Source organism: Ursus americanus, chromosome 4, assembly GCF_024610735.1.
Source record: "Ursus americanus isolate L20-20 chromosome 4, mUrsAme1.1.p, whole genome shotgun sequence".
In the NCBI taxonomy this organism is placed as follows: Eukaryota; Metazoa; Chordata; class Mammalia; order Carnivora; family Ursidae; genus Ursus; species Ursus americanus.
This window is the reverse complement of record NC_142130.1, coordinates 61,299,852-61,421,747: the sequence shown is the minus strand read 5'-3', so window position 1 is coordinate 61,421,747 and position 121,896 is coordinate 61,299,852. Positions and strand designations below refer to the sequence as shown.

The 121,896-nt window shown below is 35.6% G+C and overlaps 3 protein-coding genes and 1 long non-coding RNA gene across 7 annotated transcripts; 2 read left to right on the top strand and 2 right to left on the bottom strand.

Annotated features, from left to right (window-relative positions):
- Positions 1-4,992: 4,992 nt before the first annotated feature.
- Positions 4,993-11,820, bottom strand: CGGBP1 (CGG triplet repeat binding protein 1). Of its 2 annotated transcripts, none has more exons than XM_045785409.2 (3): positions 11,659-11,820; positions 10,851-11,054; positions 4,993-8,656 (listed from the first exon to the last, which is right to left on the bottom strand). In XM_045785409.2, the coding sequence occupies exon 3, from the start codon at positions 8,635-8,637 to the stop codon at positions 8,134-8,136; it is 504 nt and encodes a 167-aa protein (XP_045641365.1). In that variant the 5' UTR covers positions 8,638-8,656; positions 10,851-11,054; positions 11,659-11,820; the 3' UTR covers positions 4,993-8,133. The 2 variants fall into 2 exon arrangements, with proteins under 2 accessions (XP_045641365.1, XP_045641366.1); XM_045785410.2 differs by lacking the exon at positions 11,659-11,820 and adding an exon at positions 11,218-11,461.
- Positions 11,821-11,901: 81 nt separating this feature from the next.
- Positions 11,902-96,274, top strand: ZNF654 (zinc finger protein 654). Of its 3 annotated transcripts, XM_045785407.2 has the most exons (9): positions 11,902-12,354; positions 37,266-37,411; positions 59,312-59,393; positions 73,478-73,613; positions 76,204-76,406; positions 77,058-77,197; positions 86,566-86,707; positions 90,216-92,562; positions 93,154-96,274. In XM_045785407.2, the coding sequence occupies exons 1-9, from the start codon at positions 12,166-12,168 to the stop codon at positions 93,159-93,161; spliced, it is 3,393 nt and encodes a 1,130-aa protein (XP_045641363.1). In that variant the 5' UTR covers positions 11,902-12,165; the 3' UTR covers positions 93,162-96,274. The 3 variants fall into 3 exon arrangements, with proteins under 3 accessions (XP_045641363.1, XP_045641361.2, XP_045641364.2); XM_045785405.2 differs by lacking the exon at positions 93,154-96,274 and having other exon boundaries at positions 90,216-93,147; XM_045785408.2 differs by lacking the exons at positions 11,902-12,354; positions 37,266-37,411; positions 73,478-73,613; positions 93,154-96,274 and having other exon boundaries at positions 90,216-93,147.
- Positions 37,410-100,422, bottom strand: LOC148110262 (uncharacterized). Its single transcript, XR_015724234.1, has 4 exons — positions 100,054-100,422; positions 92,511-92,592; positions 51,063-51,187; positions 37,410-37,541 (listed from the first exon to the last, which is right to left on the bottom strand). It is a non-coding gene; the product is annotated as an uncharacterized LOC148110262 (long non-coding RNA).
- On the top strand, positions 100,270-105,616 carry C4H3orf38 (chromosome 4 C3orf38 homolog). The gene is given in 4 exon segments (XM_045785620.2): positions 100,270-100,547; positions 103,103-103,341; positions 105,040-105,591; positions 105,593-105,616. Coding segments are annotated over 4 exon segments (942 nt in total). The 5' UTR covers positions 100,270-100,420.
- The last annotated feature ends 16,280 nt before the right edge of the window (positions 105,617-121,896 follow it).

Genomic DNA, 121,896 nt, shown 5'->3' with positions numbered 1-121,896 from the left:
GCAGGAGGAGAAAAGGCTAAGAAAGGTCTCTGGGAAAATAAATAGGATTAATAGATTATTTGACATATTTTTACATTACAAAAGTATCTGCTATAAATAGGTATATAGGTATTTGCCCTATCTCAGTGCATTTGGGAAAAAAGGGAACATAAGCAAAAGAAAAAATGATATAAAATGATAACGTTTTTTAAAAAATCAAAAAATTGTTTGAGAAAGAAAATAATCACAGTACACTATTCGGTTCAGTGGTGAACAGTCATTTACATGGCCATAAAAATGGAAACATTTTTTGTTAATTTTAACTACATAAAAATCCGATGGTGAGAGAAAGTGTGGAATGATGGTAGTGGAAAACAACAAAATGTTCATTTTTAAGCATCATGGCTAAAATGAATAAATTAAAGTTGTAGCATAAGCATATTATACTGAAAGTAGAAGAAACAGGTAAAAGAGTTCAAGGTAGGTGATGGGAGAATTGAAGAATAGGGAAGAGTGAGAGGGTGAGGCAGGGATTATTGATTATAAATCATTTACATTATCGGATTTTTAAAACGATACGCATGCGTTATTTTGACGAATGTAACAAATTTTTAAAAAAGAATATAGAAGCAAATAAAATAGCAAAATATGCTGATTATAATTTGAAAACATATTAATAAATGTTATGTCTTTCCCAAATGTGGTATGATGATTGGTAATCTACATACAGCCCTAAGAAAACAATTAAGTTGATCGGGTATTTATATTATTGCTTCATTGTTGATTCAAGTTAACAAACACAAAAGTCAACATGATCGGTACATTTACATACACCTAATGAGTTTAAGGTTAATTGCAAAGGCAGAGAATTTTATTGTAAAACTTATAGAAATGTAGAATCTCGTCATGTTTATGTATAACTCCGTGAGGATACTGGTTGCAGCATTCTGACAGTATTTGCAATTTTTTTAAATTTAGCCTTTTAACCATTTTTTATTTTTATTTTTTTTTATTTTTATTTTTTTAAAGATTTTATTTATTTATTTGACAGAGATAGAGACAGCCAGCGAGAGAGAGAACACAAGCAGGGGGAGCGGGAGAGGAAGAAGCAGGCTCACAGTGGAGGAGCCTGATGTGGGGCTCAATCCTGTAACGCCGGGATCACGCCGTGAGCCGAAGGCAGGCGCTTAACCGCTGTGCCACCCAGGCGCCCCTTACCATTTTTTAAAATTTATTTATTCATAATCTCCACCCAACGTGGAGCTTGTACTCACAACCCTACCCTGAGATCAAGAGTCATGTGTTCTACTGAGTGAGCCAGCCAGGCGCCCCAGTATTTGCAATTTGAATTACAGAAATCTACTCCACCCTATGGGTATATGTAAAAATGTGGATTAATAACTACATGGATTGTAGACATGAATTTCCTACTTATGACTCTTGTGATGTCAGTGAGTTGATAATATTTTGTTTTAGCCAAAGTTGCAGCATTAAGAATCTACAAGAGGAAGAGATGAAGAAGCATTAGAGAAGAAAGAAGGAAATCTGATAACACAGAAAGATTAAGAACAGATGGCCATTGGTATAGGGAAAGATTGCACCTTGAATATTCTGTGTCACTGAGATACTGAATAGTAAAGAATTACTGTTGTGCCAATAAGCAAGGGGATGCGAGGCAATCCTCTACTAGAAAGAGTTTTCAAAAGACTGTAAATTTCAGAATAGCTACCTTCATGGAGAGGAATGGAGTTAAATGACAAACAATTACCAGACATGGAGTTTCAATCCTGATATAATGTTGGTTTTCTGAAATAGAAAATTTAAGTGTTTCACAGACATTGTAAGTTATAAAGAACTACCTGATGATATATTATGACATTTCTCTTATTCCCATTAACTGGGAATTTGAAACACGTTGTTGGGGGTTTAGCAGTGATTAAATTTACGTTTGTTATAGGCATTATTGAAACACGGTGGAGTAATGTATACAACTACTATGAACAACTAGAAAGTTTAATCTATTTATAGAAGAAAAATACAGGGATATTAAAGTCGTAGCTTTGAAATTAACTCCCCAGTATGTACTTAGTAATGAATAACTTGGAAAAAAGAGAGGTGACTTAACTTTGTAAATGTGCAACTAAATTTTATGAAAGTAAATTTTAAAGAATTCAACCAAAAAAGATGTTTTAAAATATTTGTTCCGCAAATACTTTAATATTCTCATTAATGATATAAATGAATCATGTGATATTGCTATTCTTCATGGTTGGCTGTAACTATTGTTTGCAGGTTTCAGTAAAAGTCTACTTCATATCTCTACACACACGTGTGCGACAAAGATAACTTTGCTTGTTGTAAATAAGTCAATACACAGGGATGTAAAAATGCAAGTATTCTCTCACCACATTCAGTATCACCATGTCAGCAATCTTGGCATATGGTGCGTGCTGAACAACTCATACAAAATGCACTTCTAGAACAGTGTTTTTTTTTTCTCAAAAGTGAGAAAATACACTTTATAATTTTTTTCTTAGTTAATATTGTAGATATCTCTTCAGATCTATACTCTTAGATCACTTGAATAGCTCTATAATATGGATGTGTCATAATTTTTGGACCATTCCCCTATTGCTGGACATTCATAGTATTTGCAGTTGTTCATTATTATTATAATATTAAAATGAACTTCCTTTTCATATATCTTTACATATTGACTATTTTGTTCCATAGGATATATTCATAAAAGTGGAACTTGCTAAATTAAAAAGAATACCTAAAATTATTATTGAATAGGTACTACATGAGCAACGTAAGAAAAAAATCAGAGAGGAAAAACAAATGTAAGTACAATGTCTCCCATTACACATTGATTCATTTGATGCTAAAAAAGAAAAGTTTGGAGAATCTGTCATCTAATATACATACCAGCCCAGGGCATTGGATTATGATAATCATTAGTTAATGTGTGATTAGGTACACCACTGAGTATTGATATCCAATATTCAATGGAGCTCTTGATTTACCATGCACATTGCATTAAAATGTGTGGCAGGTTTATATTTTACAGATATTTAAACTGGTCAATTCCATTGCTTAATAGATTTTAATCTGAAAATATATACTTTGTGGATTACAAAAACTACCAGGTTTTCAAAGGATATGCAGACCATTTAACCCACAAACTTTCAATTTTTACTGCTCTTCTTGTACAAAATCAGACTTTGAGAATCAAAACAAAACCAGTGATAATGGTTTGGCTAACTAGTCTTATGACAAATGCTTGAAGGAGCTGCTTAGAAAAGACAACAATATGTCCCCCTCCACCCCCATCACAGTGTTATGATAATGAATTATGATACTGTATTATCACTAGAATGTATGCTCCTTGAAGGCATAAATTTATTTTCTCTGATGTGTCTCCAGTAGCTAGGGTAGTATTAGGTATAGGATAGGGACTCAATAAATACTAGTTGATTATTATTCAAATCTAACCAAGAACTTAAGGACTTTTAAATGATCTGATTCCAACATTTAAACAACAGGGAGGTAAGAGACATTCACTGTATATGGTATGCATATAAAACAATTGAAATCAAGTAACATATTGAGAGGGTAGTCAGATGGAAATCATGCCCTACATTATCAAGTGCATCAGATCACAAGGAGTCCTATTCTACCACCTAGTTTTAGCTTTCAGAGGACTAGGTTAGTTACTCTGATCCCAGGAGCATCTTTGCATCATGACATACTGTATTACAGGTACATAATACAATTCAACTTACACATAGACAGAAAAAAAAAAAAACAGGAACTGTTATGAGACCCAGAGGCACATATATTCACTTGGTTTACATTTAATAAAAGTTTTGATGAGATTCTTTAGGAAAAGTAAAGATAGTGTTGATTCACTAAACTGGATGCATTAGTATTGACTGATTTTTTAAAGGTCCTTTCTACCATTTTGATTCCAGGAAATATAGTTAAATACTTCATAAATTCATTAATTTTTTGTCAGAAGTGAATAGGAGAAATATATGCCCTCAAAACTATGTAACACTACTAATAGGCAAGACAATTTTCAACTTCTTTGCATTTTTTCACCCCCAGGGGTGAATAAGAATATAGCAGATCTTTGAAAAACCTAATAAAACATATGAAGTGCAAATTAGGCCCTTGTCTTTCATAAATTTCTAGAAGTAGAAAATTAAAATGTTTCCAATTAAAAGCACTTACTAGGTTAATTCAACTATTACCTATGTAACTTTCAAGGAAAAGAGCTATTTGTAGCCATGGTATGTATCTGATTTGACAAAATATATGCTTTTACATTGGCCATAAGGGCTAATAATCCTTTTGAGATATAAGTAGTAGAAAAATAAAACTCAATTAGTAAAATTGTTATTTTGGAACTATATGTTACTTAAAAAAATAAAATATAGGGCGCTTGGCTGGCTCAGCTGGTAGAACATGTGACTCTTGATCTTGGGGTCACTGAGTTTGAGCCCCATGTTGGGTGCAGAGATTACTTAAATAATTAAAAAATATAGATGGTACTCACAAAATGTGTTTTCAAAAACTTCTGAAAACAATTTTTGAAATTTATTTCTAAAAGTCACAGAGACAAAACTTTAAAAGTGACACATTTATACTAAGGATACATGTGTGAGAAAAAAAAAGTAAGCATGGGAATACAAAAATAAACACAGTAAATTTTTAATGAATACAGTATTCTGGATACAAGTAGAACATCACTAGGTAAGAACTGTGTTTGTCTTAGAAGTCTAGGATGGTATGGATTGAGATAAATGGTTTAGGGCAGCCACTTCACTATTCACAAGTTAATCAGCGCTGACCAGAAACTAAAGCAATTTATTTTAGGTTAAGATTTTCAATGAAATTATAGGATGAATCTTCTATTTAACGAGTATGTTTTAAGGTGATCTGTACTCATTTAAAGGCAGTTGGGGCAAGTCAAACCACAGACAGCCCTCACAAAGACTAAGCACCAAATGACGAAATGTTTGTGGCTTTCGTTTTGGGCCACTTTAAATTTTATTTTGTTTAAATGTGTTTTCCATTAACATTCACATACAAATTCTTTCAGGCAAAAGTTTTAACATGGAACTTTCTGCTTGGAGATCTTGCCAACTGTTACTTACAATAGGTTTTAAGCAATGAATACTTCAGAACAATCCCAAGCCGATACTTAATTGGTTACAATTGTAAGATGCAGAGCTTTTTCTTTAAAGTTTTCTGGTCCCCCAAAATTCAGTAGGGCCAAATGCACTAACTGGAAGTAGCATTTGTTTAAAAAAAAAAAAAAGGCTTAAAGATGATAGTGAATAAAATAACTATTTAGGCTCTCATACACAATCTTTCTAAATTTTCACCCTGTAAGAAATGATTACAATGTCCTTCAGGCTTGCTATATGCCCCACAGAATTAAACAAAACAAAACAAAACAACAAGGAATTTAACATTTCAACAAGCTAGTAACTATTTACTGTTAAGCATATAGTGAAATTCTGGAAGACATACTACCATACTTCAAGAAAACACTATTAACAGGTAAGCATGTGTTGAAGAAGGCAGTTTATAAATGAAACATTACAAATCTTATGTTTATGCATACAACTTATAAAATAGAAAAAGTTGCTATTTTTCCAATAGTACAGCATCACACTAACACTATATAGTTAAGATCGAAAGTTTCTGTACACACATCCACTACACCGCCACAGCAGCATACGCCTTAGACATCTTCATTTGTTATCCAACATACGCCAACCATGGTTTCAAGGATTTGTACCAGTTTGAGCAGGCTAAAACAATCATTCTGCCTTATCTATTGAACTATGAGACAAAGTTAACCGGTTTCAGGGAACAAAAAGTTTCATAATCAGTAAACAAACATATTAAACTTCCACAACAGGATGGAAAATGCTTCTAAGGACATGATATAATCCTAACAGGAGGATGCATTATGCCCCTAGATGGGAGTATGTGGGAATAGTTAGGAGCCTGGAGAAATACATTAAGACATATGGGACCTAAATATCAAATCAATTAATAACTACTAGAAACTCAAATGTGAATTATTGGCTTTTCTTGTGCAACATCATCCAGCTTACTGCTTAGGACTACTCTAAACTGTTCTGCCACTATGTGTTTGCTGTTAGTGCAAATTAATATTGAAATAGGGAGCAGTCTGAATCACATGGAATTTTGAAAAATTAGAATGATTGTATATCTAACCTTATTTTTGTATTCTCAAAATGCTATAAAACTCAATTATTTTCCTAGCTTCTTAGATCTTCTATCATCTTAGATAATTCCAATTAAACATGGTTGCCTGCAAATTCTTTCTAGGGGAAGTAAAAGCAGAGTACATTTTGGTTGTTTTGCCGCCGGTCTCATGTATGTGCTTTAGCAATGACAGCACTGCTCCAGGCATCTAGTGTGCTACTCCACGTAACTAAATATGAGAAAAACTCGGAGTTCAAATTTTGACAAGCAATTTTTTTTTTTGGTGGCAGGCTTATTTTAAAATGAAAACAAAACAAAAACCCACATAAAATCTAAAAATCAGATGGGCATTTTGACAACCTGAACTAGGAACTTAGGTCTGTAAAAAATTTAGACATGGGAAGCTGTTTCTGAAAAATATAACCTTTTCTTATTCACTTTGGTTTTTTTGTTTTGTTTTGTTTTAATGAAGATTTGTGGTAACATGACCTCAAAGAAAATTCCAAGTCACATAGGGTATTCATGTCAGTGCTTTGTAATAGAAATATATTTTATAAGTATTTTAAACTTGAATGTTTTCAAGGAATTTAAGATTCTTTTTTAAAGCTCTAGTCCAAGTCTTCAGCTGTTTAGTTTTTAAAAAATATAATTTGGGTCTCCAATGGAGAGGACATAACTGGGCTAAGCTACTTTGATGACCTTACAGGATAGTGAGGTTCACATAGAGATCATTTCCTGAACATGGTTGACCTTTAACAGAACTGATTATTTCCTCACCCAAACAGTTATGCAGGATACTGCCAGATCTCCACTACCAAAATCTTGCCAGTTTTTCTAGACAATTGTTTACCATCCATGTTTAAAAACCTTGTACCACTAGAGGCAAAGCACATAAAAGTGAAAATAAGTAAACTTGTTTCTAGTCTATTTACCTAAAGTCTTACAAATCATATGGAAAAATTAATGTATAGAAAGTAATTTCCTTATTATCTGATCTGTCAGCCAAAAAGTAATTACTAGTTTTCTGTAAAAACAGGAAACTCAATCATAAAATGCCTGTTTAAATTAAAATGCCAATCTTGAAATCTTTTAACATCAAGAAATTAAAAAAGAAGCTTGCAAATTCAAGAGGATGCTTGAAATGAAAGTTATGGTTCAAAAATTTGTTTATAGTAAGAGACTAAAATCATGTCACTGCAAAATTCCCCATGGCTTTTGGCACTGACATTGAAAGAAAGATTTTAGTCTTTTGGTCACTTGAAGCTGCTACTAAATACAATAAGTCTTTAAAAAGGGTCAAAAAAGACAGTGAGGAACTGAAGGATAAGATAACTACATCATATACACGCATAGTTTGAAATAAAGACAGTCATTTCTTCGAGGGATCTGAAGATAAAAGAACAGTTTCCCACCATCCCTTCCTTTCTGAAGGGGATCCTCTAATCAGAAATAATTCCTTTAAGTTACTGTGAGTGGTGTTGCCTGGCAGCAGCTTCAATTTCCTAGGCTAGTGTTCAATCCAAGTAATTAAGTAATCTCACAAGGAATAATCATATATGGCAACGGGGTAAAAAAGCAGGGCAGTTCTTCCATGCACAAACATTTCAGGAGAAAAACCATCAATTTTAAAGATAACCATCAGGTTTCAGGTATCCTAGCACACTCTAAACCCTAAGTTTTGCTTTACACCATTGGTGACTAAAATTAACAAGTTTTGCAGTGAGGTTTTTTTTTTTTTTTTTGGTTTTTTTTTGTTTTTTTTTTTGCCTGCAACTATATACACATTGCAAAACTACTCTGCATCACATGATTTTAAATGAAATAAATATAAAAATGAACCACACAATCAACACATAACTTTAATACTCCACATTTATCTTGATCACAATGATGGTAACCTCCTTGTCAACAATCTTGTGAGTTGAGGAGTTGATTCTCATTCTCATATCCATCAGGCAGATATGCTCTCCTCAGCTGGTCTGACTTAGGTATGGAGCCTCCATTCTTCACATGGCGAGACAGGAAAGCACGGACCGCTGGGTGATCAGCCTTCTCAAGTGGGATGTTGGCTTCCAGGCACATTTTCACAAAGTCCTGGATAACACTGACTTTCTCTGTTTGCGCAGTACTGTTGCACTGAAGGGATGCAGTTAGGGGCCTCTGCTTCTTTCTCACATTCTGCTCTTCAAATTCTGCCTTCCTCTTGGTATGAGTCTTTGACTTAAGGTGGTCACTAATGGCAGACTTGCGAACATGATTCAGAACCACATTGCAAGAAGTGCAGAAGAGTTTTCCTCCATCTTCATGCAGCTCACCTCCAAACTCAGTGACTCGATCCAGGGGAGTCACATACAAAGCAGTCTTAGAACGGTTTCGAGCAGGTGGTGCTGTCACTACAAATCTTTCCATTCTGACTCTGAATAAGGTTCTTTCAAGACAAGAGAAACAAAAATCAGTGTTATAACAACAGTTCATTCAGGAAGTAATTAACAATAAAAAAAAGGTATAAACATTTTAAGACTTAAAGACTTTAGAAAACTTAATTCAAATTAATAGACTGTGTGTCCATTAAGTCTTAACTTACCTGAAATATGTAAGGGAAGGCAAAACCAGAACAAGTTATTAGCAACAACTAGGTCCATTCCTTGAATTGATGAAATTCAAATAAATTAGAACTATGAAAAAAGAACTCCAACTAACCCAGATGTTACTACCTTTTAGGAAAACCTAATCCGATGTCAATATTTAGGGTATTAATTCTATTAACTCTCATTCAATGTAGATGTGTACTGAAGTTTAAAAGAGCTTCTTTTACCTTCACAGCTCTGGGTCAACTGATTTTAGGAACACAATTGTAGGCAACTGTGTACAAAGTATATTCAAACAAGTAGGCCACTAAACTGGCCTAATTCTATATGAAGATTTGTTCTGAGAAGAAAAAAAAAAAGCAGAAACAAAAAAGAACACAGACCAACTGCAATTAACAGTAGTAACAAAGACATTAAATGTTAAAGCCAAGAACTAGAGCTCAAAGTAAGTCATTTTTTAATGCATATATACCTCTACTGAGTTTTCTAAAACGTGATAATCAAGATAAGCTAAGTGCTTTTTCTAACACTTTCTCCTCTTTTTTTCCATTAAAGACTAATACATTTGTTAATTATTTATTTCACTTATTAACTAGTAAGTTAGAACAAATCTAAGAAGTTAACACAGTGCCTAGTATATATGATAGGCGCTCAATCACAATTTGTTGATGGAATACTTTAAGTAAATGATTATCTTTACTATTTTCCCAAGTATTTAACTCAGAAGCAGCTTAATAATTTCTCAATTTACCCTAATAACAGATTTTTAGGATCTTTGCCAAAATCATGGCATTACATTATGGACACTGAAAACTTGAGATACCGAACAAATGTAGTCAGTGACACCCACTTGTTCTCTGGAGCCATACCTTTGGGCTAAGCTCTGCCTATATATAAGAAATTAAAATGAAATTGATAGAATTCAAGGTGGAATTCTGTTCTCTATAAGTAACATCAGAGAAAAATTCCTAAGTGCATTCTCAACAACTACGCTTTAAAAATGTAATCAGGGGCGCCTCGGTGGCACAGTCGTTAAGCATCTGCCTTTGGCTCAGGGAGTGATCCCGGCGTTAAGGGATGGAGCCCCACATCAGGCTCCTCCGCTATGAGCCTGCTTCTTCTCTCCCACTCCCCCTGCTTATGTCCCTCTCTCGCTGGCTGTCTCTATCTCTGTCAAATAAATAAATAGAATCTTAAAAAAAAAATAAAAGGGTAATCAGTAATAATGGTGTATTCTCTTAACCCATACTAGAGAACTCATAATTGGGTTACAGGAAATGTCTTTCAAAAGAACGCTAAATTGCCAATGTGTTAGACACCTGTGGACATAAACTCAGAGACAGGCTTAACGTTTCACAGAAATTCTGCAAAGTATGATAAAGTTTAGGTTTTAATACATTTAATTCAATTTTTTTCCATTAACAAATTATTCAATGCTTGACTCTCATGTGCCAAATATTGTATTAGGCTATAGGTTTTCAATGGCAGATAAGACAGATATGATTTCTGCCCCAAAAATAATTAATATGAATTACCACTACACGTTTGTACTTTAAGTCAATGGTACATATTTTTTACTCCCATAGCAAATCAGTCGAAATTATGATTAATTTTGTTCTAAGCTAGTAATGAAAAACATTAAATATCCATGCCCAGGAATACCTAAATCTTTCGATGTGAAAGTCTTCTGTATTCAAATATTTGGATTTCAAACTTTAAAACAATAAACATGTTCATTATTCTCTGAATCGTAAAATGCTCAATCATTTGTGCTAATGTGAAAGGCCTATACATTCCAATGTCTACTAACTTTCAAAAATCTGTTTCTCTTACTGCAGAGGCAAATATCCACCCAGTAGAGGATGCTCGACTTTACAGAGACCCGAATAACAAAAGTGTTTTTCAACAGAAGGTAAAGATACCTTAAACGAGGAAGTTAAAAAGTTAAAAGCAGGAATTAGCCAACAAAAACGTAGCAGCAAATTATTTACTAGGTCGAAATAAACTCAGAAGTTTTCAAGTTTAAGTGTTTACCCGATCAGTTTCCAGTTTTTTTCGTCTTGATACTTAGTTGTGAAGGGTCTCCAGCGCAAAACCAAAGACGCTTGAAATCCTGGCACTTTCGTTTGTTCAAACCCGCAGATGCTTTCAAATCAGTTTTTCAACAAGTGGTGATGGGGAAATAGTTTCTGGGCTTGCACCCTATTTTCCCTGCGGTGCCGGGAAGTCATGCCTTTACTGTAAAACATGAAAAACAAATGGAAAGAAAAAATGGGGGAGGGGGAGGGAACGAAGGGTAGATAAAAAGACGAACAAGAACGACACAGCCACCACGGAGGTGTCTTTAAAATCGCTCCCTTTAGGTTAACTCCACACAACAAATCCGGATCCCAACGTTTACCTCAACACTCCTCAACCCAGTCCTTTCTCAGTTGTTAGCCCCGCTTTGCACCTCCTCGCGCGCCCCAGGCCCCAGGGTTCGGGAGGGGGAGGGAAAGGCGGGGCGCGGGACGTTCCCGGCGTCTAGACTCCCTCCTCCCGCGCCAAGCTCAGCACGCTGGCGCCCCACAACCCCTGCCCCGCTAGCTGGGCAGGGCCGAGACCCAGCTGCCGGCCGTGGGCCCGGGAACTCGACAGCCGAGTTGGCGGCAGTCTCAAGGGAGGAGGCGGCAGGCGCCTGGCGGAGGCGTCTGCTGTCAGGCTTCCCGTCTCCTCCCTCTTCCTCCCGCCGACAACGGCGCCCCGGCCCCGCCCCCGGCTCCCGCTTCAGGACGGAAGGCCCCGGGCCCAAAGCCCGCACCAACGGCCGGGCCCACCCTCGGCCTCCCTAGCTCCTCGGTACCGTAGGATCGGGGCCGCCGTTAGGGGAAGTGGACGAGAGCCGGCCGGAAAGGAAAGGAGGAGGAGGAAAAAAAGGAGCAAGGGGGTGAGGGAGGAGGAAGACCCGTCGCCGCCGCCGCCGCCGTCGTCGCCGTTGCCCGATCGAGCCCCGCGGCGGCCGCCGTGTCCCCCGCCGCGCCCCGTCCTCTTGCACCGCCTACGGCAAAGCTCGTAGGCGGTCCCCAGCAACCGCCGAGCAGCATTGACCAACGGACCGCGAGTCTATCAAACAGACGGCTGATTTGGCCAATGGGATTGGAAGGGTGGGCATGTGTATGATTGGCGGCTAGGCTTCTCCAATGAAAACTGGGGGCGTGGGTGGGCGGAGCCGGAAGTAGAGCCAGCCGAGAGGCCCCTGTCCGGCTGGGGCGGAGGGAAGGGGGAGGGAACTAGAGGAGGAGGAGGTTAACCGAGGCAGCTACAGCGGCGGCGGCGTAGGGGCTGGTACGCGCTGGGCGGCGAGAGCCTCATGGCGGAGGAAGAGAGCGATCAAGAGGCCGAACGCCTCGGAGAAGAGCTCGTGGCCATTGTGGAGTCCCCGCCAGGCCCTGTTGGGTTTAGAGCTGCGGGCGACGGCAGAGGTGGCGCTGGCGGCGGCAGCTGCGGTGTCGGCGGCTTTGGGATCAGCAGTCGGGATTACTGCCGACGCTTCTGTCAGGTGAGGCGCCCGTCGGCCGCCCGGACTTGTCACCCGGGTCCTGGGCCTCCCTGCGTCTCCTGGCCTTCTCGTTCTCGAATCAGGGCTGTGTCCGGTGTTCGCTTCCCCAGCCCAACAAGGAGAAAGAGTGAAGCTCCCTTCTCCACCTATCCGGCTTGGGGTGGGGGGCAGGGAGAGGGACTGGGATGACCCGCGGGTTTAGGGTTGCTGAGAAAGTGAGAGTTTGTCAGGGGTGGAGGGGCTGGAGGGAAGGAGGGTCAGCTGGCAGGAAGGCTGTGTACTGACATGCCTCCTCTCCTCCAAACAAACCCCTTTCTGCCCGAGGGTCCCGCCTTCTTGGGTTTCCTACCCTCTTCCTTCTCATCTCATTTGGAATCTCTGGCAACATTTCCTGCCTTCCCTTCTCCGGCCCTTGCCCCCCGTATTCTCCCCTTTTTCGGAGATGGGTGGCATGCCATCTCTCTACCGCCCCCTCTCCTGTCATCGCCACCCCTCCCCCTTTGCTAGGGTCTCCTGTCATCCCCTCACGAGATCCCACTGGGCCAGTTCTCCAGTTGGTTTAGGCGCTGACCCACTGTTAGTTACTTTTTTGGGAGGTGGGGTTAAGGCAGTGTGATTGTCATCTTTCCTTCTCTTACCCTGGTTCCCGACAAGCGTACTCTCTTTTCTAATGAACTGCTGATAGAAAAAGTAGTTTTCCTTAAACTATTGCTCCGGTTACCTCACCACCCCCTTCCGTTTTTAAATTACAATGTATTTTATGCAGCCTGTAAAATACAGTGTCCGAACGGTGACGATAAATTATTTACTTGGTAGTCTGCCACTACGATATGATGTAGTTTAAGCTGTTTGACCATAATAAAATATTAGAGCGACAAAGTACTTGTCCAGGGGTAAAATTTGTGCAATTTACATTCACATCTACGTGTATTTATAGTTTAAACATTTCGTTCTCATTCACAACACTCTCGTTTTGCGAACTGTTTTGGATTTTTTTTTTAACACTCCATTCCATTTTTTATTTGTTTATTATCTTGGATTATATAGGGTTCAAATTATTGCTCCACCACTTCCTAGTTGTGTTACCTTGCAACCTAAGTAACCTACAAGTTACTTAACCTCTTTGTGCCTTAGTTTCCTCTTCTGCCAAATAGGGAGAGTAATTAAATGAGTGAATATGTAAAGGATTTGAATCTTTTACATATTAATTGAACTTAGCTATTAATTTCATTGTGGTAACAAGTAGGAATAAAGTTAACAAAAAGTGGGCATTGTGTTTGCTGAAATTTGATTTTATGCCTTTGCAAGCATTGAAAGAAAAAAGATGGAGTTGACATTTTCAGGTAAGTTTTTAACACTTTAGTTTAAATCAATTGTTTTTTGACTCCTCCTCCCACCTCAGTAGATAAGTTGGTTTGAAGGTGGAAATGGTCCTGGTATAAAGTGTGTCAGTTTTCTTTGGCACTGCTCTCTATTTAGTGACTTTCTTGAAAAAAATTTTTTTTGGTATTGGCATTCACCACTGGATTTAGAGATTCAGTGTCTTTACAGTACTTATCTTTTAACTGTATATTTTTCATGTAGAAAGCATGTTATAGGTAGACTTTGTATCTATAGTAATTTTAAGTTTCTGAAAATTAAGTTACAGTTGATTTTTTAAATATATTCAGTGGCAGAAAGTCTCTTCATTTTTATCTATGTTTGCTTTTTATGTAATTAATCAGCAACTTGGTTTTCTTTACATTTAGCTTTGTTGATTTATTTGATCAGATAACTGTTAATTGCTGTAGAATTTGAAATTTTGAGGGCCAGAACATTTTTGTTGAACTTTTAACTACTCTTCTGTATCCTGAAATCAGTTTTAAGAACAATGAGTAAATTTAGCATGTAAAATACAGCATCTGAACAGTGACAGTAAATTATTTTAAGAACAAATGAAGTTGAAGGTTCTATAAAACTTCACTACCTCTTAAATATCCAAGAAAATAAACTAAACAGGAAATACTTAACGAACTTTTATATTGCTAAGTTATGAGTTAAGTTATACTGACATACTTTCATGTTACCATCTTCTACCTGAAACCTCATTACATATTTTATAGTACTCTGGATTACCAGTAGATCTGTTCTTAGAGTTCCTGTCCTAGTTCCACCTTGCAAGTGAGCTTTGAAGTTCTTTTTTTGTATTAAAACTTTAAGATGGAATAAAGGATTATCTGTATTAAGTTGAAGTTTATCCATTGATTAATATAATTCTAGTATAGTAGTTCTGTTTTATTTGCCAGTAAGGGAAGCAGTGGATCATATAACTAATTACCAAAGATTGTTTTTTTTAAGCATTTGGTTTCCTAATATTTATTAAGAAGAATATTAAGTAACGTATATTCATTAGTAAATTACTTAATCATGGGTAATCTATAAAATGGATAATATACACTTGGGTGGGTGACAGTTAACTAAATATATGAATTATACACAAAACCTTGTGATGTTGAGAAGAAAGACTCCAATTTATCTTCCCTTTAGAGAGAAATATGAATCAAAATTTCTTGGCAGTTAGTTGTGTGGGTGAGGGGAGAGAGGAAGGAACACTTGAAGAGAAGTTCTTGTGTCTTTTTTACAACAAGGAAAAGTAAAACAGAAGACAGTAGGTAATACATGTGATAAATTATGCCTATACCCAATACTTTGATGTACTTTTCTATTTGAGAAGCAATGCCGGTAATTATAAAATCTTAAACCAAGGGAATAGCCCTTGAGGTTTCAGCTAATTTTTGAGATGATACATTTGAGAGATTGAAAGTGTTGGTTTCCAAATAGTTACATGGTCTAATGTTGGACTAACTGCTGTGTCACATTCTCCCTTGGCTCTTATTTGTAGACTCTGAACAAATGCTTAAATAAAATTGGCCCTTAACTGATATTTCATTTGCTTTAAAGAGGAAAGGAGAGGGAAAAATAATTTTCATTGAGGGCCTACTAACTCTTAAGGCCTTCACATTGGTCTTATTATGCAAGTTACATAATTGAAATGGAGGCCTGAACAAGTTAACTTGCCTTCAGTTCCAATAGGTGTGCAAGCTGGGATTGGAGCCCAGCCTTCAATTTCTACTGAAAGGTAGATTGAAATTACAATTAAATCCTCAAATGATTAGGGGTGCCTGGGTGGCTCAGTTGGTTAAGTGCCTGCCTTTGGCTTAGGTCATGATCCCAGGGTCCTGGGGTCGAGCCCCACGTCGGGCTCCCTGCTCAGCTTCTCCCTCTCCCACTGCTGCTCCCTCTGCTTGTGCGCATGCTCTCTCTGTCAAGTAAATAAATAAAATCTTTAAAAAAATTCTCAAATAATTATAAAATGAACTTTTTTTGGCAAGTTGCATAAAGGGGAAAAGTAGTTACTGGAAGTACTCAGGGAATCATGGATGAAAAAAATTTTAAAGTATTCTTTCATTATGCCACAGTATAAAAAATATTTGAAGAAATAGTCAGATAATTATTATTTCTCTAACTTCTTTGGTACTGTGAACTATTTCTCCAATACTTGAAGGTTATAATAATTCGGCTTACCTTGTTGCTAGGTATATTGAAATGTTTTCATCATAAGTTGTATACTAACAAGTTAAGGTACTTTGTTCTTAGTTTAGTGCCAGAAAGAATGTAGTGAGTGATAAATAAGTATTTCTGGAAATATTTTGATATGTTGATTAAAGTAGATTTTAAATTGTTTTTTTACTATACTAGGGTTAATAGCCATCCCACGAGGATTTCATGAGTAGAAAAGGAGAGAATGAACCTGAAGTGCTCAGTACTATAGCGAGCACATAGGTAAGATTAAATAGATAGAAGCTATTAATATTTCTGTCGTGCGAAATCCTCTGAAGGTTTAAGAGGGACGTTAGAGGTAATCTAATCTGTAAGTCACTTATAGTTTGTATCCCACAATAAAATTTAGAGAAAATTTAGGAATGTTACATTTCTAAAATTCTGTTATTTAACTAGAAGACCCTGATGAAATACTAAATGATATGCAAAACAACTGCATGTTCTCAGAGATTTTGTTTTCTTCAGGGGACCTTCATTAAGTCTGGAGATATTTTTGATTGTCTTCATTGGGGGATTGCTACTGGCATATTGTGGGTAGAGGCCAGGGAGGCTGTTGAACATGCACAGGGCAGCCCCAACAACAAAGAATTATCTGGCCCAAAATATCAGTAGTGTCAAAGTTGAGAAACCCTACTATACCCTTACTTTGGAACTCAGTGGATACTTTATGTCTGTAATACTGATACAAATGGCAAAAATGTATATTTTAAAATACATGCTAATGTCTCTTACTTTAGAGAAATTAAAATTTAAGCTTTTCTTTTAATGAGTTTTATTTATTTAAGTAATCTTTATACCCAACGTGGGGCTTGAACTCAGGACCCTGAGCTCAAGGGTTACATGCTCTTCCAACTGAGCTAGCCAGGCACCCCAGAGAAATTAAAATTTAATTGTTTTTGGAAAATATAGTCTTTATTTTTTAGTCTTTTTTTTTTTAAAGGTTTTATTTATTTATTCTACAGAGATAGAGACAGCCAGCGAGAGAGAGAACACAAGCAGGGGGAGAGGGAGAGGAAGAAGCAGGCTCATAGCGGAGGAGCCTGATGTGGGGCTCGATCCCCTAACGCCGGGATCACGCCCTGAGCTGAAGGCAGATGCTTAACCGCTGTGCCACCCAGGCGCCCCTATTTTTTAGTCTTAATATAGAATTTACATAGTATTTATAGTTCTTTGAGTAGTTTCTTAGGGTAAAGAATACATTATTAATAATTCTTGCTATTAATTGGAATTATTTTAAATTTATTTTGAATTTTTATAAATGTTTCTTATGTATTTATTTTAAAAGGTCTTATAGGACTTAAATATCAGGAATTGCGTTTTGCTTCTAATAGAGACCTGATTTAAACAGCTTAAACCGTTGTATACATTTATTTTTTTTATGTGAAAAGTCTTGAATGGATAGTATAGGAATGATCATAGTACCATCATTTGCTTTTTCTTATCGGTCATCCTTGTCTTATCTCAAGTTTACCTCAAGACTCAAGATAGTTGCTGGAGTTCCAGCCATCACATCTGAGTTCTCAGTAGCAGGAATAGGGTGTGTGTGGGGTAAGCCAAACATATATTGCCCAAATCCTTCTCAGTGACTTCCATTTCCATCTTGTTAGCTATCCCCATTTGAAAAAAAAAAAAATGTTAGGACTTTTTTGTATTGTTTTTTTGTATTATATTTCCTGATAAACACGTGTCTGTGATTCTACTAGTAAGGGAGAAGTAAACAAGACTGCGTATTAGAGAGGCAACCAGTCCCACCCCCCCACAGCTTATCATAAAAAGCAGCCATCATACTCTGTCCTATTCTTAACCCACATATTCCCTGGAGGCAATCACTTGCAACTCTTTTAGCTCTTACAGTTTTTACCTCCATGTTTATAATTTTTTTCCTCGTTATAGATATGATCAGTTAGCTTAGTTGATGGAGGAGGTAGGGAGTACCTTACCGAATCACTGTTCAGTTTGTACACTTTGATTTTACACCCTTCTCCCCTTTCCTCTATATCGCTTCCCTTTCTTCTAACCCCTTCCTCCCTTGCCCTGTCATTTCTGAGTCTCTTACAGTTCAGCCTCTTCAGAGAATGCAGAGTTCCCATTGATCTAGTAGGGGAAGAGATCTAGGGGAGACTTTGAACAGATCTGTTTTTCACTCTCACCTCCACTTTTGGAGATAATGTGGTATTTCAGATTCCTGAGATTTTCTGGTGTTTTCAGTACAAATTAACTTGTTCCTGAATTCCCTCCCTCCTTTCTAAATAAGAGCTATCTGAATGTTGTCATCTCTTTTCATTGTTTTCCTCCTTGTGGTTTTAGGTCTTTTGAAACAAAAGTATTTTTACTGTTATTTCAGTGGAGTTTTCAAGTGGGAGCAGAAATAAATGTATGTTCAATCTGCCACATTTAACTAGAAGTCTCAAGTTAGTTTTTCAGCTCAATAAGGAATAGACATGAAAGATGATGAAAAGGAAAAGAACTGAAACTAATTCAGAGTGATTTATTTACTTTTGAAAAAGAGTATCCTACTTCCTGATGTACTCTGTAGTGAATATTCAGAGCTAGAAATAATTTCATCACACAGATTTACTTTGTTCCTTATGGCAAAATAATTTTTATTACTAAATTGCAAATTAAAATTTTAGCTTTTTAAAAATGGTTTTAAAAATTTGACACATTTGGGCCATTTCCAGTGTTCATAAAAGGTGAATTCCATGGAAACACATTAGTTTATTATAATTAGGAAAAACAAAATAAAATGAACCCTTGATCTTGATGGCTATATTTGGGGAGCTAAATGCTTTGTTGTTGTTTAATGCATTTTAGGTTGACTTTCGGAACTGAATGGTACTAATTTTTCCTTATGACATTATTTATGATAGCAAATCCTTGAAAATAACCTTAATGACCAAAGTTAGGGGACTTGTTACATGTAGTAGAATCCTATGTTCTCCTAACAGTCATATTTTTAAATATTTATTCATATGGGAAACAGTTCATGGTATAATATCTACTGAAAAGACACAGGAAGCAGGTAATTTCACTTTTGTAAATAAAAAAGACTGAAAAGAAATATACAAATTGTTAATAGTGAATAACTTCTTAGTGATAAGTTTATAGCTGAATTTGATTATTTTCTTTCCACTTACTAATTTTTTATACTTTCTTGATTAAACCAACTACCTTTATAATCAGAGGAAAAATAAATTATAAAAACATTTTATTTTTTACTCTTCCTACCTTCCTACCTTATTTTTTGTGAAGAAATGAAGTAAATGCCAGATTACTTGAGTATGATAAAATGTTAACTCCTTGTTTCTTAAGAATATGTAAATTTTTAAAAAATGAATTGGTTAAGTGAACTTACAAAGGTCATTTTAGGTTAACCAATGAAACCCTAAATTTAAATAACTTCTTTATACACAATCTTGCATTAAAAAATATGTCCATATTGCTTTCTAATAACGACCCATCATACTGGCTTAAAAAAATCAATCTCAGTTTTAATTTTGTAGATTAAATGGTAGGAGAAAATATTTTTAAATGAAGTTCATTGCTTTTAAGTATTTTAATGATACCATCATTTTGCAGTTCTGCCAAACAGAAGTGAGGCACCAGTTATACTATTATTGTTGGCACCGAATCTTGATTTTTCTGCCAAAAATTGCTAAACTATACCTTAGCAATTACAAACAAAAGCAGAAAAGAGAACTTTAAATTAAATTTAAGAAAGCTATGGTAAAATCACTGTCTGGTAAGTTATTTGAAAACATAAATAAGATCAGTAAAATATAGTTAGTTGGTATACCATTTTAAATGTATATTAATATGTAATGGTAAGGATAGTGGAACATTTAAAATCTAAGGTAATAAACTAAATATTAATTCTGGTTAAATTGTAAATCATTTATAGTAGTACCTAGTCTAAATTAGATAGTATTTTTAAGTTTTGTAATTTCCAATAAATCTAACACTAGATCGGTAACCTTTAGCTTTCATATAATATATATCACATTGATTTCTTAGCTCCCTATTTCTCTGACTGGTCAGCTCATTATTTCAGCAGTATACTCTATCCACTATGGGTCTGTTCCTAGTATGAGGCCCAATCAATGTCACCTGGTTAGAGCCATGGTGGAATACTGGTGGCAAAATCAACATGAGAGGAGTTCTGTCTGTATAATTTGTTACATAAGATCCTAAAGTCTAGTACACTGACACTCTGTACCAAGCACTGGGTACACTCAACTCTTCAAAGCAGAACTGAATATGAAAATAGCTGAAAGGCTTTCCATCTAGGCAGTAGGAAAAAAAGTCATTGATATTATAGATGAAGCTTGTCAGTTATATAAGACACTGGGTATATAGTAGTAAGCAAATAGGCATTGTCCTTGTTTTTGTGTACAGTTATAACTTTGATAAGTTCTATGAAGAATAGGTATACAATACTATAAAATAGGGCCTAATAAGAGCTTGCCTATTTTTGTATTCTTGGGCAAGCTGAAGTCTGCTGAGCTTTTTTGGTTTAGTTTGAACATGTTGAGTTTAAGATACCTTTCCTCAGCCAAGGAGAGATCTTAAAGATAGTTGGATTTACAGAATTCAGAATGCAGAGATGAGGTCTGGTTATCTTAGCTGTGTGGATGGATAGTATTTGAAGTCATCTGTATGAATAAGCTAACATAGGGAGATAATGTGGAATGGGAAAAGAAGGAGGACTTAGAAATGAACCTTCAGCAACTCCGTAGTTAAATTTCCTGGTAGAAAAGATTGAGTCTTCAGATGAAATCTGAGAAGGATTAGTTAAAGAGGTTGGAGAATACCAAGTAACTATGGTGTCACAGAAGTCAGTGGAAGAGAATGTTTCAGGATGGAGTGAATGGTACTTGACATTGAAAGCTATTGAGATCCAACCATTGAATTAACATGGAGAGGTCTTTGGTGACTTTAAGCAGAGCTGTTTTAATGTAGTGATGGGAGCAAGAATCAGAGTGGAGTAGTTTGAGGAGTGAGAGGCAAAGAAAGAGAGACAGTAAGTATGGATAGCTTATAAAGGAGAGGAAATGATATCAGTAGAAGCTGGAGAGCTTGTGGATTAAAGGTGAGTATTTAAAAAAATATAGAGGTGAGAATTTGGCGTGTTTAAAATCTGATGAAAATGATTCATTTGAATGGATGACGTAAATCTACAAAAGAAAGAAGGGATAATCTATAAAATAAGATTTCAAAAAGGGAAGGAAGGTTAAGATTCAAAACACAAAATGGAGGGGTTGCTTTATGTAGGAGCTTTGAGGTATCAGGAAAGTTCATGTGTTGAGAGTACGTGATACTAGTTGGAGCTTTAAGGTAAATGGAGGTCTAAAATCGTAGCTTCTTAGAGAGAGGTAGGTTGAATTGACCTACAGAACCATTTGGATTTACTGATTATGAATGTAGAGTGACCACTAGTCTGTACTTTTGTTCAGCAGTGCTCATCTGCATAGGTGAAGGCATGATTAGTTATATGATTAGTTATATTCATTTTGGGTTGAATATTATGTTGTAATTGATCAGTTAATTAGCTTTGAGAAAGAAGGGCACAAGCTACAAGCTCATTTTCTGGCTCCATTTGTGGTAAAACATGGTACGGAGAAGTGAAAGGAGGAAAGAGAGAAGGTAGAGAAGCAGTTATGTCAGTATGGGAGCCCCTTTATCTATGGTTTCATTTTCTGCGATTTCAGTTACCTGAGGTCAGCTGTGGTCTGGAAGCAGATGATCTTCCTTTTGATATATTGTCAGAAGGTCAGTGGTAGCCTAACACTATGTCACATTACCTATGTCATTCATCTCACTTCATTTCATGACGTAGGCATTTTATCATCTCACATCATCATTAGAAGAAGGGTGAGCAGAGTACAATAAGATATTTTTGAGAGAGAGAGATACCACATTCTCATAACTTCTGTTAAAGGAAATTGTTAAAATTGTTCTGTGTTATAATTAGTTATTATTGCTAATCTCTTTTTGTGCCTAATTTATAAACTAAACTTCATTATAGATATATATGTATAAGAAGAAACATAGTATATATAGGGTTTGATACTATCTGTGGTTTTGGGTATCCACTGGGGATCTTGGAATGTATCCCCTGAAGATAAGGGGGGACTACTATAGGTATTAATAGGTGCACAGCATTGCTTTTTATGCAATGGAAATATGTGTATGTATATAAGTGGGTATATATAATGTCCCCATAAAATGTATATACAGTTTATTAATATATATTTCTATAACTGGAGTTTACTAAAATTAACCATTGTATATTTTGAAGTTGAAGTGTTCTAAATACTCCCTAATCACTATTGTCACTGATTAGATGTGTGTGTCTTATATTTTTAATATCTGAAAGTTTTACTTATTTTATTGGAATGTTCTATATATGTATATATAAGTCATATTTTGAGTGTTTTCCAAGTGTCAGGTGCTGTGATAAGTCCTTTCATGTGTTTTATCACTTAATCCATTACCCTATAGGTTAGTGCCATTTTTCCCATTTTACAGATCAGGAAACTAAGACCAAGAGAGTAAATGGCTTAACTAAGGTACTGTAGCTAGTTGGTGATCGTCGGATTGGAATCTGGCCAGCCTGTCAAGAGCCTGTGTGTGTACTTAGCCATTTCAATACACGCATACATTATACTGTACCTAGGAATATGCATTTGGTACCTATTGTAGCATCTGTGTATGTGTATTTGATAAAGCAGTTGTGGACTGAGTAGAAATAGTTATTAAAAAAGACTGAAGGCAGCAGAAACTAAAGATGTTCATGAATGTAAAAGAGAAAAAGATCAAACTTAAGCTATTGGAAATTCCCTTTAAGAAGTGATTCTCAAACCTTTTATTTTTTTTTCCTCCCAACCCACCTAAATGGGATATACTTCTCTCAGAAGCAGTGGCTCACTATAGTGTTTATTTTTAAAATGCAAGAGTTGTGATGATTACAAACCAGTAGAAGTTATTTTATGTTACTGTGTTTTGAAGGCAGCAGAGTATGGAATATGTTTTAGATATTTATCTTCAAAGATTACATTTTAAAGTATCTTTCCATATTACTTAGATACAACCTTGCACAGATGTGGAATTCTTACTAATCCAGGGTACAGTGAATATGCATTTTTCGGCTTAATTATCTATCCTTTTACCGTGCCTTGAAAACTCTTGCCTAAAGATCTCTCAAGTAAAAGTAAAGTCTAAAATTTATAGTCCATGCTCATGAGGGTGTAGTGAAATGGATAGCTAGCTCATTTTCAGCTGGTGGGAGTAAAAATCACCACAACCTTTCTGGACTACTATCCATTAGACTATATTACAAACATTAAAAATAATTTTTACCTTTTGGCTTAGTAATTTTCCTTAAAGCATTAACTTTTGAGGAAATATAAATTTGGATATAAAGGTATGCATTATAACATTAATTGTAATTAATGAGAGGAATAAATTGAAAATGGAAAAGCAGCCAGAACATCTAAAATAGTTGAAAACTTTTCAACCCTCAAGAACTATTAGTTAGCCTTAAAAAACGATGTGTTCAATAACTAATGACCTAGGAAAATATAATAATACAAAAAAATTTAGGTGGAAAATTTGTAACAGGATTATATAGTTCGGACGTAGTCTCACTGTGCTTATATGTGGATTTTAGAGAGGGAAAGTGTGGTGAAGATAAATGAGCCACTTCATTAGAAATAAGATTTTTTGATGATAGAATATAGGAGCCATTCATATACTTCAGAAAGTCTGTGAACTCTCTGAAATTATTTGCAAAAAGTTGTATTTGCCATTTCTTTGTTGAGTAGGTCTGTTTTTTGTTTTTGTTTGTTTGTTTTGGTCTGTTTTCTGTTTTGTCACATTCTCTTTAAGAATTTCAAAACTTGCTAAAAAAACAAACACAACCCAACAACAGTCCAAACACACCAAAAAGTTATGAACCTTTGCTGTAAGCCATTGTGACATAAGCAGTATTGCCTGTTTTTTATAAATAAAACTTTATTGGAGTATGCACATTCATTTTTACATTTTCTGTGGCTCCTTTCATGATACAATGGCAGGGTTGAGTAGTTGGGATAGAGGATGTATGGTCCGTAAGCTGCTTTTTGGCTCTTTAAGAAAAAGTATGTCAGCCCCTGTCCTAGATTCTCATTTATTCTTTGCAACAACCCTGTGAGATAGGTGCTATTTTTATCTTCATTTTATGAATAGTGCAGCTGAGACTCAGAGAGGTTAAGCAACTAACCCCAAGTCACACAGCTTGAAAAAGGAAATATACCAAGATGTTAACAGTGGTTATATGTGAGTAGTACAATGATTGATGATTTTGTTTTCATATATAATCCCAATTTACTAGCGAGCATATATAACTTATGATCTAGAGAGGAGAAAGTTGTAAAAAAAAATAGGTAGAACTAAGTTATGAGGATCTTAAAATTCATTTATCCTTTTATTATTTTGATTTCCTATGTGTCATCCTGTGTTTATATACTTCTAGTGGATATGGAATTTTTGCTTCTCTTCTTGGCACTTAACTCTTACTATGCGGCTCCTTAACTCTTCTTGATTTTATGAAAAAAAATTGTATTTATAGTTTCTTAATTTTCTATATTAACTGAAATCATTTTTCTTAAACTCTTGAGATTCTTTGTTCTCTCTTTTATACTTTGAAGTTACCTTCAAGTATTAAGTGCTGATAACTTAATAGGTGCTCTTAAAATGTTACATATGTATCTAACAGTATATAACTTACTTTTTCTTAATATCAGTTGAATTATCCTTAATTATTTTAGGCATAGCTCTAGATACATGAAGTACCATAAAAGTGTCATAGAAATTTTTCTTTCCTAAAAGAAAAAAGTTGGCTGTAAATTATGTGAAAAGCTTCATTTTAATGATTATAGGAGATTTAAGGAGGAAAAAGTCACAACCTCTACCTTCAAGGAAGTGAATCATCTGGAAAGGGAAAAAAGACATATCTGACTACTGTATGCACTGTTAGAACCTTGATCCAAACCACAGTTATCTTTTCCCTGGATTATTTTATCTCTCTGCTTCCAATTTTTCTGTTTATTCTCCATACAGCCAAAGCGATCCTTTTAAAGACATGTGAGATCTCTTCTAAACCTTCCATGTCTCAGAAACAAAACAAAAATTCTTACAGTGGACTATAGTGCTTCATGATCAGGCTCTTTTCTGTCTCTTTGATTAGTCTCATAATACTCTTTGCCTCCACTAATTACCTTCAGCTGCACTAGCACTTTTGCCCTTTGCCCTTTGGCTTTGCACTTGGCTTTTGTTTTGTCTGCCAGAAACACTTATCATTTGGATTTCTATATGATTTGCTCTAGGACCCAGCTCAAACATCCTTTTAATAAGAGAGATGGAAGCCTTCCCTGAACACCCCACATAAAGTATAAAGTAGCATCACATCTTTAGCATTCCCTTTTCCATTTACCTTGTTTTTTTTTTTCCAAGGTACTTAATACTATCTAACATATATTTGTGTACCAATTTTCCTTTCACTAAAAATGAAAGCATTAGAGTACTTGGTACACAGTAAGCACTCAATAAGCTTAGAATAAATGAATGAATAAATATAAATAAACCTAAAACAGCGAAATGATGGCTAGTCCCACTAACACAATGTATATTAAGTCCTCTCGAAGTTCAACTGGAGAGACTACCTCTGATAGTCATAATTTGGGAAAGTGTTAGTGGATGAGATAACATTTGAATTGAGTCTTAAAAAATTGTTAATATTAAAGTGTAGACATGAAAAAGAAAGTGGTATGAGTAGGAGGAAATTATAAGTAGAGCAGATAATTTGTGAAAAGGTAGATGATATGATGTATTTATGAATGGGGGTAGTTAATTGTGTGGGGCTGTCTTTCTTAAAAAAGTGTGATTCCCCAGACCTGCAATAGGAATGTGTACACTATTAGCAATGCAAATTCTCGGCCCCACCCCAGACCTTCTAAATCTTGAAACTTGGGTTGGGGCCCAGCAGTTTGTGTTTTTAACAAGCCTCCAGATGATTCTGATGCATACTAAAGTTTGAGAACCACTGGAGTAGAACATATATTCAGAAAAGTATTGGTACATATTAAGATTGGAAAAAATGGATTGGTCTAGATCTTGGCTTAGGAATTTGAATTTTAGGTTCAAGGGCACAACAGTACCATTATTGAAATCCTGTTTTAAAACAGACTTGATTGATGAAGTAATGAATGAAAGCCTAGACAAAAGGAAGCTATTGGAATATTTCAGAAAAAGAGCAATTGAGGGCCCAACTGGATAGTGGCAATGAAAATGGGAAAGACAAGAATAATATCAAGAAATACGGAAATAAAGTATTTAACATCTGGTTAAATGTGGAGACAGGAACAAAGAATTTTATGAATTTGCATTGGGTTTCTAGTTGAAATGTCTAAGAATATGGTGGTAATATTAGTAGTAAATGGTAGAAGGAACAATTAAGGGATTTAAATGAAGAGTACAGTTTGACTACTGGGTTTGAAGAGCTAGTACATTCTAAAAAAAAAAAAAAAGAGGAACAGAAATTGTTAATCACTAGCCAGAATGGACATTTTTTTAATGTTGAGGATATGCATTCCCATTTAAGAACAAGGCATTTTCAGGTAACCGATGATAAAGTTTATTAAAATACAGAACTCATAATTTCTTTTCTCTTTTTAGTAATACTTTAGTACTTGGAGTAAAGGCTTTTTAATAGAGGAGGCTTCTGTGTTTGAGTGTTAACTTACCTATGATCTTTTTTAAGTTTAAAATATCTTTTCAGGTTTTAATTTAGGGACAGGGGACCAAATGTCAACACAACTAATAATGTATCAAATTTGATCAAATGAATTGTCTTCCATTATCAGGTTCACAAAGAATCCAAAGAGAGTAAGATCCCAAATTCTTCCCTTCCAGAATATTGCTTAGTCAGAGCCAGTGGGTCTTCTGTGCCCCTGTGGTTAGAGGTGGGGATTTTTCTAGAGCTGTAGCTTGGGTAGTCTTCCTCTGGTTGGGAGTAGCTTTTCTCACTTCTCTAAAAGAGAATTATTTAACTCCCAATTTCTTTTGTGTCTTACTAGCTTTTTAAAGAATCTAGAAGGTCAGTAGGGCAAAAATTTTACTCTACCCAGTCTGATACCCATTAAATTTAGAACAGTAATTCCTTCAACTTAGTACATAGTCCAGTTGACTCGCACTACTTTTGCCAGTAGATTTTAGTGATATCACAGGGAAGGTGGGTGCACAGGAAACAGGATATCAAGTCAGTTTTGGTTTCAACCTCACTAGGATGCCAGTCAGTTCTGCCAAATGCCAGAGTCTAGAAATTGTACCTAAGTTTTACTGGGAAAATTCATGAGGTGGTTGATTGTGCCACTGTATGTTAACCATATTTTGGGGGGCAATGGGAGCTAACTTAATCTGAACATTACTACTTCCTTGAAAGTGTACCTGAATTTTCTGCCTTGCAAAGTTTGCAAATTTCTGTGGAAGGCAGCCTGGGGCACTAGAATGTGTTTGATGTTTCCTCCTTTAGATTTTTTTCATATTAAAAACTTTTAATTTCCATTTCTTCTGTATAGTCCTGGCGTTCCTGTGCTGTAATAAGTGTGCATTCTGTTTAGTGGCACAGCTTCTATACTATCTCTTGTAAATAGTGTATCACTTACTTGTAGTGTGGCAAGTTCAAGGCACAATCTCCAGAAGACTTCAGCCCTGCAATTTCCAAAGCCCCAGTGTTCTATCCTTATCTCTGGATTTTTTTTGTCCCCAGCCTTGTGCCAAGACATTTTTAGTCCTGTGCTACCTTGGATATTGCCATCTTCCCTGAGATTCTTAGGCCTATTGAGCTAAAACCATAGAAGCACTCCTGTTGTGCCCCATATTTGTATTATTTGGGTAAGAACCATAAACAGGTACCAGAAAAGAAGCTGCTTTTGATGTTTCTGATGTCTGTGCTTAAAGGAACCCAGTGAAAACAATATCTCTTTTGCCACTTGCTCCTCTAGACCTTTTCTTTATTCTGCTTTTAACTGTTCTGGGCCTTGCATCATTTGTTCTACTTCATTGGCAGTGTAAACATTCCTTTTTGTCACATTCCTTTCAGCAATAGTAGGTTACACTATTTCAGATAACCATGGCTGGTTTTTGTTTTTGTTTACATTTTAGCCTGTTTTTAAGTTGGCTTCTTTTGTCTTCCTTTTCCTTTCTCTTTGCCTTTGGGCCCAGGTTTGAATGTTCTACAGTTACCTCTTGTAAGATCTCCCATGTCATAGATGAAAGTCAAGGAATTTTGAGTTCATTGAAAAGCATTCATTATTAAACAGATTTTGCCCACTCTCATCTCTCTGACTTAAAATTTTATCAGCTCAACCTCAGACCTAGGACTGATCTCTTATTTTGTTTTTCTTCAGTGTTGCTTTCCTTATTCACTCTCTGATGCCTGACTTTGAGTTTCTTGGGCACTTTCCATTGTGGCACCGTGCCATACCATACATTACCCTCCATAATAACTAGTAATTTGAAATGTCCATGAAATGCTTCTGATATTTTAAGGTACTCTCCCAGCTTCTTCTTCTTTTTTTTTTTTACCTTCAAATCTGTACAGATTTTATGTTACCTTATATAATGATCTTCAAGGTGTGGTTTTTCACTTGCTCTTATTATGGACTTTCTATTTCTTTAAAAGAACATATTGCCATAGTTGGATTTCTAGTCTGGTTCACTCTGAGATTTTCATCCAAAGTTACCTTCCATTCCTGTTACATACCTTTGGAACTAGTCACCCTTTCTTTCTAATGAGGAACAACTAAAATATCCTTTTCCCCTTAATTCCGCTTTTAAGAGCACATAATTCTGGTATATATGTATTTCCTTTTTCTTTTTTCCTGTCTATCTAGTCTTGATTCTTTTTTTTTTTTTTTTCAGATTTATTTATTTGAGAAAGAGAGGGAGCAGGGGGAGGGGCAAAGGGACAGGAGAGGGAGAGAATGTCAAGCAGACTCTCCACTGAGCACGGAGCCTGACGCAGGGCTCCATCTCATGACTCTGAGATCATGACCTGAGCGGAAATCAAGAGTCAGACTGCTTAACAGACTGAGCCACCCAGGTGCCCCTATCTAGCCTTAATTTTAAGAGTGAACTTATTTTTAAGGTAGTACCCCTCTTCCATCTTTATCAACATGACCTCCTTTTATTTTTTAATTCTCCCACTGTTATTTTAATTGTAAGTGCATCATTTTTAAGCAAGTTTAGTTCTTGAGATGGAGCAAATCTGGTACCTAAAGTTAGTGTTTGATGCATGGACCTTTTAAGTGTCTCTTTTGGCCTTTGAATTTGTAATAATTCCATTGAATTTTTCTTCTGTCCCAGCATAAGAAAGTGATTTATGTCCTATGTAATAAGGAATCTGACTCTTCTTCATCTGTTCACTTGGTAAAATCTACTGGCCATCTTTGTTGAACTCAGATAAAATCTTCACATCTGCAGCCTTGATTAGATTTATGTACTTATCAATTCCAGAAGCTACTTGAGATCATATTGTGACACTGAATTTAGAAGCCTTTGGACAAGTCACATGAATCTAAGAGCTGCTCTTTGAGAACAAAATTAAGAGGGGGAGGAACAGAGTTAGTTCACCTGATCTAGGACTAACAATTTATTTTTCAGTTTTTGTCAAAATAAGAAATTTTATTTTTTTTAACATACAGTGTTATATTAGTTTCAGATGTACAATATGTGATTTGACAGTTCCATACCTCACCTGGTGCTTATCACAGCAAGTGTATGCTTTAATCCCTGTTACCTATTTAACCCATCCTTCCAACCCTCTCCCCTTTGGTAACCATCAGTTTGTTCTTTATAATTAAGAGTCTGTTTCTTGATTTTTTTTCCCTCTCTCTCTCTTTTTTCCCTCTCTCTCTCTCTCTCTTTTTTCCCTTTGTGCATTTTTTTTTTGTTTCTTAAATTCCACATATGAGTGAAATTGTATTTGCCTTTCTCTGACTGACTTATTTTGCTTGGCATTATACTTTCCAGCTCCATCCATGTCATTGCAAATAGCAAGATTTCATTCTTTTTTATGGCCCAATAATATTCCACAGGACTAACAACTTACAGGCTAGACATTCACACACTAGTGTTATAAGACGCATATGGAATTTAACCAACTTCTCAGTTTAATCCCCTGACTTGTAGTTGTTTGAGAAACCAGACAGAAAGAACAAAAAATTTTCCACCTATTAATGTCTAAACCCCTATATGACTAAAGGACATTTTTTTAAAAATGTAATAATAAAATCAGTGCCTCAGCCATACCTGGTAGGCCATGCTGAATTGAAGTCAGACGCAGAGCTCTGTTTAGTGCAAGCTCGTTAAGTCATTATTATGTGCACACGCATCTGTGTATACCACTGGCATCCTGCATTCTGATTTGATGTTCATATGCATTTGCTTGTGCATATATTTTGGGGTTCACTTGTTTATTTGCCAGTTTTAATGTTTATGAGGGAAGCATTTATATATTATTCTTCCTAGTGAGTTTGGAATCAAATGAAAAATTGACAGGGATCAAAATTTGTCTAAAATATTTAAAATGAGGGACACCTGGGAAGCTCAGTCAGTTAAGCATCTACCTTCAGCTTGGGTCATGATCCCAAGGTCCTGGGATCAAGTCCCACATGAGGCTCCTTGGTCAGCGGGGAGCCTGCTTCTCCCTCTGCCTGCCGTTCTCCCTGCTTGTTTGCTCACTCACTCTCTCTATAATAAATAAATAAAATCTTTAAAAAAATAAAGTATTTGAAATGAGCCTATTTCTTCTTTGGGTCAACTTAAGAGAAAAACTGGGATGTTTTTTTTTGTTTTTTTGGGGGGGGGGTTGGGTTCTTTTTGGCAAGTTGGGTCTTTAAGCAGGCTCAGGCAACCACACGGAAGACTCTGGCTTGTCTCATACCATATGGATGCAGAAAACGCAAGGAGGAGATGAGAGCCTTCTGGCAATGATACTGTAATGGATATACTTGCTTTGGTTTATAGCTTTGACTAGATAATCATGAAGATTCCTTTTAATAGTAAGATTGTATGGAATATTAAGGGGTGCCTGGGTGGCTCAGTTGGTTGAGCATCTGACTCTTGATTTTGGCTCAGGTCATGATCTCAGGTTCTGAGATTGGGCCCCCCATTGGGCTCAGTGCTCAGTGTGGAGTCTGCTTGAGATTGTCTCTCTCCCTTTCCCTCTGCCCCTACCCCCATGTACACGTGCTCTCCCTCTCTCTTTCAAATAAATAAATAAATAACATCTGGAAAAAAAAAGATTGTATGGGATATTAAGATTTAGAGGTGCTTACTCCATTTTCCATTTTGTAAACAGTTGAGTCTTACTACATTCACAGAACCTATTTAAGACCTTAATGTTGCAGAAATACCTATTTAAGGAGTAGTGAGCTGAATAAACATTATGCTTAATTAAGCCCCCAAAGCACTGGGTTTTAGGTTGTCTGTTACTAAAGATTATGTCCTTTGCAGATTCCAAACAACTTTTAACTTATTAGGATCTATTTCTAAACCATTTTGGTGGGTTTTTAAAATATGACTTTAATTTTAGATTTTCTTTACATGGCTATTGTGATAGAAAAAGTCAAATGACAGTGACTCTTGTTTTGAATAGAACTCTTCTTTATCTTTTTTATTCTCAATGGAAAACAGTTAAAAAAAAAAAAAAGGAATCCTCAGGTATCTGTTCAGGCATGAAGCATTTTATTTGTATTGCCGTATCTAGGATATGCATCATTTGACAATGAGTATTGAACTAAATAGTTGAAACTCCAGTAGCTTTTGAACAGATTTTATTTGGAAGTGGCCTGTCTCCTGCTAAAAGTGCATAATATTTGTTGTAATTCATCGTACTTAGAAACAAATAATTAACTAGTTAAAACTGATGCAATGAAATAGTCGAAAAGTAAGCTTACCTTGGCTATTTTCTTAAAGTGTACTGATGTGTGCCTATCCTAGATTTTAATATATTCTCTTACTTCTATATTCTCTTACTTCTCTCATCGCTCTTAAGGTTTTACTAAATTTATTTTATAGGAAACTGAGACAGAAGTATAATAATTTTGCTAAGTTTACACAACTAATAAATGACAAAAGCAGGTCTGATTCTAAAACCTGTACTCTTTCTACAGTGCTGCCAATCTACCTGATTTATTTTTCCATCTGACCCTAAAAAAATACCCATAGGCAAGGGTAAATCTTGATGTGTAGTTAGGTAACAAAGTAAGGAAAGTAAATGTAGAATTATGCTTATGTTATAAAATGGCATCTAGAAAATAAATTAGAACATTGAAATTTGAGCGAAAAGGTGAAAATAAAAAAAAACATTTTAAAGTTTTAAAAACTGAACTTATTTTATACTTATTAAATATAGTACAATTATCAGAAACAGAAAAGCAACGTTGGTATAATAATCACTAAATTACAGACCTTATTAGAAATTTAACAGTTTTTCCACTGATGATTTTTTTGTTCCAGAATGTTATTTCTGGATCTCACATTGTATTTGGTTGTTATTTACCCTTAGTCTCTGCCAGTGTGTAACAGTTTATTCAGTTTTTTTCTTATCTTTCATGACCTTGGCACATTTGAAGAATACTGATTAGTTTTTTTGTAAAACATCCCTCAGTTTTGGGGCTCCTGGGTGGCTCAGTCATTAAGCGTCTGCCTTCGGCTCAGGGCGTAATCCCAGAGTCCTGGGATCGAGCCCCACATTGGGCTCCATGCTCCACTGGGAGCCTGCTTCTTCCTCTCCCACTCCCCCTGCTTGTGTTCCCTCTCTCGCTGGCTGTCTCTCTCTCTGTGTCAAATAAATAAATAAAATCTTAAAAAAAAAGAAATCCCTCAGTTTGGGTTTATCTGATGTTTTTCATGATTGGAATGAGGTTAGGCATTTTTGGCAAAAGTAGCACTAAAATGCCATTGCTTCTTTCTTGGTATGCCATATGAAGAGATTTGTGATGATGATATGTTGTATTACTTACTGGTGATATTTACTTTGATGATTTGGTTAAGTTTGTGTCTGTGGGGTTTCTACACTCTCTTAAGTTACTACCTTTATTTTTAGTTGATAAATGTCTTGGGGGAGATAATTTGAGACTGCAAATCCAGCATTGCCTCAAACTTTTTTTTTTTAAGATTTTATTTATTTATTTATTTATTTGAGAGAGAGAGTGAGTGAGAGAGAGAGCGAGAGAGAGAGAGAGAGAGAGCACATGAGCCTGGAGGAGGAGCAGAGGGACAGGGAGAAGCAGACTCCCTGCTAAGTGGGAGCCCAATGTGGTCCTCCATCCCAGGACTCTGGGATCATGAACTGAGCCAAAGGCAGCTGCTTAACCAACTGAGCCACCCAGGCACCCCTGCCTCAAAGTTTTACCCACAAATATTAGCATTGATATATGGATCTTGTCTTCAGCATTCATTACTGTGTATTTGCCTAATGCTAATTCTCTATATCTCTTTTCTTCTGTGTTTATTTTTTTTAAAGATTTTATTTATTTATTTGACAGAGATAGAGACAGTCAGCGAGAGGGGGAACACAAGCAGGGAGAGTGGGAGAGGAAGAAGCAGGCTCATAGCAGAGGAGCCTGATGTGGGGCTCGATCCCATAACGCCGGGATCACGCCCTGAGCCGAAGGCAGATGCTTAACCTCTGTGCCACCCAGGCGCCCCCTCTTCTGTGTTTATTAATTGGGATTTTTACTGTGAGGAAGTGCTGTCTCATCTCTAACATTTATTTATCTGATTATTTGTATCCTGGATATTTATCTTGTTCTATGGATTAAAGTACAATACTATAATTTATTTTGTCGCTTAAATTGTTCCAACTTTAGCACTTAGGAGATCCTTCAGGTTGGCTCCTGTGTTTTTATACCCCATGATTTTTTTCAGCATTTCAGTACTTTCTGGAACCAGAAAATGTTCTATTCTCATCTGTGTTTTCCCTGCTTCAGGCCTGCTGGAGGAGGCCTTGAGGAGTCCAAGTTTCTTTTTTGGAGAATAGTGTTTAGAAACCAAGATTTGGTCCTTAAGTGTATATATTGCTACTGGGGTGTTACTGCTCCTATGTCCTCTCAGTAGACAGAGCTAGGGGATTATTTATATATATAGTAGCTATATTACAAATGAATAACATAGTCATACAGAAGGGGGTGGGGAAAAGACTGAATGTCTATTACAATGCTTTAGGTATTTAGAAAGTTAGCAAATTAATTCAAGGCATAGATTGCATATGAATTTTAGGGACACTTTTCATTCCATAGTGATTTGGATGATGTATCTTAATGTTCTTAAATAATGAATGTAATTTTAACTGAATGGGTTTACAGTAAGTCTGTCTTTTGACAGTTTTGCCAGAGAATAAATCTGTGCTCATTCTCACAATAATTTGCCTTGGTAAATGAATATATGGCAGTATATAATATGTACTACATCCCTTTTAGATCAGGATATATGCTCCTGTAAATGGGAGTGCTGAGAAAATGCTGTAGGATCATTGCATGATTCCAGCATCTTCTTTGGCAGTAGCTCTGCCCTTCTCTTCACCTCCTCTTATATTATGGCATGCTTTTGACCTTAGCCTGTAACTTCAGCAGTATTCATGTAGTTTCTATAAATTATAGTAAATTGCATTGCAGTATGTTCATTATACCCTTCAGAATGAAAAAAAAAAGGTTTTTACCAATCTCTAATGGACTATTGATCTTGATCCTGTTTCTTAGACCATTTTCTTGAAGAATTTAGAACTGTAGCAATGGTTGATTTTAAAGATCCAGGTAAATACTTTTCCTTTCTTTGCAGCAACTTCAACATTATTCTGGCCGTTATGTAAAGACTGTTACTTATTAGAATGCAAAAGAAAAAGAAAAATAGAAGATGTGTTGCTTGCTGTACTTCAGCCTGGTAGAGCATGTTCAGATTATGATGTCATAGTGTCCACTTTCATTAACTGAGTGCTTATGATAGCACAGGAGAAAAATTTCAAATAAAATGGCAATATAATGTACAATTTCACATGTTTTAAGGAAAATATTTAAAAGAGAAATATAGTGTTATAGTGAGTCTTAAAGTGTTAGATTAATGTTACAGGGTATTAGCAGTGTCTGGCATGATATTGAACAGTGTAAGAAGATATGTAAGTTTCAGTAATTTTGTTTCTATCCCTTCGTAGGTATTCTAACAAACCTATTGGAGGTGTTGCCCACAAGGACTTTTATTGTGTTAGGTTTGGGCTCAGCTAGATCAGGCCGTATATTAGTAGTAGAATCTTGTTGAATGAGGGTATAGTAAGAATAGAAGCTGAGAAAATAGAAAGTTTCTCTTCTAAGGAGATAAACTCATCCCATAAATAGGAAGTGAATAAGGTTATAAGTAGATATGGATTAGGGCAAACTGTTTGGGAAGGAGGACAGGAAGATATGAGACTGTCAGGTTACCTATATTTTATGTGTCATCGGAATGGTGTTGTGGCCAAAAAGAGGCTAATAAAGTTGGTCAAACACTCTAGTGAAGAGAGAATTTAAAGGCAGGTAACCACAGTGTAACTTTTTTTTTTTTTTTTTTTTTTTTTTTTTTGCCTTTGGTAGTTTAGAAAAGTTTGTCCTATTTGGAGTCATCACAGTAGTAATTTTTACTTCCCGGTTAACTTTCTGGTAGTGCAATTTGGAATTGTCAGAGAACCGTGAATGGTATAAGATTGTATCTAAATTAGCCTGCCACAGTTTCATGGATATTGGCAGAAAACATGAAACTCCTGGGTCAGAGATAATGGACTTTATTACTCATGGCACAGCAAGCAGCATGAGCTTCATGCTCGTGGTGGTTCCCCTTTCCCCTCCACTCTTACAAAGGTGATGTAAGTGGCATAGGTGGATCCTGCACTCACAGTGAGTTTTTATCATAGCTGAGGAAGCCCAAGCTTAGGGAACCCTAATCTTTTATAATGGTCTACAAGTGTGTCTGCCTGGCTTTTGCTTCAGAGGGAGATGACCTTGTGATTATGCTAAATAGATAACAGGCTCACTGCTGTGGAGGGAGACATCATCCTTTTCAAGGCTGTTGCCTATGAATATCTTTGAAAAGATGAAGGCAGTCAGGCCTTTTTTTGAAAAACTGTAGAAATACAAGAGACCCATGGAAAATTCTCTCCTAAGAGGAAATAATGAGTGTGAAAAGTCCTTGAGCTCTGAGTGTTCTTGGCTTTTGTACTCTGTTCTGTTTTTTCCAGCTTTTAAAACAGAGTTGGCAAACTTTCTCTGTAGTGGGGCAGATATTAGATATTTTAGGCTTTGTGAGCCGTATGATTTCTGTCATAACTATATAACTGGTTGTTATAGCAGGAAAGCAGCCATAGATAGGATGTAAAAGGACAAATCTGGTTATGTTCCAGTAAAGCACTATGGACATTGAAATTTGAATTTCATATGATTTTTAGACATCATAAAATATTTTTTTTCAACCATTTAAAAATGTAACATCCATTCTTAGCTTGTGGGTCATATAAAAACAGTTTAGCAGTCTTATATATGAGAAATCATAATTAACATTTTATAGCAATTGATAGTTCTAAAATGCTTTCTCATAAATTATCCTAATTTGGCTTCACAGTAAACCTGCAAGAGAAGCATTATTATCTCTATTTCATAGTGAGGAAACTAATGCATAGACAAGGAAGATGACCTATCCAAATTCATAAAGCTAGTAAAGTGACAGAGCCAAGACTAATTATATTCTGGACTCTTTTCTCCATCATATTGTATAGCTTAAACTTTTATAATCAGAGCATCATGCCACTATATCTTTTTAATACCCATTGGTGCCAGAATGCTTAGAATTTAGTCTTTAATAAATAGTAATAATAATCACGTTCATTTCTAATTTTCTTTATTACTATATTCTACTCTCTAGCTATCTTAATCTTTGATAATTGATGTTTTGACAAAGGCTGGATATAGGAGGTGAAGGACTTTGTTACAGTTTATTAAAGATTTGGCAGTTGGACAGTATGATTATTCATATAGTGTTTCTTTCCCACATTTTCAAAGATAATAGTTAATTTTATTTTCAGATGTACAGTATGAAAATAAACAATAACGTTTTTCCCCTTAATCATTTGTATTCATGCTGAACTAATGCTTTAATTTATCTAGTAGTTTCATCATAATTTTTAAACTCAAGATGTTGAGAACATTTTCTATAATAATGTACTGTTTGGATTATTTTCCTATCAGGTGGTTGAAGATTATGCTGGAAGATGGCAGGTCCCTTTGCCACAGCTTCAGGTTCTTCAGACTGCACTCTGCTGTTTTACATCAGCCAGTGCATCATTCCCGGATGAATGTGAGCACGTACAGTATGTTTTGAGTAGCCTTGCCTTGTAAGTACTCTTTACTTCTTATGAAGTATTATTTTTCTTGACATAGCTGAGAATTGGCTTTTGATTATTTTTTCTGTGGAAGGAGCCTTTCCTAAAGTCTTCCCTCAAAAGAAATTTCCAAAACTCTGGACTAAAAAAAAAAAAAAAAAAGAAAGAAAGAAAGAAAGAACAAAAATGAAAAGAAATTTCCATTTCTTCATTTAAGTATTTAGGTTTAACTTTAAACATATAGCCGTAATTTTACTTTTAGCTTTAGAGTTAATTGGAATTTTTACATAGATTCTTATGGTCGCTGTCATCACTTTCCTTTTATAATTCCCTAGCTCTAATAGTAAGCTCCAAAATACAGCAATTGCGGCCATGATATATAGCAGAGGGACCTTAAATCAGGCCAGAGAGAGCTTAGGAAACTCCTGGTTTTTTAAAAAACACTTGTAGAGGAATTCAAGTTAAAGATCACAAAGTGAGCACTTGGGTTTATTCTTTTTGCTCTGGTAGATCGTACTAAAGTTATAGTAAAGATGTAAAAGAGAGAAATACAGTGAAAAGAAAGTAGAGAAGAGCCATCAGTGAATGAAAGATTTGAGAAATTTTCTATGGGAGAGAACACAAAAGAGTGAGTGGTTACTGAAACATGACAGAACAAGTCACAACTTCACTTTTTGTTTTGCGCGTGTGCATGCGCCTCAGATCACACATCACGGTAACATGTTGTGAAATCATTTATCAACATTAGAGAATACAACAGAAAATATCAGAATGTCTTGTAGGATAAGTATTACTTAGTGAAATTCTTGTCTTATATATTTATTTTCATTTATGTGTGTATACTTGATTATTTGTAAAACATGTTTAAAAACCGTAGCAGTTAAAACAATTATACTCTGCCTTATAAGATAGGTCTAGTTTGTCCTGCCCCCCTCCCCCCAGAATCCTAGAGAGGTGTAGAATTTGAATATGCAAGGTGTGAAATAGAGAGTGAGGAATGAGATACTTTGGGAGAATGCAGATAAAGGAGTTAATTGCAGTTTTTCCATTCAGGCCAATCACCAAACCTTAGGGCCAGGTTGGGGTAGGGAAACAGAGTTGCTGCTTTTTTTTTTCCCCCTCTAGAGAATTAAATGACTTTGGAGCAATGACCTTTGCTTTCTGGCAGTTAAAGTTTCCTCTTTCAGACAGCTAGCTAATCACTTAATTACCCTAAAGAAAAACTTGTCAGTCACCAAAGTCTAGACATGTTCATAAGAACTCCCAATTAATCTTTATAGCCTTATTCTTCAATATTAATGGGGATTCAAGAATCCTCAAGACAGTTGAGGAATGCTTTCAACATGAAAAAAATATAGTGAAAAACAAAAAATTTGGAAGAAAATTTAAAACATTAAGAAAAATAGAACATATGTAATACACATTTACAGAGAGAGTTAAGATGATATGTGTAACATTAAAACATCAACATATCATACTGTGTGAATGGAATAATGAGATATCAAAAATGAGTTTGTGTAAATTAAGGAAATCTGATGATGGGTTAAAATTTAAAGTTCTGTAGGAGGAAATTTGGAGAGTAAAGTTGGAGAAATAATCCAGGATGTAAAACAGAACCAAAGAGAAGGAATATGTCAGAGAAAAAAAAATGATATGGTGCCTTTATGTAGGAGGTTCATTATCTAACTAGTTGGAGTTCCAGAAAAAGAACTTAAAGAAAAGATATTGGAGGAAAATTTTAAAGAAAAAATAAAAGAATTTTCCAGAGCTTAAAGTCATGAACTTCCAGACTAAAAGAACTCAAGAAGTGCTTAGGATAGTAAATATAAAAGATACTCAGCTAAATACATCATTTTGTGATTTCAAAATACCAAGAATTGGGGCGCCTGGGTGGCTCAGTCGTTAAGCTTATGCCTTCGGCTCAGGTCATGATCCCAGGGTCCTGGCACTGAGCCCCACATCAGGCTCCCTGCTCAGTGGGAAGCCCGCTTCTCCCTCTCCCACTCCCCCTGCTTGTGTTCCCTCTCTCACTGTATCTCTGTCTGTCAAATAAATAAAATCTTTTAAAAAACAAAACAAAACACAAAATACCAAGAATGAAAAAACAGATTTGAACACCTTGTAGAGAGGAAAAACTAGGTTGCCTACAAAGGAACAAACATCAAATTGGTATCAGTCTTCATACAACACATAACTAACAGTGGGTGATAGAATATAATGAATCAGTGTCTTGAAAGATTTGAGGAGAAATTATTTTCAATGTAGGATTTTATACTCATCCAAACTGTCAGTGAATATGAGAGAAAGATTTCCAGGATGTAAGGATGTAGAAGATTGACTTGTCGACATACCCTTTCTTTTAGGAAGTTATTGGAGAATGTGCTCCAGAAAATGACAGTGGATCTAGAAAATAGTGGCTTTTTTACTTGAGCGAGAGGGAAGAGAAGTCCTAGGATCACTGTTGAGTAGTAGGCCTTACAGATATGTCACCTTGAAGAGGGAAATATTGAGTAAAAATGGAGATTGGAGAGTAACCTTGACAATTTAGAATCATTTAAGGTAGTGATAAAAGGCAAAGAAAAGGAAAATGTAATTAGACACTCCAGGAAAATTAAAAATAATCTAAACAGGAAAAAACACAGAATTATAGCAAGCTACTTCAATATGTACTGAGTGTTATTTACGTAGTTTTCTTAATGTAAATGATGTTTACTACTTTAAACTTTTAGTATAGTACAAAAATAATTACAGTTATAGAACAGAAGGAAATTATTCACCATTCAACATAAGATTATTTGATGGAAGTTACAAGTTGAAAGTGAAGAATAAGGGGCGCCTGGGTGGCTCAGTTGTTAAGCGTCTGCCTTTGGCTCAGGTCATGATCCCAGCGCTCTGGGATCGAGCCTCCGCATTGGGCTCCCTGCTCAGTGGGAAGCCTGCTTCTCCCTTTCCCACTTCCCCTGCTTGTGTTCCCTCTCTCGCAGCCTCTCTCTGTCAAATAAATATATAAAATCTTTAAGATGAATAAGGGCACTAAAATATATCCTTTGATCTTATTTTACAAGATGGGAGTATCAGTAGTACATGAAACCATAAATAAATGTGTAAATAAAGTTACAAAGATCAGTAATAGATGAAATAATAGTAACTAATGGGAATGTAAATTGGTTGTGTGAGGAGTTAAATTCTCTTTTCCCACAGCAGGAAGTCAAGAGGTAATATTTAAAAATGGTAAATCAAGAAATATTGACAAAGCTTATTATCAACAGCTTTTAAAAATTTTGGGAGTTGTTAATTCTGGGGCATTGGACTAGTGAGAGAGAAGACTGTTTTTGTACAGTTAGCATTTTTAAATCTTGAAGATGTATTAATTTCTTATATATGAGCTATGTGGTTTTTTGCTTTGTTTATGTAAAATTTAAAAGAGTGCATGTACATTGTGTTTCTTTAAAAGTTTATTTGTAGATATTTAAATTATAGGTGAGAACTGTGAGGTGATGGATATGTTAACTAGCTTGATTATGGTGATAATTTCACTGTGTGTATGTATATCAAAACATCTAGTTGTATACCTTAAATGTATACAATTTCTGTTTGTCAATTATACCCCAATGAAGCTGGAAAAAAAATTATAGGAGGAAGGAGAGTTTAATATAACCTTATAGGGCGCCTGGGTGGCTCAGTTGGTTAAGCGATTGACTGCCTTTGGCTCAGGTCGGGATCCTGTCTGCATTGGGCTCCCTGTTCAGTGGGGAGTCTGCTTCTCCCTCTGACCTTCCCCCCCCTCATGCTCTCTCTCTCATTCGCTCTCTCTCAAATAAATAAATAAAATCTTAAAAAAAAATGTATAAAAAAAGAATATAACCTTATAGATTTGTAAGAGCAGTGCAGTATAAAGAAAACTATATTGTTTAAAAATATGTGTTTCTTTTATTTATTTTTTTATGATTCCCAAATGAATATGGGAGATGTATTAGGACTTTTTTGATTATAATTGACAAACTTACTCAAACTAGCTTAGGCAAAAAAAGAAGGGTGTGGGGGGGATTCATTGGGTGACTATACCATGGAAAAGCAAGGACCAGAACTAGTTTCAGGATGTTCTGAATCCAGAGAATAAAATATCATCTAGAACTGTTCTCCCACTTTCTGTCTTCCCTTTTTTGTCTTCACTGAGGGCTCCTGACAGTTCTGCGATTAAGCTTAGTTTATTAACCAAGAGGGAAGAAACTCCCTCCCCCCATTTGCAATCCTCAAAATATTTTTGGGAACTTGAGCCCAGCCAACTTATGTACCCCCTGGTTTGACTAATAGCTGTGTTTAGGAGAGTATACTAAGATTTTTGGCTCAGTTTGATGATCAGCTCACCCCATGGCTGGGGGGAATGAGGATACTACATTGACAGCCCAATCAGAACCATAGAAATGTTGGAGGGGTAAGTAGTTCCCTCAAGAAGTAAATAAGGTAGTGTGAAAGAGAGCAGCTAGGTAAACAAACATAACAGATGTCTGCTACAAAGAATAATTTTATGTGTCACTTTGAAAACTACCAAAATGATTTTAGTTATTTTCTGCTGATTTCTGAGGAAAAGAAAATTGTAAGTATTAAAATAAATACATTATTTGTAAGCAAGAAGTGTTATTCTTGTTTCAGTGCCTGTTTACAGACTTTTCCCCCACCTTTCACCTATATAATCTTTGTTAACATTCATGTTATAATGGGAAATGCTTTTAAGGTTTTCAGAAGTACTTTATTTTATTTAAAATTTAACTCATTTGTTAGTTTTTCTTTGCTTGCTATCTTTTTTACTACTGCTAATGAAAAAAATTATTAAGCAGAAGCAAATCTTATCTGAGATGGACAGTGTTAGGCACAAGAAAGTAGAATATCTTAGTGGTTTGTCAAAGAGTAATGTTCCTTGTAAGGAAAACTTCCTGCATTATTTGAATTTACTTTAACAGAAAAGTTAATTGTATTTTTAATACCAGAAGAAAAATGAGGAAATAGCAACATGGTGATACTATTAAAGCATAGAGAGTCTGTAACAGTGTTCAGTTTATTTAAATAAATATATAAGCCTGAAAATTTTTCTAATTCCATATTCATTCATTCATTCATTCTGTAAATCTCCTGTGCTTGGTTCTAAGCTAAAATAGGAAATAAGAGAGGTAAGTCCTTGTTCTCAACGACCTTACAAAGCTAAAAAATAGTAAATAAGCAGTCACACTATTATGTAATTATAATTATGAAAAAATTACAGGATACCATCAGAGAGTATAACAGGGGACTTGACTTGGTCTGGGAGGTCAGGGAAAATTTGCTTGGTGAGCTAAAACTTGAGCCGAGCTCTGAACGAACGGTAACAGTTAATTAGATTAAGGAGCAGAAGAGCCTCCCTGGGATGGCAAATAGAATGTTCGAGGTGACTGGATAGGATGTCAGGATATTAATGGATTTCATTATAATTCATATCTGTTTGTTGAAATCTTGTTTGTGATCTATATCATGTACTTAACATTTTTTATTCACTTGACATACTAAAAAATTATAGGCGAGCTGAAGAGTTAAGTAGTATCTACAAGATTTTGTTTTATATAAGTATATATGTAAGTATGTATTTATATATATATAATATATATGTTAAACATATAAGTTACTATATTCTGTGGCAGTATTATCTGGTCCATATATGTCCACCTTCATAAAAGCCTGTTCCACCTTGTAAATTATACATATGTGAAGGTGTGCCTTCTATAGGGAGACTACAAAAACTATGGTTTTGTGAAGGTCTTCTTTACAGGGAAGGAAGAGGATTCTGTTTTTATTCATACTTGAGGTTTCTTTTTTTTTTTAACCGTGGCAATGAATATAGTCATGTAGAGAACTGTCTTAAATTGACTAATGATTTTACCTAGGTTGACTTTTTAAGCGTATTTTCTAAAAAAAAATGATTTAGCTGTGTTTGTATGTATGTATGTATGTATGTATTTGCACTAAAAAGGACCTCAGGTTAAATCTCTTTTATAGATAAGAAAATTTAGGCCTGAGAACTGTAGGGGACTTTTGCAAGTCTGAGTTGAGTGTTTTTTGTTTTTGTTTTTTCCTATTGTTTTCTTGTTTTAGATTGGTTAAACACTGATTTCTGTTTTACAGGTAGAACAGAGCCAAATACCCTGAAACTAAGTGAATCTTTAGGCAGAGAACTTAGACTTTACCAGTTTTATATAAAATAAAAGCAAACTTTAATGCTGCCCTTCCCAGCCACCTTTAGCCCAATAAGAAAGTAAATGTAGCATTCCACACAGGTTCCGTGATGGACAATACCTATTTGCCTGGCAGCCATTAGGTCCACAAAGATCTATATGATCCACTGGAGAGGGAACTAGTTAGCTAGTAGTGTTTATTTTGTGTAGTGACAAATACTAAAAATGTATACCCTAATATGCCAATTTGCCTAGAAGAGAAGGCCTTTTCCTTCTCTTCATGGAATTAAATGGGTATAATCAGAGTCTTATTTAGAGTGGCTAGACATTCATGTGTTAGGCCACACATGTAATGATAGATCAACCCTTTCTGACTATGTTGCTAAATTGAATTAATTTCAAACATAGAATTTGTGCCTAATTTCTACTCAACCAAGTTTTATTTGGTTGTATTTATAACTTAGGTCTGGGCTTCAACTAACTTAGGAAATAGCCTAGAAATTAAAGGAAGAAAGGATAATTATAAAGGGCTATTTTTTGGGGTGGGGCCGTGCCCCACAAAAGGTGTTGGTCTTTTGGCCCCAATCTGTATATCCTTTCTGTGCAATGTGTAGCACTCTTATTGCATGTTGACTTTTTAATTATTTTGACCAACACTTATTCAAAACCTTCTCCAATTTTTTATCTATTATCTTTACTAATCATTTGTGGCAGGTGATCCCATTTATTTTATAGAGAAATCTAGGCTATCTAGCCTTTGTTTTCTCTCTTTAAAGAAATGATTTCTGGAGCATCTGGCTGGCTCAGTTGGTAGAGCACATGAGTCATTCTCAGGGTCATGAGTTCAAGCGCCACATTGGGCATGGAGCCTACTTAAAAATTAATTAATTAAAAAAGAAATGATTTCCTTTTTGAGGCAATTGATGGTTTTAATTTAATTCCCATACTAAATTCCCTCAGCATTGCTTTGTTTTTCTTTACCATTACATTAAAATATTTTGTTTTCAGGATTTGTTGTAGCTGAAGTCAACATTAGACAAACCTACATGGATTTGTTTATACTGGCTATGTTTAGAAACTCAGCATTTCATTTGGTGCTAGTAGTGCCTAAAATATTTTTTCCTTATAATTTTGGCCTTTATTGTTCCATTTGTTAATCTTGGGGGGAAGCAGTTGAGACTTCATTTTATTGGCATTTATTAGTCATTTTATTGACAAAGAGATAGGAATTATTAACTGGTATATTTGTGTTGACATACCCTATTCCTATCCATGTTGGTATATATCAGAACCTAGAGGTATATACATGTATAGTTTTGTAAAATGGTATTTATTGCTTTTCTAATATAGTTGAAGGAAGGCTTGATAATTCTTGGTCAGTGGAGATACAAAAAACCTATAGAGAGAAAAAGCAGTAGACTAAAAGCTGTTACTATTTTCACTGCTATTAGGATGATTATTTATTCTTTAGAAGAAGATGTATATAGTCATTATGAATGGTATAAATACATGTTTGAATTTTTCTGAATTTGAATGTCTTTATTTTGGGTTAAGCCAGATTCCTGAAAAACTACAGCTTTGAACATTTTAACTTTTCCTTCCTTCCTCCTAATAGCTTTGGTTTATAGAACTGGACCACAACATCATACTGTCAGCTTTCACTGTGGAATAAAACAAGAAGAAGAAGGGGAAAAAAAAGAAATGCTTCTGAAATTGTTGAAAAGATGACAAAGTTTTGCCCGTTGCTCCTTATACAGAAATCTTAAAATCATGCCCTTAGATGCACCTAAATTACATGAAAGCAAATATTAAGAGATCTAAGGGGAGAAATAGCAATATAATAATAGTAGGAAACTTTAATATCCCACTTTAATCAATGGTTAGATCATACAGATGAAACATAAGGAAACATTGGCCTTAAACAACACATTAGACCTGATGGACTAAACAGACATATACAGAATATTCTATCCAAAAGAAATAGAATACACATTCTTCTCATGCGCACAGGATAGATCATTTATTAGGCCACAAAAAAGTCTTAATACATTTAAGAAGACTGAAATCATGTAAGCATCTTTTCTGACCATAGAGGTATAAAAACAAATCAATTACAAGAAGATAACTGGAAAAACTACCAACATGTGAAGATTAAATAGCATTCTGTTGAACAAATGGGTCAAAAAAGAAGTCAAAAAGAAACCAAAAAATACCTTGAGACAAATGAAAATGGATATGTGTACAACATACCAAAACTTGCAGGATGCAGCAAAAGCAGTGCTAAAAGGAAAGTTCATAAGGATAAATGCCTACTTGAAGAAGCAAGAAAGGTCAATAAATAACCTAACTTTACACTGCAAGGAACTAGGAAAAAAAGAACGAATGAAGCCCAAAGTTAATAGAAGGAAATAATAACAAAGATCAGAATAGAAATGAAAGAGAGACTAAGCAAAAGAAAAGATCAATGAAACAAAGAGCTGATTCTTTGAAAAAAGAAGCAAAATTGAGAAACCTTTATCTAGGTTCATAAACAAAAAAAGACTCAAAATCAGAAATGAAAGAGAAGATAGTACAACTGATCCCACAGAAATACAAAGGGTAAGAGACTACTATGAACAGTTACACACCAACAAATTAGACAACCTAGAAGAAATGGATAAATTCCTAGAAGTGCACAATCCACTAAGACTGCATCATGAAGAAATAGAAATCTGAACAGACTAATTACTAGAAAGGAGACTGAGTTATCAGAACCTTCCAACAAATAAAAGTCCAGGACCAGATGGCTTCACTGGTGAATTCCATCCAATATTCAAAGAAGAATTAATATCAATCCTTTTCAAACTCTTTCAAAAAATTGAAGAGGCAGGAACACTTCCAAATTAATTTCACAAGGCCAGCATTACCTGGATACTAAAACCAGACAGGGACATCACAATTAAAGAAAAATTACAGTTCAGTATCCCTGAGGAGCATAGATACAAAAGTACTCAACAAAATGTCAGCAGACTGAATACAACAGCTCATTAAAAGGATCAAAATGGTGATTAAGTGGGGTTTTTTTTTTTCCTAGAGGATGCAAGGATGGTTCAAGCATTCACAAATCAATGTGATACACTGCATTAACAAAATAAAGGATAAAAATCATTATGATTATCTCAATAGATGCAGAAAATCATTTAAGAAAATTGAATATCCATTTATGATAAAAACTCTCAACAAAGTGGGTAGAGGGAACATACATCAACATCATAAAAGCCCACAGCTAACTCATACTTAATGGTGAAAAGCTGAAAGTTTTCCCTCTAAGACAAGGATGCCCATTCTTGCCACTTTTATTCACACAGTAGTGGAAGTCCTTGCCAGAGCAGTCATGCAAAAAAAAAAAGGGGGGGGGGGCTCATCCAAATCAGAAAAGAAGTAAAACTGTCTCTATTGGCAGATGATGTGATATTATGGATAGAAAACTATAAAGAAAACTGTTAGAACTAATAAAAAAAGTCAATAAAATTGCAAGAAGAAAAATCAGTGTACAAAAATGTTGCATTTCTTTGTGCTAATAATGAACTGTCAGAGAAATTAAGAAAACAGTCCTATATACAACTGTAACAAAAAATATCTAGAAATTCCAACAAGGAAGTGAAAGACTTGTACACTGAAAACTATATGGCACTAATGAAAGAAATTGAAGACACAAATAAATGGAAAGATGTTCCATGCTCATGGATTGGAAGAATTAATGTTAAAATGTCCATACCACCCAAACCAATCTACAGATTCAGTCCAGTCTCTATCAAAAATCCAATGGCATTTTTCACAGAAATAGAACAAATAATTCCTAAGATTTGAATGTAGCCACAAAGATCCCAAATAGCCAAGGCAATCTTGAGAAGGAAGAACGAAGCTGGAGGCATCATGTGACCTGAATTCAAACTATATTACAAAGCTGTAGTAATCAAAACAGTATGGTATTGGCATAAAAACAGACATAGATTAACATAACAGAATAGAGAGCCCCAAAATAAATTCATGCATATATGGTCAGTTAATTTACATCAAAGGACCTGAGAATATATATTGGAGAATGGACCATTTTGGGGAATGGACCATCTCTTTAATAAATGGTGTTGGGAAAACTGGAGATAGCCACATGCAAAGGAGTGGAACTAGACCACTGTCTTACACCATTCACAAAAATCAACTCAAAATGGATTGAAGACTTAAACTTAAGACTTGAAACCATAAAACTCCCAGAAGAAAACTGGTGATAAGGTCCTTGACATTAGTCTTGGCAGTGATATTTTTGGATTTGACACCAAAAGCAAAGGCAACAAAAGCACAATAAACAAGGGGGCTTACATCAATCTAAAAAGCTTATGCACAACAAAGGAAACCAACAAAATGAAAAGCAGCCTACTAGATGGGAGAAAATATTTGCAGATCATCTATTTGTTGACGTGGTTAATATCCCAAAGCTATAAAGATCTCCTATAACTCAATAGTAAAAAACCAAACAATCTAATTAAAAAATGGGCAGAGGATCTGAATAGACATTTTTCCAAAGAAGATATACAGTTGGCTAACAGGTATATGAAAAGGTGCTCATCACTAATCATCAGGGAAATGCAAATCAAATCACAATGAGTTATCACCTCACACTTAGAATGGCTAGTATCAAAAATACAAGAAATAAGTGTTGGCAAGAGTGTGAGAAAACAGAACTCTTGTGCCCTGTTGGTGGGAATGTAAATTGTTGCAGCCACTATGAAAAAGAGCATGGAGTACCCTCAAAGAATAGAAAGTAGAACTACCATATGATCCATCAATTCTTCTTCTGAGTATTTATCCAAAGAAAACAAAATCATTATCTTGCAAAGATATTGTTACCCCTATGTTCATTACAGTACTATTTGCAATAGCTAAGACATGGAAAGAACCTCCATGCCCATCAATGGATAAATGGGTAAAGAAAATGTGATACATATATACATACATATACATGTATGTAGATCACATCTATATATATCACATAAAATGTATATATATATCATATATCATATCATATCATATCATATATATACCACAAAAAAGAAGGTATCCCATTATTTGTGACAATGTGGATAGACCTTGAAGGCATTTTGCTAAGTGAAAGAAGTCAGAGAAAGGGTGTTGAGTTTGATAAGTTCTTTATACCTTTTGGATACTAGCCCTTTATCTGATTAGACATTTGCAAATATCTTCTCCCATTCTGTAGGTTGTCTTTTGGTTCTGTCGACTCTTTCTTTTGCTGCCAGCAATGTAAGAGTACCTGTATCCCTATACCTTTGTCAGTACTTGTGTTTTAAAAACTTTTCAATTATGACAATTGTCAAACCTATTCAAAAGTAGAAGGAATATTATAATGAACTGCCCTACCCATCACCATCTTCAGCAAGTATCAGCATATCATCAGTCTTGTTTTCTCTGTACATCCCCACTCCATACCCATTTCTGGTTATCTTTTTTTTAACTTACAGCTTTTAGAGGTAAAAATTTCATATTATTAAATTCATGCTTTGTAGGTATATAATTTGGTAATTTTTAGTAAATGCATAGAGTTGTGCAGCTATCATCACAAACTAGTTTTACATTTTCATCACACCAAAAAGCTCCCTGATGCTCATTTGCAGCCAATCCCCAGTCCCTCCTCAGCCCAAGGCAACCCCTGATCTATTTTCTATCTCAATAGAGTTGTTATTTCTGGACATTTTATACAAACAATATGACACAATATATAGACTTTTAGATATGATTTCTTTCACTTAGAATAATGTTTTTGAGGCTCATCCATGTTGTAGCACTTATCAAGAACTCATTCCTTTTTGTGCTGAATAGTATTCCACTGTATGGGTAATAGTACATTTTGTTTATGCATTCAGCAACTAATGGATATTTGGATTGTTTCCAATTTTTGTCTTTGAACATTTGTGTATTATTAAGTCTTGTGTGGACAAATGTTTTTATTTCTCTTGAGTAGCTACCTAGGAATGGATGTTATATGTTACGTTTAACATTTGTTTAACACAGAACTGCCAAACTGTGTCCAAAGTGACTATACCATTAGAAGTTCTAACCGGCTGTCCAGGTGGGGTTTCAGTTTCTCCACATCGTCACTAACACTTTTTATATTATTTATCTTTTTTATAATAGCCATTCTAGTAGTCGTGTGGTGGTAGCTCAATTTGGCTTTAATTTTCATTTCCTCAATGCTGTTGATGGCAACCATCTTTTTGTGTACTTATTTGCTATCACATATCTTCTTTGGTAATGTGTTTATTCAAATCTGCCCATTTTTCATTTGGATTGTTTGCCCTATTGAGTTGTAAGACTTTTTTTATATATTCTTTTTATACATTCAGTATCAGATAAGTGATTAGTAAATACTTCCACTCTGTAGCCTGTCTTCATTTTCTAATTGATATCTTCTGAAGTTTATTCCTGGTCTTAAGAAATTTGATTGTAATTTGCCTTGTGTAGTTTTCCCTCATATGTCTTGATCTTAAGCTTCTTGGATCTTTGGATTTATAATTTTAACCAAATTTGGGAAATTTCTTTATAAAAATAAAAGATTTTTATTTTTGAGTAATCTTTATACCCAATATGGGGCTTGAACCACAGTCCTGAGATCAAGAATTGCATGCTTTACCAACTGGGGCAGCCAGGCACCCTCGAAAAATTATTTTAAAAGCATCATTATGTTTTCTTAAGGGATGACACTTGAAGAGAATCCACAGTTGACCCACAGTTTACTGATGGTTCTGTTAATTTTTATCAGTCCCTTTTCTTTTGGTGTGTTTTATTTTAATAACGCTTTGTCTTGTTTTCACTGATGTTACCTTCTGCACTATCTGATTTGACATTAATCCCACATAATGTATTTTTCATCTCAGATATTGCATTTTTTTATCTATATAAGTTTTATTTGGGTCTTTTATATCTTTCTTAACATGGTTATTCTTTACCTTAGGAGTTAGCAAACTATGGCCCATGGGTCAAATGCTGCCGATGCCTCCCTCCCTTTTTAATATGGTTTTCAAGCTAAGAATAGTCTTTGTATTTTTAAAGATTTATTTATTTTATTTGAGAGAGAGAATACACAGAGGGAGGGACAGAGGGAGAGGGAGAAAGAGAATCTAAAGCAGACTCCCTGCTGACCATGGAACCCAACTTAGGGCTTGATCTCATGACCCTGAGATCACAACCTGAGCCAAAATCAAGAGTCAGACGCTCAACCAGCTACACCTCCCAGGTTCCCCAGTCTTTGCATTTTTGAACAGTCGTGTTAAAAATGTGATGGAGATCTTATGTGGCCTCCCAAACCTAAAATATCTGGCAACCCAGCCTCCACCCTAAAGAAAATATAACAGTAGAGGAGGGGCACCTGGGTGGCTCAGTTAGTTAAGTATCTGCCTTCTACTCACGTCATGATCCCAGGGTCCTGGGGATTGAGCCCCGTGTCAGTCTACTCATTGGGGAGCCATCTTCTCCCTCTCTGCTGCTCTCCCTTGCTTGTGCCTTCTCTTTCTCTCTGTCAAATAAATAAAATCTTAAAAAAAAAAAAAAAACAACAACAGTAGAGGAATTTGAAACTGGTGGTACACTGAAGGTTATGATAGCAACAACATAATACAAACCCATTTAATTCATGACTAGATTTACTTAAATTTCCATAATAAAGGCCTAAGGGAAGAAAAGGCATGTCTATCCCCAGGCATAAATACTATTAATATCAGTCTATGCTGTTGTATATCATGAAGTCCAGCGTTCAGCTAAGAATGGTAGACACATAAAGAGCAAGAAAAAAATACACTATCAAGAGAAAATCAATTAGAAGAACTAAATTCAGATATAAATGCTTTAGTGGAAATTTTGATAACATGGTTAAACATATTGGGGATTTTAGTAGAGAGATGGGACACTTTAAGAAAGATTCAAATGGAAATGCTGGAAATGAAAAAAACAGTAATAGAGGATGAATGCCTTTGATGAGCCTATCAGTAGAGTTGACACAGTTGAGGAAAGAATGAATGAACTTGAATATAAGTCAATAGAAATTACCCAGACTAAAAGAGAAAAAGAGAAGAAAAAAAAATAACAGCATTTAAGAGCTTTGGAGAAGTCTTTTTTTTTTTTTTTTTAAAGATTTTATTTATTTATTTGACAGAGAGACAGCCAGCGAGAGAGGGAACACAAGCAGGGGGAGTGGGAGAGGAAGAAGCAGGCTCCCAGAGGAAGAGCCTGACGCGGGGCCCGATCCCAGAACTCCAGGATCACGCCCTGAGCCGAAGGCAGAGGCTTAACCGCTGTGCCACCCAGGCGCCCCAGAGCTTTGGAGAAATCTTAAACTGTATAATATATGTCTACTAGAATCCTAGAAGGAGAAGAAAAATGAGGCTGAAGAAATATTGCTAAAGTGATGGCCATGAATTTTCCAACTATAAAGAAAAATATCCAACCACAGATCCAGGAAACTCAGAAGCAGGATAATGTCAAACATACACACCCTGACCTACCACCTGGATCTCCTAGATGAATCACATTCAGACTCTGAAAATCAGAGAGGATATCTTGAAGGCCACCAGAGTAAGGCATTACCTAATTTAGAAGACTAAAGAAATCTAGCAGACATCTCATACCATTTTGCATTCTCACCCACAAAATTAGTCCCTTTTTTACATTCGATCTCACCAATTTTGTGTTATCAAAGTTTTGATTTTTTTTGCTAATCAGAAGAAAAGTGGCATTTTAGTATATTTTTTAAAAATATTTATTTATTTATTTTAGGAAGAGAGAGCACAAGCAGGAGGGCCAGAGGGAGAGGGAGAGAGAATCCCTAGCAAACTCCATGCTGAGTACAGAGCCCGATGTAGGGCTCGATCTTAATGACCCTGAGATCAGGACCCGAGCCAAAATCAAGAGTCGGACATTCAACTAACTGCACCACCCAGGCACCCTTCAATGTAGTTTTAATTTGTATTTTTGATATGTATTTTTCTTTTTCTTTCCTTCTCTTTGTTTCTGTCTTTCTATCTTTTTTAAAGATTTTTTACTTATTTGGGAGAACGAGAGAGCAAGAGCAGGGTGGGGCAGGAGGAGGACCAGAGGGAAGAGGGACAAGCAGACTCCACACTGAGCAGAGCCTGACATGGAGCTCGGTTCTCACAACCCTGAGATCATGGACCGAGCTGAAACCAAGAGTCAGTGCTTAACCGACTGAGCCACCCAGGCACCCCTTTAATTGTATTTTTCTTATTGTGAGTGAAGTTGAACATCTTTTTGCATATCCATACAAACCATTATTTTTTCATATATCTTTAGATTTTTCTTATGTTGCTTGTATTTTTAGATATTTTTTAATGTAATTAAATTTTGCCAGTATTCCTTTATTGCTCTTGCATCTTGAATCATAGTTAAGAATGATATAAAGAAAAATTGTCTATAACCAGGTTATATGGAATTTTTTTCTGATATTTGTAATGTTTAATTTTTTATATTTAAGTTTTTGATCCACTTTGAATTTTTTGTTTGGAAGCTAGAGTGAATCAGTTTTATCTTACAACATTTGACTATCCAATACAAAGAAGTCAACTTTTTCCCTACTGATTTGAGATGCTGCTTTTGTCATACATGCACTTCTCACAGGCAGTTGGTCTATTTTTGGATTTTTCATTTCATTAGGCTATTTGTTCATCTGCCAGTACAATGGTGGTTCAATTATAGAGGCTTTACAAAATGTTTAATAGCCATAGCTCTTTTTCATTGCTCTTGCTGTTTCATGGTTTTTCTAGATATTCAACTTTCTAATCAACTCACCTACCTCCACAAAACTTGGAAGTACTTTTATTATATGTAAATTTATAAATTGCTTAAGGCAAATTTAGTGCTTAAATTATTGAAGTATGTACTTCATATGTTCTTTACCTTCCTCCAGTCCAAGGACACTGGAACAATAATGCTAAAATTTCTCCTTCCAACTTAAATGCTATTTATGTCATGTATTTTTGCTGTATTTTAAAGCCCAGATGAGATTATTTCTTCATGGTGCCAAAATTTGTAGCCTATATAGTCACTAATTTGCATCTTAGATCCTTCTTACTAATTTAATTCCCTATCTCTTTGAAAACAGTTTCTATTTTTCTCTGGTTGTTTATACATTGTTTTTTGTATTTGATGTTTTATGGTTTACTGTGATAAGCTAGGTGTAGACTTGTTTTTATTTTATCCTTGTGGGATTTCCTGGGCTTCCTAGATCTGAGGGTTGGTATTTTTCACCAAGTATGAAAAATTCTGGTTTTTGTCTTTACCTCATTTCTCTCTTTATCTCTTTTTTGTGTGTGCAAGTATAATTAGACATCTTACACATGTACACTCCATTCCCTGTATCTCCAGTTCTTGCTTGTATTTTCTATTTCTTTTTCTCTTTACATTATATTCGATATTAGTAAGTGGATTTCTTGCATTTGGATAGTTAAGCATCATACTTCAGTGGAATTTTCCTATGGTGGATAAATACACAAATCCACATTCTTGTATTCAGGATGAAAATTACTTATATGCTGCAGAGACCCAAAAAAGAATAGCAATTCTTGTTATAACTACCAAACAGTCTACTATGTGTGTCTTATTTTAAGGAAGTCTGGTACCTTATTATCATTTGTGACAGATGAGAAAATATAGTCTGACTTCCAAGCATCCTGATGACAGAACATAGTTTGTTTCATAAATAGGAACTGTAACAATACTCTAGTTATTTAAACTTGTATAACTTATAGCAGTATACTGATTGATGCAAGTTAAGTATGATTATATGGAATAATTTTTTAAATTCAAAGGCATGCTATTAATCATGTATTTGTCCCACTATAAATAATTTGTTTTTATAGAAATCATTTTGTTTAAGTAATTCTATTTTGAATAATTATTTCAGTTTATGTAAATGAACTTCAGTTAACTCATACTTGGACTAAGGTTAATTATAAATTGATTAGTGTATAGACTGGTAATATAAAATATTGTATTAAATATACATTATACAAACATTAAACATTATATTAAACATACTCAAAATTAAAAACGGATATGAACATACACTAATAAATTTTTAGAGACCCTTTGATGAATTTAGTCAGATACCTTAAAAATCTTCATAATTTAAGTGAAGAAAAATTGATGTCTTATGTTTTAACAAAACTAACAGTACACAGCAAAGTAGAACAACTCTATGAAGATCTTGTGTTTCCTCTTAGATTACTGAAGGAGGAACTTTGATGGCAATGTTAATAATAAAAATTAACAGTACTATATTATCAGCAAGCATCAGTAGCACTACCAGGGATTGTTCTAAGTGCTTTACAAAAGGTAGTTATTATTATTGTTTCTATTTTATAAACAAACTGAGGCATAGAGGTATTAAGTGACTTGCCCAGGGTTACATATCAAGAAAGTGGTGCAGCTGAGATTGAAACCCAAACAATTGTGGCTGTAGACCATGGGTGAGTAAAGGACCAGATAGTAAACATTTCAGGCTTACCTCATAAGGTTTCTGTTACCACTACTCAGTTCTGTCATGTAGTGTGCAAGCAGCCATAGCCAATATGTAAATGGATGGGTATGGTTGTTTTCTTGTAGTATCTTATTTATTTGAATATTTGGATATTTGAATTTCATATAATTTTTACCTGTCATGAAAAGTTATTCCAGGTTTTTTTTTCTTCTTCTTCTTTTTTTAAGTTTAAATATGGTTAACTATTCTTAACATGCATTATTCAACAGGCTATCATTGGGCCAGATTTAGCCTGTGGACAGTAGTCTGCCAGCCCTTCTCTAGACTGCTACAGATATTTTGGGGTCCTACTTCTATTCTGGACTCACCCTCCCCCATATAGAGTTTTCTTCCATGAGGGCTAGGTAACTTGATCTCTAAACATTCAGTTGATCCTTTATACTAGTCAATAGGGAGTACAATAGGTTTAAAACCTGAAGTTTCTACATCTGTATATAACCTAGAATTTTCCCCAGTGATTTCACTACCACATAAATCCTTGTTGACTTCCCTGAAACCCTAAGGCAGAGCTAGTTAGATTTGTTTTTATTTACTCTTTTGTTTTTATTTACTCTTACTTTGCATGTAGTTTTAGTATTTTAATATCATTATCATGGAGTTGGGCCTTGTTATTGAGGTAGCCAATAGTGGGGCATGCACAGATCTCTCTTTTGTAATGCTGGCTCCCCGTTCATGTTCACATAATTCAGACATTATATAATTCTCCATATTTTATTGGATTCTGTACAAGGTCACGTGCGTCTGCATTCACATATCTAAATATACTCCATAGCACATTTTATTTCTACTAAAAACCTCTGTTATCTCTCCCCCTCTTTTAATACAACTAATTGCTCTACCAGTCAGTACTATCCGCTCAACATAATGATGCAATCCCTTTCCCTTCTACTTCATGCAAATTTAACGCCTATTTCAACAAGTTATAATATGTTTGTAAAGTATAATACTATGATAGTACAGAATCAGCTATGTATTTGGAGAGAAGGGAGGGCATTTTAGACCAGATTCCTAGGTGAAATTGTGTAAATAGGTCTTGAGGAAGCAATAGATCCAAAGACCTTAAGAAATAGAAGTTAAGGAAATGGGGAGAAGCTTGCTATGATTAGAGAACATGAAATTTCTGATAAAAGCAGTGTGGGTCGAGTATAGTTTTGAATCAGACATAAAAGTTTTTATATCATGATAAGGAATTTGTATTTCCTGCTCTAGATTAATAATCTCAAATACCTAAATAGAATGGAAAGGGAATGATAGTAAAACAAATAAGCAGCTAGTATGTTGGAGAGGTGGACAGAGCCTGGCAAATTGGAAAAGAGGTTCATGTTGTTTAAAGGCAGTAGCTGCTCAGCTTATTTTGTCATAGAGAGATGCAAACCCTGTGTTATAGGGGTTCCTGTTTTTTAGCTCAGAGAAATCTAGATTTAATCTGAAGTAGCACAGTTTTTAAGTATTAGCAACTCACTAAAATATTTTTTTTTAAATATTTTATCCATACAAAATAAGTGTGTTAGCTGAAGGTCTTTGCTTTAGATGGTACAATCCAAACAGCAGTTTGTAAAGTTTAAGTAGTCAAATCATTCTGTGTTTTAGGACGATAACAATGGCAGCTATATTAAACATGTACTTTTAAGTTTAAGTGTAGAATAGCAAGACTGGAGATAGGAAGGGTCTATTAGAAGTTTAATGATGAAATAAGTCAAGCAGAGAAAGACAATTATCATATGGTTTCACTCATTTATGGAACATAAGTAGGAAGATCGGTAGGAGAAGAAAGGGAAGAAGAAAGTGGGGGTTAAACAGAAGGGGTAATGAACCATGAGAGACTATGGACTCTGGGACACAAACTGAGGGCTTCAGAGGGGAGGGGGGTAGGGGAATGGGATAGGCTGGTGATGGGTATTAAGGAGGGCACGTATTGCATGGTGCGCTGGGTGTTATACGCAAGTAATGAATCATGGAACTTTACATCAAAAACTAGGGATGTACTGTATGGTGACTAACATAATATAATAAAAAAAATATTATTAAAAAAAGTAGTTTAATGGTGATGTAGATGTGAATTAATAGGTTTAATAGGGATAGTGAAGATTCCTGAGGTACATTGATGGGGCTTTTTTCATACTCAGTGATGGTAAAATGAATAATTGCAAAAGGGTTAATAGTGAAAAATAATTCTTTACATTCCTGGCCCCAAATTCTGTTTTACTTGTGTGGAGTCAACTGCTTTTACCAGTTTGTTGCATATCCCTCTAGATAGTTTGATAATACACATTGGTATTCATGTGCACCATATCCCCACCCTCCCTTCACACAAATGATAATGTAATTAATATATTAGTATATTTCTGCATCTTTTCTTAACAGCGTATCTTGGAATTTTCCCATTATCTATTCATATAGATTTAAGTGTATTCTCACTAATATTCTCATTAACATTTGCATTATATTTCATTGTATGGGTGTATTGTACTTCATTTTCCCAGTCCCCTGTGGTAGACATTTAGTATGTTTCTATTCTTTTGCTATTACAAATCATTGTGCGTGCATATCCGTATATGTCTTTGAGCTAATGTGTGTATATTTGGCTGATTTAGTTCTATAAGTGGAATTCCTAAGTCAAATGATTATGTGCGTATTGTAAATTTTCTGATTTTACTGTGTTGCCCTTTAAAAGAGGTAGTATCTCTTACCGTCCCTCCAACAAGATATCAGAGCATATTTCTCTACATCAGAGCCATCGTAGAATATGTCAACATTTTCGTTTTTGTAAATATGATGGAAAATGTATTTCATCTTTATAAATTTTTACTTGAGTAAAGTAGAACATCTTTTCATTTTGAAAAAAAGTTCACTTTTGTTTCTTTTCTGTGAGGTAGTGCTCTCCCAGTGTTTTACCAGGTTGTTAACTTTTTAAAAATTACTTGTTCAGGGGTGTCTGGGTGGCTCATTGGGTTGTGTGCAACTCTTGATGTTAGCTCAGGTCTTGATCTCAGAGTCATGAGTTCAAGCCCTGCATTGGGCTCCCCATGCCCAGTGTGGATCCTACTTAAAAAAAAATAATTAAGCTTCTTAATTAAGGAAATCAACAGAGATTCTTTCTCAGTGCATCATTTTGCTTTGACTACTTTTATGTTTTTTGGTCTGTTAACATTTAAAATTTTTAAGTAGTTAAAGTTTTATAAAATATGTTATGGGGCATGGTTATTATGTTATATTTAGAAGTTTTTGTAATTATTTTGTATTACTTGGGTCTTTTATATAATTTTTTAAAACTATATAGTCTCATAGTTATATCTGCATCCTAAAAACTTCATTCTTAGAGATTAATTTGGATTAAAGGCAAAAAGTGATTAAAAATACAATATTAAATAATTTGCATAGTTTTTCATGCTCATGATTAGCAAATAAGTCCTATTTCTTCCTGTATGAAATTATGAATTATTAAAGACACATAAAGTATTTAGTATCAATATTTTCCAAAAACAATTATTTAAAAAGGAGGAACCACAGATTTTTGGGCAGTCTGTCATGAGTGGGATAATCAAGGTAAGCCCAGAGTTTGAGAACCCACGTGTTGTTTATTAGATACCGAATTGGTGATATTGCTATAACATTAATGTTGGCTGAGAGTTTCACAGTGACTCTCTACTTTTCTTATACTTTTGTGTTAATTTTATCCATCCTTTTTATCCATCTGAAGAAAATTAAATTTTGAATTTTCTAAGGGGCCCATTGTACAAGGGTGAAGCTGGATCCATTTTAAATCATCTTGACATGTGTAGCAACAATTTTGCCACCTGTTATACCACTGCATTTTTTTTTTTTTTTGCATTGTGAACACTGGTAGGCATGAGTAATGTAATTGTTCATTCTATAGTTCTAGAACTTCAGTACATTTCTTTGTATTTTCTTTGAAGACACGTCTATTAAAATTTTACTAAAAATCTAAATGAATCTTAAATGCTCATTGTAATGATTCAAATCTGGCTATTTTAAAACTAAATATCTTATATGTTACATAGCTTTTATCTCTTGAGAATATTTTTAATTGGGGCAAAAAAAAAATTAAAGAAGCAATGAAAGTTATTATTCACATATTCTTTCTAGGAGCTTCTTTGAGTTGCTGCTGTTCTTTGGAAGAGATGAGTTTTATGAAGAGCCCTTAAAGGATATTCTTGGATCATTTCAGGTAAAACAGTTTATTCCTTCACATTTTGTCTACATTTAACACATGCCTTATTCTCCCTCTAAAAATGGTATATTTATTATTTATTGCTTGTAAGTTTTTATATTTACTAAGATGGCAGTCATTAGGATATTTTACTAGCAGAAAAAGAAGGTTCTTAAAATTAACTTCTAGCTATATTTCTAAAAGCAGTTCAAATTAACATTCCAGTTCAACATTTGCTAGACCAGAGCTTGCTGCTACCACCCTTGTAGATTCTTAAGCACATCTTGCACATATACTCACACTGTTTATTGCTATAGGCTTTGGTTTCAAAGCCCCATGTAGAACTCAGCCCTAGTAAAAAAGGACTTTTCTTGCCTAGCCTAAAAGCAGGCTGCCTGTCCCATATCACTTTTTCCCCTTGACTGTATCCTGATTTTCTCATTTATTTTCTCAATAGCCTTCCCAAGATAGGAAGCATGGGGGGCAGGGGGGGGGCACGTGCTATATGAGAGGAGAAAGTAAATCCAGAAGGGAATGACAAAGATCCAAAGACGTGTAGAAGCAAGAACATTTGATCATTTGATCTTTTTACCATTTGCAGTCCCTAGTACATATGGCTCACTAATGTGTCCTTGTCATCTCATTATTCTCTGGGGTGGAATAAAGGAAGATGTACTTTGAGCTCCCTCTAGGGGTAAAGTGTTCAGACATCTTAACATTTATTCCTATTACGTGTTAGTAAAGAGAGGCTTATGGTCAACCAGGAGAATTGCTATCTATCTTTAGGAAGGAGATTAGCATAGTAACCAAAAAGTCATGCAGTGCTTTCTCTCACCTAGAATTTTTATTTTGTATTTATTGAAAGAGATCTTTTAGACTGAATTAAAATAGATTTTTATGATTGCTCACGCTGGTGCGATCATAGACATAAGAAAATTAGAGGCAGACTTAATTGGCTAAGATATATCTAAAACTTCTTCACACTCAGAATCTGACTCTAGATTTGTTTTTCTACTCAGTTACTGTCTATTTTTCTATACTGTTTTGTCTTCAGTGGCATCAAAAGTGTTGATGAGGTAGCATTTCCTAAAGTAGTTGATAAAAGAACTAAAAGCCATTGGCACTGGGCTTTTAAAAGCTTAAGCTGGTTTTATGGTTCTGTTTAACCAGCTAGCTTTTGACTCCTGCTTCAGAGTATTGTCAGATTACGTTAATTGCCCTGTACCCTCCTCAAACTGTTTGCTTCCCACAAGTTAAAAGAGTGCTCTGGTAGTCTCTTGGATTTTATTCGGAGTCACCAATATACCCTTTTGCAAGTTTTTATGCTGTCTCTTTGAATGTCCATGGATACAGAATGACAGCTACATTGTGATCATTACCAGGCTGACTTGGATTCTAAGATAGCATTGACTATAAAACATATTCTGATTTTAGAATTGTAGAAATAGGGAAAAAATGCATCTTAGAATCAATAAAACTAGGTATATTGTATTAAACATTCTACTTTATCCATTCTTCTATTTAGTAAGGAAGTAAAAATACCAATTTTCTTTTTTTTTTTTTAAGATTTTATTTATTTATTTGACAGAAATAGAGACAGCCAGCGAGAGAGGGAACACAAGCAGGGGAAGTGGGAGAGGAAGAAGCAGGCTCATAGTGAAGGAGCCTGATGTGGGACTCGATCCCATAACGCCAGGATCACGCCCTGAGCCGAAGGCAGACACTTAACCGCTGTGCCACCCAGGCGCCCCAAAAATACCTATTTTCATGGAGCTTACTTACATTCTTTTTTTTTCTCTTAAGTTTATTTATTTATTTTTAGTAATCTACAGCCTATGTGGGGCTTAACTCACGACCCTGAGATCAAGAATCCTATGCTTTTCCAACTGAACAGCCAGGTGCCCCATTATGGAGCTTACATTCTAATTAAAGTCTATATTCTGTATTTAAAACTTTTTAATTTTCCATTCCATTTTTCCTTTGACACTTGTGTTCTTGGCATTCCATTCTTGAATTTTTACTAGGCATATATTTATTAAGTTCTCCAGTATATGCCAGGTACTAAGCTCTGGGAAAAAAAGTAGTAAGCAAAACCAGAACAACCCTCCTGTTGTGGAGTATAATTCTAGTATAGAGACAGAAAGACAATAAATCAAATCTTCGTAAATTTAAGAGTATTTTAGGAAGTGACAAATGACTCACAGGAAGATGAAGCAGGCCAGGGAGATAGGGAGTGCTGGCACGATGGTACTGGGGAAGGAAATTTCAGTTTTAAATGAGATCGTCAGGAAATGCCTCATGAAAATGTTAACTGAGCACTGATAATGGGAACTGCTGAAGTGTTTGTAGAGTAGATGAGAGACAATATTTGAATTATGTTTTAAATGTGTGAAATCATAACATCTGTGAAGGGATTTTTTTTTTTTTTTTTTTTTTTTTGAGCAGGGTTTCCTTTCAGTTTCAAAATAATTCCTCAGGGAAGAGTTCTTGGTTTTGTACCCTTTTCTGTCTCCTGCTCAATTTCTAAAACGCGCCCCTCCTTTTGTTCTCTTTTGTTTTTAAAATTTCTACGCCACTTCTGCCACTTTTGTTGCTATGGCTTCTTCCTACTTCCGCTTATTTCTTACTACTCTTGAGTTTTCTCAGGCCTCTAACTCCTGCCTTCTAGGAGAGATTTCACCACCTTTCATCCTCCATTTTCTGAACTGAGCTGCCGCTATTTGGTACTTTCAGGCCTGTGCCCTTGGGGACCTGCGAAGGGCCCACATGTAGTCCATCATGTATAGTTCCCTAAACTCTTGCATTTGCTAAGGTCTTGTAAATTCCCCAGGCTTTGACTTATCTTTGACAAAGTCCAGTGATTATCCCAATGTCACTTTTTGGAATGTTTTTATATTTTCTAATGTAAACCCTGTTTCCCCAAGTGGTTAATTACTATCCATCTTTCATAAAGATTTATAACAACTTCAGATCTTGCACTTTCTCCTCTACCATAAGTAGGATAAACATAATGTTGCTTATACTTTAATGTACCTGGGAATCTTGTTAAAATGCAGATATTGATTCAGTAGTTGTGGGGTAGGGGCCTGAGAGTCTACAATTCTCTCAAGCTCAGAAGTGATGCCTGTAGTGCTTGTCCCGGGACCACAACTTGAATTAACAAGGGATTAATATTCTTTGCAGAATTTGAGTTAATTATCCCTTCTGTCAGATTGTAGGCTCTGAAATCATACTACCTGGATTTCTGTTTTCACAGTAAAACCAAAACCCGGCCCTTAAGTTTATTCTTAAAGTTACTCTTTTCTTCAGTGAATTTCTGAATCTTCTAAAATCTGAGCTACTCAAGTAGAAATTTTAAATCTTGTTACTGACTGACTATAATTTTTCCTCTACCTTATTCCAAAAGGAAATTTCATTCTTAGAGCCAGATGTTCCATTTGCTGGCTTCTAAAAGCTTGCTTTCTTAATTTTTGTCTTCCAGTAATTTTTCTTTACCTCAAAAAAAGATGACGACACATTGCTTATATGATGAACCTACCTCGTTATTATTTTTAATCTGTTCATTGGTGAGCTTTCCATAGGCTTGTGATTGAATTCATACACTAGGTCTCCAAAACCCATTAACGTGATTAAATCAGATTCCCAGTGAAATGGTAAAAATAACATGAGAACAAAATTTCTTATGAATGTTGGAAACTAGGATCAGGATCTGCATGAAGCCCTCAGGGATGAATCTATCTCAAGTGATAGGCCAAACAATACTTGGTTAACTGAATGTGATTAAATAGGGGAAAGAGAGGGGAGGCCTACCAAATGCTATCCAGTAATGACCCCTACCCCTGTCAGCTTGTAATAGTGGGGACTGGAAGAAATACCAGATGGTGGGGTATTAGGTGTATGGCCAATCTCATTCTTGTTGGTGCTTCTTGAAAGTGCGCCAGGTGTGCAGCAGAGCCCACAGAACAGGAATACTGATATGACTAAGCTATCAATATTAAAAATGGGGTATGTGGCTCTCCATGAAAGCATTCCTTCCATTGAGAAAATGAGAGTATGACCCAAACTAAATGCAGCCTGCCCCAATATCCAGAGGTTAGAAAGTTTTGCAAAGAGGTATGGTTGTCTCCCACTGTAGCTTCCTCTTTCTGCCTCATGGGCCATTGATCTAACAAAGTAAACTTACAACCTTTTCCCTTCTGTCTTGGTTGAGCTTAAAGGAGTCAAAGAGACCTATTTATCCATAGTAGAACAGCTCTCTGTTCCAGATATTCTAGGTAAAGATTCATAAAGAGATTAATGCCAGTTACCATCAGTTACATGGTTAAGATAAAACAGCTAAAAAAAGGATCAGTTTTGTTCTTTCTGTGGTTGAGCTCAGGGTATCCTCTATGAAACTGAAAGTGAAATTGTAAAGAAGGGACCATCCAAGAGAATGTATGGAGTTAAAATATTGCATGGAAATGAAACTACTAAATTAAAAGTAGGCGATCAACAGCAGATTAGCTCCAGAAAAAACTCAGTGAAGGAAACAGATCTCTAAAAATGTATTTTCAGTTCATAGTTACATGCAGCCATATCTTATTGTAGTCTTCAATTTTCAGGATAAAGGAAAGTTCCTACAGATGCAGGACTCATGTAAAACAGGATTCTCACAAAGGAAAAAATCAGGCTAGCAATGAACTTCCCCATTGTAACAAATACCAGAATAAATAAATAATGTCTGTGGAGTTTTTCAAGGGAAAAAATATTATTTAATAATACAGCTGCCAAGCCCTATAGTTTATGAGAGAGAGCAAAAGAAAGAAATAGTCCAAATACTAGAAAAACAAAACAACTATAAGTCTTTTATCAGAAAAAAAAAAAAGTATGCCAGCTGATTTAGAAATGGTCAAAACAAAGAATTTACAAATGAGTTGTTATAGAACTAAAAAATAGGACTGATGTGAGGAAACAAGTAAAAATTAGTAGACTATTGTTAATATGGCTGTAATGAAAATTCTTTAATGTTAGAAATGATTCTGGAAAAAGAAAATACAAGCACATAGGTAACGATATGGAACTAAAATCTCAGATTATAGTTTGGATGGCGGTAAGGAGGATAGGGAAGAATCAGGTATATTTTGGGGGCATTTAAGCTGAAGTAACCATATAGAGTAGTGCCATTCACTAAGTGGGCAGTGATTATAGGGGGAAGAACAGGATATAGAAAGAAGATAACTTCCATTCCAGGGGCGCCTGGGTGGCACAGCGGTTAAGCGTCTGCCTTGGGCTCAGCGCGTGATCCCGGCGTTGTGGGATTGAGCCCCACATCAGGCTCTTCTGCTGTGAGCCTGCTTCTTCCTCTCCCACTCCCCCTGCTTGTGTTCCCTCTCTCGCTGGCTGTCTCTATCTCTGTCAAATAAATAAATAAAATCTTTAAAAAAAAAAAAAAAAAGAAGATAACTTCCATTCCAGACAGAGTTTTAAATATCTTTGGAACATCCAAATGCCCAATGATAGATAAATTGATGGGTCTATATTTGCATCTTTCTTGCCTTTATTTAAAAAAAAAAAACAAACCAAGAACATGTATTACTTTTATAAATCAAGAGAAAAATAGATGTTATAAAGCCTCCAATTTAGGGGGGGAAAAAGAAGACCCTGGAGTAGTCAGCAAAACGCTAACCAATAATCTAAAAGCCTTACTGCTAGAGCTCTGCAGTTGTTTTATTTAGTAAGCCTGCCCTGACCTCAGTGAGCACTCTGTCCTCTCATCCCTTGGGGTCAATGTATAATTCACAAAGATCTTTTTTGTTCAGACTAGAAGTAGGCCTTAGTTAAGCTTTCTTTCCTGAGACTGTAGTCTGTTTTTCTTTTTTTTTTTTTTAAGATTTTATTTATTTATTTGACAGAGAGAGACAGCCAGCAAGAGAGGGAACACAAGCAGGGGGAGTGGGAGAGGAAGAAGCAGGTTCCCAGCGGAGGAGCCTGATGTGGGACTTGATCCCAGAACACTGGGATCACACCCTGAGCCAAAGGCAGACGCTTAAAAACTGCGCCACCCAGGCGCTCCTGTATTCTATTTTTCAATCTGCTTGTCCTTCTTTGGATAACTGGGGGAAAGCAGATGGGAGGAGATTGGGGATACAACCTCCCAAACAGCAGGAGGCCCAACACTATTTTATTGCGATAGCATCGTAAAAGAAGAGCAAAAAGAATCAAAAGTAAAAGAACCAGCCACAAGAGAGGAATTTAAATAAATTGTTATGCCCATCCTATTGCACTGGGGCAAGTGTTGATTTTCCCTAAGGAGTCAGAGTGTGTATTCCTTGGCATTATAACCCAGCATACTTCCCAGATTTTATTTTTAGCTAATATGAAGTTTAAAAGATTTGTTTGAGAGAGAGCGCGTGCGTGAGAGAGAGTGCACATGGGGGAGAGGAGCAGAGGGAGAGAGAGAATCTCAAGCAGACGCCCCACTGAGCACTGAGGGTGGACCCCAGTGGCGGGGATTGATCTCACAACTCTGAGATCATGACATGAGCTGAAATCAAGAGTTGGACACTTAACCGACTGAGCTACCCGGGCACCCCTAAAATGAAGAACCTACTTTCTACTAAAACCTTCTGGACTATGTTTCCTTCCTAGACCACTTGGAATAAGCTGCCCAAAGACTTTATTTGGTAAAGTCCTAATCATGGTATTCAAACCACCTTTGTAGTACTGGTTAAAATGCTTTTAGAGGATATGATCATACCAACTTAATAATATCAAGACATTTTGAGGAGCGGTTTCAAAATTGTGTTCGCATATTCTTCTCTGACAGAAGTTCTCTCCTGTCTTTGCTTAATTCCATTTTGACTGCATAGGATGCCACCACCCCCTTCCCCATCACAAGCTTTTCTATTGTTACTGAAACACTAATTCCTGTGTATTCTGTCTGTGGTTTGATAAGACTTTCCAACTATGCTGTTAGAGCTCATGGGCAGAGGCTACTTTCATCCCTGCGTGTCCAGCACTTAGTCTTAGCCCCTCATATTGATAGGTTTGCCAACACAAACGAAGGATAAATAAGTCCATAGGCATTTCTTTCTTTAAAAAAAAAATCCCTCTTAGAGATGGATCATCATTGCTGAACTCTAAAAAACAAGAAAAAATGAGGTATATTTTCTGAAATTTACCTCATGGTCCATTGGTTACTACTGTACAGTGAGATGAGGGACAGATCAACAAATGCATTCATGGGGTGAAACCACTGAATATTTATTTGTGGATTTTACTTTGACAGTGTGTAGAAAAAAGAGAAATAGAAGTCTGCTTAATTGAGAAAGGTATAAGGGAAGAGATTTCACTATCTATGAAAGAAACATGCTTGACAAGTATGCCACATATTTAGCACTGGGAATGAAAAAGACTGATGTTACAATTAAAGCTTCAGATTCTGAAATCATTTTATAAAAATTGTATTCCTTAGATAAATCTTGTGTTGAAATGGGTAAAGCTTTGATATTTTTTCACTGTCATTTATATGTTTGAAATTGTTACTCCTATTAATAACTCTTGTATATTAGCACCTCAGAAATATTTTCACTTTCTCTATTATTTTTTTTAAAATCTGAGATAGAAACACTTTAGCTCAACTGTTGAAGTTCTATAATCACTTTGAAGAGATTTAAGAGCCAGAGTTATTTCAAGCATAATACAATAAATAAACTTGAGACAGTTAAGCCCCAGGGATCAAGAGCAAGCTCCAAAAGATAAGGCTGTCAGCATCAATAAGTTGCAAATCTCAGGAAAGGCTGGTATACCCTGACACATGGAATGACAGTCATCTCAAAAGTAGGTACTGAACATTGTGCATTGATAGTTACTCATACCATAGTATCCAACTATAAACAAAGACCTTATGTTCTGAGCATCTTACAGTTTTGTGTTGTTAGGAGCAGGCATGTAACTGTCTTCAAAATCAAAATTTAATTGTAGATTAATACTTTGAAAATAGCTCTGAAAGCACATCAGGGTCATTGAGGCATTCATTGATCACTGAAAGATGATTCTATAGTGTCCTAATACATAGCTAGAATTATAAGCATATTAGTGCTTGAAGTAGTTTATGTTTTCCCAGCTAAAATACTAGATCATAGAAAATTTGGCTGTAAAGAACTGTAAAGGTCATTAAATCCATTGTAACTTTAATACATGATAAAACCAAGGACAGAGATTCATTCATTCATCCATTCAGTAATATTTATTGGAGATTAACTTGCCCAATTTGTGGCATTGCCAGTACTGTGACCTGTTCTCTTGACTAACTCTGTTGCTCTTTTGCTGAATCAGATTTTATATTTATTTCTTTGTGTGGGAACCTTTACTCAAGTAAATCTTGCACACACCTTAATTCTGCGTCACCGTCTGTCTTATTGGTTAGAATCATAACAATAGCACTTCTCTGTTGGCCGTATTATTTCCCTCCTGATTTAAAAATGTTAATAATAGGGTTGTACTTTCATTAGCGTGACAATCACCAATTCTGAAATTTGGTTATGCTCTCAGTTGAAGGTTTTGCTCTACTTAGGAGTGGCTTCCCCTTCAGATAAAACTCCAGTTGATAATTTAGGTAACATTTACATTTACTACTTAAGATTTTTTCAAATGTATAAAAATGTAATCGTGTTTATTAAACAGGGAACAATTACTTATATTTTTTTCTAAAGTTCCCAAATAGGGCATCTTAAATAGTTCACTAAGTACATGATTCTAGTTATTTTTAAAAATCAAATTTATGTAATTTATAGGCATTCATGAATTTTTATAATTTTGAGATAATTGTTTAATCCAATAATCCCTTATTTTACAGATCAGAAAATTAAGCTCTGATGGAGTTGAGGTTTATAGAAGTAGAACAAGGGCCTAAGTCTTACTACCTTCAACCAATATTATACTTATTCTATTCTATGAATTGAAATAATCATGTGTTTGCAGTAATGTAGTTGTCAAAACAATAGGTTTAAAGAAATTTTTTTTAAGTTTTATTTATTTAAGTAATCTCTAGACCCAACATAGGGATTGAACTCATGACCCTGAGATCAAGGGTTACATGCTCTTCCAACTGAGCCAGCCACGTGCCCCTAAAAAAATGTTTTATTTATATGGCTATCTTAATAAAATGCTTTGTGATCTAACATTTTGAGACCTTCCAAAGACTTACTGGGGAGAGGGAGGAAGAAGAAATTAATGTGGTTATCTAAATGATAGCAGATGAAGGCCTATACTAGAGTGTAAACAGTAGAAATAACAGGAAGAAGCACATCAAATAAAGAAAAGTGACATAATATTAGGATCAATAGAAGACAGTGAGTTTTATATTTGATTCCAAATCCAATGTAAAAACAAATAATAGCTAAAACCAGGAATCTCTAGACTTTTGATAGGACAACCATCCAGGCTTTAAAAATATATATACATATCAATACATGTATATTTGTTATTTATGTACATATACTAATATTATATACATTATAAAACATAAAAACACTTTAAAAAGATAAAAGTAAAATCATGTTTTAACAGTGTAAAAACTAATGACAGCAGTGTGACTGAATGTGTTTATTTTGAAAAATGTTAACACTTGGTCATATAGTAATTCGTAGTCTGATTTTAGGTTCAGTTTTTGATACTTACAGCTGTCATGGGTGAAAAAGACACCTTTGGTAGATGCAAATGAAAAAATCTTCTAAACTATGATACTCAGTTTTAAATTCCTTCCACCAAATTTAAAGTGGTTGAAATTTGACTACTAAATTTCTGTTGTTACTGAAATCAATGTTTTCTTGATACTAACCATTTTTAACATATGAATTGAAAACCTAATAAAATGCTGCAGTTGAAAGATTTTTCAATAAAAAATTCTAGTTTAAGTTTTTTAAGGGCACAGATACAAACATTATAGGTGACATGCTGATTTTTGGCAACAGCAAACATGTAAAAATGCAAACACTTCCAAACATTCATTTTAAATTATTTTCTCCATAAGAACTTTCTTTTGAAAAGCAGTAACCTTCTCACTGTTACACTGTTTTCTTTATATGGACAAACTCAGAATGCTTATTTTTCAAAAACATTAGGTAAATATTCCTTAGGAACTTACCACAGAAAAGAACAGCAAATGTGTGATGTTGTCTTTTTCTAAAAGAAAACTACTTAACATCTTTAAATTTTACAACTTGTTGAAATGCTTTGCTTTAAGATAACCAATGAAAGTGTGATATTGACCACATTGAAGACCTTTTTAAAATATTTTTGCTTTGATTTATGCTATAATAGCTTGTTTTATGAATGAATTTGACATGGTATTCTATAATTTTACTCTGGAACCTGCATTTCATTCAAAATAAGACAAACACTGCACAGTGCTTCTGATTACACGGATTTCCATAAAACCCTATTTTAATTAAAAAGTTAATTATTGAGAATTTATCTTCTCTGGTATACCTTTCCTTTCTTGGCTCTGTTTGAAGAAGCTTTTAATTACCTAAGAAGCAAGATGTCAACCTTTAATAATACAAGGCCTCCTCTTACATGATAAATACCAGAGTGGACTGGTACTCATTTTCAGTACTGCAGAAGGAATTAAGTTTATTATGGATTGAGGTAGCTAGTAGAGGCTTCTCAGGGAAAAGTAGGACTGTGAAAAGATAGGAAAGGATTTAGAATGGCTTATGGGAAGGTTTAGAAAGGTTTATAGGAAGTTAAAGGAGAAAGAGAGTGATAATGAGAAAAGCATAGCAAGACAGTACCTGATGAATCTAAGAGACAAGGAAGAGATGGATTCATGTACACTAGGTGAATGAGTTAGGAAGGTACATCCAGAGGTCCTTAAATATGAGGTTGGGGCATTAAGAATTTTATGCTATTAAAAAAAGAATTTTATCCTATGAGCTGCCAAAGAGTTCAGATCAAGTATACAGAATGGCCAGAAAACTGGTCTACAGCTTTGCAGACATGTTGAGGGGCCAGTTCTAAATAGGCAACAAGTTAAGGGAAGAAAATTCTCCTGAACAAAACATTAAGCCCATACCACAATAGATTCTGAAAGAAGAGTGAGGGAAGGAGTTTTGTCTTCTCTCTACCTTTGGCAAAAACACAATGTTGAATGGAAGTTTCTGAGGAAATTATGGTTAGCACAGTGTAGATGACTTACTAAAGAATTAGGTTAATATACAGGTCCAAGTTTTTAAGTGAACATTCTAAAAAATATATAATATGTATATACAGAAAAGATAAGTTGTGAATTCTATAGTGGTTTAAATGCTTCCTTTTTCACTTTCAAGGCTTTTAAATTGCATTTCATCCATAGAAGCCACTGTATTATTTAAGGAATGAGGAGCCAAAAGATATTTACAGACTGATTTGTTCTCTTTCATCCCATGTCTTTTTAAATATACTACAATGACAACGAAATCTTCATTTCATCTCTGTTTCCTGTCTAAAGCTATTTCCCATAAAAGTGGTCTCCAGAATATGGTGCCCTTGACTCAAGAAGTGCACATACACAAAAAACCAAAACTCTACCTTATAATTGTTGTCTCAGAAAAATGAACTTAAGCTAATTGATGAATTTTTAATAGAATGGTTGATAGGAGTACAAGTATGTAATTTCTAGTATTAGCATTTATGAAAGTACACTCTAAATGTAGAAGGTACAATTAAAAAGCATGCCAAAGTTAACTGAGGGGTGGCAGTTATTAAATATACAGTTTATCGGAGCTTTCCTCTAGAAATTTTGATTTAGTATGTTTAATTGGTGCCTGGGAATCTGTTTTTTAACAAGACCTCCAAGTATTTCTTACTCTTCAGCCACATTTAGGAAATTACCAATAGACCTATTGCACCGTATCTTGACTTAGGCCTAAGTCCAGTTATAGGGCCCACAGTGCTAATGGCTGTATGATTGGTACCTTACCTACTATAAGACAGCTAGAAGGATGGGTTGTCCAAGAGCTCAGAAGCAAAGTTAAAGCTCACCAGTGATTCAGGGGCCAGCATCCAGTTCACCTTATCTCTTATGCTTTTATTGAACCAAAAGCCAGCGTACAGTAGTTAAATTTTAGGGGTAGCAGTATGTGTGTCTAGAGTAATTTAGAAGTTTACCTTTAGCTTGGAAACTGATGATTGTTTTAAATCATAAGTTGTTACCACAGATTGTTACTATGTTCCATGTGTTTAAAACATATCATGGCTGATCAAAAACTTTATACCCTATTTTTATGAATGCTATAACATGCTGACACATGGAAATGTAGAAATTAATTAATTTTATGCTAAGGCATTTGGGTATGCTAAGATAAACTATCCAAATTGTTAAAAAATACTAGAAGAAATAATAGCTAACATTTTAAAAGTGCTTACTGTGTGCCAGGCACTGTACTAAGCACTTTTCAATACTGTATATTTAAACCTTACAGCAATCCTGTGAAGTAGGTGTTTTTAGTATCTATTCTGCAGATGAGTTAACTGAAGGAGCACGGAGAGGTTGAGTAACTTGCCCATTACTTATACAGTTTTTGTTTGCTTGCTTGCTTGCTTGCTTGCTCATTTTAATTTGGGAATACTCTAAATAACTTTTAGAAGATACTTATTTTCAGGTTATGACTTCATGATCCTTTGACTTCTGTGACTAAATGATTCTTTATCTTGAAACTTGGTATTTCTTCTGCTTTGTTCTCTTATAAAACAAATAAAACCTCTTTTTGTGTTTAAAGAATAAAAAGTGGCATATAGATACCACTTTGTAACATTCAAATGATGGAAGAACATGACATATAAAAACAAAGTGTTTATTGCCACTTTGAATATGTAGCCTGGTGATTTTTGTCATAAGATTTGTAATGATGTATTGTTTTATACTGAAGCTTTGCTTTATAACTGTTGCTACGTTTTTAATGTCTGAGGGATTTTTTGAGCACAGAAAGAAATTTTGGCAATTGTTTGTGCTTTAATTGATGTGCAGTTTATTCAGATTTTTAACATTGCCAATTTCAATATCTAATTTCTTTCCTTAAGGCTGTAAGCTCAGTGTATGCATTTAAAAAAATAAATCTAGTCATACCTTCACTAGGCCTTCAGTTAATCTTCTAAAGTTATCTAATTAAATTCCTTGAAACATTTTCAAAAACAACAAAGGTGTATAATGAATTAAAAAAGCATAATCAAACAATTAAATTTTATAAATCTAAATCTAATAAATCATATTTTTAAATTCATTCGGCCAAGTTCTCCTAAATATTAAGATTTGTTTACAAGCTTAACTTTGTTACATAATTCATACTATAATCACGAGTCTCATATATACATTCTCTAAAAACATTTCAAACATCTTTTAAAAAATTCCCAGAAAATGCATAGACAAATTATCAGTTAATGCCCAACTTATCAATACATCTTCATTTTAAAACGAATGCAAAGTTTTCGTATTAGAGGTTGGATTCATTCCTTCAGTCTGCCATTTCTTCATCCCAAGACTATAAATCTGCTAACAAAACAAAATGCAACAGAATTTCTATCTTCCAGCCTTTTAGCACAACTCAAGAGTATACATTTGGGATCAGAGCAAGGGACCTGTGTCTGTCTGCCAACCACAGTCTGTATTGGCCAAGGACCCCTCTACCTCCTTTTTATAGTCAGGCTCTTGCTTGCCATTGTTAACCAAAGTTTTACGAGCCCTCACATAAATTTAACTGAACATTTAAGTTTTACATTTTTGCAACCTGGTTCTTTTCCTAGAAATGATGCATCCTGTTAAGTTTTTCCCTTAGGTTTTGCAACCTGGTTCTTTTCCTAGAAATGATGCATCCCTTAAGTTTTTCCCTTGGGTTACACTTCATCCCTATTATAATTGGATTTTCTAAGTCCAATTATGTAAAAACTCTGTAACCTTTGGCATTAAAGCCTATTTGTGTACTGATGGGGTTTTGACACCCTACTTAGGTTACTATAGCAACCCTTTCTCTTTTATAATTTAATAGCTGCCTCATTGACCATCAGTCATTTTATTGACAAGGATGATCAAGTTTAGTTTTTAACCCCTTTAAATTCACAAAGCCAAAATGATTTTTCTCTCCTAGGAATGCCAGAATCACCTCCGCAGATATGGAAATGTGAATCTGGAACTGGTGACTCGAATCATTAGAGATGGTGGCCCATGGGAAGATCCAGTGTTGCAAGCTGTTCTTAAAGCCCAGCCAGCATCTCAGGAGATAGGTACTTCAGGAGACTCAAAATCAAAACCAACATTTGTGAGAAGCAAGCGCAATTTCATTTCTAATTAGAGCAGTAATAGTGATTTTTCTTTGAATAAGAGTAATGTATTTTCACATGAAATGTGTTTAAATTGTTATACTAACCTGGCCCAAGAATGACTTTTGACACCAGACTAGGTACATTTATATCCAGTAATTTCCCATTTATTCTAATGGGAATTCAGAGTGTGAACACTTTTACTATCCAGATGTTACTTACAGAAAGTTTGTTTTCGCCATTTGTTATATTTTAAAAATCTATTTAAGTAGGAACAAACTTAAAAAAACACCCTGCTTAAGCACATGGACTCTCCCTTATACAGGAAACTCTGTGAAGGCTGGAACTCTGCCAGTTTTTATCACCACTGCTGCATATCCTATACCCAGCCCAGGGCCTGGGACAGAGTAGGTGCTCAGTATAAGTATTTGTTAACTGAATGAATGACCACATGATGAATGTGTTAAGTGAATGAGTGACTAGTTGAAGGAATAAGTAAATTTCAATTCCAAATACTCTGGAGCAGTATTTCCCAAACTTCATCCATTAATAGATGTTCCCCTTAATGCCCTTCGTACTTCTTTGACATCACCTCCTCTTCAACCTAGATCCACAGTGTTTCCTGTGGGCCAAAATTTCCTTTTGAGGCAAAAGGCTCTGTCAGTTACTTCTAGTTAATTCTTTTTAAAAATGTTTGCCATATTAATCCTGAGCCCCAGAACATTTTCGATCACCAAACTTAGAATGTAAACTCAGCAGTAGTATAAGCAAAAAAGTATGGAAAACATTTGAAACCATGGAGAGCCCATGAAGTGCAATTATAAGATGGCCAGAGGGAAGAGACAAGACTTCCTAGCCTTGGAACCATTTAGACCTTGGTCTGGTGAGGATACTTCACACCACATATTATGCTGAGCAGGTTAGGATCTTTCCATTTGTCTCAAGTCAAGGGTTGGGGGTGGGCTTTGAGTAGAACTGAGTGGAGAAGGGGCTATGCTTCTCCAGCTTAAGAGCAAGCCATCCCCAGATACAAATGTGGAGGACTGTGACAGAGATGTGAGAGAAGATGAAGAAAGACAGAAGACCAGGAGAAGTAGTAAAAAGTGGTGGGATGAGAAGGCTACAGTATATATCACAGTGGTTTAGTGGTAAATACCCAGGGGATACAAAGGAGACTGGAACTTGATGTGAGGGCTTCAGAAAGGAATAAAAAACTGAAGAGGGAGGAAGTTGGAACTGAAGAGAAAGAGTTAGATCACTGAGGAAAAGTATTAAGAGTCCAGATAGGGAAGGCAAGGGTGACAAACTGAAGAAAACTATGAGGAAACTGGGGAATGTGGCCAGAGCAGACAGGAGTGAGACAAAGAGTTTCAAAAGGAGTGAGAACAGGAGAAGAAAGTTTGGACTTTTAGGGGAGCTTTGAGGCTTCTCTGACTAGGAGCTAGAACAGATCTGTTGTTGGTTGGTATGAGGGCTGATGGCATTTCTCTCTCTCTCTTTCTCTCTCTCGTCCTTATGTACATACTCCTTTCATACTTCCACTAGCATACCTCACTTTGGGAAAAGCTGCTCTAGAGTCTGATGAATATGGATGACTCTCCTCTAGTTGGTGACTTCTAGGGTAAAGACCAGTCTGAAGTTTATCTTTGCATTAAATACACAAATCACTGTCTGCTTATCATATACAGTACACAGAACTTCAAGGCAAATGTTGAAGCCCAAATAAAACATCACTCATAGGCATTTTAGGAGCTACTGATTAAACATACACAACTTAAACACTTTGGATTTGAAATATGGGTCCCTGTTCCTGTTCTACCACTTACTCTTAAGTCCTTGGGCAAGTCATTTGACCTCTCTGAGACTCAGTTTTGTGATCTGTGAAAGAAGTACTATGATACCTGTCATAGGTTGTTGTTAGGTCTAAATAAACTTATGTAGATAAAAAGTATGTATCTGTTTTTAAGCTGTGTAAAAGCAAGTATTAATTAGTAATTATTCTTAGTGACATATGAGCATATATTAATAAGCAATCCTATTTGGCACTACTTCCAACTTAATTTTTTGTTAAAAAGTTATAAAATATATTACGTTTTCACTAACTCAAATTACTTTTCTCTATAATTAATCTACATCAATGTGGTTTTAATGATAAATTCAGAGTCAGCCTTTTTATCTTATTGTAATGAAATATTGGGCAGTAAAAAAATAAAGTATATAATAGACTAGAAATTCCAGACCCCATGTTATCTGAAACATTTTAACATATTAGTGAACTGAAAAGAGAGTATTTCATTTTATTTCCTTTTTAAATTTTTTCACTTTTTAGACTGAAAAGAAATCAATAGTTCTTGAGCACTGTTTTGGTGATGCTCTTATTTCCATTTTTCCAATCATGTAACTGAATATTCTTTTCACAAATAAACTCCTACTAAGGAAAATGCTATTTAATTAAATAGCTACTTAATCTACTTAGATACCACATTAGTGGTGAAGTTTCAAACAACTTTGAGAATCTTAAGAGTAATAAGAGTCTGTTTTCTTTTTAATATAGTGAACAAATATTTAAGTTCTGAAAATCCACTGTTCTTTGAACTACGTGCCAGATACCTAATTGCTTGTGAACGCATACCTGAAGCAATGGCTCTTATTAAATCTTGTATAAATCACCCAGAAATCAGCAAAGACTTGTACTTCCATCAAGCGCTCTTCACATGTCTGTTTATGTCACCTGTAGAAGATCAGCTATTCCGGGAGGTATTGTTTGACATTATGTTTACCTATTACTATTTTAACCTTACCAAAAGTTTTAAAAAAGTAGCCCATTCTTGTTAAATTCCTTTTACAGTAACACCAAAGGTCTTAAGATTACATTGTCTAGATGTGTTCTCATTGGCACCATTCTTTAAGCTCCTGTTGAATTAGACAATCTGATATTAACAAATGATGAAATTAACAAAACATTCATCAATAAGCATTATTCATGTTGAGCTTCTTGTGACAGATAAGAGGTAAATAAAAACTGAAAAGCATTTTAAATAAGATTTCAAGGAATTATTCAGCACTTTTTAAAATACATTTTTATAAAGTATTTTACCTTTTAAATAAAATACTAAGAAATTAAATGCTCATGTTTGTTACTTTGTTTTTTTTTTTTAAAGATGAAACAGTCTTTTCCTAATAATAGAACCTATTTATAAATTGTGGACATTAATGAGATTAAAAGTAGTCATAAAAGTGTAGGTTCTATATAGTGAAACTATGAAAACATTTCTGTGTAATTCATCGTCTTTGTAGAAGAAAACCAGACATCTAATTTTTTCCTGAGTTTTAACTCCACACATTTAATGCAATTAGCTTTTTAGATATTTTTAATGATAAGAACTGATTTTTCTTTTCCTTTTATAGCATTTATTGAAAACTGATTGTAAGAGTGGAATTGATATCATCTGTAACACTGAAAAAGAAGGCAAGACTATGTTAGCCCTGCAACTATGTGAATCCTTTCTTATTCCACAGCTCCAGAATGGAGATATGTACTGTATCTGGTAAGTTTTCCCAGTACAGAAACTGAAATGATAAGATGGGGGAACTGAAGGAGAAATGGTTAGCAGAGTCTGGACTTTGTTTTTCAGAAAGTTATATGAAAATGTTAAGTTGCTTTTAAAAAATTTATTGTGCAAGAAACAACAGTAAGTTGTAATACCTAAAAAAGACAATGACCATGTACCAGTAATTGACAGTGTAAATGTTTAAAGTATATATTATAAAAGGTGGAGTGTTCATTTTTTTGTTAGTTTTTTAAGACTTTATTTTTTAGAGCCATTTTAGGCTTACAGCAAGATTGAGGGGGAAGTACAGACATTTCCCATTATATCCCCATCCCCATACATGCATAGCTTCCCCCAGTATCAACATTACTCAAAAACAAAACAAAAAACATTACTCACCAGAATGGTGCTTTTTTTTTTTTAAACCACGGATGAACCTACAGTGGTATATCATAACCACCCGAAGTCCATAGATTATATAACACCAATGGTGAATCCTAAGATAATCTATGGGTTTGGATAAATGTATAATGAATTGCATCATTGTAATATCATATGGAGTATTTTCACTACCCCAGAAGTCCTCTGTACTCCACCTATTCGTTTCTTATCTCCCTCTCCCCTCCCTCACCTCTGGAAACCACTGATCTTTTTACTACTGTCATTGTTTTGCCTTTTCCACAGTAGCATATAGTTGGAATTATACAGTGTATAGCCTTTTCAGATTGGCTTTTTTCACTTAGTAATATGCATTTAAGGTTGATCCACCATGTCTTTTCATAGCTTGATAGCTAATTTCTTTTTAGTGCTGAGTAATATTCCATTGTCTGGATGTATGACAGTTTATTTATACATTCAACTACTGAAGGACATCTTGGTTGCTTCCAAGTTTTGGCAACTACAAATAAAGCTGCTATAAACATCCTTGTTCAGTTTTTTGTGTGGACATAAGTTTTCAAATCCTTTGGGGTAAATACCAAGGAGCATGATTACTGAAATGTAAGAATAGGTTTAGTTTTATAAGAAACTGCCCTACTTGTCTTCCAAAGTGGCTGTACTGTTTTGTATTCCCACCAGCATGTATGAGAGTTCCTGTTGTTCATCCTCACCAGCATTTGCTGTTGTCAGTGTTCCAGAATTTGGCCATTCTAGTAGGTGTGTAGTGGTATCCTGTTTTAATTTGCATTTCCCTGATGACGTATGATGTGGAGCATCTTTTCATATGCTTGTTTTTTATTATCTATGTATCTTCTTTGGTGAGGTGTTGGTTAAGTTTTTTGGCCCATTTTAAATCAGATTATTAGTTTTCTTTTTGTTGAGTTTTGAAAGGTCTTTGTGTATTATGGATAGTAGCCCTTTATCAGATTCTGTGTCTTTTACAAATATTTTCTCCCAGTCTGTGGTTTGTCTTTTAATTCTCTTGATACTGTCTTTCACAGAGCAGAGTTTTTAATTTTTGAACAAAGTCTAGCTTATCAGTTATTTCTTTCATGGATCATGACTATGGTTGTTTTAAAAAGGCATCACCATACCCAGGGTCATCTAGGTGTTCTCCTATGTTATCTTCTAGGAGTTTTATAGTTTTGCATTTTATGTTTAGGTCTGTGATCCATTTTGAGTTAATCTTTGTGAAAGGTATAAAGTGTGTCTAGACTCAATTTTTTTTTTTTTTTTGCATGTGGAAGTCCAGTTGTCCAGCACTGTTTGTTGATGAGACTGTGTTCATTGTATTATCTTTGCTCCTTTATCAAAGATCAGTTGACTATATTTATGTGGGTCTATTTCTGGGCTCTCTGTTCTGTTCTCTTGATATATTTGTCTTTTCTTTCACCAATACAACATTTTCTTTATAAATACATCTCAAAGTGGGGTATCATCAGTCCTCCAACTTTGTTCTTCAATATTCTATTGGCTATTTTGGGTCTTTTGCCTCAATATAAACCTTAGAATCAATTTGTTGATATCCATAAAATAACTTCCTGGGATTTTGATTGAGATTGCATTGAATTTGTAGATCAAGTTGGGAAGAACTGACATCATGACAACATTGAGTTTTCCTATTCATGAGAACATGGAATATCTCTTCATTTATTTAGTTTTTTTTATTTCATTCATTAGTTTTGTAGTTTTCATCTAACAGCCCTGAGGTCATGACCTGAGCCAAAATCAAGAATCAGACCCTTACTGAGGCACCCCACCTATAGGCATTTTTTAATCAATACTTCCGAATTGGAAATTCTGAAATACTTATTTTGCACAAACATCCTTTTTAATAGATAAGCTTAACATTAGTGGCAAGTTTTGATAGAGTAGAAAGCCTTCACTATATATTGTCTATATTTAAAGTTTATTCTTCTAAAGAGAGAAATTCCAGGACTCATGTCACTGAATATAAGAAATTTAAGAAATAAACTGCTAGCTTATTTAAACTGTTTAACCTGGTGGTTCCAGCTTGTTAATTTAAAGTTATATATTAGTTTGAGAGTGATTGGTAGTGATAAAAATTATCCAGAAGAGTGAGTCAAGAGATATTTAGACTTTAAAAGGATACCACACTCCTAAAACCAGCAATTTTTATCTTTTAGGATTCAGTCAAATTTAAATACATGTTTTACATTATATGCATCAGTCTAGTTTATTTCTTGTAATAGTTTTTGGAAACTATCACCATAACAGGGTTTATTTCACAGAGGAACTTACGTAGTGACCCACAGCCACCAAGCACCATAAGCATAAGACATTTCAGTCACCAATGCTTGTTCATATATCTTCTCTCTGCTGTCCTGATAGCCATACTCTCTACCTCAAGAAAATTGTCATTTTCATAACTAGTTCCCAGACTATACACTAGCATACTTTAGTACTCTTCTACCCCATCCATCGCTCCTCAACCCCACCATATACACACACAATTATAAATTGGTACATGCATTAAGCAATCTTAAGGAATTTATAATCTGTCATTCTAGTATCAAGTAGCTCTTTAAAAACTTCAGTAAGCATAAAGTCACACAGAGGGCTTGTTATTTAATGCAGGTTTTCATGCCTACTCTCAGAGCTTTTAATTGCGTATTTCTGGGTAAGGAACTATACTTTTTTATCTTTCCTCTTTGACATTTTAATTATTATGTGTAGTGGTGTGGACCTCCTTGGGTTCATCTTGTTTCAAACTCTCTGTGCCTCCTGAACCTGGATGTTGTCAGCTATTATTGCCTCATGTAAGTTTTCTGCCCCTTTCACTCCTCCTTCTCGGACCTCTATAATGTAAATGTGTGTTTGCTTGGTGTTATCTAAGACATCCCTTAACCCATCCTCGTTTTTTAAAATTCTTTTTTCTTTTTGCTCTTCAGCTTGGGTGCTTTCCATTATCCTGTCTTTCAGGCTGCTGATCTCTTCTGCATTCACTAATCTGCTGATTCCCGCTAGTGTATTTTTCACTTTAGTTTTTGCACTTTTCAACTCTGATTGGTTTTTATATTTTCTATTTCTTTGATGAAGTTCTCACTGAGTTCATCCACTCTTCTCTCCAGTCTGGTGAGCATATTTATGACCATTTCTTTGAACTCTTTATCAGGTGGATCACTTTTCTGTTTCATTTAGCTCTTTTTCTGAGGTTTTTTTCTTATTCTTTCATTTGGAGCATATTCTTCTGTCTCCTCATTTGCTTCACTTTGTTTTTGTTTCTATGAATTAGGTGGAACAGCTACTTGTACACTTGAAGGAATGATCTTGTGTACGGTCATCTCCTGTGTAGATTGTGTGTGCCTGGTGACTTTGGCAAGCTAGCTAGAGCTGTGGCTGGCCCGCTGTGTACTGGGGCCATGCTGTTGGGAAGGCCAGAGCTGAAGTGCATGTGGGCTGGGGTGGTGCTGGGGTTCTCTGCACCGCAGGTACACTGGCAGAACAGCTGAAGCTGAAGTGGGTGCAGGATGGTCCCAGGGCTCTCCTGTGTTGAGGGTGACAGCAGATGATAAAGTGGGTACAGGCTGGGGTGTCCTGGGATACTCTGTGTAGGGGGTTGCCCTCATGGGGCAGCCAGAGCAGAAGCAAGTGTGGACTACAGTGCCCTGGGATGCTCTGCTCCAGGTGTGCCCTGGCAGGTTGTCTGGAGCTGAAGTAGTGTGGGCCTGGAGTATTTCAGGGTGCTTTGTGCCTGTGTTACCTTGTCAAGTAGTCTAGAGCTATAGTGAACACTGACTACAGGTGTCCTGGTGGGCACTATACTAGGGCTGCCAGTGGGACAGTTGCGGCTGGTATGGGTAGAGGACCAGGGCTTACTGAGGCAGCAGGGTGCCCAGACTATGCTTCTATCCATACTGTCAAGGTGGATGGGGAATGTAAACTGTGGTGCTTGACAGCTTCACTGACTTAGAGAGAGTTCCAGCAGTCTCCCTGACGTTTGGCAGAGTTCTAGGGCTAGATCCCTTACATTCTAGTTGCCCTTTTAAACTGCAGCTTTCTGTGTGTGTGTGTGTGTGTGTGTGTGTGTGTGTGTGTGTGTGCGCGCTCGCGCGTGCGCTTCTCAGGACAGATGAATCTGCTCACAGACCCTCAGTACTACCCCTCCCCACTGCAGTGCCAGCGTTGGGAGTGGGGGTTCCCCTGTTACCGTGTCTCCATCTTTCTTGCTGTTCTCTATGTGGTCTCCCTATCTTTTGTTTGCAGAAGTTGTTCAGTCAGTCCTCAGTTCTTCAGGAGGAATTGCTCTATAAATGAGTATAGATTTGGTGTGTCCCTGGAGAAGCTGAGTTCAGGGTCTCCCTATGTCGCCATCTTGGACCTAAATTCTTAAATATTTAAAACAATAGCTTGATGGATTTAATGATACTCATTTAATATTTTTATTTTATAGATTAAAATTTTCAGACTCAGAGATACAAATAGCTAATTAGTAGCAGAGCTGGGTCTAGAAACTACTGGCCTTATCTTCTAGAGGAGTATACTTTTAGTTAAATTATTGCAAATTTGTGTTAAAAAGTTTACCATGTAAATTGGAATTTCAAATAGAGGGGATCAAGAGACAGTGGTAAGACATACAATTTTAAATAGTTTTTAAAGTATTATCATGTCTTTCTTTTTTTTTTTTTTTTTTAGAGAGGGGGAGGTGGGGGGCAGAGGGAGAGGGAGAGAGAGACTCTCAAGCAGACTCCATGCCAACCCATGGCTCAGTCTCACAACCCTGAGATCATGACTTGGGCCGAAATCAAGAGTCGGGCGCTTAACCGACTGAGCCACCCAGGTGCCCCTAAGGTATTATCATTTCTTGATATGTAGTTATTCTGAAACAGAATATAGTCATAACTATTATAGTAGATCTTTTCCTGTGGGGAAAGGAGGAAAGGAATGTTCTGACTTTGGCTATATTAAGCTATTTAAACAGGATATCTTTAGCCTTTTCATTTTAATATACTCATAAGTATATTGGAATCTCAAGTATAAACAAAGAAACAAAAAGACCAAGAAGATATTTTATTTTCTTCTTTTGGCTAACCATTTTACTCTCTAGGGAGGGACCTTAAAAACAGAAGAGTGCCTGTCTTTCCTGCCCCCAGCCACTGGCACCCTCTAAGAATAGAAGCTGGGTATGCAACTCCCAGCTGCCTAACTGTTCCTTTATCTTTCCTTCTGAGTAGGCGGAGTTCTGATTGCCTGCTCTCTTATTTCTTCTACCTCTCCTCTATATTTCTGAATTGCTGGGGTCCTTTTTTCTTGCTTCTAAAGATTGATTTTCACCGTAATTGAAGAGCAGGATTCTTTCCAGTCTCTAGGGTCTGTGTCATCTGTTTAATTTTGGCCTTCCCTATGAACCAGCTTAACCTTATCTCCCCTTTCTGTGGACAGAACCTGATCCACAGTTCAGTTTTGCTCTATCTGAAGCCAGTGGATCAAGTTACCAACCCCATTTCTCTCACTATTGCTAATAACAAATACTAGTAATAATAACAGCAGCTACTAATAATCTACTGAGTGCTTTCTGTAGGCTATATTTTGTATATGCCTTCTCTTATTATTCCAATAATCTTATGGGGTAGATACTGTTAAGCCTAAGCCATGAAACTAGAAAATAATGAAGCCAGGATTCATATCCAGGCAGCCTGACTCACAGCCTCTACTATTAAATACTACTTACTGTATATAGGTCAAATATATATTTAAAAAATCTATGTTGTAAGGGTGGCTGCAGATCTTGTTATAGCCTGCATTCTCTGCAACTTGTTGATGATTTTATTAGTAGTTAGTTACCTGGGAAATGTGTTTATATACCATATAGGTACTGTGTTTTCTAAAGGACCCTCTGTTTGAAAAGAAAATGTAAACTTCATAAACAGTGTTTGCTAATAAGCAAAGAAGACTATCATTTGTTTTCAGGGTATTTTGTTTTCCTTCAAAATCCATTGTATAAGTGAAACCTGAGAACCCTTTTGTAAATTCAGTCAAAAATAGAGCTTCATAACCATATCCTGAGATTTTAGCTTTGCTTTCTAGAAAGCTTAAATCCATATTGGTAGCCCTTTCCTGGCAAATTTATGAGGATCTTGAGATTACATTTTGTTCACCAAGTTTCATCTTGATTTAACAGAGACAAAGGGAAATAAGATCTCTCTCTTCAAAAAATAAAAAATAATAATAATACTGTATCCTAAGGATGTCTATTAGGAGTCTCAAATTATTCTTTGGAGCAAGTTGGAGAATATATACATTTCTAATATGTTAAACACTCATCTGTATAAAATTGAATGCAATGGAATAACCTCCCATAACTTCCAACTACCATTTTTTTTCTCTTTAAATCTGTTGCAGAGATATGGCATGTCTTCCTAAACAGTTAATCTTCTTGCCTTCTACCTCATCCCTTTGTTCATAAAATACCCCTTAGAATGTCTAAGTTTCCCTTAATACATTCCCCTAATGTCTAAGTTTCCCTTAATATATTTCTTCAAGAGACTCCTTCTAAATGCTCTTAGCATTTAGGGATACATTTTTTTTTTTACCAGTTTATTAACTACCAAATATTTATTGAATAAATCTCACTGCTTGGTACTATTAAGACTATAAAGATAAGGAAAGAATATAGGAAATCAGTGATTTATTAAACATTGGTATATACTAGATATTTCACCTAGGTGTTTTTACTTACCTTTGTCAATTCTTTTTATGTGTAAGAAAACTGTGGATAAAAGAGATAAAAGCCACATAGGTAGTAACAAAATGGGGTTGGGATTTATACTAGTCAATGTGCAAGTGATAGCATCCTATGTCTAATTAGTTTAGGGAAAAGGTATTGTACATGGAAAAAATACTGGGGTATGACCAAAAAAGGGGGGGCAGAGATATAATAGGTCCCCAAATAAAACTGCTACCAGGGACACTGATTTCTCTCTTCTGCCAGTTTACTTCATTCTTTCCTGTTGTAGACTGGAAAGAATGTCAACAGTCTCCAGCCTTCATAGTTTAGAGTTGACAACATTCCAGGGACTCTGACTGGCCTAACTGGGGTCAGTTGCCTACCCTTAATTTAATATCTTAAGGATGGTGAGGAGGTTCACAGAGGAAACATGGCCAGTGGGGTTCCAACCTTGTGTAGTTAGGGCTACTTCACAGAGAAAGGTGGCTCACTGTGAACTGGGTAATATCACACCAGTGTATAATGTCTTATTGAGAGTCTCTTATTCCCAGTCACATGTTCTTGCCACTACTATATAATGTGTCATTGAGATTTACAATGTAGTAATAGTTGGGAGAACAGGACCTACAGAATATCAACAAGGAAACATATGAAAGGCATGAAATCAACCAGAGGGATAAGATCTGTTCTGAAGTAGTTGTCACTTTAGTGTGGGGGTATTTATGAAGGCATTCAGGAAGAAGTTACTTGATATTGGACTTTGAAGATAAGCTTATCTTAGAAATGAGGTACTTTCCAAGTACAGTAAATTAGCATAAACAAAATGAGAATCAACAAAGCACATTAACTAATTAACCTCGAAGAGTACACAGGATTAAAATCCTATCCTTCTGACCCCAAAACCCATATTTTTGTTGCTATTAATACTACATGACATATGGGATACACTGAATGAAATGATTTGAAAGTCTGGGAACAGATCAGTTTAGCAACCCCTGTAGAAGTACATATGTAAGATTAGAGCACCTAAGGTGGTAGCACTGAGAAAGCCTGGTATGGTTGTGAGCAAAAATGTAATTGAAATACATAGGCTATGGGAAATAAACAGATTAGAACCAAACAGGTTTGAGGAATGTTTAGTGTCATTGACTGACCTAGGAAAAGATAATCAGTTTTGCGGGAGTATTACTCGTTCTAAGTGGGTTCTGGTGATAGCAATCTAAATTGAAATACCCAGGCATGGAAACTGGGAAAGAAGTCAGAGCTAGAGATTTGGGAACAAGGAGTGTAACCTGGTGAGCTTTTTTATGTATGCAAAAAAAGTAGAGTTGTGACTGTAACTTATGAATACCCAGAAGGAAATGGAAGTAGAATTTTGGTTTTATTTCTTCTCTGCTGCTTGCTATCATTTTTTCTTTTGTGTTTTCTGTATTGTCTAAGTAGACTGTGTGGCACCTTCATGATAGTAGTCATGCTGTCCTTAGACTTAATAGCTGTATGTGTTGGGCTCAAAGTATATCCTCAGTAAATTACTTTAAAAAAATTTTATCAATTATTTGAATAGTTTTTAGATTATGATGCTTTATGTCACTTGACACATTTTAAAGAGTTACAATTTGTGGTTTCTAAATATATCAGTTCTATCTTATGATTTCCTTTGTCTCAAAACCCCCTGCACCCACCTTGTCTGTCTAATAACATTGGCTGTGTTTTAGAAAAGAATCTACCTGTGAAATACTTTAAATGGTCCATAGCTTGTCTGTTTAAAAGTATTCCATCTTAATGGATAAGCAGATGATCTTAAACATAAAATTTCAGAATCTGTACTATAATATCTTACACTTTTAACCTATAGTACTTTGGGTTTCTTTGCAGAAAGTGTACAAAACTGATTTCTAAATTTACAAGTAGGTATTAAGGACCAAAGTTTATTTTTTTAAAGTAGTATCATTAATATTGATACATAGGGATTAGAATTTGTTATGTACTAGAGGTGCTTAGGTTTGTCAGCATATGATTGGAACTCATTCCTTACCACTGTAAGATTCTGATCTCTCTTTTCCCCCCAGCTTCTCTTAGTCCCACACAGCAGAAGTAGCTCAGAGGTTAACGTAATATCCATTAATGCCCACTTTGTATACACCCCAGCCAGGGTACTTAGAGAATCAGTAAAAGAGAGCTAATATCTGTATTTGAATAAACTGTATTTTTGATATTTCTCTTTTTTTCTCATTTACAGGGAGTTGATTTTCATATGGAGTAAACTTCAGCTTAAGTCTAATCCTTCAAAACAAGTTTTTGTAGATCAATGCTACCAGCTTTTAAGAACAGCAACTAATGTGAGAGTCATATTTCCTTTCATGAAAATCATTAAAGATGAGGTAAATAGGATACCTTTATCCCTCAATTTTAAATTAAGTTTAAATGATACTTCACCAAAACGTGAATCTTTTATGATAAAATTTATTTGAAGGGAAGGAGGATTTTAAGGCCACATTCTCCATATATTATGTTTGTAGAATCTTAAGTTATTTGCAAATGAATTTTGTATATCTATAGGTAATACCTGCTCACTTTTACAGAAAAATATAGTTCATAGTTTTAAGTCTGGTATTCAGGTAAAAAGGAACAATGAATTTTGAAGCATTTTTGAAACCTGACAAATTTTTAGAGTATTTAAAGTAATAGTGAAATCCATTACCTGTTTTTAAAAATAGTTTTGAAGTAAGGTCTTCATGGGTCACTTAAAAGTGGGTACAGTTGCACATGACTCTTACATTGACATGAAATGGGATCCTACAGATCCTTTAATTTTTTCACCCTCAAATATTAACAGAACTTTGAATACAAAGGTAAGAAAGATAAAGCTATCCTACATTTTAGGTAGTTCCATTTAGCTGAATCTTTATATGGGTTACTTTTAAATATACAGGAGGCATCCATTAAATAATATATTTTAATTTTTCTTATATATTTATGCATTTATCACAGTATCTGTCACTCATTAGATATATGACCATGTAGTGATTATATCTCTATGATATAAAGTTAGCAGCATTGTACTCAGAGAATTTTATAAATTTCCTATTTATTTTACTAACTGCATTCATGGCTTCATTATTAAATAGTGAAATGTCATTCAGATGCATTGTCAAAGTTAACCTCTACGCACATCAAAAAGGGAAAAGAAACCAAACTATGCTATAGAATCCTTTTCAACATTTGAAGTGCATAGAATCACCTATAAAACTTAAAAAAAATAAAATGTATCCATATATGTTTTTTACATAGGATTCTTATTTGCACCACAAGTTGAAAGATTTTTTGTTATAGAAATTTTTCAATATAGGTGAAGGTCATCCAGTTATCATAAAGCTTTCTTATTTTCACATCTAGTCAACCTGAGAATATAAGAGGAAAAATACAAAGATGAAATAAATATTAAAAATGTGCTTAACTCTTTATACTCTGCTAAAAACATCTTTACTGATAGAATAGATCATTTATATGCCCAGGACTGTGAAAAGAGGCACAAACAATGCTGTGTGAGTTCAGAAGAATGAGACATTACAGATGGCATATCTGTAAAGGCTTCACAGAGGAAGATGCTTTCAGCTGGGTTTTGAATGATAGAGGAGGATAATACTAACATGTAGAGGATTTTGTGCTTTTCAGAGCATTTTTGCCTCATTGTATTACTTGTTTTTCTCACAACTCTCTATCAGCATTAATAGGGTAGGAGGAATGTGGGGAGGTGTGTGGGAGATGAGGCTAATCAGAGAGACTGCAGGAAGTTGTGGAGTGGGGGGTGGTTGTTGGAAATCCTTCAGGGCCTTGCATGCTGCACTGAAAATTAGAGCTTCAGCCTATAAATATACTAGAATTGTTGAAGGATTTCAGGTAAGGAAGTAGCCTGTTACATTTTGTGACAATCTTAAAATTTTCAGATTTGGGCAACTGGGTACATGATAATTTCGTGAGTTAAGACAGAGGATGTAGATAGAACTTAGGAGAAAGAGAAGGAATTCTGTTCTTGAAGCAGTGAATTTTGAATTCACTATCTGGAAAATCTAGATGGAAATATCTAATTATAACAGATAATCAGAAATAAGAAATTTGAATTCAGAAAAGGATTCCAAGCTGAAATGATGGATTTACAGGAGGAAGCTAAAGTCAATAGAATAGACCTGCTCCCATTCACATTTGCAAACATTTATTCAAAGGTCACTATATGCCGACTTCTATGCTAATGATAGGAGGATACAAAAAATGAGATACTGTCTTTGTGATTTAAAAATTCAAAGTCAGGGGGTAGGGTATACACAGTTACAAAACAATTATGTATGTGGTTTTTATAAATAAGTATAACTATTCTCAGTGGAAAGAATAGAGAATGTTTAACTCTGCCCCAGGGCTGGGGCCAGAATGAATGGGGAGAAAAACTTTCAGGGTAAAACTGATTCTTAGCAGGGGCGCCTGGGTGGCACAGCGGTTAAGCGTTTGCCTTCGGCTCAGGGCGTGATCCCCGCGTTATGGGATCGAGCCCCACATCAGGCTCCTCCGTTATGAGCCTGCTTCTTCCTCTCCTACTCGCCCTGCTTGTGTTTCCTCTCTCGCTGACTGTCTCTATCTCTGTCAAATAAATAAATAAAATCTTAAAAAAAAAAAAAAAACTGATTCTTAGCAAATGAATAAGAAATAGGAATTTACTAGCTAGATAAAGTGGGATTATGATATGCAAAATTAAGGTCTGCTTGTAGAACTGTAAGTAATTAAATAGGGTTACACAGTGTGTAAGAGACGATGAAGACATGAGGCTGGCAAGGTAGTGTTCCTCCCTGTCATCTATAGTATACCAGATGCAGGCAGTACACACGCACGCGCGCGCACACACACACACACGCACACACACTTTTAAAGACATTATTATTGTGTCTTTTTCTATTCAAACAAGCATTTATATCATTCCAAATCTGTTTATTATTTGAGTTAAGGTGGGTGGACAGTAAATTCCCAAGTGCAGTTATCTTTGAGTCATCAAAAAAGTTTCAAAGCTTGAATAATTTTCAGATAATTTTCAAGTAGGTTCATTATTCTGATTTTTATTAGATTTGGAAAGATTGTAATTGCCCTCTTCATGTGGGCCACACTTTTCCTCTTACTTGGATAAATAATATTACTTAATAAGTAATATTTTTAGTGCAGATTTATGAGTTTCTGTAAGCAGTTTTTTTAAAAAATATAGTTCTTTTTTTAACATTGATAAATGTTAAAATTGATAAATGCTTTAAATATATTTACTTTAACCTTCTGCCTCAGAATGTAAGATTGGTACCTAAAATAAATTGGGCTGGATTTGTAAGAAACCTTAATCACCATAAGTTATGAGGCATTTTGTATTATGGTTAGTAGGAATTTTCAAATTTGAAAATTAAATGAATTGGAAGCTAAAATGTTGTCTCTTCCAGATTATTCTCAAGTTAAAAAAGAAAGATTTACTTATATATTAAAAAAGAGTTAAACAAGGCTACCTGTTGAGGAAAACTGCACATCTGAAATACTATGTCTATTCAGCTTTCATTTCAGAGTTGTATTTCATTTATTTATTTATTTTTTAAAGATTTTATTTATTTATTTATCAGAGAGAGAGAGAAAGAGAGCACAAGCAGGAGGAGAGCAGCAGGCAGGGGGAGAAACAGGCTCTCCCCGCTGAGCAAGGAGTCTGATGTGGGGCTCGATCCCAGCACCCTAAGAATATGACCTGAGGCAAAGGCAGATGCTTAACCGACTAAGCCACCCAGACATCCCAGAGAGTTGTATTTTAAAATGATAAAAGTATATTAGTTTTTTTTACAAAGGTATTTAGTAGTAATATTTTTCCTTTTCCAGGTTGAAGAAGATGGCCTACAAATTTGTGTTGAAATATGTGGTTGTGCTCTACAGCTAGATCTTCATGATGATCCCAAAACTAAATGTTTAATTTATAAAACAATTGCACATTTTTTGCCAAATGATTTGGAGATCCTCAGGATTTGTGCACTCTCAATATTTTTTCTTGAGCGCTCCTTGGAAGCTTATCATACTGTTGAAGAGCTTTACAAACGTCCAGATGAGGAATATAACGAAGGCACAAGCAGTGTTCAAAATCGTGTTCGTTTTGAATTACTTCCAATTTTGAAAAAGGGATTGTTTTTTGATCCCGAATTCTGGAACTTCGTAATGATTAAGAAAAACTGTGTAGCATTATTGAGTGATAAATCAGCAGTTAGATTTCTAAATGAAAGTACACTGGAAAATTCTATAGGTAATCTAAAAAAGGCAGTGGAACAGCGAGGTTTAGATGAAGGGCTGGACTCTCTTACAGACCAGAGCACTGGAGAGCTTGATCCTGATGATGTATCTAGAGTGCAACCTAAGGGTCACATTAATACAAAGAAAAATCTTATGGCTCTTAATGTTTCCAAAGTAGATCACAACGTCCCAAGGCACCGGTGTATGTTATGTAACAAGGAATTTCTAGGTGGTCACATCGTAAGGCATGCCCAGGCTCATCAGAAAAAGGGTAGTTTTTCATGTGTAATATGTGGTAGGAAATTTAGAAACAGAGGACTTATGCAGAAGCATTTAAAGAATCATGTTAAGAAAATACAAAGACAGCAAATTGCTGCAGCTCAACAGGAGGATCAGGAAATCCCTGCTTTGGAAGAAATAAATTGTTCTGATACTTTCATTTCATTTGAAAATGGAAATTCTGGTAATAAAGATTTGGCAATAGAGACAATTACTGCTTCCAGTGATGAAAACAAAGAAGTCATCCCTGCACATGTGGCTGAATTCATTGAAATTCCTGTAAGTGTATCGGAAGATGTTATCGAAAACATGATTGAAAATGGAAGTCCTGATACTTCTTTAAATAATGTCTCAGAGCCTTTGCCTGTATGTGAGGATGACTATGAGGAGGAAGAGGATGAAGAAGGTGATTACGAAGACGATGATTATGACCTGAATCAAGAAACTTCAGTACTTCATAAAATCAATGGAACTGTGTGCCATCCAAAAGACATATATGCCACAGATCAAGAAGGAAACTTTAAGTGTCCTGCTCTTGGTTGTGTCAGAATATTTAAGAGAATTGGATTTCTAAATAAACACGCTAGGACTGTACATCCAACTGACTTAAACGTGCGGCAAACAGTCATGAAGTGGAGCAAAGGAAAATGCAAATTCTGTCAACGGCAATTTGAAGATTCCCAACATTTTATAGATCACCTTAATAGACACAGCTATCCAAATGTGTACTTTTGTTTGCATTTTAATTGCAATGAGTCGTTTAAGTTGCCCTTCCAGCTTGCTCAGCACACAAAAAGTCACAGGATATTTCAAGCTCAGTGTAGTTTTCCAGAATGCCACGAGCTTTTTGAAGATCTTCCTCTGCTATATGAACATGAGGCTCAGCACTATTTAAGTAAAACACCAGAATCATCTGCACAACCAAGTGAAACAATTCTTTGGGATGTTCTTACGGACTCAAATCCTAATCATCAGGAAAAAGACTCATCTAGTAATGAGAAACAAACTATTAGTCTGCCAGTTTCTACTAGCAAATCAAGGAAAGATTCCACAGAACCAAAGACATGTACAGAAAGTATGGAAAAGAAAACAGATGGTTTAGTTCAGAATGGAAATGAACATTCTGATGACACTGTTTCTGATATAAGCTTGACAGACCAAAAGATGCCTGACATAGAGCCAAATTCTGAAAATAATTGTAGTGTTAGTGATTTAGTCAATGGACACAGTGGAACAGAGCAGACACCGTTAGTTTCGTCAGATCCTGCTTTGAAAGTTGATACAAATAGAATCAGGACAGAAAACGGTTCTGTTTTACCCAGTGTTGTACCACAAGAACATAATACCCTGCCAGTATCTCAGGCACCTTCCAAACCAAATCTGACGAGTGAACATACTTCATATGGCTTAATTTTAACAAAGCCATATGTCAGACCACTGCCTCCCAGTTACCTTGATGAACGGTACCTTAGTATGCCAAAACGCAGAAAATTTCTGACTGACAGAGTAGATGCCTGTTCTGATCAAGATAACGTTTGTAAAAAATCCATGAAAAGATTAAGATGTGGCAAATGCCTGACCACCTACTGTAATGCAGAAGCACTTGAGGCTCACCTTGCACAAAAGAAATGTCAGACACTCTTTGGATTTGATTCAGATGATGAAAGTAAGTCTTCTATCTTCTCAATAGGTGTATCTGTAGAAATAGAAAATGCCATAGATCTTTATGAGGTTAAGAAAGTTAACATTTGTATAGCACAGATAATAAAGCACCACCCCATACATTATTTCTTTTAATCCATATAGACGCTATTAGGTGATGTTACTACTCCTGTTTTATAGATCAAACTGATATTTCACAAGTTAAGTAATTTGCATAGGTATAGCCTATGAACTTGTGGAAGTCAGAACTTGGACACGGTTTTTCATACTCTTTGATCATACTCATTCACTGTGTCTGAGGCATTTCTTCATCCCAAATTTCATGTAATAAAAGGTTTAAAAACAAAGTAATTGTGATGGACATGTTTTTCATTTGCATCCCAGAATACAAACCAAGTGAAGTTGAGCTGCTTTTACAGAAACAGAAGTGAAAAAGAACCAGAAAATAATTGAAAGACAAAATTGAGCAAAAGAAGATCTTGCCTTTCTACTAATATCAATATTTTTTGAATGAGTAAGAGTATAAACAGGAATCTGACTTAGAATTCCAGTTGAACTATAAAATTTGAATTAACAGACATGTTCTGTTTTACAGGTGCCTGATAAAAATGTTTCAGAAAGATCTGTCGATCAAGCAGTAGTGTGAAAAAAGCACTGCAAGAAATTGCATCATCAGTTTGCTATTTTCCTGATGGCCTTAATTTTCAAGCGGTCTTGGATTACTAAAGATAAAGACAAAGCACATTTTCTAGAATGAACTCAGAGAGGAGATGTGCTGGTTTAGACTCCAAAAGGGTTATTACAGAACTCCCAAAGTACCAGTTATCCAGAAAACCACATTTTTTAAAAAGCTGATGACTATGAATGCAGCATGTTCAGTTTCACCTATGTGAGAAACATGTTCAGGCAACTAGTCAGAAAGAAAAACCAGCTATGGCCTTACAGAAAGGGAAAAGTTAATCCATTATAAAAAAGGGGGGGGGTTGGTTTACAATAAACAACTTAAAGTATTCTACAAATGAGATTTGTTTTCTTGTCATGCATAATCAGATTATGTCCTCCCTTCTCTTCAAACATGGTTTAAAGAACTATTGGTATTTGGTTTATTATAATTTAGAAACTGATACATGAAAATAAAACTTGATTTATCACCATGCTATCCATAAAAGATTGTAACTTGTTTCCAAGATGATTGATTAGACAGGACAGAGTTCAATGAATGTTATGCCAGCACTGAAAATTAAAAAACAAAAGGAAACAAAACAACACTTTGCTAATAAGCTCTTAATAGAACCTTCCACTTTCCATTTTTGTAATACCAATGGTATTTAAAGGCAGCAGTGTCAAATAGAAGTAGTACCATCAGTAACTTTGGGGAGAGATGGGAGGAATCTAAGACCATAAAGGCTATATAATTGAAGGAAAACACTGAATTGCAAATAACTCAATGTGAATAATGGTATAAGCACACTGGGATATTTCTATTTGTATATAGAGTAGTGTTAGGACATTGCTTGATGATTCATAGTAAGGTCCTTTTAGACATTAATGTGAGTTATCTAAGTACAGTCCTATAAAAATAACTGGCTGTAAAAAAATATGTCAGCTAAAATCAGGTCAAGAATTCATTGGTTTTATTCAGTTAGGAGAGTTAATTCTAAAATAAGCCATACTACTCACGCTTTCTTATTTATTAGTGACGAATTTGGTCTGAATAGTAATTTTTATATATAAAAGGAAATATTTACACAAAAATTTGCACAGCAGGAACACAGTTAAGATATATTGATGCTTTTATTTTCCTTGATGACCAGTAATTTTCCTAAGGAAGATTTTAACTTACTAGGCAAATGAATTGTTAAAACCCAAAATGTTTTTTAAAATACCCTCTCAGATATGTTCCACTTGTACATTCTCTAAAAGAGGAAGCTTAAAGACCTTCTTTTACCTGTTAGTGTGTTAATCTATAGCAGGGATAAAATGAACAAAAATGCAAAGGCAAATTCTTAAAAAATGGAGCTACTAATGTACCATTGTCAACCAAATATTCCAGTTATTCCAACTGATACATTTTTGTTCAAAGCAGATAATCCTACTGGATTCTACGATTACAAAATTTTGGATATTAAGCTTCTTGAATGCAGTCACTACGGAAGGGAACATTTCTTCCAAGGTAGCATCCAGACCTTATTAAATCAGGATTTCTAAGTCATGAAAGATCTCCAAAAAAAAAAATTGCCCAATTTTATTAGTTTATTTATTCATTCACTACTATGCAATTGATAGTCACGAGTCCATTTCCATCAGATTAAGGTTTTTGTTTTATTTGTGTAGCCTACATTAGGCTGTGGAATTTACATTTAAATAACATAAGTAAACACAACTCAGTCAGCTTTTTAAATCCATTAGGGTCAACTCAAAAAACAAACAAAAAAACCATTTTCTGTACATCCTGATACTGAAAATATAATACTTGAGTTCTTTTCAGTTCAGTATAAAATACATCATGTAATGAAGAGTGTTTGGAAACTAGTTCATTTGGACAATGAAGTTTTTTTGAAATATAATTTCTGCTTTGTACATTTTCCAGAAGTTTAAAATTACAGCTTAACATTTTATCACATTTTTTAACTTTTTATTTTTATAAGTTGTATCTCTTGACAAATCCATGTCTGCAAATTATTTTCATTCATTCTGCAGTTCATACCAAGATGTTTTAAACATAATCCACTTGTTAATTTTGTCTTTAATTTGAGGTTTTATTTCTACTTTTGTGTTGCTAGGGGAAAACTGTTTCTGAAACACTTAGATCAAATCGGTTTATATATAATTAAATCAAGGTATGTTTTATAAAAATTTATTTGGCCATGCTGTTCTAAACCTCTATATACTTCTCAAATAATTGCTATTGAAAGTATGTGTACATTTCATTATTTATGTCTTATAAAACATAAGCTGACATCACTTTGCTTTTGTGGGGTGCAGAAACTTCCAACAGTTCTAATTTGGGAGTCAGAAGAAAAGGAAGCTTTCTTATTCCTCAGATTCTTCTCTTTTACTTTCTATTCCTTCTATTTTGAGGATGTGCTTATCTTACATGGACCAACTTTCATTTTTTTTAATAAAAATTTCATCAAAATATTAACTATAAACTTTCTGCTGTTTCAGTAAGGTCAAGAAAATAGCAAATCTGAATTTTTGCTGCTCAGATATTACAGAAAAGAGGGATCTCCGTGGACAAGGACACTGGTACTTTGGGCTTTAGCCATATTCATTTTTTTAAACCACCGATTATATAATGAGTAGATAACTTATAACATTGAACTTGTGATTCTTTTCAAATCACACTTGAAGGTTCAGCCGTACTCCTTTCATGTTTGGTTTAAACTGTTGTATGGATGAAAAACCTAAAAGGGATGATAGTGTTTATCTTTTAATTTATTTGGTACTGTAAAACACCTTTTCAGAATGCCTAAATGCTGCATATGCATTTTGGAATTGTTAATATGTGAAAGATATTACAGATTCAGCAAGAAAGGAAATTTGTGCTTCCTTGTTGAACATTAAATTATTTTACTTTGCATTTTATAAGAGTACAAATTAAAACTGAGCCATTGAACTGCAATAATTCAACAATAGCGTCTCATTTCAAGAAATTTTTTGTACTGTACATAGACTTGTTCAATAAAACATTGTCCTTGTTGGTAATGAAGTGTTCAGTTTTATGTAGCACACTGCTTCAAAAGGAATTAGGCTTAAGGTATGTAGTTAATAATTTCTATTATGTCTCTTAAGAGAATGAATTATTTCAGTTAATATTACCATATTCAGATTATTAATTTTTTAAAACATTTTAAAATAGAAAAATCTAGTTTACATAAAACATTTAGACATTATTTTAACTAACGTCCACATTACAGGAATTACAACTTGACAGAATACTGGTATTAAAGTTATTTTGGGTACCCTCTGCAAACTTAGTAGGTACACAAATACCAGAAGTCTCTAAATGAAAGACAGTGGATGGATTTATCTCTGTTGGTAAATTTTCAAAGATGAAGAGCATCTGGTGGAACTCAAAATAAAAACAAACACTGGGAAGTCATTTTGAAATAAGGTGTAAATATTGATGAAGATGACTTCCTATAAAGCATTTCAGTGGGAAAACATGTAAACCAATTAATCTGTAGCTAAAAGTGAGGTCCTTGGGCATGAGGGCTCCTACTTTTTTGGTTGACAAAGGAAAACCCCCTACACCTTTTGCTATAATTTGCAACTAGAAAAAAAAGAGGGCTGAAGTAGAAAAAGACCCTGTTTGATGCGATGATAGCAATGCAAATGAAAGGACGGTGCTATGTGCAGTGATTTGCACATACTGCAAACATGCTTTGAAAAATACTGAGAAAGTTAACTGAAGCATTCTAGAGCTGAGATCTGGAATTCTCAGTCTATACTTTTGGTCAGATGATTTTAAACTATTAAATGTATTGAGGTATTTAGATAAAGGTATTAGAGTTATCTAGACTTTTCATTTTTCTTTTCTGAGACTTGAGGAATTCTGGAAATCAATAAAATATTACTAAGTATGCTTCCAAGATAAACAAATGAGGTTGCTTTTCAGAGCTTAATATGAATTCCATACTGGTTTCAAGAATCAACTAATAAAAGGGTCAGAAGTTTTGGCTATATATGAAGATGTGAAATGGAGCAGCAATCCAATATTACATGGAGTTAAAACTAAAAGTGGGAGAGAGGTTCATGCCTTATTTATGAGTGCTACACACTGGAGAAGAAATGTCTCTTGTTTTACTAAATTACTATGTATAGCTAATTTATATATGTGACCCCTAATTGTTAAAACAACTCAAAGACAGATATGATGAACACTGCGTTTTAGAAACCAAGGCTCAAAAACATTAAATAACTTGACTGAAGTCACACAGGAGAGGTGGGATTGAAAAATCAGATGTGTCCTCCTAAAACCATAATGCCATGCAGTTTTCATTCTGCCATGCAGGTTTCCCTGCAAATACAGAGCATGAGTGGCTCTAATATATCCAAACAGAGATTCAGACTTGCCGGGCGATCAGTGATTTCAGAGACAAAGGATGAAATCTGGTAGGAGTAGGTGACTGATGTTTCATTTTCTTCTATTAGCAGTGATTCTTACAGTGTGGTCCCTGGAGCAGCAAAATTGACATCACGTAAGAACTTAGAAATGCTAAATTTTGGGGGGTGCCTGGGTGGCTCAGTCAGTTAAGCGTCTGTGTCTGCCTCAGGTCATGATCCTAAGGTCCTGGGACAGAGCCCCGTGTTCTTAGGCTCCCTGCTCAGAGGAGTCTGCTTCTCCCTCTCCCTCTGCCCTTCCCTGCCACTCCTGCTCTCGCTCTTGCTTGCTCTGTCTCTCAAGTAAATAAATAAAAGCAAGAGGCAAGTTTAAGGAACAAACAGCATGGGGCCCAGTCAAATAGCACTGTGACTAGTCTGGAGTAAGAGACTGAGAAAATAACAAATGAAGACAGGTAAAAGAGACAAAGTCGTCACGATGGCCTTCAGGGCTCTAGATCTGCAATATCCAATACGGTAGCCACTGGCCACATATGGCTATTAAAATTTAACTAAAATTCAAATAAAACTTAAAATTTGGTTCCTTGGTCGTACTAGCCACATTACAGCTGCTCAACAGCTACATGTGGCTGATGGTTACTGTACTGAACAACACAGATACGGAACATTTTCATGATCTCAAAGTACTTTTGGACAGGTGGTTCTGTATCAGTGGTTCTAAATTGGGGGTGATTTTGTCCCCCAGGGACATTTGGCAAATTGGGAGATATTTTTGGTAGCCACAACTTGGAGGAGGTGCTACTGGCATCTAGGGGGTAGAGGCAAGGGATGCTGTTAAACATCCTACAATGCATAGAGCAGCCCCCAAACAAGCCCCCAAACAAACCCTGCCCAAAATGTTAATAGTGCCTCGACTGAGAAACCCTGCTCTAGATCAATCCTGACTGCAGCTCTAACCTCACTGCCTCCTCCTTGAACAGGCTGCTCTGGCCTCCTTCCTACATGCCAAGCACTCTGCTTCTTCCTTGGAACCTCCACTGTTATTTCTTGCTACAACACTCTTCTGTGCTTCGCTCACTCTCCTCAGGTCTTTCTTTCAATATTACTTAGAGAAGTCTTTCTTGACAGTCTGTATAAAATAGCAACATCCACTCCATCCCTCTCCTTTTATTTTTCTCCATAGCATTTCCTGGCACAGTATATAGTTTCTCATATGTTTGTCTATTTCATCTCACTAGACTGAAAACTCCAAAGAAATTGTATTTGTTCCCAACACAACAATGTCTGGCAAATAGGTGCTCAATAAATACTCCCCCTCCCTTTGTAAATGAAGGAATGAATGAAAGAAAAGTTTGGGTATGCCTTCTATATAGTCCCACACCAGCATGGTGAGCACTTGCCAGCTCTTTACTTGCAGCACTCTCAAAACATCCTTGAAGGAGGGTCTGTGTCATTTCTCTGAATCTTCAATACCTAGCATAGGAGGCACTCATGAATACTTAATGAAAAATGAAGGATATTTATCTGTTGAATAAATGATACCCCAAATAACATCCACTGGCAAAGTAGTATAACCATGCTTTGAATGCCTACGCTACATTTACAGTTTATTTTATAACTGGTATTTAGCTGTGATAATTTTTAAAACGTTAAATTTGCTCACCTGCATCTGCAGACATGTATATTTCAGCTACAAAATGGCAATACCCTAATTAAATGTTAACAAATCTAAAATATGCCTAAAATGTGGAAGAGGCTAAAAGGCAAGTGACAATGTGTTTAAGTCTGATTCCTCATCGTACTCGGTCGAGCAGAGCATGACATTCCCATTGGTGAATACGAGTTGCTGCCACACGAACAGTAGCAGCTAACATGCACTGACTTCTTTCTGGGTGCCAGGCACTGTCCTTCACCCCGCCCCCGCAACCCTATGAGGTACTTAACTTTACTAGGTCCATTTCGAGATAGGAAACTGAGGGACAAAAACGCTAAAAAGCATGTCCACGGTCACAGTTAGCGACTGGGGGAGTAAAGCCCTGGTGATCTGGCTTCCAGAGTCCCCAACCCTAAATTGCTCGCGATGCAGCATCGTCTAAAACCAAGCCGGCGAGGACCGGGATGCAAGCTTAACAGCCGATCCCAAATTGTTAGAGACGAAAGCAAGAAGGTATGGCATAGGATAGGTGACTTTTTTTTTTTTAACTTTTCATAGTCTAATGCTGATTAAATCAGAATTATTTTAACACTGTACTACGTAATTTAAAAATATCAAACTACAGGTGCACCCAACTCAGAACTGGCCGCAGACGACGTTCAAGCGCTCCCGGGGGTCAGGCCCACGGGCGGGGAGCAGACGCCTCCATTGGCCGGCCCCGCGGCATCACGGGAGCTTGCTGTGCGCAGGGACCGCCACCCGCTTTCCACGCACCTGCACCTGCGCAGCCCTCCCAGGCGCATTTTTGGAGGCTGGACTCCTGAGACTTCAGGGCTTCGCTTTCCGGAACCAGGTCCTTTATGAAGATCGCTGTTCTCGGTGCAAACGCGGTTACGTCCCTAAAGTGAGATCCGTCGGATTCCCCTCCGTCCTGTCCAGCCCGGAACGACAAGTCGGGGCACCGTATTTCCTGATTGACCTTGTTGGCAATCACTTCCGCCCAGGGGTTTGGAATACCCGAGGCCCTTTGGCGGCGAACAACAGACAAGGCACTTCCGGTGTATGTTGTCAAGGCGGCGGCCTGGTGGGCCTGAAGGGACGACGTTACTGTCGTCCTCTCCCCCCCCTTTTGGGGGTCGAGATGTCGGGGCTCAGCTATCCAGAGATGGAGGGCTGTCGTAACCTGCTCGGCCTACTAGACAACGATGATATCATGGCCCTGTGCGACACCATCACCAACCGCCTGGTGCAGCCTGAGGACCGCCAAGGTAACTGTTGACTTTTCTCCCCAAGAGCGGACGCCCCTCGCAAAGCCTCACTCGGGCCCCAGGTTGCCAGAACGTAGGAGCATAGGAAGTGCAAGACCTCGCCCCGCAACGGGGCCCGACGGTACTGGGAACTCTGGAGAGCCCTGGCCGCCGCCGCTCCGCACCCTGGGAGCCACCGCGCACCCTCAGGCAGCCCTGAAGCGCCAGATCCCCGGGGGAGGTAGTGGCACTGGAAAGCTGGATGTATGGGCAAATGCTTAGTTTTTCGAGAATTTAGAGTACGTGAATAGTCTTTACAGAATTTCCGGGGAGCCGGGGTGTTTCTCATTTTCAGTTTCGGCTGAGCTGAGGAGCCAGCTGCTGCTCAGGTTTTTTTCTTCTGGCTTCGGAGAGGGTATCATAAACACTTTCAGCCTTGTAGGTAAAACAACTACTGTAATAAGAAAGTAGGTAGTTTGAATCCATGTCTCTTTTCGGATCTAATTTTTTTCTGAGATGATTTTTGTGTAGTAGGAATACATTACTTTCAGAGCCAAATAAACATTTCGGTAGAGTAGATTTAAAGGGTTATTAATATTCAGCCTGATTGTAGCTGCTCCGTATAAAAATGTAATCAAGAAGCCTATGTGTTTATTTCACTTGGCATATCATCTGGACAGTCTTACTTTAAATTTGCCGAATTTTACTTTAAAATGTGAAAACTCCAGATTCCTGTGTTATCATGACTTAAATAACTACAAACGCATAATCTGTTATTTCTCTGCTTTTAAATTGGATTTACATTTTTGCCACTTAAGAAAATCGTTCATTTGAAACTTCAAACTTTAATGTTTCTTCAAACATTAAAGAAAAAATTCCTAAGAATTTAGAATTTAAATAGTTTTAGACTGAATATAGTTCTTAAGCATTTATATATTTCACATGCTAATCACCACCTAACAGTCCTTGTGAGTGTAAGTTTAAAATTGTAATAGATAAAAATGTTGGATTTAATTGGTGGTGGGTCTAAAAGCAAATAAAAAGAAACTTCCCTACACAGAAATGTTAAATGATTTGGAGAGATACTTCTCAGAGAGAAAGAAAATAAGTAATAAGCATATGAAAAGATAACCTCTTTGTTTATTTATTATGAAAAGATAATCTCTTTAAAAAGCAATGAAATGGAAACCAAAACACACAGTGGTTTTCCTATCTACCAGGTGGGCAAAAAACTAAACGTGGTGATCATGCAAAGCAGCTCTGTAATGTCAATAATTTGACAATTATTGAAGGAGTGTAGATTAGAACTTTGGAAAACAAGTTTGACATCATCTCCTAAATGGAATTATTTGCTTACTTCTGGGCTCATATTCTGGACCTGCGCTTTTCAAACTTGAATGTGCCTGTGAATCAGTCCCTCAGGGATCTTCTGAAAACGTAGATTCTGATTCAGTAGTTTTGGTGTGAGCCCAGAAATTCAGCATTTCTAACAAGCTCCCATGTGATCCTCATGCTGCTTGCCCTTCTGTGCACTGGGAGACATTTATGAAAATGTTCAAAGTGATGGTGTTTATAATTGGACACACCCAGTAAAAATCTAAACAGAAGGATAGATACTTTGTGATGTAGTCATTTAATTTACTGTGGTACAGTTAAATGAATTAACAGTGAAAAAATTATCTAGAGCTACATATATCCACAGATTAATGTCAGAAACATTAAGTGAAAAGCTGAGTATGAAAGACACTATATATATGTATATGGACTGGATTTATAGAGTGTTTAAAAAAACCAAACTGTATTGTTTAGGAGTTCATTGTTACACTGTACAACTATAAACAAAAGCAAGGGAATGATAAACAACGTTTAGGATAGCAGCTACCTCTAAGGTGGGTGAGTAGGGAGGGAATAGTATTAAGTAGGGAGGGTTAAAATGAGGACCTCAAAGATACTAGTAATATCTTATGTCTTAAGCTATGTGGTGTGTACACAGGAGTTCATTTCTTTACTATTCTGTATTCTTCATGTTAAAAAAATAATCTTTGATATGTTGTTTAATATAACATTTTTTAAACTAAAAAAGTACAATTCTTAGTTCTGCCACTTCTTAGAAGCATAATTGTTGATACCTCATACATCCTTATATTTCATTGTCTATAAAGTAAGGAGTTTAAAAGTCCTTGCACATCTAAAATACTGTAATTTTACCTTTGTTAGGGATTATAAATGAATTTAGGTCCATTGTCCTTCTTAGAAAAAAATTTTTTCTCTGGCTCAAATTTTTTTCTTAAAACGTGTCATTCTTTAAAAGAAAATGCAAAACTTTTACTGTCTTATGAGAAGTGAAAGAAAGAGGTAAGTAAGTTTAGGTAGGGAAGTTTAAAACATAAAGAAAAATTTTTTTAAACCCAAAATCTGACAACCCACTTCCTGGTTTTTAAAAATTACCATCTCATGCAAAAGGAGTAATGCCATGACAAGAATTTATAAATGTTATTTGATAGGGTTTCTGCTGACCCTGGACAGATTTACAAGTGACTTATGATTTTCTACTAATCTTTATAATTTCCTTCTAGATGCTATTCGTGCAATATTAATGTACAGTCAAAGTGTAGAAGAACTTTTGAGGCGTAAGAAAGTCCACCGAGAAGTCATATTTAAGTACTTGGCAACACAGGGGGTTATTGTACCTCCAGCTACTGAAAAGCACAATCTTATTCAGCATGCAAAGGATTACTGGAAAAAGCAGTTACATCTGAAACTGAAGGAAACACCAGAGCCAGTTAAGACAGAGGACGTTAGACTATTTCAACAGGTAAAATAGATCTTATAGTAACACCCTAAATCATAGTTCTGTCTAAACTCTTTAGATAATTCTAGATCTGTGGAAACACGGCTAATAATATTTTGGCTTTTATAATTTAGCTTTACTCCATATCCTTTGCATCCTAAGGGAAGACCAGTAAAGCACCTAAAAGAAAGAAAATATCTTTGACGTTTAATAATGTAAATAAAATGCTGTATTGATTTGTGAGGAAAAGACTGTTTTTATCACTTTATCAAACGAGTACTATTGGATTTGTAAAGAGAGTGGATAGACTGCAGGATCAATTTAATGTTAATTTAGCTTCTAGTTCTCTGTAATATTCTTGTCCACTTAAAAAGAATGCTGTTGTAAGCCCTGTCTCATTTTGAAGACTTTCTTGGTATTAAATTGGTGTTAAATTGTAAAAATTCCATGAGAGAAACTTTAATAATTTTTACATTAGATTTTTTTTTTTAAGCTAGAAAAAATCCTCTTGTAATAATTTCCTCCAGCTGACATTGTCTGTTCCTATTTCTTTGTAGCCACTGGACATTTTAGATATTGTGTGAATATTTAAATGTTGATTTATGAACTTTAGGTAATTTGCAAATTTTATTTTTTTATTTTTTAAGTAAAGCACAGAAAGACACCCCCCTTTCCAAATCAAACATATAGCTTAATAAATGTCCATAAGGCAAAAACATTTGTAATGACCACGCTGGTTAGGAAACAGAAATTTGCCACCCACTCCAGAAGCCCCTTCCATGAATTTGCATATTTTAAACTACATACTTTGAATTAGTGAGGTTTTTCAGTGAGAGGCATTTGCTTTCACATTGGGAAACGCTCTTCTAAGAACTTTTTTAATGTGCTAAAGAGAATGTTGACTCTGAAATCACACAGATGTGGTTTCAAACAGGGTCTGCCGTATGCTAGGTGTGAACTTGAGCAAGTCACTTGACTTTACTGAGCCCTGTTTACTTTCACAGGCATAATAATGATAGTATCTATGTCATTAGCTTGTGAAAATAGAAGGAAATAGTCCATAAGTGCCAAACACAGAGCCAAACACATTCAATCATGGGTGCTCTGTCAATAAAAGATTTCTTACCATCAAAATGAGGTTCTGTACTCTGCAATAGTCACATCTGTTCACATAGATGAATAAAATAGAAGCTTATCAGGTATATTTTTGTAATAACATTTCCCTTTGTAAAAAAGAAAAATAACAGTATAAAATTAATGCCAATCATAAGTAATGTATTTCAGTCGTATTAGAACTCTGTTTAAAGATAGTAAAAAATGCTTATTTGTTGCCAACTTTATTTTAGTATAGTTTATATGCAACAAAGTGTATCCATTTAAAGCATATAGTATGAAGGTTTTGACAGACATTGTGAAACCACTGCCACAATCGAGAAATACTTACATAAATCACTGTTGACTGTTCATGCTGATAATTTTAAGAGACTTTGTTAAACCTTAATTTCTTTGCTGAATTTTCCGATGTTTAAGCTGGGAAATTCTAAAATGATTTTTCCCCTTTTTGGAAAAACAGTTTGCTTGATGGGTTCAGTGAGTTAACTTGTAGTTCATTTAGCTTCTTCTGTACTCAGTATATGAAAACTTAGCTCTCAACAGACTAGATAGAAAAAAGATATGAGAACTGATATTGGTTATATTTTATATTTTATTTATCTTAATCAGCAGGAAAAAGAAGATAAAAAAGCTGAAAAAGTTGATTTTCGTCGATTAGGAGAAGAATTCTGTCACTGGTTCTTTGAACTTCTTAATTCTCAGAATCCTTTTCTGGGACCACCTCAAGATGAGTGGGGGCCACAGCACTTCTGGCACGATGTCAAGCTTAGGTTTTATTACAACACCTCTGAACAAAATGTGATAGACTACTATGGAGCAGAAATTGTGAGCCTTCGTCTGCTGTCACTAGTGAAAGAAGAGTATCTTTTTCTCAGTCCCAACCTAGATTCCCATGGACTGAAATGTGCCTCTTCTCCCCATGGTCTGGTTATGGTTGGAGTTGCTGGGACTGTCCACCGAGGGAACACTTGTTTGGGCATTTTTGAACAAATTTTTGGACTCATACGCTGCCCTTTTGTGGAAAATACGTGGAAAATCAAATTTATCAACCTGAGAATTATTGGAGAGGGTTCTCTTGCCCCTGGAACATTAACAAAACCAGCTATTACATTTGAACCTAGTGATCTAGAGGCCTTTTATAATGTAATTACTTTATGTGGTACCAACGAAGTACAACTTAATGTAAGGCAGGCATTGGATAGTGGAACTGGAGACCAAGCTTTATGCAGTGGAGATGAGTCATTGTTGAACAAAAGAGAACTGAGTTTACCCAACCCTCTAAAGCACTGAACATTGTATGTCAGTCTGAAAAACCTTCTATACAGAAACTCTTCCAAATGTCACATCAGTAATGTCTAAGTGATTTCAGGTGCGAGGATTGACATATTTTAGTTGAAATATCTTTCTTGACAATAGACTAACATATTATTGAATACTTGCCTCTTTCTACCTGAGTTGCAGCAAATGTTCTGAGAGCTAATGCAGTTCATCAAATAAATCCCACCTTAGATGGTATAACTAATGGTGTGCCTTAGAAACCAGGTAATATTTTCATTTTACTTAGTGAATATTCTGCTAATATCTGTACTTTTCACGTGGGAAAGGTTTAATGTAAACTCAAAGTAAACACTTTAGAAAACTTGAGTGACAGTCTCACGCAAAAAGTCCAATAATTTAGCAGGTGGAGAAAAATTTACTTTGCCTTTTTAAAATTTGAGGATTTTCAAAGTTCGTCCAAGCTAAATATCTTAAAATTTGTAACATTTTCTGAACTCTTTTGGGCAGTGATAAGTGCTATTCTCAAAACAGACCTTATTCTTATCTAAGGCTTCAGCTAACAGTTTTATAGAACATTTATTATAATACCATATAAAGGAAACATACTGTTGAAATTTTTTAAAAGGTGTGCCCAGTTCTAATTTAAATGAATTACTATTTTCCTCTTGATCGATCTTGGTGACCAAAAAAAACCCCACCACACACACACACGCAAATTTATAAGGTGGGCATATCTATATACATATATATAGATATACTCCCACATCATAAATTAAAATTATTAGTATTTTTCACCTCTGAATTGTTCTAGTAGGTTTGAATTACAAGGATAAGTTGCCAGATTAATTACATAGTTGCTTTAGGGTTTAAATTCTTCATCACTTGGCAACTACTTGATCTTGGATTTAGTTAGTAATTTTAATTTACAAAAATGCCATATGGAAAAAATTCAGCTGGGAATTGTGATGATATGTTGTACATGTTAATTTTTTACCTTTAACTCTTCTCGTGAACATTTAGAATAACAAGAATTTTGAAAGCAGGAGGAAAAAATTCACCTTTTTTGTTTTTTTAATGCCATGCCTTTTATGAGGAGTACAAATTGATACATCCTAAAATAAGAACTTAATAAGGGAGGGAAATTCCTACTGTCTGCTATAAGAATAGTATATTGTTTAGATTTAAAGCCAGGTTATCATTTTCTTCTTTCAGTATAGAGTATCATTATAACATATACTCAATAAATATCCTAAGTAAAGGATAAAATTAAAAACTATTCCCATCTGTTTTCTTTGTGGTATTGATAATGAGTAATGTAGAAGTATTACTACAGATGCTCAGGGTGAGCAGAAGTTGCTTCTAGCTACCTTCAGTATTGACTTTTTGAATTCGAGTTTGCTCAGTCAAGTCAGGCTACAATCTTTGCATGTTCTTTTAATCAATGTTAGAAATTTGAAATCTTCCTGATAGGCTCTCTCGAGAATTGGAACTATGTTTTATTTTCTGTGAATCCCCACAGTTGGGCAACACAGTAGGACCTAATGTTTAACTGAAGGGGTGAAAAAATGAGCAGAAGAAGTTTACATACTGTATAAAAGACTTTTCTGCATCTAGGTTTTCTTTGGTTCTTATCGGTGATGGGTTGTTTCTTTTTTTTTTTTTTTATCATTTCATCTGTTTGAATTTCATATGTGGATACACAGAAACTTTTAGGCTCCAAGCTAACAGATATAACCTTCTTTAAAATTTTACTAAATTTAAAAAGCCCAGGGGTCAGAATGGGATAAAGTGAAAGGCTGCAACCATTATAGGGAGGGGTAGGATTTTCTATTCAGAGAAAGAAGATCTGGAGGAATTGAAATTTATTCATGAAGTTTAAAGCTTGGTCAGGTCTTTGAGAATGTCCAGAAGCACCCTGCAGATTGAACTCTGCTTTTGCTACCATCCCTTTGTTTTGTATATGTTAGAGAATGGCAGAGACCCCAGCTTTAGATGTCTTTTGCTTCATTTCACCCTCAGCTGGTATTTTGAAAGTTGTTGGAGTCAAGTAGTAAAGAATACAACCCTACACATAATTCATAGTGATTGAATGGTCAAACCAGAGGGGCAGTTGGGCTTTATTTACTGTAGACTGATCTGTGATAGCCTAATAATAGGGCATACACGAAGTATCTGTTCTTGTTAAAATAAAATAAAAAAATTTAAGAGTTACATTGGGATGTTTTATTAGTATCTAGAATGCCAAAAACACATTTCATGAGTCTTATTAACTAAAATACCAAATAATAGGAAAAAAGCCATCTCTGTTTCATGAAATTAACTTGCAAACGGCCAACATAGGAAAACTTCATTCCTGTGTTCTCAGGTAATATTCTTAAGCTAAAGGAAGGCTAGTTACCCAGTGCCAGTAAGAAATTGTAATTGCACCAGAAAAGGATTTAAAGAATAGTGGTTTAATTTAAAAAATCAGCAATTTTGTGTTTTGACAAAATGGCTCCCATGGCTAAGTAGATGATAAACATGAACAAAAACCATCCTCTAATGTTTTTATTAGTATCTACATTCACAAATTTAGATGCCCTTTTCTTCACTGGTTCTTAATTTGGGCTGTGGGGAGTGATCATGGATCCTTTGAAAAATGAGAGCTATGTTCTTTTCCCCATGAAAAAAATGTGTTTGCATATAGTGTTACAGTATTTGCATTATTTCAGTGAGTTTATGGACTTCCCTAAAGCACATCTGTGACTCATAAGGATTCTTATACTTCATGTTAAAATCTGGCCATAATAGTTATATTTCCCCCAAACTACTCTTTGATACTAAAATTATTTTTAGGAAATTTTGTGCCCTTGCTTGAGTCCCTAAACTAGAGGACTTAATCTTCCTTATGAATGAAAGGATAATCTCTAGGAAATCTGTTAGTTTATGATAGTAACTGTTTGTGGATTTTGTTTTTCAAAAGACATCAGATACTAAGACAAAACCTACTGAAATACTGTTAAAGTGAAACAAAAATATTCAGAATTCATTTTATTTTGGCAAGATAAATTTAATGAACACTGAGAGAAAAATCTGAAAAGAAAAAGTATTAAAAAAAATTCTCAGCATGCGTGGGTGGCTCAGTCGGTTAAGCATCTGCCTTCTGCTCAGGTCAGGATCCCAGGATCCCAGAATCCGCGCGCCCCCTGCACACACACACACACACACACACACACATCCTGCCCTCTCCCTTGTTCTCTCAGATAAATAAGTAAAATCTTTAAAAAAAAAATTCTCTTGATCTTTACAAAAACTTTATCCTAAGATGTTTATTTAGTAATGATTGTACACTGCTAATTTCAATGAAGGATTTTTAACATAGGATCATATACATGCCATACATCTGAAGGGCATGTATATGTGATCTCACACCATTCCCTCTCACCTCCCCTCACCCCCACCCAGTTTATAACGATTGTGTATACTCAAGTTTGAATGCAGATAGCACAACTGCAAGTGCTGGGAAGTAAGACTATGGATCTGGGTTCTCTTCAAGTTTATTTGGCATATTTTTATGGAGCATCTACAATTTAAGTCACTGAATCAAGCACAAGGTAAAATAATACATCAGTAGGTTACTTACCTACCTAAATTTCCTCTGTTAAGTTTCAGTTTCCTCGTTTAGATGTCTTAAGATGAGAACTACTTTAGGCCCTTTTTTTTTAGGATGTGGTTATATCTTTTTGTATGGGTCAGGAAAAAAGAACAAATGAAATTTTAGATAGCTGTGTGGCCCTAGCTATGCCACACTGATCATATCAATCAGAATATAAGATATTTTGACAGACCACTTTATTTAGAGTTGGAAGGAAAATATTTTCGAAATGTATTAGACCACACTAAATCTTTTTAGCCTTTTTTTTTTTTCTGGTTTGAACCTTTCCAGTAGTCCTTCAGTAAAACATTAATATTAAAATGGAGTATTATTTACTGTGAGATAGAATGTACCCCCAGATATTAAACCATAAACTCCAGAAATGTGTTAGTCATGAAATGTTAATAGAATTACTGGCCTAGAATTTGGTACCTCCTAATTTCTATTCCTAGTACTGCCCAGTATTTCCCTTCATAGTCATTTAGTGAGGGTTCTTTGGTTAGCAGTTTTCATCTTCAGTTTTTAGATACCCTAAATCTCAAGTATGAAATTAGTTACTTTTGAATTGATGAATTTAAGAATTGAAAGAATCCCCTGCTGCACACTGCCAGCTGTGTTACTTATCTGACATTTTCTGAACAAAAAAATCAGTAACTACTTAGGAAAGCCTTTTCTCTTGAAGCATTTAGTTTCACAAATTTGTATTAATCTTTTCATCTTTTAAAATACTGATGGTTAGTATTACATTTAATTGTTCTCAAATTGTTACAGGTAAGTTACTACTCCCTCTCTAAATAGATGGTAAATTACTAGAACTGGTGATTCTTTTCTAAAAGAATTTTTTTTAAATTGTAGTATAATTAGCATACAGTGTTACGTTAGTTTCGGATGTACAATATAATGATTCGACAATTCTATACATTACTTGGTGCTCATCACGATAAGTGTACTCTTAATCCCGTTCACCTATTTCACCCATCCAGTGTTTGATGAATCCTTTTGACTGTCTTCAGTATGAATGTCATTTGCTGGCTCTGATTTCCAAAGCAAAGATGGCTTTAATCTCTATTGTTTATCTAAATACAGAGTAGGAGTGTTAGTGCATGCGGTATCCTCTTGTAATTATACTTCTTAAGTTGCTTGGTGATTTGAAATCACTTGAAAAGATATAGAATGCTCTTGTATGATATTGTAATTGAAGTAATTGGGATATGTAAAAATATATGTAAAAATTTACATGAAATTTCTTGAACTCAGTGTCTCATCACAATCACTAGTCCTGTTCCCTTCCTGTTGTACTTTCAGCCTCAGAAATAGTCTTTCCCACATTTAATTTCTTGCCATGTCTAGATGCAACATATCTACAGTATTGCTTTCTGTTTCAGCTGCTGCTATAATTAGAATTTCTTTACCTAAACATTGACTTAATTTATTTCTTTGCTTTAATATTTTTAATATATTTATAACATTAAAATTTCTTTAAAGTATAGCTTTCATCATATCTTCCATGCTCAGAACTTTCAGTGGTATTGCAGTACCTCCAAAATAAAGTCCAGATTTTATAATTTGGTTTTCATCACCATCTAGGTTTGATTTCACTCATTTTCATGCATTGTTTGGTCCAGCCAACATCTGCTGTTAAGTAGTCTTAGTATTTGTCCTGTGCTTACTTAGCCCTCTGCTTTTACTGGCAAGTATAGATAGTCCCTGACTTAGAGTGGTTCGACTTAGGATTTTTCAACTTTACAAAGGCGTGAAATTGAAATGCATTCGGTAAAAACCATACTTGTTGTTGTTGTTGTTGTTGTTGTTGTTGTTTTATCTCTCTACACCCCATGTGGGGCTGGAACTCACGACCCCAAGATCAGGAGTCACGTGCTCCGGCTGAGCCAGCCAGGCACCCCAGTAAAAGCCATACTTTGAATTTTGGTCTTTTCCCAGGCTAGTGAAAGGGGGGACAATACTCTCTTGGTGCTGGGCAGCAGCAGGTTGTCCCATGTCCCAGTCAGCCATGCAGTCACAAGGGTAAACAAGGATGAACAACCAGTATACTTACTACAATCATTTGGTATCCATATAGTCATTCTGTTTTTCACTTTCCTTACAGTATTCAGTAAGTTACATGAGATATCAACACCTTATTTATTATAAAATAGGTTTTGTATTAGATGATTTGCCTACTGTAAGCTAATATAAGTGTTCTGAACACATTTAAGGTAGGCTAGGCAAAGATAAGGTTTCAATAGGTCCTAACCTAGTAAGTGCATTTTCAACCTAATGATATTTTCAACTTCTGTTGGTTTTATTGGGATGTAATCCCATCATAAGTCAAGGTAGGTCTGTATACAAAATAGTGAAATTTAATATTTTTGTTGTTGCAGACAGTCTGGTAATATACTATAGAATTAAAAGGGCTATGATTGAAATGGTTTAAAAACTGGAAATTTCTTCAAGTCAAGCATTTTTTCTCTGGAGGTGTTTTGTATATATCATCTGTCTAAAATTTTCCCTAGATTTTTGCATGGCTGCTTAATTTTTATCTTTTAGGATTTGTCTTAAATGTTTTCTCCTCTGTAAGTGGACCTCGTTGTTAATATTTATCAGAGCACCTGTTTATTTCAGTCCTAGCACTTTAAATATTAATTTACTAACTTGTTAATCTCCCCCACTAGATTTTAAACTGAGAGCAGAGACTAGCTGTTTGGCTTACATTTTTTTCCATTGCTTTGCACAGAGGCTAGGTATTCAAATCAATATTTATTAAAGATATAAGTGAGGGAACAAATGATACTTTTTTCAGAGGCTTTTATATTCTTAGCCCTTTACCTGTCTGCTAAAGACAATGCCTAGCATATGTATTAGGTGCTCAATAAATATTAGTTTAATGAGTAAAGCTGAAGTTATCTTCCTGAATAATGATATATGAGCTCTAATACAATCAACAATAATCTGGTAGATAGAATTATTAAAGTTTTATTATGCTTTTGTAAAAGACAAACTGAGGCCCCAAAAGTTAAGTAATGTGCTGAAGTTCACACGATTTTGTTGTGGGGATTTTTTTCCTGGTTTTTTTTTGTTTTTGTTTTGGGGGAGGAGGATGATTTAATTTTTAAACTACAAAGCCTGTTTTTTTTCTTGCACTTTATTTCTAGTCTGACTACTGCTACTACCTTATTTTGAAAGAATTTAAACTCTAATTCTCCTTTTCTTCACATGTAAAAATAAACAATTAGATGATTTCTAAACTATTTTGAAGTTACATGGTTTTGTGAGTGTGTGCTTTCTTAGCAACTCAAGAATGTTTTAAAGGAATTTGTAGTTCATTGAAGTTGAATTATTTTGCTTCCTCATAAATTATGCTAATTGAAAAACACTCTTTATTCTTCTTTTTTTCTAACAAATGTACATTTATAAATATATGTGTATAGTGTGTGTATTTCTATTTACAGAGGGAAAAACAAGAGGATAAAAATATTACACGTCATTTCTAGAAAAAACTGTGAAGCCTTTAAAATAGTTTCCTATTTTCTAATCACTAGAGTTGCTGAAGTTGTTTGAACTGTTGTGTAAAACTTTTTTGCTTTGTTACATATATTCAAAATATATTTTCATGTTTTAGTTGAAAAGTGCAGAGTGGTTGACAGAAGGCCAAATTATAGACTGCTAGTAACCTGTGGTAAAAATTTAGATGTTAATAAAATAAGTACTGGATGGATGATTCCTTCAAAGAGACGGCATAATAAGAGTTAACATACGTTTAAGAGTGACATTGGAGACGAGTGGCAGATTGAGAATAGGATTTTTCAGTAAGAAGCATGGCCCTGGGTGGGTGTTGCTCATAAGGTCATTAAAAGTTATTCTGCGAAGTTTAATGGAAAATACTTAGCAAAGACCAAAGGTTTTACTCTACTGACTGCACTGACTGAAGTAGATTAGTTTTACAGTAGAACGAGTTTACAGAAACAAGATAGCAATAGAAAAGCATGTCAGGGGCTTTAATGCTGAAACTAGTAGTAGAACAGTCATAAAATTGAACTCATAGGAGCGAAGAGAATTGCAGAATAAGCCATAATTTTGATTCTAAAAACAACCTTAAGCTAGAGCAAGAGTTTAGGACTCAGAAAAAAGTAGATTTTAAATAATGTGTCAGTATTTTCTTTTAAACAGTCTTCTCTCAATTTGGTAACCCCTTATCAAGCACTTACTATGTACCAGGTACCTTAATAGAAGACACTTGGTACTTAAAATATTTGCTCTAGTTTCTTAATGCTTTTCTCACTTTGTTTAACTTGCATCAAGTAACATTTACTGTTTAATAAAAGTTTATTTTATTAGAAAGTGCTTTTCGCTGATCTCCCATTGATGCCCTACTTACTACTTTAACCATTGCCATCTTTTGGTCCTTAACTTTGAATTGTAGGTAAAGCCCTAACCTTTGGATTAGAACAATGCCCCAAAAGGATGGTGATCTTTGGTAACTAGTTTGGCAGTTTCAGAGGGGGAAAAAATGCACTGAAACATTTTTTTTTCCATATCATATATTTTGGAAATTTTATGCACATAATTCACATATTTAGCAAGTTTTATAGGTAAATTAAAATCTCAGTTTTTGATAGTGTTACATTCTTAGTGTATAATCATTAGATGCATATATAATAACACAGACTATGTTGGTCAGTTTATCACAGCCAACATGAAGTCAACAGTGTTTTTTTTTTTAACAGTGTTTATTTTCACTAATGTACTTCCCCGTGAATTTTAATGCTTGTTAAATTTGCATTTTGTGGTTGATACTCTTATCTCTGATTCCCAAAATGACTCATTGAAAAGTGATGAAAATAGTAACAAATACTGTAATGTCATAATGTGAATGCAGAATTAGAATCTGTGCTGTGCAAGAGATTCTGTGAGAGTGATGTTTTTAAATTTTCAGCTGAACTATATATAAAAAAGGACAATTATAAATATCTGAAATTTGGCCTGCAGTCCATTCACCCCTGGTTAATAGTACATGGGCCAAATATTTGCATCACCATCAAAAGTCACATTTTTTTGAAGTGCATTGGTTTCTCTGGTAAATGAATTTGGGTGATTTTATTTTTCCTGAACAGTGTAAAATAACATCCCAGTTTAAAATTTGTCATTCAAGATGAAGAGTTCAGAAATACAGAAGTATTATTCAGAGTTGCATTTCTTAAAATGAAAACGAGTTTTTGTCCCAGACACCTGGCATACACAGCCCACTCAGTGATTGGTGGCAGAAAGCCAGCTTACCTTAGATTGTCACCAGAGTTCCTCCTTAATAGGGTCCTGTCTTAGACCTGTCACTTGTACACCAAACCATATTTTAACATCTCTTAATGATTATATCCATTTTTCTGATTTTTTTCTGCATCATGTCATTGGATATAATCCTCCGAAATAATGCACTTGGTTTACTGCTAGCCTCTGACAACCGTAAAATAGTCGTCCACTGTGGGTCTGAACTTGGAGTCTCAGTTCAAATATCAAACAAATCTAACAGGAAGTAATTTTTAAAAAGGCATTGTTGCTGAGTAGCTGGTAAAAACAGTCTCAACATTAATAAATATAATCAGATTACAGAACAAGCTATTGGAAAAATTCTGCCGAAAGGAAGATCGCATAATTCAGTGACAACATGGAAGAGCAACTGCCATCATGTGTTTAGAGGATATTGTATTTTGCAGACAGAACCGCTGATGTGCAGTGTCTGATTCATTTGGCATGTATGTGTATTTCATGTAAGAGTGAGAAGTCCCTAGCAACTTCTTGTCCTATTCATCCCTGAAAACTCATCAATATAGAAAACAAGACTGCACTGGGCAATAAGCTTTGGTGGGGACTAGACAGGACGTAGTACGATTTTTAATGATGGAACGTACACTAGCTATTTGGGCAGCAATGAAGGTGTTAAATGAATAAGAGGGTTATAAAAAAGCCAATCAACTCTTTCCTTAAGAGAGCAGTTATCAACAATAAACCATCAATATGTTGATTCAGTGTTGAAAGAAGTAGAAAATACAGTCAAATTTTAACGCTTGAGTCTATCCTGTTCATAATGCTGTATGAAAAACTGAACAGGAAGTTGCAAAACTTTTTTCTTTCAATTCTTCCTGTGTGAAGGAAAGGTATTCACATGAGGTTTTGAGTTAAAAGCAGAAGTTAAAAACAGTTCTTTGAGACATCGTTAATGTCAGGAAAGGGCATTTCTTTGATTTTAGGTGCCTTGCTTAAGTGGCATATAAGTCTACCCACTGTCTTGAGAAGACACCCCTCCAGATTCATAATGTGAATTGTAATGGCAAGGAGATCAGATTATGTTAAGATTACACATCTTTTGCAAATGGCTCAGTTCTGAAGAGCTTCGTGCCCACCCCCACCACAATCTTATTTTCTTGGTTTACTGCAGAAACATGTTTTGGGACATATCTAAAACCACGTCCAAATACTGCAACATAACATGAAAGAATACTTTCCTGAATTGAATGCAAAGGACAGATGGGAAACCGCTTTAACACCATCTGCGGGTAGGTTTTTCTTTTGGTGACTCTAGGTGAGAAGATTATTGTGATAGTATAAGACTAAAAAAGAATTTTATATGTGGATCAGTAAGAAAAACGAGTTTTTTAAATCACACACCTATTTTTGGAATACTAGCATAGTGACAAGCTTCCTCTTTCTATACAACCATAGGAATGTAGAACAGAATTGTGGGATAAGACTGCTAGGATATATATCATGGTTACGGAGTGTACCAATGTAGTGTACACATTGTACACCAAAAGTTTGTGCTGATCTGACTTTGCTGTTTTTTGTTTTTAAGCAGTAATCACCTTTTCACCCAAGCAATTTAACTGAAGTCATCACCTTGATTTTTTTTTTTTAGCAGCCATTCAATGCCTTATTTTCTGTCCTTTCCTAATCCTGGTATTCTGGCAATTTGTTAGAGATCATTCCACTATCTCCTTTTACTCTTCACCCAAATAAGGCTTAGGTTGGAAACATTTTCGGTACCGGAGTGAAAAAACTTGGAACTATTTTCTTTTGTTCACATTACATTTTCCAAAAAGACATGTCATTTATCAGTAGACGGTCTTTCAGAAGCATGTAGAGCACGGATATGTTTTTGCACAATATATTGGAGGGAGGCGAGATTTTCATCAAATGATTTTTATATTCTTTGTTATTTCTAGCCAAAATAAAGCTTTTATTGATTATCATAATTATTAAATGGGTAAATATGTCATTTCTACACTTAAATTCAGATGACTTGCTGTGATGTCTTCATTTTATAGGTTAGTCTTTGTAAAGCTGGAACTGTTGAAGTTCTTGGATTTGCACATTAGGGAAAGTCCCAACATTTGTACACAAGTGCCTCTAAAATACCTCTGGTCCCAGTTGCTTAACTTTACATAGTTTAACTTTAACCTGTAATAAATGTACCATGCCGATAAAGAAGTTCTCAAGATATATAAAATATAGTCAGTACTATAAATATATACCGCTCTTTCTTAAAAATACCACTCTTGAGGGGCACCTGGGTGGCACAGCGGTTAAGCGTCTGCCTTCGGCCCAGGGAGTGATCCCGGTGTTATGGGATCGAGCCCCATGTCAGGCTCCTCTGCTATGAGCCTGCTTCTTCCTCTCCCACTCCCCCTGCTTGTGTTCCCTCTCTCGCTGGCTGTCTCTATCTCTGTCGAATGAATAAATAAAATCTTAAAAAAAGAAAATACCACTCTTGAATAACTAAGCAATAGCTAATTCTTTCAAGACTAAGTGAATTTGCATTACCAAACTTGTAAAGCCTGCCTAGAACTATGTAGATGAATGAACAGGTACCTTTTTTGCGTACATTTCATTTTCTAAGGTAAATTTGTTTTCATGGATAAACTTTTTTTTATTCACAAACTGTATTTTCCAAGGATTTTAATAAAATGTTTTTTTACAAGTTGTTCCATTTTGGAGTACCTACTTGAAATTATTGAATGTTAATTCCATTTGAACATGTTTATTGGATTACATTTTACTAGAAACAAATTTGTGAAGGCCCAGGTAGCATGAGATGCTATTGCCAAACTACGTTGCCTTTCTTCATCATCCTTTCTTCCCCCATCACATATTTTCTTTTAAAATTAAGGAATCAAAGAGACTTCATCCTTCTTGTATTTCGATCTCGAATGCTGCTGCTCTTTTTTTAGATGGAAAGAAGCTTGCAATAGCGTCTTAAAGTGTAACATGGAATTTTAGTGACATCTTGTGGCTAAGGCTTTTCTCCGAGTCTGTCTGTGTCACAGAACCGGCTTTGTACTAGTGGACTTCCAACTGCAAAATATGTTCTTCCGAACATACCTGAAAGCTCAGAAACACTGAAGCTGGCTTGAAGATGTTTAAGGCAATCTGTTTCCTTATCCTCAATCTCCTGCCCTCTCAGCACTAACCTGACTGTGGCTGAGGGTCTGAGCAGTAGACTTTCCCTTTTCTTCAACTTTTTTTTTTTTTAAGGCTACCATTCTTTCACTTCACAAAAGGAAGATCTGTTTCTCAGCCCTCCTGAACCTCATTATGTTGCACTGCCCTATGGTATCAGAACCTCTGGGTCCTAAACACAGAGAATTTTAAATTATTCAGATAAGGAATAGGTATAGAGAAAGAGAATCACCACAATGATTATTCAACAAAAGTTTTGCAAGTCAGATGGTGCAAAAGTTGAAAGAAAAGACCCAGCTGGAGGCCCTGTGGAATTCAGGATCTACTGGACAGTTTTCAGTTTGCTCAGTGGTAGCTGGGTAATCAAAAATGTCAAATCTCAGATTTGATGTGGACCATAAGGTCTTTATGACCAAAAGTCTGAAAAGCTTTGTTAATGCTGCCTAGTATTTGCTTGATATCATTACTTGTCACCTTTGATCCTGAAAAAGAGTTCTGGATTGATTCACTGGCAACAATAAACTTGCCATTTAAATTTGATCAATAGCCCTATATCACCAAGGTCTTTGTCCGTGTCAAACCTGTGGCCACTCTGTATGCATGTTGTTTACTCTTTGTACAAAGTTATATACTAGCGACTTCAAAAAGTTTTGCAAGTCAAGTGTCTGTTAAACTTTCTTTAAAATTATTTGGTTTCAACAAAATTAAAAGGAAAACCAAATTAAGTTTTTGTGTGGTCATTTAGTAAAAGTAAATGTTGGCAATAAATCACTATCTGATTTTTTTCCTTTTGATATAAAATTTACATACACTAAAATGTGCAAATCTTACTCAGGAATATGTTCAAAATATTGGCTGATATTTTCATTCCTTTCTACTTGTTAATATGTTCATAATTTCTCATGCTTATATACTAAAAAAAAAGGAAATAGAATTGAGGATGAACTCTGACTTAAACAAGCAGTAAACCCATCTCACTGAAGTGTGGGTCTCCAGTAAAATGTGTGAGTTAGTTGTGTTGTTTTGATCAATTTTGTAACACTAAAAATTAAGGTAATCCAACCCAGAAGAAATGTTAGTACTTGAAACATTGTAGGGAAATGAAAAAAAATTATGATCATATTTTTGTTGCATAGAAGTGTTGTACAGTTATCATTAAGTCTTTAAGCACAAAATTATCACATTGGGGTAAAATTCTGTGGGATAACTGGAATAAAGTACAAATCAGAGGAGTACAAGTAAAATTTCTTTTTTTTTTTTTAAGATTTTATTTATTTATTTGACAGAGAGAGAGACAGCCAGCGAGAGAGGGAACACAGGCAGGGGGAGTGGGAGAGGAAGAAGCAGGCTCCCAGCCGAGGAGCCTGATGTGGGGCTCGATCCCAGGACTCAGGGACCACGCCCTGAGCCCAAGGCAGACGCTTAGCGACTGTGCCACCCAGGCGCCCCTACAAGTAAAATTTCTAACTATAAACGGGCTTGTTTGTAAATATTTAAAAAGATATCCATGGGTATATAATTCAATGAAGTTGCTTACATTTTAAAGAGTTAACACTTTTATTTTAAAAAATGAAGATTACTTCTGTGTGTGTGTGTGTTTACTTAAATTCAATTAGCCAACATACAGTACATCATTAGTTTCAGATGTGGAGTTCAGTAATTCATCAGTTGCATGTAACACCCAGTGCTCATCATATCACGTGCCCTCCTTACCCAGTTACTCCATCCCCCAACCTGAGATTATTTCTTTTCAACTATTTAATAACATAATGAAATATTTCAGATGTGTTGACTCAACATTTGTGAAGGCATATAGTTTGTAAACATTCCGTTATGGAATATGTAAGCAAACAAGTTTGAAAAGCAGGACTTTATCATTTAACTGGGCCTTCAGTTCCATGAACCACATAGATGTTTGGGAGGAAAATCACTTTTACTTGTGCTTTAGATATGTGATAATATTTTCTAAAATTATTCCTTTGGTTATAGGCTGTACCATTGATTCAATTACTTTTTGGTGCTAAAAATTCCCATCACATTCAATAGATGTAGAGAGGTAAAGAAAACAAAGTCAATGTTAGAAATGTTAAGAGTATGTGGGGTGGGGGGAATGAGGAAGTGCTCTAAGATTGAAGAAATAAGTTACCTACATACAACAGGTTGTTCTAAATTGTTATTTTTATGTGGCCAGGTTTAACGTGATGGGACTCACATTCGTCAATGTTATTATCGTTAGTGACAGCAGACAACAAATGCTGAGTGTCTCTTGCATGACATTGTGCTGGACACTGACATTACACAGAAGTATAGACTATGGCCATTGTTTTTTTTTTATGTAAACAAGAAAATTTGCTAATGAGAAGACAGCACGGTTGGTACTAACAATGTGGAAGCGCTCATCGATCCCAGAACAACCTGAGCTGTAAACGAAGGGCAGGACTTAGGTCCATGTAAAACAAAGAGCTGGTTTTGCTCCAGGGCTGGGTTGAATAGTTATAACAGAGACTATATGAGTTGTGAAGGGGTTCAGAATGAGCCCTCCCAAAATTATTACGTTGAACTGAAGTGAACCAAGGCCCAGAAGACTCAGGAAGAGATTTTTACCTCCCCCTTCACTGCCTGAAAGAACTTAGAAGTGATGTAGGCATGCCAGGTCGGAGGATCAAGGGGGCGGGGTCCTGCAGGAGCAGCCAAGAGGGGGTCCTTGGTTGGCTGTGTGCAGGATAGAAATCAAATGCGAGCCAGCAGGAAGTGAGAGCAAAGTTTATTTAAGATAAGAGTGCAGGTACAGAGTGTCTGAGAGACTCAGAAAGGAAAGGAGAGAGAGTCTTGTCTTTGTTTGGGGTCTGGGGTTTTTACCGGGGATGGTGGTCTGGTGTATGTGTCCTGTCAGGTACCAGGAACCAGTCAGAATGAGGACACGTGTCTAGGCGTCCTCCATAAGTCACTCATTCCTTGGAGCCAGGGGTCTTGGCATCGAAATGTTTAGCACCGCTAGTCTGGGAATACCCACAGGAAGGCCTTGTCAGGTCATTCTCACCCAGTCCTTCCTTCCATGTTATCTAGTGTGCTGGAAGACTCTAAAGAAATCATTAACTCCTTGACTTTGTACAAGTAAGATACACTACAGGCGTGTGTAAGAGCTGGGGTGCAGAGCCTGGCAAGAACAGAAGCAGGAAAAGGAGCAAGAAGCAGGTTTGTATGGACTCCCTCCGCTTCCCTACCTCAGAAGTCCTGGTGCTGAGGTAACTCCCAAGAATTTGGGCTGTGTGTGGTGAGCTGGGGGAAAACTCTGCAGGGCCTAGAGATCTCCCCTCCCATGTCCCATTGTCTCTGCACAGCAGGGCAGACGTTTGTTTACCCAACATTTGGTCTTCCCCTTTGAAGTCTCAGACATCTAACCGCCCCCCCAGCCCAGGATGGCGCAGAAGCCTCGAATGCCTTGGTGCCTGTGGTCCTACTCTCGTACATACACAATTCAAATATTCTCCTGTTGATCTTAGGTTCAGTTAATTAATGGACCAGCCGAAAGTACCTAGAAGGAAAGAAGGGAAAAGTTTTCTTCCCCCACACTTGCAAAGCCTAAAATATTTGTTACCTGATCTTTTTTTTTCTTTTAAAGATTTTATTTATTTATTTGAGAGAGAGAGAGAGAGAGACACGTAAGCGGGGAGGAGAGAGAAGCAGGCTCCCAGCCAAGCAGGGAGTCAGATGCGACGAGGGGCTCAATACAAGAACGCTGGGATCATGACCTGAGCCAAAAGGAGATGCTTAACCAACTGAGGCGCCCAGCTGCCCCTTGTTACCTGATCTTTAACCCCAAAAGTTTGCCTGTCTCTGATGTAAAGAGCAACTTTGCAAGCAGGACTGGTGGTGCCCACAAAGGCTCAGTGGTAGGAGTGCAGGGAGGTGAAGTAGAAGAAGTAGTAGAAGAGTCAGTAGAAGTGGGTTAGGGCCGGCCTGACAGACTTTACATCGGACATTGAGATGCCACAGCAATTTTCTGAGCCAGGGGTGATAGTTACATTGCTCTTTAGATAAAGATTAATTTGGCAGCCATATGTAAAATAGATTAGAATGCAGTATTAATAACTCAGGGAGAGAAA

Excerpts from the sequence above, each read along its gene's own strand:
- CGGBP1 (XM_045785409.2), bottom strand. The coding sequence starts at position 8,637 with ATGGAAAGATTTGTAGTGACAGCACCACCTGCTCGAAACCGTTCTAAG.
- ZNF654 (XM_045785405.2), top strand. The coding sequence starts at position 12,166 with ATGGCGGAGGAAGAGAGCGATCAAGAGGCCGAACGCCTCGGAGAAGAG. Across the intron at positions 77,198-86,565 it reads GGAGATATGTACTGTATCTG|GGAGTTGATTTTCATATGGA; the intron begins GTAAGTTTTCCC and ends TCTCATTTACAG. Across the intron at positions 86,708-90,215 it reads TGAAAATCATTAAAGATGAG|GTTGAAGAAGATGGCCTACA; the intron begins GTAAATAGGATA and ends TTCCTTTTCCAG.